We start from the raw sequence: 128281 nt of genomic DNA, 5'->3' as shown, positions 1-128281 counted from the left end.
GAACACCAGGGGGCAACTATGAATGTTTGAATAAAGGCACAAAACACCTTGAAATGCTTCAAGAAACACATAGATGGGGATGTATAATGATCTAGATCTTTTTTTTTCCAGATTTGAACATGGTCCAAAATTACAATTTCTGTAGTACTTACTCTAGCCTTACCACTTGAACGCCAGGGGGCGATGATGAATGTTAGAATAAAGGCACAAAACACCTTGAAATGCTTCTAGAAACACATAGATGGGAATTCATATTGATCTAGATCAGATTTTTCCAGATTGAAAAAGGGTTGAAAAATGTCCCTTTCTGGAGCACATACTCTAGCCTTACCATTTGAACACCAGGGGGTGGTGATGAATGTTTGAATAAAGGCTTAAAACACTTTGAAACACCTCCAGAAACACAGAGATGGGCATTTATATTGATCTAGAGCAGTTTGTTCCAGATTTGATCATGGTCCAAAATTACCATTTCTGTAGTATTTACCATAGCCTTACCATTTGAACACCAGGGGGCGATGATGAATGTTTGAATAAAGGCACAAAACACTTTGAAACGCTTCCAGAAAAACATAGATGGGAATTTATATTGATCTAGATCAGATTTTTTCCAGATTGAAAAAGGGTTGAAAAATTTCCCTTTCTGGAGCACATACTATAGCCTTACCTTTTGAACACCAGGGGGCACCGATGAGTATTTAAATAAAGGCACAAAACACCTTGAAACACCTCCAGAAACATATAGATGGGAATTTATAATGATCTAGAGCAGTTTTTTTCCAGATTGAAAACGGGTCCAAAATTTCCCTTTTTGGAGCACATACTATAGCCTTACCATTTGAAAACCAGGGGGCGTCGATGATTGTTTGAATAAAGGCTTAAAACACTTTGAAACATGTCCAGAAACATGTCGATGGGCATTTATATTGATGTAGAGCAGTTTTTTCCACATTGAAACAGGGTCCAAAATTTCCCTTTTTAGAGCACATACTATAGCCTTACCATTTGAACACCAGGGGGTGGTGATGAATGTTTGAATAAAGGCTTAAAACACTTTGAAACACCTCCAGAAACACAGAGATGGGCATTTATATTGATGTAGAGCAGTTTTTTTCCAGATTTGGATATGGTCCAAAATTACCCTTTTTGGAGCGCATACTATAGCCTTACCATTTGAACACCAGGGGGAACCGATGAATATTTAAATAAAGGCACAAAACACCTTGAAACACCTCCAGCAACATGTAGATGGGAGTTTATAATGATCTAGAGCAGTTTTTTCCAGATTGAAAACGGGTCCAAATTTTCCCTTTTTGGAGCACATACTATAGCCTTACCATTTGAACACCAGGGGGCAACGATGAATGTTTGAATAAAGACACAAAACACCTATAAACACCTCCAGAAACATGTAGATTGGCATTTATATTGATCTAGAGCAGTTTTTTCAAGATTTGAACAGGGTCAAAAAATTTCCCTTTCTGGAGCACATACTATAGCCTTACCATTTGAACACCAGGGGGCGTCGATGAATGATTGAATAAAGGCACAAAACACCTTGAAACACCTCCAGAAACAAAGAGATGGGCATTTATATTGATCTAGAGCAGTTTTGTATCAGATTTGAACATGGTCCAAAATTACCATTTCTGGAGCACCTACTATATAGCCTTACCATTTGAACACCTGGGGGCACCGATTAATATTTTAATAAAGGCACAAAACACCTTGAAACACCTCCAGAAACACATAGATTGGAATTTGTAATGATATAGAGCAGTGTTTTCCAGATTTAATCAGGATCCAAAATTTCCCTTTTTGGAGCACATACTATAGCCTTACCATTTGAACACCAGGGGGCGTCGATGAATGTTTGAATAAAGGCACAAAACACCTTGGAAAAACCTCCAGAAATATGTAGATGGGCATGTATAATGATCTAGAGCAGGTTTTAACCAGATTTGAAGTTGGTTGAAAGTTTTTCCTTTTTAGAGCACATACTGTAGCCTTACCGTTTGAACACCAGGGGGCACCGATGAATGTTTGAATAAAGGCTTAAAACACCTTGAAACACCTCCAGAAGCACAGAGATGGGCATTTACATTTATCTAGAGCAGTTTTTTTCCAGATTTGGATATGGTCCAAAATTACCCTTTTTTGAGCACATACTATAGCCTTACCATTTGAACACCGGAGGGTGACGATGAATGTTTGAGTAAAGGCTTAAAACACCTTGAAACACCTTCAGCAACATGTAGATGGGCATTTATATTAATCTAGAGCAGTTTTTTTCCAGATTTCAACATGGTCCAAAATTACCATTTCTGGAGCACATGCTATAGCCTTACCATTTGAACACCAGGGGGCACCGATGAATGTTTGAATAAAGGCTTAAAACACCTTGAAACACCTCCAGAAACACATAGATGGACATGTATAATGATCTTAATCGTTTTTCTTCCAGATTTGAACATGGACCAAAAATTACCCTTTTTGGAGCACATACTATAGCCTTACCATTTGAATACCAGGGGGCGTCGATGAGTGTTTTAATAAAGGTACAAACACCTTGAAAGTCCTCCAGAAACATGTAGACTGGAATTCATATTGATCTAGAGCACTTTTGTTTTCCAGATTTGAACATGGTCCAAAAATTACCCTTTTGGAGCACATAGTAAGTCCTTACCATTTGAACACCAGGGGGTGCTGATGAATGTTTGAATAAAGGTTTAAAACACTTTGCACCACCTCCAGAAATACATAGATGGGAATTTATATTGATCTAGAGCAGTTTTTTCCAGACTGAAACAGGGTCAAAAAATTTCCCTTTTTGGAGCACTTACTATAGCCTTACCATTTGAACACCAGGGGGCGTCTATGATCATTTGAATAAAGACACAAAACACCTCCAGAAACATGTAGATGGGCATTTATATTGATCTAGAGCAGTTTTTTCAAGATTTGAACAGGGTGAAAAAATTTCCCTTTCAGGAGCACATACTATAGCTTTACCATTTGAACACCAGGAGGTTTTGATAAATGTCTGAATAAAGGCTCAAAACACCTTGAAACACCTCCAGAAACATATAGATGGGAATTTATATTGATCTAGAGCAGTTTTTTCCATATTGAAACAGGGTTTAAAAATTTCCCTTTCAGGATCACATACTACAGCCTTACCATTTGAACACCAGGGGCCGACGATGAATGTTTGAATAAAGGCACAAAACACCTTGAAACACCTTCAGAAACACATAGACAGGACTTTATATTGATCTAGAGCAGTTTTTAACCAGATTTGAACATGGTCCAAAATTAGTCTTTTTGGAGCACATACAATTAAGCACTGGTACTGACCAGAGCATCATGGGTAATGTCACATCCGTCCACCAGCAAAAGTTTTCACATATACCTGCGATTCAAAATCCAATATTTATGAAAACAGAGTTTCCACTCTCAGATAATATCAGAAGACTGTGCACAAATGGATTAGCATTATTTACACACAGTTCGATGCATTTCTTACAATTTTTTTTTTTGGCAAAAATGGCCACTCATTTGACCCCCTAAGGAAATTTTAGCCAATGGATGTCTTTGCAGGGATGTCACCTGGATGGGGTGTGGGGGTGGGTAAGGTCACAAATTGTGTAAGAAATGTCTTAATGATGTCAATGTTATGGAAAAATGAGAAATAAAGTTATTAAAAAAAACAGTATGTTTGTGGTCATTGTGATCACTTTTTTTTTTTTTTGGTGGACTATTAAGGATGCTTCATAAAGTAAAAAAAAAAAGATAAACAATACCCAGTCACATGAGTGAAAATTATAATAAAATATACAAACACACAGCATGAGATTCAAAATAAAGTCTGTATTATTTAAAAACATGTAAAAAATGATATAAAGGATGAAACAGGAATAAAGTCTGCAGCCACTGTGTTAGTAAGAGTTTAGTGTTTGTATATTCAACCTTTAAACAGGGAATTAAAGGGTTTATATGGAAGGAAATCTGTCTCATCAGATCTGGAAGTATAAAAGCCATTGAATTTCTAGCACTGAATTTTTTTGCACTGAAATGAAGTGTCTCAATTTTTTTGTCTCAATTTAATTATGTTCATAAATTTAGAGTAAAAAAAAAAATTCAGATGCAAAAAATTCAGATCACACATCCGGAACACCAAGGAAAAGCAATCGATTCTATCTCAAGTCGAACCGACAGCCAGCCAATTGAAATTTGCATCCAAATTTTTTGTATCTGAATTTTTTGCGTCTGAATTTTGTGCTTCTGAATCTTTTGCATCAGAATTTTTTGCATCGGAATTTTGTGCATCTGAATTTTTTTGTATCTAAATTTCTTGCATCGGAATTTTTTGTTTCTGAATTGTTTTTATTCTAAATTTATGAACATAGGGGAATTCAGAGACAAAAAATTCAGATACTTAATTTCAGTGCAAAAAAAATTTTCAGTGCTTGAAATTCAATGGCTTTTATCATTCAAAATCTGATGAGACTGATTTACTTCCATAGATTTGCAACAGAAATATGATCAACCTTATCATTCATAGCGACAGAAAGTGACCCAGCATGTGTCGTTTGGTCACAAATGACATTAGTTCCATCTGTAACCCAGAGTTTAAAGTTCGAGTGTCGTCTCCATTTCTGGTTCTGGTCCATAGTTTGAACATCACTCATAAAAGATTAATGATCTGTCCAAAATGATGGACACTGGACTGCTACTACTGCAACGTTTCCACTACATGGAACCGGCTCGACTCCACTCTGGTACCAGGTCCTATTCCAGACCGTTTCCATTACAGGGTACTACCCACTTTCCAGTACCTGGTCGTCATAGCGATGTGGCGCGTTACTTCTGTGTCATCTGCTCCGAGTTGCTGATAAACTCGCTCATTGCGTGTTGACTCGTCAAACTCATGCTGAATTTTTACATCTGAATGTCCTCAACAAACCATGGTGTAGTTTTACAGACTGTTCATGTGGATTCACCTACTGACAGATTTACTGGAAACTTCTGCATCCGATTTTTCTAAAAGGGCGGGTCACAGAGACGACTCTGACCAATCAATGTTCTGCAGTGTTTACACGTCACCTTTTAGTATTAGGGATGTAACGATTACCGGTATAAAATGGCAGACGGTTAGTATTACCATTTAAATTGAAATTATCATGACTAGTGGCATTGTACCCGTACGATAGCGCCCTCCCATGGTGCGACAGTGGCATTGCACCCAAACGCCCTCCCGTGTCCCGTGCTTGCAACATCGATCGGACGGACGCTGGATGGAGCCGAAACGTGCATTATATAGTAGGATAACTGTGTTTGATTATCGCACTTTTCCGGAGAAAACGCCTATGTAAAGATCTGCTTTTAAGTCAAATATTTGAGTATAGTTTTAATTTATTACAATTTTAATTTTCTATACCTAATATTTGGAACCAATATTCACTTTTAAAGTCTCTGAAAAGGTTTGTTAAACATCTGTGTGTTATTTATACAATAAATTATATACAGTTTTCAAATTGAATTTTATATTTTTTGTGTGTTTTTTGTCCTTTTATGTTTTTATAGTAGGTTAAAGTGAAAAAATAAAAGACAGATGATATAGATGAAGTTGTGCTGAAAAAACAGATCCCAAACATGGGTATAGTAAACATTTGTTTCTATAGTATATAAAGGCCAAATCAAAAGGACTGAAAAATAGACAAAAAAGGCTCAGACCACTAAGGGTTAATATTGGAATGTTTCTGCAACAGAAGGGACTATTATTATTATTATTTTTTTGTTGTTGTTGTTTTGTTGTTTCAAAATACAACTTGGTTAAATTATTTCAGCGTGTGTATTAGTACTTTTTGAACATTTTGAGCACAATTTCAACAACAGTGCGATAATAATGATAACTTTGGTCACAATAACCTTGATATGAAATTTTCAGATCGTTACATCCCTATTTAGTATCTGGTCCTCAGTCCTGGAACCTCGACGGAGGTGATACCAAAAAAACTAGTACTGGGTACCAGATCCCAGGTCCTTTTTCGTAATGGAAACGCAAAAAGGCCGAGTCGAGTCAAGTCGAACCGATACCACGTAGTGGAAACACGGCACAACAAACATCTGTGCTTGAGTCAACACTTAACGGTGCTGGAGACCAGTTTTTCCTCAGATCTGTCCATCCTCAGTCATATTCTCAGTGTCATGAATCTGTTCGTCTGTCTGTCATTACTCACCTGAATCTCTTGCATTACAGTGAAGAATTTCTTAGTGCCATCCGCCAGAAACAAACCATGTGTTTACAAACCAACCCGGGAGGAAACTCGGGCATCTTCAGAATTTTGTCGTGACGTTCATTGTGGGAAATAGAGGTACCATATGGTATTATATGGATGAAATAAACACGGTTAAATGGCTGGAGTTCAAGTTCAAGTGCAAGTCAAGTTGAACTTGAAGGTGGATGGAACTAAGAAACTGTTCAGTATGAGGAAGAGATTCAGCTGAGGAATGACAGACAGACGAACAGACGAATGAAACTGAGGATGGACAGATTTGATGAAAAACTGGTCACGAAAGCCTCTAGCACCTTTAAAGCTAAATCAAAACCATTTTTACAAATCAAACTGAGCACTAGACTCACAGACGAGTGCAAAATTAAAAACATGACGGCGTTTACAGAAACAGTTTTCACTGGCATCATTCAGACTGTGGATGAGTTTGGACCTGATCAATGTCTCGACTGGAACTTCAAAGCTCATTAACGGCTTCTGGACTAAACTTGGCACATTTGCAGATCCCTCTACTCCTCTTCTGTATAGATTCTGTGGTTCTGCAGGATGTGGACCCGCTGGGATCCGAGTCTTTGGGGACAGCCCTCGGACATTTCTGGTGGATCTGTCTGTCTCCTACCAGGTGTACGTTAGCTGTAAAGCCCCCCCCCCCACCCCCCCAACACATGAGCTCTAGTTTTGCCTGAGTCCACTTGAGTCCAGCTGAGTCCACATGAGTCCAGTTGAGTCCAGTTGAGTCCACATGAGTCCAGGTCCCTCTGGTTGGCTTCCAGCAGTTTAACCCTCCAGAACACAACAGTCTGTTTCTGTCCGTCTGTCCACCCATCTGTCCATCACTCTGTCTGCAGGCGCCCCCTCCTCCTCCCTCCGCCTCTTGGCCAGGTCCGTAGCGATGGCCAGCGCCCCCCCCTTCAGGAAGCGGACAAAGTTCTCTCCCACCAGGGGGCCCATGGCGTACATGCCGGGCCCGTCCGCCGCCACCACCCTGTTCGTAAACGGGTCCACGTCGATGGGGTTCCTCCGGCACGTGATGGGCTCGTCGGGGTAAATTCCCAGCGGACGTCCGTTGTGGGGCAGGAAGGACAGGTTTGGGTGGGCGCCGATCAGAACCAGAGCCTTAGAGACCTGGACCACCGTCCTCTGGCCCGAGTCGGACTCCAGGATGCACTTCCTGTCAGGTCGGAACGCCACCACGGTGTGACGAGGGAAGCTGAGGTAACCGGGGTACGAGGAGGAGGAAGAGGGGGAGGATGAAGAAGAGGTGGAGTGGTGGTTGGGGGTCGGAGGGGAAGGTCCAGGCTGGTGCTGCTGCTGGGTCATCATCTGGTGAACCTGGAGGTCAAAGGGCAACGACACAAACTTTTAAAAACATGACTTATGTTGGTGAAAAAGTCAAAAATATGGCTTCCATTTCTAAACACAGGCTGTTTAGGACTTTGAAACCAGAGCAGAAATATGGTCTGAGCATGTCTGAAAAACTGACATTTATCACAGAATTCTATTTTATGATGAATTCTAATTTTACAGCCTTTGCTGCTTTTTTTCCTCTTGTCTGTCTTTCTTTTTTTTTTTTAACTTGTGACTTAATTTGAGTTCTACTTGTTACTATGTAGGGATGTAACGATTACCAGTATAACAATAAACCTCGGTAAAATTGCAGACGGTTAGTATTACCGTTTAAATTCTAATTCTCATGATAACTGTGTTTGATTACTGCACTTTTCTGGAGAAAATGCCTATGTAAAGATCTGCTTTTATGTCAAATATTGGAGTATAGTTTTAATTTATTACAATTTTAATTTTCTATAGCTAATATTTGGAACCAATATTCCCTTTTAAAGTCTTTGAAAAGGTTCATTAAGTATCTGTGTGTTATTTATGCAATAAATTATATACATTTTTCAAATTGGATTTTATATATTTTTTGTGTTTTCTGGCCTTTTATTTCAATATAGTAGGTTAAAGTGAAAAAAATAATAGATGGTATAAATGAAGTTGTGCTGAAAAAACAGATCCTAAACATGGGCATAGTAAACATTTGTTTCTATAGTATATAAAGGCAAAATCAAAAGGACTGAAAAATGGACAAAATAGACTCAGACCACTAAGGGTTAATACTTGAATGTTTCTGCAACAGAATAGACATTGTGACTATTATTGTATTTGGTTTTTTTTGTTTTGTTGTTTTTTTTCAAAATACAACTTGGTTCAATTATTTCTGTGTGTGTATCAGTACTTTTTGAACATTGTGAGCACAATTTCAACAATACCGCGATAATAATGATAACTGTGATAATTTTGGTCACAATAACCGTGATATGAAATTTTCATATCATTACATCCCTATTACTATGTTACTATAGTTAATGAAAACTAGGCAGCGACATGAAGACAGAAGTGTTAGACAGTGGATGTGAACTCAGTCTGAGCTCCATGGACCTGATAGTGTCAGAAGAATGAACCCACTGAACCCTAAACTCCACCTCCACCACATGAACTGTGGATGGTAGAACATGGACATGTGGAAGAACATCAATAGGAACCATATTTGATCTAAATCAGCCGATTGATGATTTATGTCCAAAACACTGATGTTCTACTACAGTGCCCCCATGTGGATGACTGATAATACTGATAGAAGCGCAAATCCATAGGGTTCTTCCACTGGGGGGGGGGGGGGGGGGGGGCACTATGATGGTTATCCAACTCTATTTCAGGGACAGAACTATGTCCACATACAGGACATAAACACAGCAGTACCTGCTCTGTACCACTAGAGGGCCACAGAGGACAGACATCTATATTATAAAAAGCCTAGTGACCTGTGTTTGTGTGTGTGTGTGTGTGTGTGTGTGTGTGTGTGTGTGTGTGTGTGTGTGTCCGTCAGGTGTACATGTTCAGATGTGGCCGCTCTCACCTTGTGGTACTCGGGGTAGAGCAGCTTGGGCAGCTGGTTGAAGATGAGGCCGGGGTCAGTGACGGACCTCCTGAACACATGGTAAACGGGGGTGTTGAGGTGGTGCGCGGCCAGCACGGCGTCAGCCGCCGTCAGCCCCGCCCCCACGACCACCACGGGGTCTGAGGATTGGTCCAGCTCACCGCGCGCGATGGCAGCCTCCAGCTCCCAGAAGGAGTGGCAGACGAAGGGCAGCGCCTCCCCCTCCACCCCCAGCTGAGCCGGGATGTCGTGGGTTCCCGTGGCCAGAACCACGTTGTGGGCCAGCAGCGAGAAGGGCACCTCCTCCAGCACTCTGGAACCTTCTGCCAGCAGCGCCAGGGGCAGACAGGACGACATGGTCAGTATACAGCTATAGTTCTATGGCCTTTAAACACATGAGGAGGGTGTGCGTTTACCTCCCAGCTCCTCCCCCTCCCTGCGCTGCAGTCCCATCACTCTCCAGCAGGGCGGTGACCCCTCCTGGTTGCCGGGTTGCCTGGTTACCGAGGTAACAGTGATTCCACAGGCAAAGTTCTGCTCCAGGGCCATCTGGGAAACGTAGTGCTGGTAGTAAGAGGCAATCTCTGCAGGGGTGGCACGGTCATTCCGAACATTTCTGCAACACGACCAAAACAAAGAATGAAGAAACAATGAATGAACTATACATGTACCAAACAATTCCATTTACAAAACAGAATGCAACTGTTTTCTGTTTCTGAAAACCAGAACGCTGTAAACGAGTAGAAAACAGGATTCAGAAAAGAAAACAGAGCATTTACATGGATTTTTCATTTTATGCAAATTAAGTGCTGTAGGTTCCACCCTAACCCACCACGGGTTAGGGTTAGCCCTAACGCACCATGGGCAATCTCTAATGCCCCGTTTCCACTCCGTGGTATCGGCTTGACTCGGCCTTTTTGCGTTTCCATTACGAAAAAGGACCTGGAATCTGGTACCTGGTACTAGTTTTTTGGTCTCACCTCCGCTGAGGTTCCAGGACTGGGCACCAGATACTAAAACATGACAAACACTGCAGACCACTGACTGGTCAGACAGTTTTCTCCATCACCCGCCGTTTTACAAAACACAGATGTGGAAGTGGACAGTAAATCTGTCGGTACATTAATTCATTTGATAACAGCCCAAACTACACCATGGTCGGTCCAGGAGATTCAGTCTTTGGTGGACGACGTAAAAATTCAGACGAGACAACACGCAACGAGTGGGTTTTCAGCAACTCTGAACAGACGACACGGAAATAATGCGCCGCATCGCTATGACATCCAGGTACTGTAAAGTCAGTAGTATCCTGTAATGGAAACGGTCTGCAGGAATACCGAGTTGAGCCGAGCCGGTTCCACGTAGTGGAAACGCGGCATAACCCATGGTGCGTTAGGGCCAACACTAGCCCTCACTGTAACAGAGTGGGGTCTCCTCCAGAAGTCCTAATGTAACCCATCTTTTTTTGAGTGTACTAGTACAGGAACATTTCATTGGGGTGTTCGCCAACAACATGAACTGAAAAAAAAAAATGACAGAAATTCAAAAACACAGTGACGCTCAGTAACAGCGAGAACAATCCCATTTTGGTTTATTTTGTCAGACAGCCTGGGGCTTTTTTCATCTTGAACTAGTTAAAACTGTTTTCTGCAGCATTTTTTCTGGTTGTTAGTTAATCTTCAGATTTGAAATAACAGAATAATGGAACTCATTTAGGTAAAAACATTTGAGCTGAATCAGTTTTTTTTGGTGTGTTTTTTTCCAGTTGTACCTGCGTTTGTCTCTCATCCAGTCCTTCAGTTTCAGTCCTGGTAGTTCCATCCAGTTGGCCAGGCTCAGAGTCAGCATGGAACCCTCCATGGCCTGAAAACAAACACAAACACAAGCCCTTCAGTCATGTGGAAGTCTGAACTCTGTGGTTCAGTTCATTTAATAAGAGGACATGTGAGTAGAACCAGCGCATGTACACCACTATGAAAATGAACATTTGGATCTTCTGTATGTGAAGGGATTGGACTGACACTGAATCCAGTGTTGTCCGTCTGAGAACATTAGACATATGGATGAAAGGAGCTCCATGAATACAGGTGGAGTGGACGGCGTCAACAAAAGGAAAGCACAGATCATTATTCAGACAGAAGGTCTGTCAGACAAATCTGTCTGTAGAGCTGATGCCAGGACAGGGTCACTGGTGCATGATGGGTCTGATGTGAACGGTCATTATTTGAGTGACGTACGTGCCAAGCGCCCCCTGGTGGACCCTTTCCAAGCACCAGGTGAGGGACCGCACGCGCCGGCTCATATTGCCATGCCAACGGAGAGCTGTAGTCCAAGCCGAAGTCACTGTTGGGAAGCAGCAGCGAATCAAAGAGCACGGCCACGGGATTGGACGAGCGTCCCTCCAGACCCTCACACAGGTACTCCAGGTCCTGTCCACAAACACAACAAGGATACTTAACAGGGTGGAGAACCCTAACCCTAAACCAGGACTACTAAACCTCTAAAAAGCAAACAAATACTAAAATAACTACTAAAAAGTAAACAAATAAATATTCAAGAGCAAATAAATACTCAATAAAATAAACATTTTCCCCCAATAAACAACATGCACAACATCACTAGCAATCTGTCAATAACAAGTTGACCAATGGTTGACTAGTTGCCTGATGGGTGACTAGTTGCCCCACAGTTGCGGTTCCTCATGCCCACGGTCCTGCTGTTACCTGGTCGAGCAGTGACAGGTGCGGCTGCTCGTGCAGTTTGCTGTGCAGGAGGGGGTTGGGATGGGATGCGTCAGGCGACAGGTAGGGGGTGTAACCAGACAACAGGTATGACAGACAGATCCCCGACGGCCCGTTGCCTAGGTGACAGAAATGAGACGTGCATTTCATTAAGGTGGGTGGAACCAATCAGCTGCAGCACTGATTACATAACACCACAGGTTTGGACACGCCTCCACCTGCAGCGATCTGGAACAAAACAAACAACACAACTAAAACCTCTGAAAATAAAACATATGAGTCCTGTCCTCCTGACACCCAGACAGGAAAAGGTCTGGCTTTTCTTCACGCTGGTAAGTATCTTTAAAAGAAACAGCCAAATGCAGCAATTTTTACAGATACATGTGTATTATGGGATGTCCTTTGCAGTTATGGGATGTCCTTGGCAGTGGACAGCGTTGTTGTTTTGGCTGTTTTTCAGTAACGCTGTGAGACACTTGTCCCCTACAGAGGGTTAGGGGTTAGGGTTAGACCACTGCACTGCTGGGTTAGAGTTAGGCCAGTGTTTTTCAACCTTGGGGTCGGTACCCCACATGGGGTCACCTGAAATTTCTAGTAATTGATAAAAAATGAAAACTTACTAATAAAAATGTACATTATATAGTCTAAATGTTGCCTAAAATTAACATTTATTTGCAACATATTATAACAAACTATTACATGATCAAAACAAATAAATTTTAGCCCAAAAAAAAGTCTCTGTTTTGAATGAATGGGGTCACCAGAAATTTGTGACATTAAAATGGGGTCATGAGCCAAAAAAGGTTGGAAACCACTGGGTTAGGGTTAGGGTTGGATGTTCTCTGGGGGCTGAGATGACGCCCCCCCCCCGCCTTTTTCACGAACATTTCATTTGGAAGAATTCAGATTTGTAACGGTCTAAACAAATGTTTGTTTCATAAATGTAAACAGTATGTATCAAACATATTTTCTTTTGTGCTTTATTTAAATTTGGGAATTTAAAATGTGAACTTTACAGACAGATTCAACCAAAGGGTGTGAAGTGGTGCCCCTTCAAATATTCCTGACAGGTGAATTTGGCTGCAGATTAAAGGTGTGTTGTGTCATGTCAGTTTGTTGTTGTCAGTCATCATGACTTGATAAAATCTGAGTTATTTGAGCCAAAGGCTGCGGCTCTGTCTCTGTCATGTTGGACTGGCTCATATGGAATGTGTGTCCTCTGAAACGCTGAGTCATGCCTCAGCAGCAACACGGTTTTATCACATGTAATCTGTGAACTGACTTTACCAACGGTGTCAGTCAAATACAAAAGCAGACATGGACTATGATCTGCAAATCTGAAGAATCCTAACCCTAACCCAGCAGTGCAGTGGTCTAACCCTGACCCAGTGGTCCCCAGCCTTTTTTTTTTACTCCTGACCCCACTTTAACATCACAAATTTCTGGTGACCCAATTCATTCAAAATAGAGACTTTTTTTTTGGCTAAAATTAATTTGTTTTTGATCATGTAATAGTTTGCTATAATATGTTGCAAATAAATGTTAAATTTAGACAACATTTAAACTATATAACATACATTTTTATTAGTAAGTTTTCAGTTTTTTAATAATTTATTAGAAATTTCAGGCGACCCCAGACACTCAAAACAGAGACATTTTATTTGCCAAAATTAATTTGTTTTTGATCATGTGATAGTTTGTATAATATGTTGCAAATAAACGTTAATTTTAGGCAACATTTAGTCTATATAATGTATATTTTTATTCGTAAGTTTTAATTTTTTATCAATTACTACAAATTTCAGGCGACCCCATTTGAATTTCAGGTGACCCCACATGGAGTCCCAACCCCAAGGTTGAAAATCACTGCCCTAACCCTAACCCCCTAACCCAGCAGTACAGTGGTCTAACCCTAACCCTAACCTCCATCCAGTCCACAAGATCCAAAAAGAATAATAGACAATTCTTACCAATAATGACAACAGGCAGGATGTCCCCTGAGAATATGTCCTTATCCTGAACGTCCATTTTGACTGTGGAAAGAAAAACATCAACATCATTATCATTAAGGTCAAGGTAAACTTTATTATCGATGAGGGGTAGTTTGTTCCACAGCCAACAGTATGACAGACAACAAACAACAATAAACACAAACTATTCTATAAAACAGGTCCATATCACTCAACTCAAACAGGGAAAGTGGAGCAAACGTGACAGAGTTTATGATTAGCACTGGTCACAATGGTGAGTCTCTCACACACACACACACGCACGCACACGCACACACACACACACACACACACAGTGACTTCATAGATTAACTTAGTAACATGACCTGGAGGACACAGCCCCACCCACTCATGGAGCTACTGACTGACACACACACACACACACACACACACACACACACACACCTGGAAGGACATGAAGGACAGAAAGGATTAAAGATCCAGACCAAGGTGTACCCACAACCACCCTGACCCAGTTCACCCAGGACCACCATAAAGGCTGGTTTATGTTTGCGTCACGTATGGAAAATACATGTGGGGAGTCGGCACGAGACTACGTGTGGTGTTTTTATACTCCAGCGACTCTGTGTGGCGTCTATTCCCAAACTGCAGGGGGCAGTGTGCCACAAACACACGTCTATCACAGTAAAAAAACTACAGAAGAAGAAAATTCATCAGTTGGTTTTCTGTCCCAAGTGGAGGAGTTCAAGTATCTCGGGGTCTTGTTCACGAGTGAGGGAAGGATGGAGCGTGAGATTGACAGACGGATCGGTGCAGCGTCTGCAGTGATGCAGTCGCTGTACCGGTCGGTTGTGGTGAAGAAGGAGCTGATTTACCGGTCAGTCTACATTCCTACCCTCACCTATGGTCATGAGCTTTGGGTCAGGACTGAAAGGACAAGATCCCGGATACAAGTGGTTGAAATGAGTTTCCTCCGCAGGGTGGCTGGGCGCACCCTTAGGGATAGGGGGAGGAGCTCAGTCACCAGGGAGGAGCTCGGAGTAGAGCCGCTGCTCCTCCACATCCAGAGGAACCAGCTGAGGTGGCTCGGGCATCTGTTTCGGATGCCTCCTGGACGCCTCCCTGGGGAGGTGTTCCGGGCATGTCCCACCGGGAGGAGACCTCAGGAAAGACCCAGGACACGTTGGAGAGACTATGTCTCTGGTCTGGCCTGGGAACGCCTCGGGGTCCCCCCGGAAGAGCTGGAGGAGGAGTCTAGAGAGAAGGAAGTCTGGACGTCCCTGCTTAGACTGTTGCCCCCGCCACCCGGCCCCGGATAAAGCAGAAGATAATGGATGGATGGATGGTTTTCTGTTTTCACATAGTTATCAATAAACTTCCCTCCTCCAGAGGGACATGTGTGTGTTTCCCTGTTTAATAAAATTCCAGATCCAGCTCAACTCTGTCAGAATCCGTGGGACGTTTGGCCCCTCCCCCCTGGGTCTCCTCTTCTTCCTTTGGTGGTCTTTTTTTACCTTCACATATCTGTCCTGAATGTTTTTCCAGTTTTTTTTGCCCATTCCACCTCTTTGTCGACTGTATGAATCGTTCCCACTCGGCTGTGGTGGTGGTCCTGGTGGTCCCACTCATCCCAGTGCCTGTACTTCTGTACTTCTACCACCAGGAGCTCCTGAACGTCGGCCATGTTGTCTGTGCAGCTCTTACAAATTTTCTGAGGTGCGCGACGCCGAAAGTTTCAGCTTGAGATGAGCCGCACGAAGGGGCGTGGCTGTGAAAATGACGTCAACTGACCGCGTGAAGCCACGCAGAGCTCACTGACACGGTAAGAATAAACCAGCCTTAACCCAGACCAGGTTTACCCAGGACCACTTTAACCCAGACCCAGATTACCCCGGACCACCTTAACCCTGACCCAGTTTACCCAGGACCACCTTAACCCAGACCAGGTTTACCCAGGACCGCCCAGACCCAGATTACCCAGGACCACCTTAACCCAGACCCAGTTTACCCAGGACCACCTTAACCTTGACCCAGTTTACCCAGGACCACCTTAACTCAGACCCAGTTTACCCAGGACCACCTTAGCCCAGACCCAGTTTACCCAGGTCCACCTTAACCCAGACCCAGTTTACCCAGGACCGCCCAGACCCAGATTACCCAGGACCACCTTAACCCTGACCCAGTTTACCCAGGACCACCTTAACCCTGACCCAGTTTACCCAGGACCACCTTAACCTTGACCCAGTTTACCCAGGACCACCTTAACTCAGACCCAGTTTACCCAGGACCACCTTAGCCCAGACCCAGTTTACCCAGGACCACCTTAACCCAGACCCAGTTTACCCAGGACCGCCCAGACCCAGATTACCCAGGACCACCTTAACTCAGACCCAGTTTACCCAGGACCACCTTAACCCAGACCCAGTTTACCCAGGACCACCCAGACCCAGAAAAAAAGTCATAATTCAACCAGTAGTCTTATTGTCAGAGGTTGTCAAAGGGCATTCTGGGTAGTGTAGTCTATCTGTGTGACGCACTGAGCTAATATCACTCCCATTAACACATGCTCCAACCAGATGAACTGCTGAGTCATCCTGACACCGCTGGGTTAAATGAGGGCAGAGGAGGATTCTGGGAGAAAGAGGAAGTCAAACCTAAAGTTCAACACAGAGGCACCAAGGAAAGGTAAAAAAAGAGAAGAAAAAGAAGAAAAAGGGAAGAACAGCGGAAGAACGAGTTACGAAAAAGATGAGGAGGAGGTTACATAAGAGCAGAGTAAGAGCAGGCAGAGCGCCAGCCGCACAGCCAGTGTTACAGTAGAGTTAACCCTTTACTCTACACCAGTGTTGGAGTTAACCCTTTACTCTACACCAGTGTTGGAGTTAACCCTTTACTCTACACCAGTGTTGGAGTTAACCCTTTACTCTACACCAGTGTTAGAGTTAACCCTTTACTCTACACCAGTGTTGGAGTTAACCCTTTACTCTACACCAGTGTTGGAGTTAACCCTTTACTCTACACCAGTGTTGGAGTTAACCCTTTACTCTACACCAGTGTTGGAGTTAACCCTTTACTCTACACCAGTGTTAGAGTTAACCCTTTACTCTACACCAGTGTTAGAGTTAACCCTTTACTCTACACCAGTGTTGGAGTTAACCCTTTACTCTACACCAGTGTTGGAGTTAACCCTTTACTCTACACCAGTGTTGGAGTTAACCCTTTACTCTACACCAGTGTTAGAGTTAACCCTTTACTCTACACCAGTGTTAGAGTTAACCCTTACTGCTACACCAGTGTTAGAGTTAACCCTTTACTTACACCAGTGTTAGAGTTAACCCTTTACTCTACACCAGTGTTAGAGTTAACCCTTTACTCTACACCAGTGTTGGAGTTAACCCTTTACTCTACACCAGTGTTGGAGTTAACCCTTTACTCTACACCAGTGTTGGAGTTAACCCTTTACTCTACACCAGTGTTGGAGTTAACCCTTTACTCTACACCAGTGTTGGAGTTCAGTCTGTCTGTCATTCCTCAGCTGAATCTCTTCCTCATACTGAACAGTTTCTTAGTTCCATTCACCACAAACAAACCATGTGTTTACAGACAGAGCCAGGAGGAAACTGGGCATCAGAGGAATTTTGTCACAACGTGCATTGTGGGAAACGGAGGCTCACGCCGCCATGGATGAAAAAAACACGATGCAGAAACGGCTGAATATGCATAGAGGGAAGGGAGCTCCTGCCGTTTCCGCTTCATGTCTGTTTCAGCTGCTGCTGTCAGACAGCAGCGCGAACCAGTATTTCCCACAATGCACATTGCGACAAAATTCCGAAGATGCCCGAGTTTCCTCCTGGCTCTGTTTGTAAACACATGGTTTGTTTGTGGTGAATGGAACTAAGAAACTGTTCAGTATGAGGAAGAGATTCAGCTGAGGAATGACAGACAGACCAACACATTCATGAAACTGAGGATGTGACTGAGGACGGACAGATCTGAGGAAACACTGGTCACGAAAGTCTCCCGCAGCTTTAATTATATGCAGCGTGTTCTTTTAATATGCCAGTCGTTTCTGTATATATGACGCGTGTTTGCACCTGTCGACTACCATACTTACTTTCTATCGGCTGTGGTTTTATTACTACGGTATTAATGCAACAACCACTGGACAACGATCATCATCATAACTCATCGTTGTCTGCGTTATGCTGGTGTTGGATGGTCTTCTTTGTTGGCTCACAGACTGGGTCACTGGTGTATTTTAATGTATAAGTCTGTTCTAGGTCTGCTCCATCCTACCTTCTGACCTACATCAGCTGGAGAACCACAGACACTTCTAATCTTCGTTCTCAGAATCTTTTCTTGTTCTCTGTTCCTGAAGTTAGAACTGAACAGAGGAAAAGGCCTTCAGGTTTACAGCTCCATTCACCTGGAACGAACTACAAAAAGACCTGAAACTGAAGGATCTGGTTTGGTTGGACACTTTTAAGAGGATGTTGTATGACTTACAGAGGGTGACATCAGACTGCAGATGTTTTACCTGATGCACTTTGTCTTCATCTCATGGACACTTTTTGCAAAGTTGACTTTGGAAGGTTTGACTGTGTGTGTTTTTTATGTATTCGTTTTCTGTATGAAAGTCTGTCTGTAACTATTGAATGAACTGCTGCCCGTCTGGGCCAGGACACTCTTGAAAAAGAGATTTTTAATCTCAATGAGGTTTTCCTGGTTAAATAAGGGTAAAATAAATAAATAAATAAAATTAATTAATGAAAATAAACAGATTTTCTCTCCACATCATTTCTCTTTGTGACATTTCTGTTGAAGCAGCACAGTGCTTTAATGCAGTCACACAATCAGGGTTCTTGGAGTTAAAAAGGAGATAAACTCAAATCTGGTCCACATAGGATTAGCAGCAGACTAAATAAAGGCTCATTAGTGTGGTTTTTCATGACCTCCACAAGACACAAAGTATATTATTCAGTAAACAAAATAATCACAGAGATTAACGGTCAAAATCATCAGTAGATTACCGAGTAAAGACAGTACAACCTAAAATCCCTCTTCGATACAGTAGCAGGAGCCTGTGGTTCATTTTTTATAAGGTTATTACCAGTGTGTCATAACACACCGGATATTTAGCACATGCAGCTTTTGTTTGGACAACTGCAAACAAAAGACATCTGACATCAGCTGGAGTCAGAGAAGAGGCAGAGCACACCGAGAAGACAATCTAAAAAGTGTATAAGCGTACAGGTGGGGGTGGGGGTGGTGTGTGTGTGTCTGTTATAGGGATGTAACAATATGAAAATTTCATATCAGTTATTGTGACCAAAATTATCACCATTATCATTATTATCACAGTATTGTTGAAATTGTGCTCAAAATGTTCAAAAAGTACTGATACACACACTGAAAGAATTTAACCAAGTTGTATTTTAAAAAATAAACAAATAAAATAATAGTCACAGTGTCCCTTCTGTGTCAGAAACATTCCAATATTAACCCTTAGTGGTCTGAGCCTATTTTGTCCGTTTTTCAGTCCTTTTGATTTTGCCTTTATATACTATATAAACAAATGTTTACTATACCCATGTTTGGGATCTGTTTTTTCAGCACAACTTCATCTATATCATCTGTCTATTATTTTTTCACTTTAACCTACTATAAAAACACAAAAGGACAGAAAACACACAAAAAATATAAAATCCGATTTGAAAAATGTATATAATTTATTGCATAAATAACACACAGATGCTTAATGAACCTTTTCAAAGACTTTAAAAGGGAATATTGGTTCCAAATATTAGGTATAGAAAATTAAAATTGTAATAAATTAAAACTATACTCAAATATTTGACCTAAAAGCAGATCTTTACATAGGCGTTTTCTCTGGAAAAGTGTGGTAATCAAACATAGTTATCATGATAATTGGAATTTATTAATTTAATTATTTAGAATACACTGGAAATGTCCAGTGGACATCCACAGACTCTGTCCCTTTAAGACAGTAACACCTGTGTGCTCCACCTGAGTCATCAGCTGATCCACTGCTGCCGGACCATCTGCACACACAGACGGACAATGGGATTGGAATTATCTGCAGACTGGACACCAGCGCAGGGCTAAGGTTAGGGTTAGCTGGGTTAGGGTTAGGGTCTGGTTGGTCTAGTTCAATTGGACTCTCTTGGATTCCGTCTCTTCAGCTGACTGAACAGGTTCCTAGTGTTGACATACGTTATTCTAACAGCAGAACATGATGGACCTGTATGTGGACGACTCACTTCAGGCCTACTGTGCAGACGTTTGAGGGTTCACAGTGGACTGGAACACACCCCCGTATCCCCCCCCCCCCCCCCCCCCCGATTCTATGATTCCACGATCTCTCTGCTTTGTTGGGTCATCGATATGTTCTAATCCTTGATGATCTAATATGGTCATATCACACACCCCTAGCTAACCCCATCCCACAAATCCAAGTGTGGCTTCTGTTCCACCTCAGGTCTCTTCCAAGTCTGTTAAAGAACTAAACAATGGGCTGGGAGTGGTTGTTCTTCCTCTATTTACAAATGTAAAGCTATGGAAATGAGCTTCTGTATGAGGGAAGTAGAGTAGATGAGCAGCCGGGGGGGGGGGGGGGGGGGGGAGAGAAAACAGAAGAAGAGAAGAACAGAGGAATGGAAGAACAGAAAAATAGAAGGAGTTTAATGGGAGGAGCTTCTCAAAGCGGTCCAAGCTTCAAACGAACCCTAAACCAAACACTGACACTAGAGACGATCTGTTCTTTTAAACCACGTCAGTCGTCCACTCAAACCCATCTGCAAGTGTTCTTCTGCTGCACAAACATCTGATCAGTTTGTCGAGTGCAGAACAGCAGCTCTGTCAGGAATAATACACAGAAAATAACACTAAAATAATCCGATCTAATAAAAACATGAATACGGTCTGTGTTCATGTAAAACTGCAAATACTAGGATAGAAGACATTTACTCAGTTACAACAGAGCCTATAAATACTGAGTTCTAAACCGATACACACAGTACTAACACTGAACTTCCAGTATTTACAGCAGTAAAGGCCATGGACACACACCAGTGCATTATTAGATTGGATTAAATAGTTGAAAGAAATGGTCAAAACCCAAATGTGTGGAGTTTCCCAGTAACTGAACTGCAGTCAACCATCAGCTGACCGACAGTGGAGAAGTTGAAAGGATGTGGTTCGTACTTATTAGTCCTTAAAGCAGTGGTTTCCAACCTTTTTTGGCTCCTGACCCCATTTTAACATCACAAATTTCTGCTGACCCCAGACATTCAAAATGGAGACTTTTTTTTTTTTGCTAAAACTTGTTTTTGATCATGTAATAGTTTGCTATACTATGTTGCAAATAAATGTTAATGTTAGACGACATTTAGTCTATATAATATATATTATAATGGACGGAGGAAGAAAAGCCGGGTGTAGACAAAGGGAGAATTGGATTTTCAGTCCAGCTTAGATTTACAAGGCTGACAATTAATTCTGAAAAAAAACAAGAACTCAAACTATGAATTATGAAAGAGCTGCAGCATCTGAAACTGACCACAGTGAACATTTGACACAGAAACAGAACCACAGTGCTGCAGTTTCAGCTTCACAGTTTGTCTTTCATGTATTGGAATTGTCTCTCTCAACTCACCATATATTTTTATTAGAAAGTTTTTTAAATTTATTTTTATCAATTACTAGAAATTTCAGGCGACCCCATTTAAATTCCAGGCGACCCCACATGGGATCCCGACCCCAAGGTTGAAAAACACTGTCTTAAAAGCTCTGAGTAGTCAGTACTTGGACTCCTGTCCGTGTACTTGTGAAAAAGAAAAGCCTTTTCTTTCTAAAGATTATCCTTCCATCTCTGCCCTCGGGAACATTTTCTGCATTTTTTTTATCTGGTTTTGCAGCAACACGCTGGCAGTAGAGCATCTCAAAAATCACTTTTCTCTTCAGATCACGGTGTCATTTAAACCAGTTAATCTCCAACATGATAATAACCCCCCGCCAAAAATTTCAGCAAAATCCGTCAATGTTTGACCACGACCCCCAACCCACCGCAAAGTATGAAGGGCCCATCCATGGATGCATTGGCATACTATTGGATGTCCTTAACACCACTTTCTGCAGCATTGTTAACAACAGATAGCTCCAAGACAATAGCCCTCATTTCTCTGTACTGTGGCTCTGGGGGTGCTTCCAGCCATGCCCCAGCCATGCCCCAGCCATGCCCCAGCCATGCCTAGAAGGTCAAATATGATCCAGGACTGGACTGGGGTCCCACAGATCCTCCAGGTCAGGCTGCTGTCCATGCAGGAACTTCTGTGTTAAAGGTGGGCTTTCCACTAGTGCAGGGCTGTCAAACTCATGTTAGTTCAGTTCCACATTCAGCCTAATATGATCCAAACTGGGCCAGACCAGTAAAATAATAGGATAAAAACTGAGAAATAATATCAACTCCTAAGTTTTCTCTATGTTTTTGAGTGAAAAAAGTAAAATTCCTTAATGAAAATGTTTACATCTATGAACTGTACTTGAACATAACATAAAAATATACAAACAACCAAAAAATTCTGAAGAAAAATAAATGCAATTTTAACAATATTGCACCATAATTTATCATTTATACATCTATAACTACACAACATTTAAAAACAGATACATTATTGGTAAAATTCCACATACTTAAGACTTTTCAGCCTGTTCTTATTTGTTCAGGTTATTCACATTTTTTATAAAAGGCTAGTCTGTAAATGTAAACATTTTGTGTAATTTTACTTTGTTTACACTGAAACAAAGAGAAAAAAAATTGCTTTTTTCCATTATTTATAGGTTATAATGACAGTATTTTACCGGTCTGACCCACTTCAGATTGATGGTTAAGCTAACCCTTGTTATGAAATGGACAGAGTTTATTTTTGTTTTGATATGTGCACCATTACTGTTAGGGAAAGGACAGAGTTTATTTTAATGTGAAATGCTGCTGCAAAATGGACAGTCTATCTTTGATGTGTACAGCAATTTTGTGATTTTATGCATAGTCAGAATTTAGTCTGATATGTGTAGGATTTTTGAGTTACTTAGGAAATCTGACATAGGAATTTAGGGTAGGTGAAGGCTGGAGTAATGGGGTGGGACATTATAAATTAAACTTCATCCCGCTCCTTTTCGAATGGTTAACTTTCTTTTTTATATCAGCTAAAATTTCCTTAGGGGGTCAAATGAGTGGCCATTTCTGTCAAAAAAAAAGAAGTTGTCCTACAGTCATAGAAGTGTGTGTAAATAATGCTAATCCATTTGTGCACAGACTACTGATATTCTCTGACAGTGGAAGCTCTATTTTCATAAATATTGGATTTGGAATAGCACGTGGATGTGAAAACTTTTGCTGGTGGACGGACGTGACATTACCCATGATGCTCTGGTCAGTCCCAGTACTTTATTAGGAATAAACTTATAGACTTCCTATTGCTAATTGTGCTCTTCTTCATAAATGTTGGTATTGTGGATCTAAAACAATCCCAGCTGACACAAAAACACTAAATGTGTCAGTGGACGGATGTGACATGGTTGTTGTGGATCCCATCATACTGATGCTCTGCAGCCATGTCAGCGTTTACACTAATGATCCCTGTGCAAAAACTAGGAGCACTATTATTTATTGGATAGTTTAGCATCAGACTAAAGAGGAAAGAACAATATAGAATTGTTCTTTCTGTCTAAAAATGCTTCTTATTGTAAAAGTGTTGATGTAAACAGTGCTGTGTGCCATTCTTCATGTATGTATTGGTGGAACAGAAGCAGGATGGATCAGCACCATACTCCAGATTGAACCTGTACAAATAAAACATGTGATATGGAGGAGAGAATCTGGGAAGAAAAACTGGGGAATCCAAAAGAAGAGAAGATTTGTTTTTCAGCTCAGTTCAGTTCAAATAGAACTTGTCCATTTGTGACATGAAAATATAGCATTAATTGTGCTGAAATGGTTCATTTTTGAGCTGAAAACATAGTTCATATGAGCATCAACATGTTGAACAGAACTGAAATCCTGTCCATTTGAACAACTGTCATTTACCAACACAAAGTTCCTTTGGATTCACTGAGACTGATTTATTATGCACAAAGACAGAAATAAGACCTCTAAGGACATTTTTGCCGTATACTTTCTTTTTTACATAATTTTTTGTGTTTGATTTTATTGCAATATTTGAAATAAATAAAGAAACAAACCAAACCCATGAATAAGCCTTTCATGCACAGTGGTCACTCCAGTGGACAGATATTCTTCAGCTGTTCTCTTGTATATTCATGGGTTTAGTTGTTTTAGTTCCATGTCCTCCTGAGACCCAGCAATGCATTTTTGTCCTCTGTAGGGGACTAAAGTTTGACAGTTTTAACTAAAAAAAAAATGCTGTTCATTGCAAAGGACATTCCACTAAAAAATAAAAAAATGAAAATAATTTAAAAAATGTATCTGAAAAAAAACTGTTGCATTACGCAGTTTCCAATCAAGATGACTGTTTAATGTAAAAAAGCTAAAGATTTTCACTTTCCTGGATCTCAAGAGGATATCAGCCAACACAGTGGACGCTCATGCATCATCTACACTGACATTCAGACCATTAAAGGAATTTTGCTGTTCTTGATAAACCTGATCTGCACTAACATTTCTGAATGTAAATCAACTGCTAATTTTCTCAAACAGAAAGTTTTTTTTTTTTTTTGCACATTATCTCCATAGCTAGTATTAGAATATGACAAAATGTGAGAAAACATCAGATTAGCTGCATTAAAAATGTTTTTATTTCATAGTTTTCACACAGTATATCACTTTATGATGATGGGTTTTATGTGTCTTTAACCCATGCTGTTCAGCTGAGTGGACATTTTTGTAACTTCATGAAAAATAGGTTCATAAAAAAATCCAATCGCTCTGTTTTGTTGGGTTTTTTTTTTCATGCCTAAAGAGGAAAAAAAAACACTCAGGAAAAAAGTCTTGATTAAGGTTCTCATAACTCATGCATGAAAGGGTTAACTGGTTTAAATAACATGATCTGAAGAGAAAAGTGATTTTTGAGACGCCCTAGTGCCGACAGAATATGGAAGGCATGAGTCCACACCCCCACCCCCCGGTAGTCGGTGCGAGCTGAGGTCAGACCTGCACCGGGACCCACCGGTCCGGCCTCAGTGTTCAGCAGATCCTCCTGCGGACACCCGGAGGGGACTCACCAGTGCGGGGCTCCAGGGTCTGCGGCTGCTCCGGTTCCTTCACAGACACATAAACCTGTTCGGTCTGCCTCGGGCCTCCCTCCGTCTGTCCTCTGGTTCTGGTTCTGGTTGTGGTCCGGGTCACTCACTCATTCCACTTGTCCACTCTCCTTCCGCACATGTGCTGCGCAGTTGCACCAGATACCGCTCTGAGCTGCACACTTCACATTATATACTGAGGAGAACCAGCCTGTCTGCGGACCAATCACAGGCCGAGCCCTTCCCATCGGACCAATCAGAGGCCGAGTCCTCCCCGAGCCCTCCCCATCCCCCCACCCGCACGTAGACGCACGTATGTCCGAACATTCCGCACGGCGGTCACGTAATACAAAGATCGTTTAGAGCGTTCAAGATGGAGACCCGTGCATATACTGACAGTAGAGCAGAGCCAAAGACTACCGGGAACCAAGATGGTGAACTGAACTGTCATGTAACATGTCTGTGTCACGTGGTTTCTCCACTGTCTCGCTGTAAAGCAAGGCAAGGCCACTTCCTGTGTACAGCACAGTGCTTCCAACCGTTTTTGGCTCCTGACCCCATTTTAACATCACAAATTTCTGGCGACCCCAGTCATTTTTTTTTTTTTTTTTGCTAAAATTTATTTATTTTTGATCATGTAATAGTTTGCTATACTATGTTGCAAATACAGGTTAATTTCAGAGGACATTTAGGCTATATAATGTATATTATTAAGGTCGAACGCAGAAAAGTACGGAGCCCGGTAAGGGACATTGAGAAAAAAAAAAAAATCGGGTCAAGTTTTGCGAGATCTCGCGATACTTTTGCGAGATAACGCAATACTTTTCCGAGATCCGGCCTCTTCTGTTATTATTTGTACATACTGTATATGTTCTATTTTCTGCGCAGACGGAAATATAAAAGACAGTTAATGCAAACACACCTGTTTGGACTCTTTTATTCCCTCACTTATTGAGAATCAATAAGGAATCAGATGGATAAGCAAAATCGATAATGGAATTGGAATCGTTAAATTCTTATTGATTCCCATCCCTATTCACAGCTAGGGCTGTGTATCGGCAAGAATCTGGTGATACACTACAAATCATAATACTAGAATCATGATACAATATATCACGGTATATCATGACTCTATTAAAAAGGCAATTTTTAATTTTTGTTATTTTTATTTTTTTAAAGATTTTTAAGATTTTTAAAATTATTTTTATTATCATTTATTCATTTTACATTTATTTATTCAGATGTATTTTTAAGATTTTTAAATATTTTTAAGATTTTTTCCTGGAAGAATTGAATTCCACCAGAAATCTGCACAAATACTAAACACATTTTTATTTGATCCCAACAGGATCTAATGTTCTATCACAAATGTTCAAACTGTGTTCAAACTGAAATTCTGTTTTACAGACATTCCAGTTTCAGATCCTGTTCAAATGTTCAGATTCTATTAGTTCACAACTAACATCAGAACAGTGTTTGAGTTCAATCCCAACAAAGGAACGAACATCTGCTTCTCAAACAGTTAAAAGTGCTTTTAGGATGATTCAAATAAAACAGTGTTAAATTATAAGAAATGAGATAAAAACAATAAAGAAAACCAAAAAACTAAAATGAACCTCCGCTGTATCTGCATTTGAATAAATACCTAAAAATATCCATACAGTACTTTTTAATATCGATACAGTATTGTGAAATGAAATATCACAATATATTGCAGAACTGATCTTTTCTAACAGCCTTGTTCACAGCTGTGGGCAGTTTTAGCTCGACCACTGAACCTTTGAGTGTACGTCTTTGGATGGTGAGAGGAAGTCAGAGAACCCACGCACACATGGGCAGAACTGCACACAGGTCTGGGTGTGGGAATACGAACTGTCCTGTGGACCAGAATCAAACCTGACATGTAATTCTGTAGGAAAAGATCTGATCTGGGATCTAAATGTTCAATAACGGCGAGAAAGAATCCAATATTAAAAACAATCCAGAAAGTGTTGAGTGTTAAAGGAGTGGGCGGGTCCTTGAAGCAGACTGAACTGTGGGAATCAACCCTTGACCCGTTTCAACACAGCCCCCCCCCACACACACACGTCGTCACAGAGGGAGGGGCCGTGTACACATGGATTAAAATATTATAGAAATGACATTATGTAATGGGGTGTGTTTGTGTGCAGAGGCTGACTGATGTGACAGAACATTTTCCTGTTACTGATGGGATTAGTGCACACAGCCCTGGAGTGCCTGGCTCAGCAGAACTCCAAACACTGGTTCTACAAGGAATTTATGAATGTTGTGCATAGAGATGGAAACCTGGACCGGTACCAGCAGATCGATCTATCTATTATAGATCTCTCTCTCTCTCTCTCTCTCTCTCTCTCTCTCTCTACTGTGCACCCTGTGCTCTCTTCACTCTCATACATGTAAACATCAGTGCACACACATGCACATATGGACATGTCTAGACCTACCAGGTCACATGGTTGACCCCGTGACCCCTGGGTCCACTTCCTTAATCCTTCATCTTGCTGAACTGGTTAACCCTGAACCACCAGCACACACTGGACTGGAACACAGAATCTGCTTTGTTTTGTGACTGTGTCTCAGTTCTTCTTTTAGATCCTTTTTTATGAGATTTAGAAAGATATATATATATAAACCTAAATACATACATTATGGGCCTGATTTACTACGGTCCTAATTTGCATGTGCTAATGTAGAATTTTGGCTGTGGGGCTGAACCACAGTTTGCAGGTGATTTACTCAGACTGTCTGCACAAATGACGACAAGAACAAACGTGTTGGAGAGCGCCCTATTGAAATGAAGAGTTTGTGTGCATTGCTGGTTGTTGTCATGGAGACAGTACACTGGAAAAACTGCTCTGGGATACGACAGCAGTAATGGCAACAGTCAGGGGACATTCTGTCAAAGTCCACGGCCGTCTGATGTGGTGAATCTGAAAAAAAAAATCTGATATTACTGTCCGTCTGTGTCTAGTCGACAGCAGACTATAGCAGACTGTACACAAACAGACTAAACCTGCACACTGAACCTTTAGGTGGTTTGAATGGAACAAACAGCCCACTGTTGTGGTGCTGCTGCCCCCTACTGGTGTGTGTGCTCTATTACATGTGGAGTCTGTGTTCTGCTCTGTTCAGACATATACTTTTTACAGTGGAATACCCCCTGACATATACTTTTTACAGTGGAATACCCCCAACTCTTGCTTCAGATTTATGAGTTCAAAGGTGTCTGTTTATATTTTCAAACATCATATATTTAACTGTAACATATAAAAAAATAACATTTTTATAAGTAAAGTTTGTGCAAAACATAAACTGAAAAGCGCCCTCTTTCACTGATAACAAAAATAAATAAATTGGTCATTAATTAATAAATGAACCTTTCATCAAAAAACAATAATGCCTTATCAATCAAATTTTATTTATATAACACCAAAATCATAACAAAAGTTATCTGATGACACTTTCCTTATCTACTCAAACTCATTTTGAATCACATAAAATATAAATGTTCAAATGTTTCCAAAGCTTCAACAAGATGATTGACAATAAAACTATTATATGAATGTATTTATTGTGTTTTATATTTCAGCTTTAATTCCATTTATTTATTTTATATTCAGTGCATGATGACTTATTTAATGGATTATTACAAAAACATTTCAGGTACCCCTGAGGGTACAGGTACCCTACTGTGGGTACCCCTGACATAAAGCAAATGTCTTCAGATTCAGACATTTGACATGTCACATCATAGTAGTAGGAATCTGTTATCATGTGTTCTGTTATTCATTTTAGCATTTTTATTACTTTTCATGTAGGAAAGCGAAACAGGGAGCGGGACCATGGAGTTCCAGACTAGCTATCCAGGACTAGCTGGTCCACACACTGGTCCTGGACCAGCTGGTCCAGACCCTGGTCCAGAAGCCTGAACCTTTCACACATGTTTATTTCCCTTTTAATCTACAGGCACCTTGTTTTTTTTTGCACCTTTTGTTTTGTTTCAATTTTTAATTAAAAAAAAAATCTAACCTAATACTGTCTGTTCATTTACAAGGCATCAAAATATGAGTATAAGTACTTTTATCAGTAATATGCAGTCAAATTAAATGCAGGTATTTGAGTAAATGTGACTGAACTTAGGGTTGAACCTGGACTATATCTGTAAAACCACAGAAATGAAACAGAACCATCCATCACATTTAAAGTTAGATGTGATTGAGTTTAAGGAACAAGAAGTTGAAAATACATGTTCTACCATTTTTAAATACAAATTAAGGATCTGTAATGATGGTTAACTTCATTTCAAATGTATTTCAGATGGATTAAGTGATTCAACAACCAGTAAAACGCTAAACCCAACCCCTGCACTTACAGTTCTGTGTCATTTTATTGAACTAGAGCTGAGTTTGTGAATGGACATGAACTGGACAACAGGTTCTGGTACTGCTCCTCATACATCATCAACCTGATTTGAATAAATTACCCTGAACTTTGGGTGCGATGGAAATGCAATTACCAGGAACTTTTACCCCAAATAAGTTCCTGGTAAATAAGTTCCTGGGCTTTTGGTGGAAAAGGGCCTAAAATGTGCCTTTATTCCCATCCAGTGCCAGTACCAGTGTGAGTGCATAAACAGCATTTACACATTTTAATTAATATTATGTTAACAGACTTTAACTTCAAGTTTTAATTAATAGTTATTTGAATGTATTTTCAGTGTAAAGGACATGCCACAGAATCAAAGATTTGTACCACGACAAGTCATGTAATTTTATTTGTGTGAATGAAAATCAGCTGTTGAAAACAGTCTGGAGGTGTGAGTTGGTTTGAGCTGACCCAAAGGCCTTCATGAGCTTCAGTGTGTCACAGACCATGGACTGATGTCACTGTATTCTGCTTCATCTCTAAGGCTCTGTCATACTGACGGTCTTTCAGTGCATTTGAACATTTTCCAGTGACGGTGAAGTACTGGGACACTACGGACCCCTGTGGGGACACCAGGACAAAAACACAACAGCAGTTCTGTCAAACTCATGTTTGTTCAGTTCCACATTCAGCCCAGTTTGATCTGCAGTGGGTCGAACCAGTAAAATAATAACAGTGAAAAAAGTAAAATTATATGATGATAATGTTTACATCTACCAAAATCTGAATAACATGAAAAACTGGAAACGTCTTAAGAAAAACAAGTGCAATTTTAACAATATTCTGCCTCAGTTTATCAGTTTATTATTTACACATGTGCATTAAAACTTACATTACAATTATAAATGCACAAAACATTTAATAACAGGCAGAGTATTGGTAAAATTGCATTTACTTATCTGAAGACATTTCAGGTTTTTCACATTTTTTGTAAAATAACAGTTTTTTAATATAAACATTTTCATATAATTTTACTTTTATACACTGAAACAAAGATAAAATGAGTTGTTTTCATTATTTATAGGTTTAATATGATAGTATTTTACTGGTCTGACCTTCTTGACATCTAATTGGTCTGTATGTGGAATCTGAATTAAAAGGATTTTGACATCTTTGTTAATTTTTTCAGTGTAATTTTTGTATTTCACAAATCCATCCTATGGGCCTAATTGGACCCTTTGGCGGGCTGGATTTGGCCCCCGGAACACATGTTTGATACCTGTGGCCTATGTGGTCCCTCTGAGGTCCTAGGCGGTCCCTCTGAGGTCCTAGGTGGTCCCTCTCAAGTCCTAGGCGGTCCCTCTGAGGTCCTAGGCCACAGGTGTCAAACATGCAGCCCGAGGGCCCAATCCAGCACGCCAAAGGGTCCAATCAGGCCCGTGGGATGGGTTTGTGAAAAACAAAAATTACACTGAAAATATTAATGATCAATGGTGTAAAAATCATTTTAGGTCAATTCAATCTCAAGTGGGTCAAACCAGTAAAATACTATCATAATAACCTATAAATAATGAAAACTGTAAATTTGTCTCTTTGTTGCAGTGTGAAAAAAAAGTAAAATTACACAAAAATGTTTACATTTACAAACTAACCTTTTACAAAAAAATGTGAATAACCTGAAATTCCACAAGAGAAGTCTGTGGAATTTTAACAATATTCTGCCTGTTATTAAATGGTTTGTGTATTTCTAGATCCATTGTGATCTGTAAGTTGTGATGAATATGTATAAATGATAAACTGAGGCATAATATTGTTAAATTTGCACTTATTTTTCTTAAGAATTTTCAGGTTCATATTTGTTCATGTTACGTTCAAGTACGGTTCGTAGATGTAAACATTTTCATTACAGAATTTGACTTTTTTCACTCAAAAACAGAGAAAAAAACTTTGGAGTTGACATTATTTATCAGTTCTTATCCTATTATTTATATTATTTTACTGGTCTGGCCCACTTTAGATCATATTAGGCTGAATGTGGAACTGAACTAAAATGAGTTTGACACCCCTGACCTAGGTGGCCCCTCCGAGGTCCTAGGCAGTCCCTCTGAGGTCCTAAGCGGTCCCTCTGAGGTCCTAAGCGGTCCCTCTGAGGTCCTAAGCGGTCCCTCTCAGGTCTTAGGCGGTCCCTCTCAGGTCCTAGGGGGTCCCTCTGAGGTCCTAGGCGGTCCCTCTGAGGTCCTAGGCAGTCCTAGGTGGTCCCCCTGAGCAGCAGGTAGAGCGTACCCACAGTGACGGCTGTGGCGGTGGAGGTGATCACAGTGTTATAAAGTGCGTTGGTCCTGATCCGGTCTCCCAGCGTCCTCTTGGTCTCCTCCAGACTCCTCAGAATCCCCTCAGACCCCATAGGCATTGTCTGTTGCAGAGGTCTAGTTTGTGTGTCCAGGTCCGTCTGGGTCCTGGTTTCCATGAGCATCTTCATGGCTGACGTGTCCCCCACCAGTCGGACCAGGCCTTGCTCCAGCTGGTCCAGTTTTGGAGGAAGTGAGTCCAGCACAGACTCCACTCGCTGGTTGCTGTCGTGGAGCTCCTTTAAGGCTGACAGGGGCTCGGTGGGGGCAGGAGTGGGGGCGGGGGGACCTGCGGGGTCCCTGGGGGTGACGGCGTCCTTCAGTGTGACCTTCAGGCTGTGGATCAGCATTCGCAGCTCGTTCTGCTGGGTCCGGTGGTCTCCGGCCTGGACCCTCAGAGCTTCTTGCAGACTCTCTGGACCCTTCTGAGCCTCCAGCAGCAGGTTCTTCAGCTCCTGCACAGATGAACCAAGGTTAGAAGAGGTTTGGATTTTTACCTCCGCCAGGAGGTACTGTGATCACTTTGCTTTGTTTGTTTGTTTGTTTGTTAGCAACTTTAGGGGAAAACTCTTCCACCCATCTTTTCCAGATCTTCCCCACAGATAGGCCTAGGCCCTGGGACCAACCCATTCCATTTTGGTCCCAGTAGGCCAAAGTTCAAGGTCACAGCAAGGTCACAACATCTACAATTTTCCATCTGTCATCATTGAGACATTTTCCAAAATTCATCAAAAATTCAAAACGACTCTGATTCTCCTCCAGCTGGATCCACCTGTAGCTTAGAACAATCTCTTGTATCTGGAACTAAATTGTCCACATCCACTGTGGAATGTGGACTCTGTGGACATTTACACAAAAATCCCATTTCCCACACATTTAAAATTAGAACTCAACAAACACTGATGTGAATTGAATCTAATTGGACAGACACATGACTGGGACCAAGATTCAACTGTTTCTGTGTATGGAACAACCTGGAAACTGTTGCATTTAAACAGAAAGAGTCGATCCACACATGCACAGCGTTCAGGGTGAAGGAGGAGGTTTGTGTTCTCTGAACAGTTGTTCGTTATAGTTTAGTTTTATTTAGTTTTGACTTTTTTCTCTAATTCAGTTCATTTTAATTCGTTTTTACAGCAGGTTTGATAGTTTTTTATTAATTTTCATTTTTTCCCTAAATGCTTAGTTGTAGTTCAGTTGTAGTTCAGTCGTCTCTTTTCTCTTCTTCTCTGTCGTCGTATTCAAATCAATCCCAGACAGGACTCTGCTGCTTTAGTCTCCATGTTTCCAGGTAGAGTGGGGACCAGAAGACGACTGGAAACCACAAGTGACGGACCCTTAAATATTACATGGTACCGCTAGCTAAAATTGCTAGAGTGAAATAAATCGATTTCATATCAATCCGACATTGACAAAAGACAAAAATGAAGGGACTTTTATCCATAATTTTTATCTGTTTTAGTTAGTTTTGTAAACACACAATACAGTTTCAGTTAGTTATGTTTTTTTTTCTTTTAATTATAGTTTTTATTTATTTCAGTTGATGAAAATGTTTTTTCAGTTCTAGTTTTCGTCATTTCGTTTTCGTTAATAATAATAACCTTGCCTGCTACTAAATATTTTGTGTGTTTGTAGATCCACTGTGATCTGTAAGTTCTAATATACATGTGTAAATGATAAACTGAGGCAGAATAGTGTTAAAATTACACTTATTTTTTCACTTTGTTCATGTTATTCACATCTTTTGAAAGGATAGTTTGTAGATGTAAACCTGTTCATAATGTAAAGTTACTTTTTTTGCTCTAAAACACAGAGACAAATTTGGAGTTGACATTATTTATATATTATTCTGTTATTATTTTACCGGTTCGGCCCACTGCAGATCAAATTTAGCTGAATGTGGAACTGAACTAAAATGAGTTTGACAGCCCTGATGTAGATGTTGACATGTTTCAGCTCTAACCTGTAGGCTTTCTCAGAAAGGTCACCTGATGTTGCTGTGATGTGGGATTGTCAAGTGTTCCCCCTCTCTCTCTGTGTGTCTGTGAGTGTCCACAGGTAAGCCCCGCCCCTCAGTGACAGACAGTGGACATAGCAGCGTACGGTAGACAACCGTGGCACTTCTATACCACACACGGTTCCTACTGTGAAATTCAGTTTTTGCTGACGAGCAAGATAAAAATATAATTTTGGGAGAAAAAACCCAGTTCTCTTTACGCACAGAACATGTACAGAAACCAAAGTAAAACCATGGCCCAAACACTGTCGACCTGTACTGCTGTACCCCCCCAGGTTGAATCTATCAGTGTCTGATGGTCTCACAAATGTCCTCACCTGCAGACGGACTCGATTGACGTACGTGGACCCCATGACCCCGATCAGAGCTCCGAGGACGGAGCCGATGATGGACCAGTTCTTGGTGCGTTCGGCTCTGCTCCGCTCCTTTTCGTGACTCTCCCTGACGGCTGTAGAGAACAAGCTGAACTTCTCCCGCTCTGACCCCTCGGCATTCTCGTAGGCCGTCCGGAGGCGACGCTCCTCCTGCAAAACAGGAACGGTGTCTTTAAGTTCATCAGATCAGCAAACGTGTTTAATTACAGTGATTACTCCAAAGTTGGATCATTTATCTAAATGGTTTCTCTGTTTCCCATTGTGCTGCCTGTCGATGCTCCGGCTCACCTGCAGCAGTTTGTGCTCCTGCGTTGCCAGTTCCAGATAGCGCGCCTCCTCCCTGGAGACTCGGTCCAGACGGTCTCTGATCTCCTTCAGCCTCCCCTGCAGGACTTCCAGGCTACTGTGAGCCTCCCTCACCATTCCCCGAGCCACCATGAACGCAGCTTCAGCCTGTTTGCACCAAAAACAAACCAAACTGACCATGAACACGGGCCAGGATTCTTACAGAACAGACAGATGGTGCGTTTGAGTGCATTCACCTCTGTGACTTTGGTCTGAGCCTCTCTGACATCGTTCAGTCCCACAAACTCTTCGTACCTCTCCCACCAGTAATTGACTGTAGAGCTGGCCATCTGAGCTGACTTTTGACCCCACCTTCGCCCTAAATCACCAACATTCTAAAGGACAGAAATGGAGCTGAAACGATTAATCGACTCAAAGTGATCCAGAAAAATCATTCAACCACAATTCTCCTGAGTCAAAGCTTCGTTTCCTTCATTTCTCTGCTGTTAAACACTGGTTCCACTGGTGAGTTTCACACGGACGCTGATTGTGATGCACAAAGAAGCTTCAATTCAGGAAAACTGCAATAGAATATTTCCCTTCAATCAATGTGAGTCGATTAATCAAATCGTGAATTTTGCATTCGCTTCAAGCACCTAATCGATTAATCCAGTGGTTGTAAATCTTTTTCTGTGGGGCCCCCCTTTTGGAGGACAAAAAATCTCCAGGCCCCCCTGAACTCCAAAAACACTGCTACAGTGGCGCAACTATAACTTTCATTGAAAGAAACATCAGTACTGTAACAATATTTTTTGCTTTTCCGTAAATAATTTCTTGTTCAAATTAAAAATAACTTAGATTTTAGCTTGAACAATACAAATGAACTCAACAAGACTGCTCCATGAGACAGTATTTGTCCAAATAAAAATAGGAAATGTGCAATTAGCTTACAACTATGAAAATAAAGTTACTTTTTTAGAACAACAAACAAATTTTGGTAACAAAGATGAAAATTTTAACAATATCAGTGGCTGCAATGAGCCCGTTTACATTCAAAACAGAAACACTGCACATTTTTTCTTTTCCTATCAAATCCTTGTCCATTCTTCAAACCTAAACTCTTTGTCTAGTCTCGTGACAGATCACCATGGCAGTAGATTTGTTCATTGTACGTCCCTAAAATGAGTCCAGGGTGCTCCAATGCTAAAACATTAGTTCCACCTGCTACATGTTGTAACCTGAAAAGACAAAAAAAAAAAGCACACAGGAGAGATCCCATGCCCCCCCTGGCAAGCCTTCACACCCCCCCTAAGGGGCCCGCCCCACAGTTTGAGAAACACTGGATTAATCGGTTGCAGCTCTAGACAGAAATAAACTTAAAAGAGAGACACTTCCTTCATACAGCAGTTTCTGAAACTGAGGTTCCACGTTGTTTACATGTCAGAACAGAAAAAACAGATGGACTGCCCTGCAGTTACATGCAACCATGAACCATAAACCAGTGGTGGAACTGCAAGATGATAGTTACTAGGGCTGTGTATCAGCAAGAATCTGGGGATATGATACAAATCACAATACTAGGATCACAATACGATATATCACGATGCCGTACTTTCCGGACTATAAGCCACTACTTTTTTCTCGTTTTGAACCCTGTGGCTTATACAACGATGCAGCTCGAGTATAGATTTATATGGGCTAACAGCCATCAGGGGGCGCTCTAGCAGGAGGCACAAAAGTGAGTCAGACAGGTGGAAGAGGTGATGAAGAGGAGAAGTTTTCATCTGAACTTTCAACAATCATTTTGTGTGTCATGCACAAACCCTCATCATGGAAACCACACAAAGAAATGCATATTTTGCAGCTTTGAAGTTAAAATCAATCGATGTGTCTGTAAAGAAGGAAATAGAACTGCAGCACGGAAGTGCCATTGAACAACAATGGAGGAGAGACGGAGAAGGAGTGTGATGGAGCCTTTCTGAGGCTGTTCAACTCCAACGCTGAAGAAGACGACTGCAGTGGTTTAATGAGCAGAAGGAAGATGAAGATACAGATTAATGACTGTTCTTTTTAACCAGCCTGTTCCTGCTGTTTTACTGACATGTCACAGGCACTGTTTGGAAAAAAGCAGTTAAGGGATGGAAATAAATATTCAAATAATATGTCTGTTTACCATCTTTCTGTGTAAATATCTCATGCTACCTTGTGGACACCTGCGGCTTATAGTCAGGTGTGTCTTTTATTCAGGTGCGGCTTATAGCCCGGAAAGTACGGTATATCATGATACTGTTAAAAAGGTAATTTTTTATGGTTTTGTTTCCTTTTTAAAAGATTCTTTTCTGGGAGAATGGAATTACACCAGAAATATGCACAAATACTAAACACATTTTTAACAAGATCTAATGTTATATCACAAAATGTTCCTGTATTCAAACTGAAATTCTGTTTAACAGACATTCCAGTTTCAGATCCTGTTCAAATGTTCATATTCTATTAGTTCAGAACTAACATCAGAACAGTATTTTTGTGTGATACCAACAAAGGACCTAACATTATTTAATAAAAGTGTTAAAAAATAATAAATAAAATACAAACTAAAAAGAAAAACTAAAATGAACCTCCGCAACATCTGCATTTGAATAAATACCTAAAAATATCCATACAGTACTTTTTAATATCGATACAGTATTGTGAAATGAAATATTGTAATATATTGCAGAACCAATATTTTCTTACACCCCTAATAGTTGCTGCTGCTTCAGAAATGTATGGACTACTGTATTATGGGGTTGAATTAGCGATTCTGCAGATGGCTTTTATTTGGACAGAAACACCCTGTAGTTTGGTCTTTAACCTCCTCAGACCCAGCTATGGGTTATCTGTCCAAATTTGTGGACAAGAGTTTCACAACTTTATAAAAAAATAAAAGAAAACTGTCCACCACAAAGGGCATTCCATAAAAAATTTAAAAACTGCATCTGAAAAAACTGTTGCATCATGATGTTTCCAATTTAGACACTTATTTAATAAAAATAAAAGCTTGTACTTTGCTGACATGTCCTGGGTCTCAGGAGGTTAAACTTCACTGGTAGACGATACAGAGGACAGCATTTTCAAACCTTCAACATATTTGGGCAGGTTAGGAGTTTAGAATGTTTCTGTACCTGTAAGGTGACCAGTGCTCGCTCCTTTACCACGTCAGCGCTGCTCTTCCCCTCAGGAGGGGTGGGGTCAACAGATGGGGGGTTGGAGGGCTGCTGGTGGGCGCTATACATTCGGACCAGAGCGATCCGTCTGGACAAAGATCCAGACAGAGAGACGCCATGGGGCCAGACACACATCTGAGCGCTTCTGTACCTGACAAAAGGAAAAACACCACGACATGCTCAGTCCAGACATTTTCTCTACTTCAGTTATTGTAGTTTTATTCTTACCATTGTTGGTCTGTAATTATTATAATGTAAGTTGACGGTTAACTGTTTCCGTGGTAACACCACCAGGAATGTACTATGTTTCTATTTTTCCACACATATTTCGGCTCACAACCAGTTTGTCATGTCTTTTATGTATTGGGATTGTCTCTCTCAACTCACCATATAGTTTTTATTAGTAAGTTTTTCCTAATTTTTTTTTATCAGTTACTAGAAATTTCAGGTGACCCCATTTGAATTCCAGGTGACCCCACGTGGGGTCCCGACCCCAAGGTTGAAAAACACTGCCTTAGGTCATAAAAACAGATGAAATGGGCCAAACTGCCCTTCCATTAAACTACACTTTATCAAAATGTGACAACTTTAAAGTAAGCTGTGGTTAACGTGCAGAATGACGAATTAAACTGCATTTTTAACAAAGCAGGGAAAACATGAAACATTCATATCACGACAGAGAAAATGACTCTGACAGTAAGATGTTGAAACACTCGTGTGCTAACTTTTAAGCTAGCTGTGATTGTAGCTAACAGACAAATGAATGTACCAACACCTAAATACACCGGAAGACAACTTTAGTCATAGTTTATGACATGTAAACACACGTTGAGAAATATAAATACTGTGTTTGTTCAGTGTTGTCAACGTGCACTTACCACATTCGGCTAGTTTATTAGCATCTTCATATCCTGTACCGGTCAGATTTTCATTCAGGCAGGGACGTGGTGCCTATTTCCGGTTTGGGGTCCATCGGGGTCCTGACGGCGCGGGTGAAGACATAGCTAACCTGTATTGCATTATTAAAACACGCCGATTTTTCGACTGTAAACGTCTCTGGTCTTGAAAATGTCTGGCAGGGAAGGTGAGTATTGGTTTCATGTGACTTGTGTCCTCTGTAGTGGACCGTGTGGACATTATTATGTCTCAGACAGAAGCCAGTGTTCGGCTTATGTTAGCCGGATTAGCATGGCTAGTAGGCTGACTCCAATGAGGGTTTGTTTTTTTTAAATGGCGTTATTAAATTAATAAAGCGCTTTAAAGTGCTGAATTCTCCGCAACATGTCTGTTACGGGAACATAATATATTCTAAATCAAACAAGGTGGCATTAGGAGTTCCAAAAGTATTCATCTATTTGTGGATGAAGCCAGTCTATCCTTTAGAGCAGGGCTGTCAAACTCATTAGTTCAGTTCCACATACAGCCTATTATGATATATGGTGGGCCAAACCAGTACAATAATATAAATAATAGGTTACGAACTTATAAATAATATCAACTCCAAAGTTTTCTCTATGTTTTTGAGTGAAAAAAGTAAAATTCCGTAATTAAAATGTTTACATCTACGAACTGTACTTGAACATAACATGAACAAATACGAACAACATGAACATTCTTAAGAAAAATAGGTGCAATTTTAACAATATTGCACCATAGTTTATCATTTATACATGTGCATCATAGCTTGCAGATCACAGTGGATCTACAAATACACAAAACATTTAGTAACAGGTAGACTATTGGAAAAATTTCACATACTTAAGACATTTCAGGCTGTTCTTATTTGTTCAGGTTATTCACATTTTTTGTAAAAGGCTAGTCTGTAAATGTAAACATTTTTGTGTAATTTTACTTTGTTTACACTGAAACAAAGAGAAAAATAGCTTTTTTCATTATTATAAGTTGTTATGATAGTATTTTACTGGTTCTGACCCATTTCAGATTGAATTGACCTAAAATGATGCTTTCGTGACCAATTTTTCATCAAATCTGTCAAACCTCAGTCATATCCTCAGTATCATGAATCTGTTAGTCTTTCTGTCATTACTCACCTGAATCTCTTCCCACATGGTGAACAGTTTCTTAGTGCCATTCACCACAAACGGACCATATGTTTACAGAGTCGGGAGGGAACTCTGGCATCTGAGGAATTTTGTCGCGACGTGCATTGTCGGAAGCGAAGGCTTGTGCTGCCCTTGCCAGGCGGCGGCGTGACCATATGATATTATACGGATGAAACAAACACGACGCGGAAACGGCTGAAATGCAGAAACGGCTGGAGGAATATGCATAGAGGGAAGGGATCTCCTGTCGTTTCCACCTCGTGTCTGTAGCAGCTGCTGCTGCCAGACAGTGGAGCGAACCGGCGTTTCCCACAATGCACGTCGTGACAAAATTCCAAAGATCCCTGAGTTCCCTCCTGGCTCGGTTTGTAAACATATGGTCCGTAGATGTAAACATTGTTAATGGTGGATGGCACTAAGAAAGTGTTCACCATGAGGAAGAGATTCAGCTGAGGAATGACAGAAAGACTTACAGATTCATGATACCGAGGATATGACTGAGGTTTGACAGATTTGATGAAAAATTGGTCTCAAAAGTCTCCCGCACCTTTAATATCTTCAGTGTAATTTTTGCATTTCACAAATTTATCCCATGGGCCAAATTGGACCCTTTGGTGGGCTGGATTTGGCCCCCAGGCCGCATGTTTGAGACCTGTGCTTCAGAGGGAGTTAGTGACTGTCCTGTAAATACTGACTGTTAACAAATGTTTCTAATCAACAGGAGGCAAAAAGAAACCACTGAAGGCACCAAAGAAACAATGTAAAGACATGGATGAAGTAAGTAGAATAATATAATCCATATATGATTAAGAACATGGAAGTTCTCCAACTGAAACACATAGACCTGGCAGATCTGGACTAGAACCGGGGTATTCAAATCCGGTCCTCGAGGGCCGGTATCCTGATGTTTTATATCTTTTCCTTTTCCATCACACCTGGAAGGCATTCCATGGTTCTCAGACTTCTGCAGAACATGATGAGAAGCTGATCAATAATTGAAGCAGGTGTGTTTGAAGAGGGAAACATCTGGAGGACCAGATTCGAATATCCCCGGACTAAAACAGCCCAGAGAGGGTACATATGGTACTTACCAGTGTGTCTGCTCATAAATCTAAAGTTACTCTGCACTTAAGTGTCCTTTTGCACCTTCATAATACTGAACAGTACTATTTATTTTGCACCTTCCAGTTTAACACACATGCATATCTATATACTACTGTCCAAGAGATCATCTGTTGGTGAAAGAACATGAAAAATACAGTTGGACGTGGTCGTTTGTCTTCAGATAAATGCTATAGTCCATGTTGGTCTGTTTCAGATGTTGTTCTCTTTGCTTTTGAATGGATCAGTTTTCCTAATCAGACAGGAACGTGTTCTAAAACAGTGTTGTGTTTCCAGGATGACCTGGCCTTCAAGCAGAAACAGAAGGAGGAGCAGAAGGCCATGGAGGCGTTGAAGGCCAAGGCTTCAGGAAAAGGACCTCTGGGTAAGACTGATCCAGATCCAGCTCAGATTTGGTTCTGTGCTTTGACTTTGTCCGCTCCGATATTCAACATAAAGAACTCACTTCAAACTCAAACCAAATGGATATAAATGATGTAACATTTACCATGACTATGACTGACATGGACACTTGATCACCTCCAAATCAAAGCAGTCATTTCACACTGCTCTTCTTCACTTTCCTCCAAAGCTACAGTCTAAATGTTCTGTGTCTGTTCTCCTGTAGGCACCGGTGGTATCAAGAAATCAGGGAAGAAGTAAAGAGTCCATCTGCACATGTGTGTTTCCTCCTCAGCCTGAAGAGTCTGGACCCACAGAACCTCAGCCGCTTCATTTGGACAAATCTGAGCCCCATTCTCCTCTAACACACACTAGTGTCCTCCTCTACCTCCTACATCTACTCCTCCTTCACCTCCTCCTCCTTTTCCTCCGTCTCCTCCTCCTGTCTTCTCCTCCTCCTCTGTCTCCTCCACCTCTGTCTCCATGTCTCCATATCTCCATATCTAATGCTCCCTCTCATTAAAGCTCCCTCCCTCCGTCCTGTACTGACATGTCATCATATTTGTCGTTGTGACCAAACTCTTGACATTTACAGAAGTAGTTCTGCTGCTCCTCAAACCCTGATCTCCTCTGACATTTGTTTTGGGTCCAGATGATCCCTAGTTCTTTTTTTCTTGTGAACAGGTAGATGCTAATAAAGATTTTTGTAATTACTGTGTTTTCTTTGCTTTAGTCTGAATGTGAATCTGCATGTGTCCCAGTCGAACAAATAAACTAAACCCACTGTGATCCAAACCTCCTCAACTCTGACTCTGGACACATTTAAAGGAAATGGAAATTAGATTTATTAGTGTTTGACTTAAATTACATTAGTTTTCCTAAAGTGGCCCAAAAACCTGTTGGACAGAAGGTCAGAGGTCAGAATGATTGGCTTGAAAACCTTTTATGGTCTGGAAAAGCTGACGTGGTCCTGTTCTAGGACATGTTCTAAAGTACAGTACAGATAAAGAGCAGCACCAACAGTCTGTGGAACCAACGAAGCCCCTCAGCTGAGAGGACTGAGGTCTGCAAATCAAGGTCAAAGGTCAGCTGCTGTGGATTCAACTGTTTGACAATCACCAGGACGTGGAGGACAGACTGCACATACATGTGTAGGAAAAACAACAGCATTTAAGAGTTAAGGGGTTACATAAGGTTTTTCTACACAGGAAAAGAGTGGAAATATGGAGTAGATTAATAGATTTTAAGCTCAAGACAATACAACTATTAAAGATTTCAAGTTTTGTACTTGAAGAAACAATTCACCCTTTAGATAAATGTCAAAGATGGAAAAAGTCCAAATGAGTATGTTCAGTCAAATGTTGTGTTTCCACTATGTGGTACTGACTCGACTCGGCCTTTTTGTGTTTCCATTACGATAAAGGACCTGGAATCTGGTACCTGGTACTAGTTTTTTGGTCTCACCTCCGCTGAGGTTCCAGGACTGGGGACCAGATACTAAAAGGTGACACTGTGTAAACACTGCAGACCACTGATTGGTCAGAGTCGTCTCTGTGACCCGCCCTTTTACAAAAACAGATGCAGAAGTTGACAGTAAATCTGTCAGTAGGTGAATCCACATGATGACAGTCTGTAGAACTACACCATGGTTTGTCCAGGAGGTTCAGATGGAAAAATTCAGCAGGAGTTTGATGAGACAACACACAATGAGTGAGTTTATCAGCAACTGTGAGCAGACGACACAGAAGTAACGCACCGCATCACTATGACGACCAGGTACTGGAAAGTGGGTAGTATCTGTAATGGAAAGGGTCTGGAATAGGACCTGGTACCAGAGTGGAGTCGAGCTGGTTCCACGTAGTGGAAACACGGTAAAACAGCTCAGAAAACTGATGCAAATGCTTGTCTTTAAAAAACGAACGGCTGAATGAAGCCTGAGGTACTGTGGAGATAAACGGGTATCTGTGAGCTTTTGATGCTCTTCCTGAGCTTTAGGCCTGGTCTTTGGCTCTTCCAGGGGTTTAGGCCTGGTCTTTGGCTCTTCCAGGGGTTTAGGCCTGGTCTTTGGCTCTTCCAGGGGTTTAGGCCTGGTCTTTGGCTCTTCCAGGGGTTTAGGCCTGGTCTTTGGGCTTGAGCTGGGCCATCTGCATCTGGAGCAGCTGAATCTCCAGGTGGAGCTTCTCCCTCTCCAGTAGCAGGTTTCCTTTCTTCAGCTCCTGCAGATCTGCATCCACAGCATCGCACTGAAGGTCCACACCTGCAAGAAGAAAACAAAGGATCACCTGAGAACACACCTGGACATGTGGGGGCCCGGGCCCAGGGAGCGGCCGTTAGACGTGTGTTAATAGATCAGAGCAGATTTTGAAATAATAACGGATCATTTGCCTTGAACCGCAGATGACAGCTGTGTTGCTATGGTTACCTTTGTCTCCAGTCTGAGGTTTGGACTTCAGCTCCACCTCCACTGGATAATGGTCGCTCACCTTCAGCGCCTACAGGACAAACAGTGGTTGATTTCAAACCATCCTGTGACTCAGAACTAAATCCCAGAGAATGAAGCTGAACGTCACCTGGTCTGAAGTGAGTGCGTATTCTTCCTGGAAGTTGAAGGGTTTAGCAGAGTGTGGAACTACAGCCTGCAGCATGTCATCTCCATACACCACGATCCTACACAGGAAACACACACACACACACACACACACACACACACACACACACACACACACACACACACACAAGGGTCACATGTACAGGAAGAGTTCCTCATTTCAGGACATTCCACTCATTTTTGGAACCTTTTTGGTTTGTTTGGATTGCTGACAGGAATAACTGTTTATTAGGAAAATCACACAAATGACTGACATACCTGAGAGTGGACAGTTATGACTATTATGACAAATATGGCTGGGGTCACTAATTTGCATCATAGTTGTTGTAGGTGTTATATTGACAACAATTGCCACTTAGAATAGAACAGAACAGAACAGAATAGACTAGAACAGATTTTATTGTGCTATTCCAGTCCATGCAACAATATGAATAAAACACCAGTACTTAAGAAAATAAGAAAAGTGAACAAAAAATTACAAAAACTTAAAACAATAAGAGAATAGAATATACAATTTTAGTAGAATTAAAAAAATAGACATAAAATATGAATAGACTTAATATTTACAATATTAACAGTATATACAGTCCTGATCAAAATTTTAAGACCAGTTGAAACATTGCAAGAATTCCCATTTTTCTCTGTTGGATCTTCAGAAGGTTCTAAGTAGAGTTTCAAAATGCAAAAAGAAGAAATGAGAGTGAGACCAAAAAAATGTGAGTAATTTATTGAAAACAACAGTTGAGCTGCAGAAAAAGGGCCTGTAGGAACGCACCAGCACTGCTGAGGTTGGACCCACAGAAGATCTGAGGGTTATGGAACTAAACAGTCCGGTGGTGGAACCAAAAACATGTCCCTGAGCTGGAGGATCTGATTGGCTGTCTGTCCAGACAGGGGGCGGTCCTGGACCAAGATGCAGGCGGTTCTTGGTGCTGACTGCAGACCAAGAACCATCAGACCACATCTGACACAGAAGGGCTTTGAGAACCAGAACCATCTGCACAGGCCTGGTGTCCTTCAACCAAACCACTGAACTGTCCGTTTGGACGTGGACAGAGACACCAGATATGGGACAGTGGAAGGTGTGTGTGTGTGTGTGTGTTACCTGTCATATGTGTTGTCATTTTTGGTGCTTGTCGTGGTGTCGACACTATCTGAGATCAGCCAGTGGAAGTCCTTGTCGCTACGGATACGAAGCGTCTTCATCTCCGTCTTGGTGACGTATCCACCATCAGCGTTAAAGTCGCCCAAAATCATCACATTCTGGAGCAAAACAGCAGATGGAAAACATGTGTCCACTAAAGGGTTTCACACATCTGCACACTGAAAGAAATACATGTCTGTACGCTGAAAGAAATGCACATGTCTGTACGCTGAAAGAAATGCACATGTCTGTACGCTGAAAGAAATAAACAATGTCTGCACACTGAAAGAAATGCACACATCTGTACACTGAACACAAATGTGAACTTAAAGATGTTGGTGTGGTTTTGCAGCTGTGTCTTGTATGAACGTTTCGGTGGACAGAGTTGTCACGTGTCCTTACGTCAGTCCTCCACTTCTTCTTCACATTCTGGAAAACATCGTAGAGCGTGTCCAACTCCGACACAGAGTCTTCGGGTCTGGTGTGAACTGGGATCAACACCAGGTCCTTCAACACTGACCAAAAAGCACACAAAATCACACCCAGTTGGCTTTTGGTGTCAGAGTTTTTACTCTCCTGTAAATAGACTTTCAAGTATTTTGTATTTTGGTTAGTGTTAGGGTTAAGGTTAGGGTTAGTGTCAGTTTTAGTGTCAGTGTTTCTACCTGTAGTGTTGCATCTGAACCTCAGGATGTACGGGTCTCTGGAAAACACATCTTCTTCTAAAGTGTTCTGGTCCTCAAACTGATAACAGCTGATCAGGTCCACCAGATCATCCCTAAAAACACAATCACATCCAATGCACTGACTTTTACTGATGATCTGTGTGTTTTAGTCAGTTTTGTGTTACGGCACAACGCTCGGCGTGGACCCAAATGCACGAGACACTCAAGGATCAGTGGTTAAAGGGATTTATTTTAACAAAAATTCAAAAATACAAAAACCGATGAACTAAGGGAGGAAGCACAATGTACTCTATATAAAACTAAAACCTGATACACAAGACACATGGAACAAGATTCAAGTTACTGAACACATGAAGGTCTTCACAGGAAAACAGAAACAACGCACTGACAACAGACAAAAGGAGAGGGGAGAATATATGAGGAAGGCAGGGATCAAACAGGTGTGGGCAATGAGGGGATTAGAGTAGACAAAGATAAGACTGACAGAGTACAGACACAAACAGGAAGGAGACATCATCACCAAAATAAAACAGGAAGGAGACACCATCACCAAAATAAAACAGGAAGGAGACACCATCACCAAAATAAAACAGGAAGGAGACACCATCACCAAAATAAAACAGGAAGAGACAAAAAACATGAACTCTAAACTAAATCAACATAAACGTCGACACATGACATTTTGTTGGAGAATCCTGTAAATCACTGCACAGATTGGTTCCTCTGAAACCCTATTATCCATCTAACACTTTGAATGTTAAAAGTACTATTAGTTACTTAAGTAACTATAATAATTGTGATCATTTTCCATTTTTTTCAGCTTTTTTCCTTTGTCTACAAATATTTTAATTGATAAAATGTAAAAAATATGTTAAACTCTTAGGAAAAACCGATGCCGATGCCGACACAGAGGGCCCCAAGGCCAACCCGCAGACACCACAGAGAGGGGGGGGTCCAGCCCGCCCCCCCTGAGAGGCCACAGTGCACCCTCCCCGAAGATGGACAAGGGAGGCCCCAGCCAGAGGCCCCCCAGCAGCCGAGCGCAGGCCCCAGGGGGCCAGGGACACTAGATGCTACCCCCCCTCCGGGGGCCGGCCACCCAGGGGTGAGCGAGGCACCAAACCCCAAGCCCCACGAGCCCAGGAGCCACCTGTCCCCCCAGGCAGGGGTCCCACCCAGCACACAAGGAGGCCAGGCCGCCCCAGACAGCCACCCGCCATGGGCCAGTGTGCACCCCGATGCCACGGCCAAGCGCCCTGGGGGCCCAGAGGCCCACCCCCCCATCCCTGCCCCCCGTCCCACCAACCCCTGCGGGCCCCCACACACCCACTGACACCCAGACACACATACCACCCACCCCACATGTTCGCCCATTCGCACACACCCACACGCACAAACACCTCCACCCATGCCCATACACCCCCCACCCACATGCCCGCCCACATGTACAAACACACCCACACATGTACCCACACCCATCCACACCCCCCCACACCCACCTACACACACACCTGCACACACTACACAGGAGCGCCGCCACCCCCCAAGGCACCGAGCAGCACCGCCACGAGTCCCCCCAAGGTGCAGCAGCCAAACGCAGCCCCAGCGCCAACCGGAGCCCACCACCCCACCAGCAACTGCCACACCCCCCGTGCCCACACACACACATCTTTCCCGGTCCCAACACATCCTGTGGTGGGCAAGAGGACAGCCAGCCCTGGTAGCCAACCCCCCCCCACCCCAGGCCCCCCTGCCCCAGACACCATCCAGGAAACAGGGATGTGGGAAGACCCCCCCACCGTCACCTCCCCACCTATCACTGCTGTGAAGTGTGAGGTGTGTATACAAGCAGTTAAAACTGAGGAGCAGAATGGTTCAGGGTGGGACTCTTATCAAACGCGTCAAGTTTGGTTTTCATTGGATGAAAAATGGCCGAGTTATAATAGTTTAGTTTTTCAAGATGTGACATCAATATTTGCCCCCCCACCCTGACTGCGTCGATGGTCACAGTCTCAATTTATCAATAACTTTTCATCTACAACTTCTCAAGCCTTAACTGACCAAGTTTGAAGCCCATTGAGTTAAAACCTTACGAGGAATTCGATCAAATAGACGGCATACCCGTGGCATACTCAGGGCATTGAAGGCCGAGGGTTTTCCAGTGTGGGCCTGTTGTGTTCCTTTCTGTGCTGGACCAACACTGACCTGTACAGGAACAGGAACTGCTCCTTGTAGCTGCTTTTGCCTCGTCGGGTGCTGATCTGCAGACTGTAGTGATGCTCTTGTGTGGCTCTGAAACAGACACACATCAGCTTTACATCTGACTTGTTTTCTACAGAATGTGATTATAATATTCCACAGAGCGAGAGGAAGTCAATAAATAGTTGTCTGCCAACCTGTTGAGGGTGTCCAGCAGGATTTTCACCGACTCCCCGCTGATGTCCACCACCTCCAGGATCAGGATGATGTCATAACGACACACAATCTGGAGGACCACACAGAAAGCACCAAAATCTGACTTCAGGAACTGTTTAACAAACTGAACGTGTAGGAAAAAAAACTACAATAAAAGCTGTGGAACTCCAAAATCAGGGGCAAAAATAAACCTCAGAATCCACAGTTCGCAAAGAAGTCTAATTTCTTACAATAGAACTCACATCCACATACATCTATGCACCAGCAACTATGCACTGAAAACTGGCTCAAAAAAAACCACTTGATGTCCAAACATTGCAATGATAATGGTTCAGAAAAGTGATAAAATACCAAGTTTACAGTTCAAAAGTCCCAAATTTTCTAGTACTAAACCCAAAATCTCCAGAAACCTAAAAGAACAACCCTGACATGGTCTTAAATACTGGACTTTTGTGCCATGTTCTTTGTGACATGTCTCCTGGGGGAAATGCAAAGACCATAACACAGTGGAGCATTTCACATGTTGAATTTATTTTAGTTCATTTTTCTGTGAAAGTGATGAACTTCATAGTTGAGTTCCATCCATGTTAAAGTCATAGTAATACAATTAAAGTCTGATGAAGTTAAGATACTGTAACTTAAATTCCCCAAAAAATAAAAGTCTTATTCAGATGAGTATTGTGGTCCAACCACATTCCAGTCCTAGTTCATCTACAGTCTGTCCGTCCACAGTGGATCTGTCCTGTCCAGCGTCAGTTTCCCAGACTGAACCTTAAACAGGTGTGAAGGTGCAGGTCGTCCTTACCTTTGTCAGGATGTTGAGGACATCTGGGTTCGATACTTTGGCTTTTCCAAACTTCTGGATGTTAAAGGAGGCTATTTTCATGTTGTCTGTCGTAATGAAAAAGAAAAAAGACAGAAATGTGGAGTGAGTTCTTTTGTGTTGCAGACCTGTGGAGGTGTGCAGATGGCCTGTGTCTTCACTGCAGGAACATTCCAACTAGAATCAACGCTTCACAAAAATGTGTAAAAAGACTGGGCTGGACTTGTTCCAACAGGTTTTCTATAGGAGACCACCCCCCCAGTTCCCCATCGGGTTTTCCTGCCCACTGATGGGACATCTGCTTTGGATCTAAGACGGAACATGTTGTTCTTCTGACACGATTATATAGATTTTCTCCACCACACAGACTTCTTATGCTGTCATTTAGCATTTGAGGTCATAAATTTAAAAAAATCTGTATTTACACAAATGTCTTTAGGTGCATCCTGGGAAAATTTCTTTCACCACTCATGTATTTCCAGCAAGGTTATTATCGTTAACGAAAACTAATGAAATGACGAAAACTAGAATTGTAAAAACATTTTCGTTAACTGAAAAAATAAAAACAAGAATTAAAAGAAAAAATGACAACTAACTGAAACTGTATTGTGTCTAGGGCTGAGTATCAGCAAGAATATGGTGATACGATACAAATCACACTACAAGAATCAAGATACGATATATCATGATAGTGTTAAAAAGGCAATTTTTTGTTTGTTTCTTTTTTTTTAAATGATTATTTCCTTGAAGAATTGAATTACAGCAGAAATCTGCACAAAGACTAAACACATTTTTATTTGATCCCAACAGGATCTAATGTTCTATCACCAAATGTTCAAACTGTGTTCAAACTGAAATTCTGTTTTCCAGACATTCCAGTTTCAGATCTTGTTCAAATGTTCAGATTCTATTAGTTCACAACTAACATCAGAACAGGATTTGAGTTCAATCCAAACAAAGGAATGAACATTATTTAATAAAAGAGTGTTAAATAATAATAAATAAAATAGAAACAAAAAAGAAAAACAAAAAACAAAAATTAACCTTCACAATATCTGCATTTGAGTAAATACCTAAAAATATCGATACAGTACTTTTAAATATCAATACAGTATTGTAAAATGAAATATTGCGATATATTGCAGAACTGACATTGTCTTACACCCCTAATTATGTCCTTACAAAACTGAATAAAATGTATAAAAATTATGGATAAAATTCCCTTCATTTTTGTCTTTGCCAATGTCGGATTGATATGAAATCGATTTCTTTGTGTCTCTCAGTTTTCTGTGCTGTCTCCATACGACACTTTTTGGTCCGTCACTTGTGTTCACTTGTGGTTTCCAGTCGTCTTCTGGTCCCCACTCTACCTGGAAACATGGAGACTAAAGTTGGGAAAAAGCAGCATTTGAATATTTGTAATTTGTATTTGTAATTTCATATTTGAATACGACGGAGAAGAAGAGAAAAGATAGAAAAAAACCCTAAAATTAATACTAAAACTAAACTAAAACTAAGCATTTAGAATATAATGAAAACTAATAAAAACTAGCAAACCTGCTTTAAAACTGAATTAAAACAAACTGAATTAGAGAGAAAAAAAAGTCTAAACTAAACAAAACTAAACTAGAATGAAAAATCCAAAATTATTAGAACCTTGGTTGTGAAGGTCATCCAAATAATTTTGCAGGTTTGTCACATGATCAGTAGATACCACGTTTGATAACAGTGAAAACTGAACTGAAAACTGAAAATTTCTAACATGCAGTTGTGTTGTTAAACACAGACAGGGCTTTGGTTTTGCTCAGACAAGTTGGAACAGAACAGCTGCACACTTTTCATCCCCTTCGGCTAAATATCTTGTCAGACTCAGTTCCAAAGTTCCAGCCCTATAATTAACATTAGACTGTCTTTGTATCAGTGGGTGCAGAAATCTGCAGCACATTCTTCAGATAATGTGATTATCAAGGTTCGAATAGTTTTGGATTTTTCATTCTAGTTTAGTTTTATTTAGTTTGGACTTTTTTTCTCTAATTCGGTTTGTTTTAATTCGTTTTTAGGCAGGTTTGCTAGGTTTTATTAGTTTTCATTTTTCTCTAAATGCTTAGTTGTAGTTTAGTTGTAGTTTAGTTGTAGTTCAGTGGTCTCTTTTCTCTTCTTCTCTGTCGTCGTATTCAAATCAATCCCAGACAGGACTCTGCTGCTTTAGTCTCCATGTTTCCAGGTAGAGTGGGGACCAGAAGACGACTGGAAACCACAAGTGAACACAAGTGACGGAGCAAAAAGTGTCGTATGGAGACAGTACAGAAAACTGAGAGAGACAAAGAAATCCATTTTATATCAATCCAACATTGGCAAAGATGAAAACGAAGGGAATTTTATTCATAATTTTTATCTGTTTTAGTTAGTTTTGTAAACACACAATACAGTTTCAGTTAGTTATGTTTTTTTTTCTTTTAATTATAGTTTTTATTCATTTCAGTTAACAAAAATGTTTTTACAATTCCAGTTTTCGTCATTTTGTCAGTTTTCGTTAACGATAATAACCTTGGTGATCATGTGCTTGACTGGACAGACGGACGGACAGACAGATGACAAAATGATTACAATACTTCTGCCTGAAGTTGGCCGAGGGCTAAAAACATTATGAAAGCTTTTATAAGATGTTCAAACTCTGGATAACATTGTTCTGTCATGTTCCACAAAGATTGATGAGCATCCTGACAGCTGGAGATTTAGGTTCAATGCAGTAAAATCTGTCTTGAATGTCTGAACTTACATCCCTCTGTTATAACTGCAGGTTTAAGCTTCAACAACACATCTTTGTTAAGATGTAATTTTTAATGAACTACTATTTATTTATTTATTTATTTATTTATTTATTTATTTATTTATTTCTGTATATATGCTGTCCAGTCTAGATAAAGACCAGTAAAATGTCCCCTATCATGGACAAAGCCAAAAAAGTGGGCTCTAACGTCACTAGAATAATGTTCTAAATATGGGAAAAAGGGGTGTGGTCTATAATTAAAACCCAACCTATTTGTGGGCAAATAAAAATGGACTCCCAGAGCGAAAAAGTCAGTTGTTTCTGCAGATTTCAACTCAGTGTTTCTTTTATGCATGAAAAAAGCCTTTATGTGGCTCCAGTTCTGCTCCATCTGCGACTTTGACTGGACTCTGTGCATTTAATGGATGAAACTCCACTAAACAGATCAGGGAGGACACAGACATAAATTCAACACTCCAGAGGACAGTGCGGAAGAGCGTCAAAGGGACCAAAGATGTCTGACACCTGTGGCAGAACATTTTACACCACAGCTGATCTCTTCTGCACCTGGGTTTTCCAGGTGCCTTGAATGCACCATCACTATCTTTAGACGTTGTGTTCTTCAAACATCCAGGAGCTGCTGTTAGTGAACAGCAAACATGGAGGGGAGGAGACCACAGGTGGAGACCACATGTTCAGTGGTGAACATTACTGGTTACCTACGGTTACCATAACCCTTAAATCTACTTGGTGAACATCACATGGTCACATGTGCTGAATAACAGCCCACACATGTACACTGGGAGCTTTTCTTCCAGGCTGAAACGCATGAGCTTTGATATTTTAGAATGAATATTTGTGTATTTAGAAGTAGTTGAGTGTTAACAGAAGCTCTGGTCTAACAGCTGATGGATTATCAAATATGTTGTTTTACCTTGAAGTATGGTACCCTGTCCATCTGAATGGACTCTAAGCTCCGCCCCTCTACTTCCTGAACTTCAGGTGGGTCCTTTTATTTCCTGTCTTTCATTACTGGACACACTGATTAATCCAGGTGTGTCTGATACTCCTTGTTGTGACCACTGATTAATTAGACACACCTGGATTAATCAGTGTGTCCAATAATGAAAGACAGGAAATAAAAGGACCCACCTGAAGTTCAGGAAGTAGAGGGGCGGAGCATAGAGTCCATTATCACTCACTATTGTCTTTCAGGTTTCTGATCATCTGATCAGATCATCTGATCTGGTCACCTGACATGCAGCTGAACGTAGGATGACTTTTCTGAGGAAGACTGGAGTCACAGTTGAAACTGTCGAGCAGATAATGTCTAAAAAAATATACAGTGTTTGAACAAAAGAAAAAAAGTAAAGTACAATAAGATAAACAGAAGACAAAATGAAGGTCATTGGCCTTAGACAGAGGATGTGTTGTGTGTGGACAGGTCATGTATGCAGTTAAAGTATTTGAGAGTACAGGAGTGTTTTTAACTGCAGCTCTGTTGGAAGATGAGAGTGAAAATAAAACAGGAGGAGTGGACTGTTCCTGTTCCTGGAGGAACACTAGAATGTTTGTTCCGCTGCACTGACTCTGTTTACACTGAACATACACTACACAGACAAAATATTCAAGAAAATTATCCAGTTGCACGGTACTACCAAGGTTATTATCGTTAACGAAAACTAATGAAATGACGAAAACTGGAATTGTAAAAACATTTTCGTTAACTGAAATAATTAAAAACTATAATTAAAAGAAAAACCATAACTAACTGAAACTGTCTTGTGTGTTTACAAAACTAACTAAACAGATAAAAGTTATGGATAAAATTCCCTTCGTTTTCATCTTTGTCAGTGTCGGATTGATGTGAAATCGATTTATTTCACTCTCTCAGTTTTCTGTGCTGTCTTCATACGACACTTTTTGCTCCGTCACTTGTGTTCACTTGTGGTTTCCAGTCGTCTTCTGGTCCCCACTCTACCTGGAAACATGGAGACTAAAGCAGCAGAGTCCTGTCTGGGATTGATTTGAATACGACGACAGAGAAGAAGAGAAAAGAGACCACTGAACTACAACTGAACTACAACTGAACTACAACTAAACTACAACTGAACTACAACTGAACTACAACTAAGCATTTGGAAAAAATGAAAACTAAAAAAACTAGCAAACCTGCTGTAAAAACTAATGAAAAGTAACTGAATTAGAGAAAAAAAGTCAAAACTAAATAAAACTAAACTATAATGAAAAATCCAAAACTATTAGAACCTTGGTTTTGAAGACAAATTCCGATCAGGAAAAAGAAAACTGTCCATGTTTGAGGTTAATAATTAAATGAACTCCAGCTGATCTGACAGAGTTAAGATCTTATGCATGTGTGGGATCTGTTCCTGCAGAGAACTTATAAATAATACTTTTACAACAGTCTATAACTTTTACAACGGTCTATACAAGAGGAGTCAGTGTTTTCTCTGAGGCGAATGCTTTTCTCTGGTTCTAGTGCAATTCAACCCTTTTAAACCTGGAAAAACATCCACCAGTGTTTGGTTCCTTTTGTTCTCAAAGACGCTTTGGACGGTTTTCATTGTCTGCTGAAAAAGACAGGTGTGTGTGTGTGTCAGGTGTGTGTGTCTCAGTTGTGTGTGTCAGGTGTGTGTGTCTCAGTTGTGCGTCTCAGTTGTTTCTCACCTGTTGGTGTTAATCTCAGGTAAAAACAGCTGATCTCCAGTACGGTTCAGACAAATGGAAGCTGTTCAGCAGAACCCTGTGGATGACACACTAACAGTTGTACTTGTGTGTGGACTCAGTTGCAGAGGCAGTCTGTGGAGGTTTACCTCAGACAGTCTGATTGGTGGAATGCCAGCCAATAGCAGTGTCTGTTTTCCTCCAGGCCTGTGCTTCTTACAGAAGCTGGGGCGGACACTTCCTGGTTTGAACTTCAGTGGAGTGGACACCGACAGCGTCAGTATGTGTCTACCTGAAACTCACCTCAATGGTGCCCCCCACCCGTCTGTTAGAACTGAGGGAGGAGCCTATGTAGGAACCAAACACACCTTCAACACACTGTAAAAAAAAAACAAACAAAAAAAACGGTAATATTCCAGCAGCAGGGGTGCTGAAAAAATACTGTTAAATAACGGAAAATAACCATCTCATAAAAATACGGTAATTTTCCATCATTAAAATACAGCTTTTTGCCCTAACTTTACATGAGATTCTGCATTTTTTTTTTTTTTTTTTTTTTTTACTTTTTAATGTTTAATAAAGAATATTTACATGTATTAAAACAATCCAATTCCCTATAAATATATATATAAATAATTTTCAGTGAGACTCAGTTGTCCAATCCACTGATAAAAACTGTATTTGGACAGTTTATCAGTGCTTATACATGTTATACATTCACAAAAATACATTTATTCAACATTTTTGTTTTGAAACCTCCTGTAATTACACAAGATATTTGTCAATTAACAAACAAGTCTGGTTCAACTGACAGAACAAATACTTCTGTTACAGTTAACTGTCAGTAATTTTATCTCATTTTATTATTTTTTTTACAGTATTAAACTTTAAATTAACAGTTTAATCTCATGAATAGAAAATAAATATTTGTGAAACCATGATACATTTGCAAATGTATTTTAACTGTATTTTTCTGTGAAAAAAGAAAAAAATTCTTTTAAAAAATGGAAATTTTATGGTTATTCACACAGTTTTTTTCATGTTATTTTCCATTTGACATGTAAAATCACAGTCTGTTTTTGTCATTTCATTGATATTTTCCTGTATCTTAAAAATACAGGAAAAAAAGGGTGCAGGAGACGTCACTCATACCTACATACGCACTTTTATTAAAAGCACAACAGAGGGATCGACTTTTACAATGTATTTGGAAGCTTTTCGCAACTTTTGAAAAATGACTCAAACATTAAAAACTCACACATTTTCTCTAAATATAATAAAATTATTCACTAAAAACACTCACTACTGCCCCCCAGTGGTCTGACTTATCAGAAACAAAAATAAATAAACCAAAAACACACCCATATTTTAAAATCTTCCTGATGGAATTTGAAAAATATATTAAATCTTTAGAATTTATCTTTACCAAAAAAAAAAAACAACAAAAAAAAAAAAAAACAACAAAAAGCACTAGCACCTTGATGATGTATAAATAATTCTTTAAAATAGACTGAACTCTCTGATGTATTTATTTATTTATTTTTGTTAGATATTTTTTTTTAAATATACTATTTGTTTATTCTGCTTTGTGTCTTTAAATCTATGCATTTTTTTCTTAAATTTATTTGTTCAAATACTTTTTCTTTTTGACATCTTGATGTTTGTTTGTTCAAAATTTATCTTGTAAACCTAAATATTTTCAATAAAGTTGAGAAAAAAAAGGACAGATAATAGATATTTTTACTGTTAACTGGAATCTTTCTACACAGCGGTAAACATGGCAGTGTCCCAACATTTACGTGTTACTGCATTCAGTTCCAAATGACCTTTTTTTATTTTTGTCTTTAAACGGTACATTCTGTCAGTTTAAACATTACATTTGTTTTCTATGACCTGTTGTAAATTGAATACGGGCTTCAGAATCATAAATGTTTGCCTTCAGTTTTTTTTATTTCCATTTGACACTTTTGGAGTTCAGTTTGTGCATCCACACATATGTGAGATTTTAAAAATGCATTAAATGTGAACACAGATACTCTTTTACTATTAACCCTTAAAGAACCAGAACTGGTTTTGTAGAAAATTCCAGCTAAATTTTTCTCTACATTTAAACTTTTCTGAGTGATTTATCTGCAGTAATTCAAATATTATCCTTTTTCAGTATAAATCATGTATTTTAGTGAATTGATGTTGTAGAAGATGACGGTGTTTCCATGGTAACTACGGAGCCTCTGAACGTCCAAATATGGTCATATCTGATGACCATGAAAGATGAAGAACTGTATTTTACACCAATTATTGACATGGATTGATAGGATTAATGGATCAACAGGAATTAAACAGTTTAGATCACAGGTGTCAAACTCATTTTAGTTCAGTTCCACATTCAGTTAAATCTGATCTGCAGTGGGCCGAACCAGTAAAATAATAACAGAATAATATATAAATAATGTCAACTCCAAACTTTTCTCTGTGTTTTAGAGCAAAAAAAGTAAATTTACATTATGACAAGGTTTACATCTACAAACTATCCTTTCAAAAGATGTGAATAACATGAAGAAACTGAGAAAAGAAGTGTAATTTTTACAATATTCTGCCTGAACTAAAAGGATTGTTAAAGGTGTCGTATGTAGGACTGTGGCCCAAACTGGTTCTGCAGTCCCATTCAGATACTGTACAGCTGGTCTCCTCTGCTCCTCCCCCCAGACTAGGGGTGGACAGATCCAGCATGAGCGTCTACTACTAGTGTTTCCACTTATCCTGTCCACCACAGCAGAAATTTATACAAAAAAATCCTCCCCAGACTGATTCTGCATCAGTCTGATATAGAATAGAACAGACAAACGTCCTGAACACTGATGAAAGTTCACACACATTCAGGAGAGAGAGAAAAGGAAATGAGCCGCAAGTTTACCTTTGACTGCAGCAAAGTACAAGCGACACGGATCGCTACTTTACAACCCCTCCCCCCTAAACCACCCCCTGGCCGAACCACAGATGCCGGACTACCGACCCCCCCACCCCCACCCCACCTTTGGGATTACACACCGCTACATGAAGAGGTCACTTCAGTGGTTCCCAGCCTTTTTTGGCTCGTGACCCCATTTTAACATCACAAATTTCTGGTGACCCCAGACATTCAAAATGGGGAAATTTTTTGCTAAAATTAATTTGCTTTTGATCAAGTAATAGTTTGCTTTACTATGTCGCAAATAAACGTTAATTTTAGAGGACATTTAGTCTATATAATGTCTATTATTGTGGACAGAGGCAGAAAATCCAGGTGTAGATTACTGCACAAAGTGGATATGTACAGTCAGTCCAGCTTGTATTTACAAGGCGGCAAATTAATACTGAAATTACAACAATAACTCAAACTATAAATTATGAAAGAGCTGCAGCATCTGAAACCGACCACAATGAACATTTGGCACAGAAACAGAACCACAGTGCTGCAGTTTCAGCTTCACAGTTTGTCATGTCCTTTATGTATGTGACTGACTCAACCTACTGTACATTTTTTTATTAGTAAGGGTTTTTTTTTTGGTTTTTTTTTCAATTACTAGAAATTTCAGGCGACCCCATTTGAATTCCAGGTGACCCCACGTGGGGTCCCGACCCTAAGGTTAAAAAACACTGGGTCACTTCCACAGAAAACACTGAACTACAAGGAGCTACCATGGCAAGCGACAAGTCCTACAGCGGTACCCGGTCTGTCCACCAGTCCCAGACCGTCAGTCTGTTCACCAGGGCCAGGAGAAGAGACCGCAGCCCAGCCCCAAGAGAAGACACCAACAGTCTGGGATCGGGTGCACAGACCGCCGGTCTGGGACCGGGTGCAGATGGTGGTCCCGGCTCTTAGTGGTTCTTACGGTGGTCAGTCTAAGGCAGAGCTGGCGTTGGTCTTCTAATTCTTCTCCTCCTTCAGTCGTCTGTTTCTAAATCATCTCCTCCAGATCCTTGTTTCTTTTCTCTCTTTGTCTCTTTGTCGTATTTGGAATAATCCCTTGAGTCCTTTTGGGTTTCTTCAGGTCAGACATTTGTGCTCATAAATGTTCAGCTGCAGCTCAGTGGAACTGCCAACCTGGATGAACAAAGGTACTGACTCTGTGATTGGCAGACAGGTGATGGGCGGAGCCTCAGACCAAAACACACAATGACATCATAAACATCATTTGGGGGCTGACACTGAGCTTTAAATGTGAATATTGTGTCTGGAATACTACTGTCACTGAGACCAGGATTTAAATGAACAGGATTCCTTCATGTCTGCTGACAGTCAGGACCATTTTAGAATGAGAACAGAATTCACATAGACTGCACCTTTAATATTTTAGTGTAATTTTTGCATTTCACAAATTCATCCTTTGGGCCGGACTGGACCCTTTGGCGGGCCAGATTTGGGATTTGGCCTCCAGGCCACATGTTTGACACCTGTGGTTTAGATCATAGATACACCAGCAGTTGTTTGGGTCTTTGAGAGTTAAATGACATAAAACATAAACAAAATATTCAAGAAAATGATCCAATTGCGCAATTGCACTATGCAATAACACAGAATTATTAAACCACACTGAGACATTCAAAGAGTAGACACACTGACTTCCACCTCAGAGCATAAATGACATTGACTGTAGTCACCATATTTTTCTTCTTAACGAACTTCTTTGACCGTTACAGAGATCTGTCCCGGTAATATCCCCAGTGACTGATCGTTTTTCGTGTTAATGAACGGAAACACCCTCTCGGTGAAAGTGTGTGTGAAGGTGTGTATGTGCGTGTTTGAATCCCGGTCAAAGAATGTCAGTTTTCCTCCGTAAAAGTCCAGCTGAACTCGGACCTTCCGGAGCTTCTTCCTCACTAACAGCACCGTTTCTGGATCCCACGTGGATCGCGCTGTGTATTTGCCACCATAGTAGCCTATCCTCCATAAACCCGACACTTGATCTCCTTTCCTCTGGATGGACTCATTGACCACGCCCACCAACCAAACCGTATTCCCTGTAACATCCACGTCCCAGCTGTGACTCCCTGAGTTAAATCCCGTTGAGGCCAGGACGGATGTGAAGTAGTCGTTCCTCTCCGGGTTGTCGGGGACGTTCTGTTTGTCTCGGTGGCAGACTCTGCTCAGGTCTTCGGACAGGACAAGGTCCGGATGAGCCGAGTTCGGGTCCAGAACCACAGGACTGTAGGAGACCATGTCCTTCATCTTGTTCCAGATGTTGAAGCTCAGGTTGCCCAGATGTTTGGCCTGGTCTATCAGAGCTCCGGGGCCCAGCTGAGGTGCTTCCATAGGGGGGCACTGCTGCACTCTTTCCACCGTGGCCTTGTATTTGTGCAGGAATGCGATGTCCTCAGCTTTCAGCTCGTCCTCCGTGGCTTGGATGGTCTCTGACAGATACCGGATCTCTTTGCTCAACACCTCCATCTTCACCTTCATCCTCTGGGTCTTCTGCTCCTCTTCCTCCCTCAGAACTCGGATCCTGGACTCCTCTTCCTCTTGCAGAAACTGGTGAAGCTTCCGAAACTGCTCCTTGATCTGCCTGGCTGTGTTTTGGGCCTGGGTCCTAATGTGTCCCACCGTATGATCCAAGGTGACTTTCACCTGTTCGAAGGTCCTCTTTCTTTCCTTTAAACGCCTCACAGACCTCTGCAGCTCCTCTCTGTGATCCTGCGCAGCTTCATCAACAGGACTGACATCGTGCTTCTTATGAAATCTTGAAGTTTGACAGATCACACATATTGGTATCTGATCGACCAGACAGAAGAGAGAAAGTCTCTGAGAGTGTTGATGACACACAGGGTCTGAAAGTTTCTGTTCTCTCTCCTGCAGAAAAGTCTCACAGCGTTTCTTTAAAGCAAAGTAAGAAGGTGGTTCAGACTTGGAAGACTTCCTCTTACAAACTGGACAGAGCCGTACTGGTTTCCCTTTCCAGGACTGGTGCAGACAGTCTTTACAGAAGCTGTGGCTACACGACAGGACGACGGGATCAATAAAGATTTTGTGGCAGATGGGACAGTAGAGGTCCTCATGTGATCTGCTGAGAGCTGACTCTGGGTCCAGATAGTAGACGTCTTCATCTGATCTGGAAGCCATTTTGTCTTTTAACCGAACCTAAAAACACAGAAGACAGAAAGTATGAATGAAGGAATGAATGAGTGAATGAATGAATGAAGGAATGAAATCTTTATTTTGAACATGTAGACAGTGAAATCAAAACAAAAATCTACCAGTAATACAGACATAAACTAAAGCGGACAATCTGGGAATGAGCACAGAAGTATCAGTGGGTCTGTACAGGTTCAAACTCACATTAGTCTAAAACTGGTTCAGGAAGTCAGGAGTTTTTTCAGTCTGTTATTTTTTTTTTTTTTATGGAGGACAAAGTAACAACTTCCTTTTTTTCTGAATTTTATGAGTTCGAGGTGGACCGTCCAATCATCCACCTGCTGTTGCACTTTGGACCAGGGGTGTGGACAGAGACAGATTATAGGACAGACCTGTGGGAAAGAAGACCTAGTGCATTAGTCCACCACAACTAATGAAGTACAAGAACCCTAACCCAATACTAACCCTAACCCAAACCAGCCCAATGACCCCTGTGGTCAGAAAGTTCTTCAGAGTGGGTTCTACTGCGTATGCACCATTTATGACCAGAGTCTGTAACTTTAAAGTAATACAGGAGTCATGTAATCCATTACAATTCTGAGACAGTAATATTGTCAGGTAAGGAATTACTTTGAAATAACAGTAACAAGTAATCTGTAATGAATTACAATTTGGAAGTAACTTTCACAACACTGAGTCCAAAATACAAGACAATTGAACTGTTGTTAAGTTTTCCAAGTATCACTGAAGACACCAACCAACGGTGGTATGAGTCAGAACGGCCACAAAGCAGTCCTCCTTAGCTTAATCCTCCTTCATTTATTCACAATGTTTATAATTCAACCTTTGTATAAAACACTCATGAACATTGTTCCTGTTTTCAGAGCCGTCGCTGTCATGCTACTTGGCCTGTTGAGCTTTAGCATACACCAGTCGACTGCTATAAAACTAGTCATGTCATTAGGGTTCGGCTTCAGCCACTTACACAACACTAGGATTATACAAAAGAATCTCTTAGTTCTTAATATAAAGTGGATTTTAAATCAACACAACCTACTAATGCAATTTAACAGCTTACATGTTGCCAAGAAATATGTAACCAGTATGCTAATGGCTAGTTTTGCTAATTACTAACACTTATTACAATATTGTAAATGGATATCTGTGGACCAACAGACACTTATTGTCAAGGACAAACAGTCCAACACACAAGACAAATCAATGGGAATTCAGATAGAAACCTATGGAAGTAAATCAGTGTCATCAAACTGTGGATTAGAAAAGCCATCACATTTCTACCACTGAAATTAAGTACTGGAATATTCAACTCATCATATTTTCAATCCCCCATTTTCACATTTGTTTTTCAATGTTCATAAATTCAGAATAAAAGTATCACATTTTAAAAATTACAAGTAATATTATGGAAGTAAATCTGTCTCATCAGATTTTGAATTATAAAAGCTATTAAATTTGTGGTATCTAAATTTTTTTTTTGTACTGAAATTAAGAATCTGAATTTTTGTCTCTGAATTCAACTATGTTCATAAATTTAGAATTAAAAATATTCAGATACCAAAAATTCAAAAGCAAAAAATTCAGATGCAAAAAATTCAGATCATACATCCGGGACACCAAGGATAAGCAATGATTCTATTTCAAGTCAAAGCGACAGCCGGCCAATCGAGTTATGTTAGGTTGGGCACGTGACTCCAATGCAGGAAGACGGTCAGCAAGGATGTGTGATCTAAATGTTTTGCATCTGAATTTTTGGCATCTGAATTTTTTTAAATTCTAAATTTATGAACATAGTTGAATTCAGAGACAAAAAAAATTAGATACTTAATTTCACTGCAAAAAAAAATTCAGTGCAAGAAATTCAATAGCTTTTATAATTCAAAATCTAATGAGACAGATTTACTTCCATACAAACCTAACTACGGGGGCATTTGCTAAATGAATGCTATCAGTGCAAGCTAATGCTAGCTAAATGCTAACAAACATCCCATGTGGCTGACATGTATAAATGCTGATAATTGAGAAGAAAAACAAAGCTCTGTTTGAGACTGAAATTGTAGTGTGTCCTCACTATTCAGTAAAAGAAGTGGGTCATTCTTGTCCTAATGTGCTCTTTAATGTTCAGAACCTCATTATAAAAGTTTGAAAAGTGTTGTACAGTAGAATATCAAACATAAATACATGCCACATTTCCATTATACATCATTATCATTATTAAGACAAAATAAACACACAATCATATCCATGTTCCGTCAGTGAATACTTATGTGTAGCTCCCAATTTAACGGAGTCATCCGAACTAACTGAAAATACCAGGAAAAAACCCCAGTACAGTTAGTCTGTCTCTAAGGAATAAAGTCATTTGTTGGAAATCAGTCTGAATATGTGGAAAACAGTCCCATGTATAAACAGAACATACACTTACGTCCTTCACACACTCATGCAGGGCTCATGTACAGTCCATGTCTGTCCACACTGTGTCTCCAACCACATGAGGCCGCGAAAAAACTCTGTCAACTCTGGACTGACTTGGACTCATAGATTATGGGTGGGATTTTTTTTTTTTTTTGTTACATGTGTAACAGCTGTGATTGGCTCTTTCAACAGGAATGCTCCTCCCACATTGGACGAACGGAAGTCGGCCGTCATAGAAAACAAAGTTCACCTGTGGTTCTGATTCTCACCTTTACCCCTTCTGTGTGTTATCAGGAACGACGGAACATAAAGGAGGAGCTCATAAGAAGGAAGTGGAAATAAAACCATCAAAAAACCCCTTACAGACCCAAACGTCCACCTTTAACCCTTACAGACCCAAACGTCCACCTTTAACCCTTACAGACCCAAACGTCCACCTTTAACCCTTACAGACCCAAACATCCACCTTTAACCCTTACAGACCCAAACGTCCACCTTTAACCCTTACAGACCCAAACGTCCACCTTTAACCCTTACAGACCCAAACGTCCACCTTTAACCCTTACAGACCCAAACGTCCACCTTTAACCCTTACAGACCCAAACGCCCACCTTTAACCCTTACAGACCCAAATGTCCATCTTTAACCCTTACAGACCCAAACGTCCACCTTTAACCCTTACAGACCCACCTTTAACCCTTACAGACCCAAATGTCCACCTTTAACCCTTACAGACCCAAACGTCCATCTTTAACCCTTACAGACCCACCTTTAACCCGTGAATAATTCCTTGATGGGGGGTGGTGTCAGCAAACTGCAGGTTCTGAGCATGCTTAGAACTAGAGATGGGAATCGAGAACCGGTTCTTTTTGAGAACTGGTTCCCAGTAGCTAGATTCCTTGGAATCGTTTGCCTGCCTGCTTAACGATTCTGCTTATCGATTCCTCCTTCGCTGTGCATGCGTGATGACGTCACACGTATGCTGCATTGTTTTGGTCGGAACATAGCCAACATGGCAGAAACGGTCCAAACAGACCACACCAGGTCCAGCTGAACACTGTCAAAGCTTCCATGTCTTCAAAAGGGTGGAATCCCTCCAATCTCCTCAAACATTTGTCCACAGCATGTGAATCATTTACAGGAATGTCATGTATTTGATTCTCTACTCAGCGGCGCTTGTGAATGTAGCAGCAGAGTGAACGCCGGGCCGATTCCGGTGTGGGCAACAAACTTTGGAACTCCTCAAATACAAGTTTCCGAAGGTAAGAAGGGAAAGGAAATGAGGTGCACAACAACGGGAGACAAGCCGAGCCGAGTTGAACCGGTTCCACGTAGTAGAAATGCAGCAACAGAGGAATTAGTGAAGAGTCTGGAGTTTCACTTTCACTGTACACTCCCCCCCCCCTCCCGAACCGGGCCCGGCATCATCTGTTCTTATTATTAGTTCAGACTGTATATGTTCTATTTTCTGTGCAGATGGAAATATAACAGACAGTTCATGCAAACACACCTGTTTGGACTCTTTTATTCCCTCACCCAATGAGAATCGATAAGAGAATTGATAAGGATCGGATCGATAAGCAAAATCGATAATGGAATCGGAATCGTTAAATTCTTAACGATTTCCATCCCTACTTAGAATGATTCGGCATAAATGGTCCAATGGATGAAAACAAAAACTCACATGCAATTCAAAATTTTCCGGCCACTGGTGGGTGTTTGTTTTGGTTTTACACACACACACACTAACTTTCTACCGCCGCTGACGCTTGGCAGGTGTTAATTTTACGTCCTGCTGTGACGTCAACACAACAATGGCGGTACACAGTGTGCAAGTTCGTTATGAAAGGAAATTTTACACCAGGGCTCTCAAACTCATGTTCTTTCAGGTTCCACATTCAACCTGATTTGATCTGCAGTGGACCGAACCAGTCAAATAAGAACAGAAGAACCGATAAATAATGACAACTGACAATATCTTGTCTCTGCTTTAGTGCAAAAAAACCCCCATTCAATAATGAAAATACTTACTTTTATAAACTATCCAAACAAAAAAGATGTGAATAACCTGAAAAAACTGAAATTTCTTAAGAAAGTAAGTGTAATTTTCCCACTCTTCTTCCTCCACTTCTCATTAGTCCATGTGCATTCTGGATCAGATCTCCAAAGACACTAAACACTGAGGAACAGGAAGAAAAGAGTTCAAACTGGACTGAATTTAATACAGACATTTCAGGTTGGGCACATTTGTTCAGGTTAGTCACATTTTATTGTTACAGGAGAGTTTGGAAATGGAAATATTTTCAGAATTTAATGTGATTTTTTGCACTAAAACAAAGACAAAGTATTTGAAATTTTCATTATTTACAGACATAATGTAATATTATTTTTTCCATCAAACCCAGTAGTAAATCTGCAGTCGTTCTTTTGTGTAGGTTCTTCTGCTGTTATTATTGGACTGTAGATCAGATTGGTCTGGATGTGGAACCCACACTAAAATGAGTTCCACAGCCTGGACTGTGGAGTTTATACACTTTGTAAATTCATCCCAGGGGCCGGACTGGAACCTCTGACAGGCCACATTTGGGCCCTGGGACGCATGTTTGACACCCCTGATTTACAGTGTATAATTAACTCATCTGTCATTTGGCCTCTTCCAACTCATTTGCGTACATGAGAACACTGCAGTATCAACAGTCAAAATACCTCTTCAGCAACAAAGCAAAGAGGAGTTCAGATTTGCGATCTCCATATTTGTTGTTTATGTTCAACATGGATCATCTGGAATACTTTGAGGTAGGATGTAGTTAATTCCAACTGACATCTATTCGACCTCCCAGGACTGTGCACTGTCAGACCGGATAAGATGAGTTTACTTAAAAAATTTGAGTAAACCAGTTGCCTTAAAAAATTGAAGTAATGAGTAATGAAAACTTAAGTGTATTAACCCTTTGGTGCATGAATTATGACAAATTTATGTCAAGATTTTTTGAGTGTTTTTATTCCTCTTTAGGCATGAAATAACCGATGGGACTGAAATTTTTTTAATGAACCTATTTTTTATGTAGTTACAAAAATGTCCTCTCATCTGAACACCATGTGGTTAAGTTCTGAAGCAAAAAAAAACATGTATTTAAAATGCATCAGAAAGTGGTATACTGTGTGAAAACTATGAAATAAAAACATTTTAATGCAGCTAATCTAATGTTTTCTCACATTTTAGCATACTCTAATATTAGTTTTTACTCACTTCCTGGAGATAATATGCAAAAAAAACAACAAAACAAAACAAACAAAAAAAAACAAACACCTTTTTGTTCAAGAAAACTGTTAATTACAGTCTAATAACAATGAGCAACTGATTTACACTCACACATGTTACTGATCAGGTTTATCAAGAATTGTAAAGTTACAGTAATTGTATGAAAGTCAGTGTATGAGATGGTGTGTCCACTGTGTTGGCTGATATGCAAATTTAACAACAAAACCCATGTCAAGAAAAGCACTCGGAGAGCACAGACCTCCGCCAAGGCAGATCAGTGGGCCCCCATGACCCCCCCCCCCCCCAATCACCACCTAAATTTATTAATTTCTTCCTTGTGCCACTATCAACATTTCCTGAAAATTTCATGAAAATCCGTCCATTTCTTTTGGAGTTATCTTGCTAACAGACAAACAAACACACACACACAAACACACAAAGCAAAGCGATCACAACACCTCCTGGTGGAGGTAAATATACAAGAGAACAGCTGTAGAACAGCTGTCCACTGTAGTGACCACTATGCATGAAAGGGTTAAACTTAAATCCTGGATTTGAATGGAATTGCTATTTTAAGTCCAACACATTAAATGCCAGGTTCATTTAACTTAAATTTGTTGCAGTGTCAGTTGCTTTGTATAATCATTAGACTTAATATCATCAGTTCATTGGACTCAGTTCCAAGTTGATTTAAATTAAAATCTTTTGCAGTATAATTTGCTTTATGAAATTATTCAACTTAATATATTGTAGTGTGGATTAAAGTTAGGCAGGAAGTTAGCTTAATGCAATTAGCTAGAACAGGAAGTGCTTTTAATTTGGCAAGGAATAAAGATTTACATAGAAAAATTCCATTTTTATCTGAACAGTAAATCCATCGTTCTTCCTCTGGCTGTGACTCATGGTGCAGCTGTACAAAAATACAAACACAAAAAGGCCAATAAGCACTGACACACACACATTCAGTCCAGATGAACACTAACAGCACAACCCACTGAAGCCCTGCACAGAAAAAAACACATTTACAACAACAGGAACAATACCCACAATGCACTGCACAGATAAAAAGGTGTGGTCCAGAGGTCGTGTTAACCAAAAATATTCCGTCATTGACGGATTTTTTAAAAAAATGATGGAAAATTCTGAAGGCCGTCCGTCATTTTGACAGATTCAGATACTGAGGGTAATCTACTGTTAACCTTTCCTGCTCGGCTCGTCCGACCGTAGTCAGCGAGCACAGGGCAGGTTTCCTCCAGGGCAGATGTGGGTTAACTCCTTTAGCAGCAGTGGAAGACAGCAGCTGTGGTTTGTGCACAGTATGTCCATGTTAGAACACTTTACCTTCTGTCCTCTGACACACTCACACTACAAACTGACGCTCCCTCACCTTGCTCTACCACTCACACCATACGCACACGCACGCACCACACACTGCTCTCGCACTTAAAGGAACACACACACACACACACACACACACACACACACACACACACCAGTCTCATAACACTACCAAAGAAAGTTTTCACACAACACTGTGAACAGAACCTGCTGCAGAATCACTGGTCTGTCTGTGAGCAAGGCATCAAACAGTCCAGAACAGCATCCACCTGTATAGAACCAACATCCACCTGTATAGAACTAACATCCACCTGTATAGAACCAACATCCACCTGTATAGAACTAACATCCACCTGTATAGAACCAACATCCACCTGTATAGAACTAACATCCACCTGTATAGAACTAACATCCACCTGTATAGAACCAACATCCACCTGTATAGAACCAACATCCACCTGTATAGAACTAACATCCACCTGTATAGAACCAACATCCACCTGTATAGAACTAACATCCACCTGTATAGAACCAACATCCACCTGTATAGAACCAACATCCACCTGTATAGAACTAACATCCACCTGTATAGAACCAACATCCACCTGTATAGAACTAACATCCACCTGTATAGAACCAACATCCACCTGTATAGAACTAACATCCACCTGTATAGAACTAACATCCACCTGTATAGAACCAACATTCACCTGTATAGAACCAACATCCACCTGTATAGAACCAACATCCACCTGCATAGAACCAACATCCACCTGCATAGAACCAACATCCATCTGTATAGAACCAACATCCCACCTGTATAGAACCAACATCCACCTGTATAGAACCAACATCCACCACTGTTCACAACTACACTGAATACAACAGCAGTACTGCAGTCACATGACTCACCGTTAGTCCACCTGTAGTAGACCCTGTCCAGTTAGTCCACCTGTAGTAGACCCTGTCCAGTTAGTCCAGCTGTAGTAGACCCTGTCCAGTTAGTCCAGCTGTAGTAGACCCTGTCCAGTTAGTCCAGCTGTAGTAGACCCTGTCCAGTTAGTCCACAGTTAGTCCACCTGTAGTAGACCCTGTCCAGTTAGTCCACAGTTAGTCCACCTGTAGTAGACCCTGTCCAGTTAGTCCAGCTGTAGTAGACCCTGTCCAGTTAGTCCACAGTTAGTCCACCTGTAGTAGACCCTGTCCAGTTAGTCCAGCTGTAGTAGACCCTGTCCAGTTAGTCCAGCTGTAGTAGACCCTGTCCAGTTAGTCCAGCTGTAGTCCCCCTCCTGTCCAGTTGGTGTCAGTGTTCATATTAGTCAGTGTCAGTCTTGTGTGGTAGTTTCTGTGACTTCAGCCTAAATTCGATGCTCCTTTGCTAGCATAAACTGTGCACACAGCTGAATCTCCTTATTTTAAAGCCCAGTAAATGTGATGGCATTGAGAAACGCAGCAAAAACAGAGGGACTGATGGTGAAGGATGACGGACAAGCAAGGAATACTCCAGTTCTGATGGCAGTTGGGGTGTTCTATGTACGCATTTTCTACCTTTCATGTGTTATTTGATAACATGTCCATTTGTGTGTAGATCTGTGGTTCACAGAAGCTGAACTCTAACCCTCAGTGCATGAGAACACACCAGTTAAACGTGGCCTATAGAATGATGCCAGTGGTGATATCAGGTTGGTTTATCAGCCAGCTGCAACTACAGCTGCTGCATCACTCAGATGTTTTTGAACATTAAAAATACTAATAAATGTCTCTTTATCATTAAAAAATAAAAATTTGAAATGACAGATAATAATGTGTTATGATGGAATTTTTACGACCCTGTCCGTCAAAATGACGGACAATAAAAATGTCTAGCACAACCTCTGGTGTGGTCAGGACTAAAACTGAGGGATTTAAATCCATTCAACTGAAACTGTTTCTGTACTTTCAACTATGTCTACAAATTAGTAGAATATACTGAACATTTTATAGTAATGGAATCAAACTGAAATCATTTAAGTACATTGGAATTAAAGCATCAGCCCTGCGATGAACTGGCGACTTGTCCAGGGTGTACCCCGCCTTCGCCTCTATGTAGCTGGGATAGGCTCCAAGCGACCCCCGTGACCCTAGTGAGGATAAAGCGGGTTCAGAAAATGAATGAATGAATGAAGGAATTAAAGCACTTTAGTGAAAACAGTCTGGGCTTACAGTGTGGAATGCAGCATAACTTTATTATGTTCATGTAAGTTCCCTGAGCTGCCAGCAGAGGGAGACCTGTCACCACAAGAAATTTAAAGTTCAGCAGCAGCCTTGTTTTCCTCAGACAGAGAGAGAGAGAGAGAGAGAGAGAGAGAGAGAGAGAGAGAGAGAGAGAGAGAGAGAGAGGAGGAGGTGAGGTGAGGTGAGGTGAAGGGTAACTGACATGGATGCATCCACTAGTGAAGACAGAGCTGATCTATACTCTGATCCCAATCAGGAGGTTGACCATATGAGACGTGAGCGGCTGTATTCAGACTGATTTGACCCTGTTTGAGAACATGTGGACTCTGATGTGGACACGAAAAAGACAGAAAAAATAACATATTTGTCAGTGTGATCAGAAAGGAACCATGTTGGAGTTCAGTGTCAGTGTGGAAACTTCAGAGGTGTCACTTCAGATGTTTGTGCTTTTATTATTATTATTATTCATTTAATTTTTTTTAAATATAATTTTATTTATGGATTTTCAACATCATAACATGAATGCAACATACAATCTGTACATTTCTACTGTCTTTTTAAACACAAGTCCCTACCCCCAACTTTAATATAAACATAAACATGTAAATATATCGACCAAAAGACATCAGGATCATGAACAGGAGGCATATAGCATTCATACAAAGTCTAGATGTGAAAACATAGCAAAAGCAAAAATAAATACATAAAATAAAATTGAATAGATAGCAATTATACATATATTAAAAAAAAAGACATAAATAAAATAAAATATGTACCATACCTACAGTTATCCAGGTGATGATTTGGTGTTAAAGTCATGATATATTGCTCATTCTATAAGTTTCTGTGAATTTTACAAAAGGCTGCCATGCTTTATAGAATTTTGCAGTTGATCCTACTAACGTACATCTCATCTTCTCCAAATGTAAAAACCTCATAATGTCTGCAATCCACTGATCCTGTGTGTGAGGGGATTCTGTGCTTTTAATTCTGTGACATGTTTAATTTACTGCTTTGTTTTTTATGTAAATGCTTCTGTTTGCACTTACTTCTGAAATTTAATGTTTTCTGTTTCGCTAAAGTTATATACGATGTTGTGGTTTTCACCTCGGGGTTATTAGCATAGTCTGCCAACATCAGTGGATTCATGGCAGTATTAACCACCTGTGCTGGAACATAAACATCCCAGACTGGTGATGGGAGATGAAAATTATGGAGGAAGTGGAGTAATTATTTGTCTGGACCATAAGTTGTCAATCTAAGGAGGGGTGACACAGCAACTAGTACGAGAATGTGGATTTAACACATGGGTGAGTCTGTGAAACTGGGTTTGTTTTAGGATCTGACACTTTTCCATCTTTTTAGACCCAATAATAATATTGGTGTAGTATAATTAGGGATGGGAATCGAGAACCGGTTCATTTTGAGAACCGGTTCCCGGTAGCTAGATTCCTTGGAATCGTTTGCCTGCCTGCTTAACCATTCTGCTTATCGATTCTGCCTTCGTTGCACATGTGTGATGACATCATACGTACGCTGCATTGTTTTGGTCAGAACGTAGACAACATGGTGTTGAGGCAGAAACGGTCCAAACAGACCACACCAGGTCTAAACAGACCACACCAGGTCCAAACAGACCACACCAGGTCCAAACAGACCACACCAGGTCCAAACAGACCACACCAGGTCCAAACAGACCACACCAGGTCCAAACAGACCACACCAGGTCTAAACAGACCACACCAGGTCCTAACAGACCACACCAGGTCCAAACAGACCACACCAGGTCCTAACAGACCACACCAGGTCCTAACAGACCACACCAGGTCTAAACAGACCACACCAGGTTCAAACAGACCACACCAGGTCTAAACAGACCACACCAGGTCCAAACAGACCACACCAGGTCTAAACAGACCACACCAGGTCCTAACAGACCACACCAGGTCCTAACAGACCACACCAGGTCCAAACAGACCACACCAGGTCTAAACAGACCACACCAGGTCCAAACAGACCACACCAGGTCCTAACAGACCACACCAGGTCCTAACAGACCACACCAGGTCCAGTTGAACACTGTCAAAGCTTCCATTTCTTCTAAAGGTGGAATCCCTCCAACACGCTCAAACATTTGTCCACAGCATGAGATTCATGTACAGGAATGTCATGTATTTGATTCTCTACTCAGCGGTGCTTGTGAATGTAGCAGCAGAGTGAACACCAGGCCATCATCTGGGCCCAGTTCTGGTTCCGGTGCAGGTAACAAACGTCGTACCCCCTCAAATGTAAGTTTCTGAAGGTAGGGGAAAGGAAATGAGGTGCACAACACCGGGAGACGAGCAGAGTGGAACCAGTTCCACGTAGTAGAAATGCAGCAACAGAGGAATTAGTAAAGAGTCTGGAGTTTCACTGTCACTGTACCCCCCCCCCCCCCCCCAAAACCAGATCCGGTGTCATCTGTTCTTATTATTAGTTCATACTGTATATGTTCTATTTTCTGTGCAGATGGAAATATAAAAGACAGTTAATGCAAACACACCTGTTTGGACTCTTTTATTCCCTCAGCCAATGAGAGTCAATAAGAGAATCGATAAGGAATCGGATCAATAAGCAATTTAGATAATGGAATCGGAATCGTTAAATTCTTAACAATTCCCATCCCTAAGTATAATAGTACTAGAATGAATGGGTACAATATCTCGCTTCCACATCTACTTGAAACTAGAGCACATAGAATAAACCCAGTCGACACCTACGCCACCTCAAACCTGTTGTTCCACCTGGATGGAACAACTGTACTGGACAAAAGCCTCGCAATCCTCACAACGGCAACTTAAGAGGGACCTGCGACGTCAGCAGCATCGACGAACAGACATGAAGAATTCACACCGATTAAACACTTCAGGTTCTAAAATTAAAAAAAAAAAAAATTCAAAAAAGCTGCATAAAAATCCCTAAATTGCTGATTTATTTAGCAACACTTGGGTTTTTTTTGTCGTGCAACTGGTTTACACAAACACAAGAAAGCTTTTACACACACCATAAATTATATAGTAGCTAATTAAGATAAGCTCTAAATATAAGAGCAGAGTTTCCTGATTGCTTTTTTTTTTTCTTCATGGCTGGTGCAAAAAAAGAAAAAAAGATACGAAGAAAAAAAAAAAAAAAAGCTGAGGGGCAAGCATGTCAAAACTGGATTTCTGCTGTCTTACATCTGTAAGCCTTATACGGAGCGCGGGGTCTGTGTTTTTATTCATTTGTTGCTCTCAGCCAAAGCACCTCACAGTGGATGTGCATACTTAAAGAGTGTCATTCATTCTATGAGGGCCACTGCTCCTGTAAGCCTCGTTTCCCCTTCAGCTCAGAAGGCCTGGTTTTTTTTACAGCCTGATAGGCAGTCGCCTCGCCGGTCGAGGTAATTCAGAAGCTAACTTTGAAGATGGATGAAGGGCACGCTGTCTAAACTGATGAATAAATTCAGAGCAGCGTTTGTTTTCATCTGTTTCTCACCGCGGTCGTCTGTCCAACGGGCAGATGCCACTCCAGAGAAAGGATTCCACTTCCACTGTACTCAGAGTTTCAGTTTCAGGACTAATTGGTGGGTAAAAGAGTGGAAATCCAAACAAACGCCAAACAAACAGCGCTTTACTCCGACTCTGAAGCATCTGCACCCTGTCAACCAAGGTTATTATCGTCAACGAAAACTAAGGAAATGACGAAAACTAGAATTGTAAAAACATTTTCGTTAACTAAAATAAATAAAAACTAGAATTAAAAGAAAAAACCCATAACTAACTGAAACTGTATTGTGTGTTTACAAAACTAACTAAAATGGATAAAAATTATGGATAAAATTCCCTTTGTATTCGTCTTTGTCAACGTCGGATTAATGTGAAATCGATTTATTTCACTCTATTGTTTTCTGTGCTGTCACCATCCGACACTTTTTGCTCCGTCACTTGTGTTCACTTGTGGTTTCCAGTCGTCTTCTGGTCCCCACTCTACCTGGAAACATGGAGACTAAAGCAGCAGAGTCCTGTCTGGGATTGATTTGAACACGATGGAGAAGAAGAAAAAAGAGATGACTAAACTAAAATTAAACTAAAACTAAGCCTCTAGAAAAAAAACAACTAATCAAAACTAGCAAACCTGCTCTAAAAACTAATTAAAACGAACTGAATTAGAGAAAAAAAAGTCCAAACTAAATTAAACTAAATTGGAATGAAAAATCCAACACCATCAGAACCTTGGTGTCGACCGTCGTCTTTATGGAAGCCCCGCCTCAGTTTCCGCAGGTTTTTGTTTTGTTCAGTTGAGTTTCAGTCTGTCGTTCAGATTCCATTCAGTCTTTACACAGATTTTCTTTTGTGGCGTCTTGACATTTTTATGTTTTCGTTGTTTGTCTAAAGGTGATGTGTTCCTTTAAGGCCCTGCTTCACCTGCACAGAGAAATTGCTTTTTCTCTGTTGTTCTTGTTTTTCTTTCTTCTCCTCTTTGTCTTTGCATTTTAACCCTTTATCCTCCTCAGACCCAGGAAATGTCAGCAGTACCAGCTTCTTTAGTTTTTTATTAAATCAGTGCCTATATTGGAAACATCATGATGCGACAGTTTTTTCAGATGCAGTTTTTAAAAAAAATTATGGAATGTCCTTTGTGGTGGACAGTTTTCTTTTCTTTTCTTTTTTTTTGTATAAAGTTGTGAAACTCTTGTCCACAAATGTGGACAGATAACCCATAGCTGGGTCTGAGGAGGATAAAGTTCACTCATCGAAATACTCTGAAATTCAACATTTCAACCTTAGTCTTCCAGTCTTCAAAGGCGTCTTCCAGAGCATCTTTTTTTTTTTTGTACTAGTTAACTAAAGGATACAATCGAAATGGAAACATATCACTGCTTTAAGTTGTAACTGCCATGATCAGCTGTTATGAATTAACCTGTTGATAATGTGTACTTCAATTACAAAATGAATGTAATCCATACAGTTATTGCATTTATTAAAGAAAATGTTCCTGAGTACAAAGCAGAAGTATGTTCTTCTTCAGTGAAAACCCATGTGGAATATGGCATTCATTGTTTTGCATATTTTCATGGTGCAGGAATACCTACTTTTGGCATATTTTTGGACAATGTGGGTCATCAAAGCTGCTGGGACAAATGGGAGTGCAACAAAATTGAGGCTATAGGTGTTTCACAAGGAGCTGTTTTTACACCTAAAACAAAGGATGGAACCTGAAACCTGAGTGGAGGAAGAGGATCTGCAGATGGAATTACACTGTCAGACAATAAACACTTAATTATGGGATGGATCAGAACAAGAATGTAATTTTTTGTGCACTTCTCTGAGGTCATCATTAGGTCCATCCTGGGGGTAAATCTGTCTACATTTACCTTTTATTATTGGGTCTAAAAAGATGGAAATGTGTCAGATACTAAAATAAACCCAGTTTCAGAGAAGCATCCACTTTAAGATGAAAAAAAAAAAGATGAGTTTGATAGAAAATGGGACAAATGGACTGGATTTAAAAACAAAGACATCAGCGCTGAAATGGTCATGTGATGCCCTTATTTTCCTTTTCTTGTATTATTTATGGATATGTTTTGTTGAATACTGTAACCCTCAACTGGCCTTTCTGTTCTGTTTGTTGTATTTTATGTTCATGAACATGTGAAAAAAACAGAAAAAGAAAAACCTAATTTGCAGGTTGTGAGTGTTTTGTTGTTGCATCAGATCCGTCAAAGCAATAACTGAGTTGAAAGTGATCATAAAGAAAAGTCACATGTTTATTCGTGTTATTTCGTAGCTGATTTGAGATCAAACATGTACGCTTCCTCATCCATAACAATGATCGCTCTGCCAGAGTTCAAAAGGATCTTTTCGTACCTAAACCCGTAACTCTTTATTTCTCCTTCAAAGATGTGACGCCGGTGGAGACGGCCTCGCTCACTTTCTCTCATCATGTTTACCTTCGTCTAATCCTATCAGATCTGTGAACAGCAGCGAACACCACGCCACATGACAAAGATTACCTCTTCAAGGCTGCGAAGAGTTGAGCTGAAGGCAACACGTGGATGGAGTTTCTGATTGGATATCTGTCAGAATCAAGAGCGGAAAACGCCAAAGACTTCCATGTATTTACCCATTATTACGAAAAAACTAAAGTATTCACATTCACAGGATAAATATCTATTCAGAATATTGTCGGTAGCAGGTAAAAAAAAGAGTAAAAGTACAGATACTTGTGCAAAAAAAGAGTAAAAGTACAGATACATGTGCAAAAAAGAGTAAAAGTACAGATATGAGTGCAAAAAAGAGTAAAAGTAGAGATACATGTGCAAAAAAGAGTAAAAGTAAAGATACAGGTGCAAAAAAGAGTAAAAGTACAGATATGAATGCAAAAAAAGAGTAAAAGCACAGATACTTGTGCAAAAAAGAGTAAAAGTACAGATATGAGTGCAAAAAAGAGTAAAAGTACAGATATAAGTGCAAAAAAAGAGTAAAAGTACAGATACATGTGCAAAAAAGAGTAAAAGCACAGATACTTGTGCAAAAAAAAGAGTAAAAGTACAGATACATGTGCAAAAAAGAGTAAAAGTACAGATATGAGTGCAAAAAAGAGTAAAAGTAGAGATACATGTGCAAAAAAGAGTAAAAGTACAGATACAGGTGCAAAAAAGAGTAAAACTACAGATATGAATGCAAAAAAAGAGTAAAAGCACAGATACTTGTGCAAAAAAGAGTAAAAGTACAGATATGAGTGCAAAAAAGAGTAAAAGTAGAGATACATGTGCAAAAAAGAGTAAAAGTACAGATACAGGTGCAAAAAAGAGTAAAAGTACAGATATGAGTGCAAAAAAAGAGTAAAAGCACAGATAGTTGTGCAAAAAAAAGAGTAAAAGTACAGATACATGTGCAAAAAAGAGTAAAAGTACAGATACATGTGCAAAAAAGAGTAAAAGTACAGATACTTGTGCAAAAAAAGAGTAAAAGTACAGATACAGGTGCAAAAAAGAGTAAAAGTACAGATATGAGTACAAAAAAAGAGTAAAAGCACGGATACTTGTGCAAAAAAAGAGTAAAAGTACAGATACATGTGCAAAAAAGAGTAAAAGTACAGATATAAGTGCAAAAAAAGAGTAAAAGTACAGATACATGTGTAAAAAAGAGTAAAAGTACAGATGCAGGTGCAAAAAAGAGTAAAAGTACAGATATGAGTGCAAAAAAAGAGTAAAAGTACAGATACATGTGTAAAAAAGAGTAAAAGTACAGATGCATGTGCATGAAAACAACAACAACAATGTGATTGAATTTTTTTTTATCAGCCTATTTTTCATGGAGTTACAAAACTGTCCACTCAGCTGGACACCATGTGTTTAATTTTAAAGGCAAAGAAACACGCATTTACTGACAAACTGTATGACAACTATTAAATAAAAACATTTGAATGCTGCTAATTTGATGTTTTCTCACATTTTAACATACTGTAGTTCTAGTTATTACTTACTCCATTGAAATAATTTGCAAAAAAAACCCCTTTTTGTTTAAAAAAGAAAAAAACAAAAAACAAAAAACAAAAACAACCCTGTTAATTTCAGTTTAACAACAATTAGCATTTTTTTTACACTCAAACATGTTACTGTAGATCAGGATTATCTAGAACTGTAAAGTGACAGTAGTGGTCTGAATGACAGTGTATTATGGGATGGTGCATAAACGTCCACTGTGTTGGCTGATATGGAACTAAACCAACTAAACCAATGATTATACACGACACCAGCTTTGAACAGCTGTGCACTGCAGTGACCACTGTGCATGAAAGGGTTAAATGAGCGCTGACTGGAACAACACACTCACTTTGGCTCCTCCCTCATTAATCCACAGTCCACACACTCTCATGTCGTCGGTTAAACTGTGCACCCGTGTCTGTGTAACTTCTGCTGCCGGTCCAGATTTCCCCTCGGTCTGGTGCCGGAAACATATTTACCAGTTATTACAAAAACAAAAGTATTCCAAGTGTCTCTCCGTTATCTGAGGTGCATCAGAGGTAGCTGTCGGTCATTACCTTGGCACGAGTCTAATCTTTTTTCTTTTTTATTGCAAAATCAACCTTGTGATTATCCATTTAAAATTGACAGAATATACAGGCTGCCTTGTACGTACCTTGTAACTGCCCTCCACAATGACACGCATTCCTGTTATTTTTATTTATCTGTTGTCTGATGGGATTCTAATGAGGACCATGACCATTCTTTAACCAGTGGGGCTGAGTTCAATCCCCAACGTGTGGTGTTCGTGTCCTTGAGCAAGGCACTGATCCCTGTCTGTTCCAGGAGCGCTGCTTCTGTGGATCGATAACAGCGCACAGGACTGGATGTGTGCGTACGTCAGAGGAGTTCATTTAAGAACCAGTTACCTTCAGAGGATACTCTGTTAGACCCACTGAGGAACATACAAGGGGGGGGGGGGGGGGGGGGGGCAGAGTCTACAGGCCACAAATAAATTAGACTGATTATTAGCTCCGCCAAGGAGGTTATCGGGGTCATCAGGATTTGTCCGTTTGTTTGTTTGTCTGTGTGCAAAATAACTCAAAAAATTATGGACAGATTTTGATGAAATTTTCAGGAAATGTTGATACTGGCACAAGGAAGAAATGATTATGAGATATGAGAAGCCGTGTGAGATCATCCACTCACACGGCTTCTCATATCATTGCTATGCTGATGATACCCAGCTCTATCTGTCATTCCCACCTGATGACTCCACAGTCTCAGTGCGGATCTCAGATTGTCTCTCTGACATATCTGCATGGATGAAAGCCCATCACCTTCAGCTGAACCTGTCCAAAACTGAACTGCTGGTCTTCCCAGCTAAGCCAACCATACAGCTGGACATCTCCATCACTATTGACTCCATACCTCTGGCTCCTACCAGTGTAGTACGTAACTTGGGAGTCATGATTGATAATCAGTTGACCTTCACGGATCACGTTGCCTCTGTCACCCGATCATGCCGTTTCACTCTGTTCAACCTAAGAAAGATCAGGCCATACCTAACCGAACAGGCCACCCAGCTCCTGGTGCAGACTATGGTTATCTCCCGTCTTGACTACTGCAATGCTCTTCTAACGGGCCTCCCAGCTTGTGTTGTCAAACCACTACAGATGGTCCAGAATGCAGCAGCGCGTCTGGTCTTCAATCAGCCTAAAAGGGCACATGTCACCCCCTTACTCATTGAGTTACACTGGCTACCCATAGCTGCCCGCATCAAATTCAAATCTTTAATCCTAGCCTACAAAATTCTCCGTGGGTCTGCTCCTGTCTACTTAGGTGCACTAATAAAAGCTTATGTCGCCCCACGACCACTCCGCTCATCTGGGGAACGTAGTCTGGTGGTCCCCAGACCTTGTACAAGACAATCCAGGCTCTTTTCATGGGTCGTTCCACGTTGGTGGAACGCTCTACCAAGTGCTACAAGAACAGAGTCATCCCTGCCTATCTTCAAGAAGCTCCTGAAGACCCAGCTCTTCCGAGAGCACCTCCTGTCCTAGCACTTTCAAACATTCCATTTTAAATATTCTAATAAGGTTTTTCCCAGGACAACCACAGATTCTTTCACGATTATCTCTGGACCTGCTGCGGTGGTCCGGCCTCTTCCCTGCCCTCATCATCACCACTCACTTATCCTCAACCGCCTCCATGTGTCTCCCCCTACTCCCCCCTTCTCCCCCTCTTCCCCAGTCCCTATCTCTATCGCTCTCTCTTTTTCCCCTTCTCTACCCTCTCTCTTTAACCCCAACTGGTCAAGGCAGACGGCCATCCTCCTCAGTCTGGGTCTGCTCCAGGTTTCTGCTGTTAAAGGGAAGTTTTTCCTCGCCACTGTCACCAGTCACAAGTGTTTGCTCCTGGAGGATTCTGTTGGGTTTCTGTAGAATTGACTTAGAGTCTGGTTTTGACCAACTCTATATATAAAATGTCAAGAGATAACTTTCTTGTGATCTGGCGCTATATAAATAAAATTTGATTGATTGAGTGATTTAATTGGTTTCCCCTGTAAGTTGCTTTGGAAAAAAGCGTCTGCCAAATGCGTAAACATAAACATAAACATAAACATGATTAAATGTTGGTGGTGTTGGGGGGGGTGGACTGATCTGCCTTGGCAGAGGTCTGCGCTCTGTTTTTATGAGATAATTATCTGGTTAATTCAGAAAAACAGAGCTGAAATAAAAATTTTTCAGGAAACAGTATCTCGTTAATCCGGTAAAACAGAGCCATTTTGTTTTTTTTTTTTACTTATTTTTTTCTCATAATTACAAGATAATTATCCGGGTAATTCAGAAAAACAGAGCTGAATTTTATTTTTTGTGTGAATGCAATATGCTTTTATATGTAATAGACCATGCATAGACCATTTTAACTGGAAGAGTCCAGATTCCTTTTTACCTCCGCCGAGGAATGGCAGAGATTATGGTTTCATCGGGGTGTGTAGAAGCCAATAATGTAATAACAGCCGATAACGTAAAAACGGCTGATAACGTAATAAATTTGCCATTTTTAAAATGTAATAAGCCAATAATGTAATATCTGGCCAACAACATAATAAAAGTCCTGAACCGATAATGTTATAACTTTTGGCCAATAACATTATAACTTATTGTCTGGTTATTACATTATTGTCCTGATAAAAAAATTCTTTGCAAATGAGCCAATAACGTGATAAGTTATAACATTATTGGCCAAAAGCTATTACGTTATCGTTTCAGGACTTTTATTACGTTAGAGGCTAGATATTACGCTATTGGCTTATTATGCTTTAAAACAACAAATTTATGACATTATCGGTCATTATTCCGTTATTGGCTTCTACATGGGTTGTCTGTTTGTTTGTCTGTTTGATTGTTAGCAAGATAACTCCAAAAGTTATGGACGGATTTGGATGAAATTTTCAAGAAATGTTGATACTGGCACCAGGAAGAAATGATTACATTTTGGTGGTGATCGGAGGGGTGGGGGGGTGGGGGTGATCTGCCTTTGCGGAGGTCTGCGTTCTCTGAGTGCTTTCCTTTTCTAGTATTTATAAAGTCAAACCCATTTGAAATAATGAAATTGAATATTCAAACTGTGCACATCCTCATCCTCCCTCAGTGTGCATTTGTTGCTTCAGTTCTACTCTTCTCAGAACACTCTAGGCTGTCTGTTAACACCCAGGTGGAAATTATGAGGATTTATAATGGATTTGTTCTAATAAATTGTTCTAATGACGACTAGTGTTACATTTTAATGCTCCTGCGAGCTACTCTCAACATATTTGCAGGTACTTCACAAAGATATATTATTGAGCGAGTAGGCTACTACTCTAAAGCTCATTATCATTACAGTTATTATTTCCTCTGTGCCATGTCCTCTCTGCTGCACTTTTTAGATAAAACACTCAGCGAGCTTTAATTTCTTAAGACTTTAATTTCTTTTTTGTCATACTTTTCTAAGTATCCTCTGTTTGAAATACAACTTTAAACAGAAAGAGCAGGTGAGCGTTCCCTTAAAGACCTCCAGACCAAGTCATATTTGTTTCCAGGGTTAAAGAGGTCTGAAGAAGAGATAACTCATACATAATGAAAGTCCCAAGTCAATGCAAACGGCCTAAACCTATGAAAAGGATACCGTTTATATATATATATATATATATATATATATATATATATATATATATATATATATATATATATATATATATATATATATATATATATATTAGGGCTGTCAAAATGAATGCATTAACATGAATTAATCTATCATCATGATTAACCCATAAAGACCCAGTGTGACTTTTGTGTCAGTTCCCAAAGGAATTTTTCTCTCTATTCAACCTTTCCTAAATGATTTATCACCATTTATTCTAATATTATCCTTTGCATTTTGCATTTTTCTCAGTGAAAATCATCTATTTTCCTATATTTAAATCACTGATCATGTAGATGTTGGTCAAAGCTCAGAGTAAATTCAAAGGTTATTATATCAAAGCAGAAAAAATGAAGAAAAAGTGATTTTTTCAGTCAAATCTATCATTAACTGAACGTAAAAACATGTACCTCTAACTACTGTCACTGATCCAACTCCATGGGTTTGACTGGTGAATCAGTGTTGTAGAAGATGACGGTGTTTCCATCAACTACGGAGCATCTGAACGTCCAAATACGGTCATATCTGATGACCAGGAAAAGATGAAGAACTGTATTTTACACCAAGTATTGACATGGATTGACAGGATTAGTGGATGGAGATCAAACTAGAAAAGCACTCGGAGAGCGCAGACCTCCACCAAGAGAGATCTGCCCCCCCGCCCCGATCACCACCAAAATTTAATCATTTCTTCCTTGTGCCAGTATCAACATTTCCTGAAAATTTCATGAAAATCCATCCATAACTTTTTGAGTTATCTTGCTAACAAACAAACAAACAAACAAACAAACAAACAAACAAACAAACACACAAAGCAAAGTGATCACAATACCTCCTGGCGGAGGTAAAATGAATGACATTTAATTGTGATTAATCGAAATTAAATCCACAGCAACCCTGTGTGTGTGTGTGTGTGTGTGTGTGTGTGTGTGTGTGTGTGTGTGTGTGTGTATAAGGATACTCATTTTTCTCAAGTAGCCACAGTACTTGTGTTGTTGGAACAGTCGGACTTATTAAACCGGTTCTAACACAGATGTGTCACATGACCGGGTTTAGAAGCAGCTTTAACCCCAGTGTCATCTGACACCTGAACTCTGAACTTTGACCTTTTGAATCCAACCCCACCTCCATCATCATGACATCGTCTCAGACTTTCTTTTCAGTCACAGCAGTCTGACCATCCTTAAAAATGTCGATTAAAGGTGGGGTAGGAGATGTTTTCCTGGAGCATTTTTTTTACTATATTCCTTAAAATCCCCTTCACACACCAATTGCAACCAATTAATTAAATGCTCTAACACAAAAATAAAACATTTTAGTTGCCTGAATTGTAAGAGTGGGGGTGTTGGAGGAGACTGAATGAGGTAGGCATGGATCTGTGGGCCGGAGCCTCAGCCTCAGCGGGTGGATGGTTTCTGTGCAGCGCTCGTGAACCCTCAGGAACAAGCATTGAGTACCAATACTCTGGAGGCGTGGCTTCAGAGGGATGTCTGAAGAAAGGGGTTTGGACTTTTGAATTGTGTATTTTCAAAATGTAGCTAGCTCGAACTGTTTTTCCAAGATCTCCTACCGTACCTTTAAACTGTTGGAACAGAATATTTTTACCACTTCTCATGAAGTGATTGTGACAGTGTGATTTATTTTGAAAGTTAAAACATGTGCGAACTGTCTTCAAAGTCCTTAGACTAATGCTAATGTGTTGATGGTGGGTGGGGCTAATAGGCTCAGTATTTGGTGGGTGGGGCTAATAGGCTCAGTATTTGGTGGGCGGGGCTAATAGGCTCAGTATTTGGTGGGCGGGGCTAATAGGCTCAGTATTTTGCCTTTGTGAGTAAACCCAAAATGAAAGCAGAACCTCACAAAATGTTCACCGTTCTCCATTATTTGACGAGTGGGTACGACTGTACTCTCATTATATTATGACTTTATTCTCGTTAAATAATGAGTTTTTTTAAAACTACGACTTTATTCTCATTATATTATGACTTTATTCTTGAAATATTATGGCTTTATTCTCGTAGTGACAAGCGTTTTTATTTTCTTATGTGGCCCTATTTTGCTGTCGTATCATTACATTAGAACTTTTTTCTTTTTTTAAATCTTTTAATTTTGCTAAATCTGCTGCTTGTATTTCTTCTGTCTGCTCATTCATTCAGCCAAATAAGTTTTCATTGTCTGCTTTGGGAAAGTGGACGACAAATATATGACTCATTTGGACGTTCAGAGGCTCCGTGGTTACCGTGGAGGCGCCGTCATCTTCTGCGGCATTGGTTCACCAGTGAAACCCATGGAGTTTGACAAATGACAGTGGATGGAGTCTTCCCGGAAGTTGCACATGAGGCCACTGGAGAAAGGCTGGACACTGCATCTGGCTCAAGAACCCTCCATGAACTTGAACAACAAACCTGCTGCTGTGCTGAGACTCACCCAGTTCTAGCAGGGGTGTTAAACATGCGGCTCGGGGGCCAAAACCAGCCCGCCAAAGGGTCCAGGCAGGATGAATTAGTGAAATACAAAAATTACACTGAAGATATTAACAATCAAGGATGTCAAAATAAATTTAGTTCAATTCCATCTAAAGTGGGTCAGACCAGTAAAACACTATCATAATAAACTATAAATACAATACAATTCCAAAAGACATTAGAGAAGCCAGTTTACTGAATATATTTAAAACCAAATTAAAAACATTTTTACTCTCATCAGCCTTTGAAAGGAGATAAAAATGGGGTCACACTTCATGAACCAGGAATGTGCGCTGTTTTTATTTTTATTTTGTTCTATTGTATTTCTGTTTTTATTTTATTGTGTTTCAAATTTCATTTTTTTCTTGCACTCAAAAATTCTATGTATAATCAAATATTTTAATGTGCGCTGTTTTTGTTTTTATTTTATTTTATTGTATTTCTCTCAAATTTCATTTTATTTCTTGATGTATAATCAAATCTTAATGTATTTTAATATTGTATTTTTTCAATCAATGTGAAGCACTTTGGGCTACAATTTCTGTATGAAAGGTGCTATACAAATAAAGTTTATTATTATTATTATTATTATTATTATTGTTCATTCTCCATTCATGATATAATGGCAATAAAGTTAAACTGAATTGAGGAGCAGGAAATTAAATGAACATATCACTGCTGCAAAAAGTTATCATTCCTTTTCACTGAGTTTTGGATCCATTATTACCCATGGAGGATTGGGAAGCAAAAAAAAAAAGTCACATCTAAAAAAAGACGGAAATGAAAAAGAATGGAACCAAAATACAAAGTTCAGTCAAAGTTTGTCTCATGCAAAAATATCATCCTCTTGTGCTTTGAAGCCGTTAAGTGTTAAGCCTGTTCAACCGAATTCACTTTGAAGTGTGTGTGTTGTTTTTGTGTGTGCAGGCGAGTACAGGTGTGTGTGTGTGTGTGTGTGTGATGCACCGGGGAGAACACGAGCATGTGACGACGCTACAGTATGCGATCAGCCAGCGACGTATTAAATCAAAGAGTCAAGGTTGGTCAGCACATCAAGGCCACAGCGGCTCCATAACAATGTTTAATATGAGAGGAAGGGCTTTCAGGAGGAGGGGGAGGGGCCAGGGGGAGGGGCTTCAAAGACAGTCCTAATGCCGCACATCCCTGTGGGAATCCAAATGAACACTCAAGGCCGAACAGAAACCCCCAGTTAGAAGAGAAGAGGTGGAGGAGAGAAGGAAAAAAGTGATAGAAATATAAGAAGGATAAATAAAAAAAAGAATAATATAAAAAAAAGAAAAAGAAAATCAAAGACACTTCTAATGCGGCACATCCCTGTGGGAATCCAAATTAGTGCTCAAGGCCGAACAGAAATCCTCAGAAGAGAAGAGGTGGAGGAGAGAAGGACAAAAAGTGATAGAAACATAAGAAGGAAATGGAGAGATCACAGAGAGCGGAATGTTTTCATTTCATTATACACTGTAAAAAAATCTGTAATTTAACAGAATTTTCACTGTTTATTTTACACATTTTCCTGTATTTTTAAGATACAGGAAAATATCAATGAAATGACAAAAACAGACTGTGATTTTACATGTCAAATGTAAAATAACATGAAAAAACTGTAACTGTGAGTAACCAAAAAATGTAAATTTTTTAAAAGAATTTTTTTTCTTTTTCACAGAAAAATACAGTTAAAATACATTTGCAAATGTGTCATAATTCCAGAAATATTTCTTTTCTATTTATGAGATTAAACTGTTAATTTAAAGTTTAATACTGTAAAAAAAAATATTATAAAACGAGATAAAATTACTGACAATTAACCATAACAGTATTAGTTCTGTCAGTTGAACCAGACTTGTTTGTTAATTGACAAATATCTGGTGTAATTACAGGAGGTTTCACAACAAAAATGTTGAATAAATGTATTTTTGTGAATGTAGAACATGTATAAGCACTGATAAACTGTCCAAATACAGTTTTTATCAGTGGATTGGACAACTGAGTCTCACTGAAAATTATTTATATATATATTTATAGGGAATTGGATTGTTTTAATACATGAAAATATTCTTTATTAAACATTAAAAAGTAAAAAAAAAAAAAAAAAAAAGCAAAATTTCATGTAAAGTTAGGGCAAAAAACTGTATTTTAATTGTGGAAAATTGCCGTATTTTTATGAGATGGTTATTTTCTGTTATTTAACAGTATTGTTTTTCTGCACCCCTGCTGCTGGAATAATACCGGGGTTTTTTCATGTTTTTTTTTTTTTTTTTACAGTGTAGGTAAAGTTTTGTGCAGATGTCCAATGGAAAAGTGAATCGTGTCCTCATCTTTCATATCTACACCTCCAGATCTTCAGAAAAGTTAAACTATGCATTCACTCTGACCCCCAGACCAGATAATGTCATGTTGTCTTGTCTGAAAATCCGCTGCAGTCCACTTTCACACCACAGGCCGACACAGCTGTTTATTCTAATGTTTCCACTGAAGGAGTCCCAGTGACAGCAGATCTGATCATCTGTTTTTATCCATTCATCTGATTTCCAGAGCTGTGGAACCCACTAGTCCAGCTCTGTTCTTTCCTGCTCTTCCTGTCATTACCATTATGTCCTTCATCATAATCACTGTCACAGTCACTGTTATCTCTGTCAGTATTACTGTCATTGCCGTTGAAGACACCCTCCATAATCATCATGAAATAAATAACAAGGAACAATTTGCACCAGATTCAATCTTAAAACAAATGTGTCATTTTGAACACACATGCAGAGGCTGTTGAAGCTGTTGAAGCACATTCAGCTCAAGTTGAACACAAGAAATATTCAGCTTCCCAAAAAACTCCCTTGTATGTTTTTTTTTTTCTCTGCTTGAAACAAATCTTTTTTTTTTCTTTTGTTTTCTCATTATGATTATGAGTATGGCTGCATCATGACTATAGATGTTCATCATCATCATCATCATCATCATCATCATCATCATCATCATCATGGTCAACATTGCTATTTTCAATGCTTTTGTAAACAAGTGCCCTGCAGCATCGTTATCTCCTCCATATTCACCAGAAAGAGCAACAAGTGGTGAGTCACACATCAGTGCTTATCAGCGCTTACACTTTCCACTGGGACTTGGATCATCTTCATCCATTTCCTCCTGAGACCAGTAATGCATGTTTGTCCTCTGTAGGAGACAAGACTTTCACACACAGGTGTTTGTGTCAGACTGCAGTGGAAGCTCAGCTTCCTGTAAAATGACTCCCATTAAATGCTCAAATCTGTTCAGTTGTTTTCATTTCATTGACTCCAAATGTGTTGGAACACGTTCATCTCTCAGACCAGTTGGTTCAGAATCAGTTTGATCCCAGATCAGTGGACTGGATGTTGTTCACTTCTCCTCCATTCCCGTGTCTGTGTTTTCTCCTCCATCTCTGCTCAGTGCATTTGTCCGTAGACGCTCAGCGTCCATGCACTTCAATGGGACTGAGTGGAACTGCTGGAAAAACCACTACAAACTGGACATTAATTGGATAAATGACACCGTGTTGTCCCGCCCCCGGACGCTCTTTGTCTCTGGGGGTGAATGGAGCTGTGGGCGGAGCTCGGCCAGGCTGGACACTGAGCTTCCACGTGCTGATTGGAGGATGGGTCCAAAGGCTGAATCCGGTTTGATTGACAGCTGTTTTCAGATCTGCTCCTTCACTGACACAGTTCAGTTTAATACCGTCACACATTCTGCTGCGAAATCACAGAAACCAAATGAACTGTTCATTTACTGACCTGAAAGAAAACACAACCACTGGACTAACTGGTTTACATTTCACAGAATTTCAATGTTTTCTTGTTTCAGTTCCATAATTTAGTCATTTCTTGTTCCAGTTTAATATTGTTTTGTAGATCGTTAAATCAGTCATACTGCTGGCTAGGTCAGAGTGAACTAACTATCATGTTCCTGGAAAAGACGCCTACTGTGTACGATATGGAAACTGAGCATTTTTTTAAAAAAGGAACGAAGGACGAATTTATGTTGAAATAACTTGTCAGTTTTTTTGATGTAAGCCGACGATGAGCTTCCCCTGTCTGAAAGACCAGCAGCCACCACTGCATTATATCGACTAAATGTCCTCTAAAATTAACCTTTACTTGCAACATAGTATAGCAAACTATTACATAATCAAAAACAAATTAATTTTAGGAACAAAAAAAAAATGTCTGGGATCCGTTTTGAATGTCTGGGGTCACGAGTGAAAACAGGTTGAAACCACTGCACTGTCCGCTGCAGCCCCGCCCCTTTGATTCCAGAACACAGGTCTGCTGAGTCCAGCCTGTCTCACCTCTGTTACTCTTTGGTTTGTAAATCGGTCAATGGTGGAAAAAAGGCGGGATCACCATCTCACCTTTTTTTTCCAGGATCTGTGTGTAAAAGTGACTCTTTAGTCTGTGCAGATATTTATTAAATTGCAGCTTTGAAATATCCTCCATACTGAGTTTAATGGAAGCTATCTGTCTGTCCTTGGCCTTCATGTGCTTACATGGGTGTTTATTTACATCACATACATGTATGCTGCCGTTTCAGTCAACTGTGGTGTGTCTTTCAAAGTATACTTTCCAGTTGCGTACGTATGCAAGTATTTATGGGTATGAGTTTCAGATGACAGAACCTTCTGCGGGGCATAAAAGCCACATATTGTCAATTTCAAACACACTGTTTGTGACTCGGACGCAGTATAATAACATAAATATAGACAACAGACTGTTTTATGGATTGCTTCCAATCTGTTGAGGCAATTTAAATGTTCCTGTAAAGCTGTCGGAGCTGGCCTGGGGGGGCTGGGGGGGGCTTCCAGGGGTCGGACCCAGGATAAGGCGGTCCTGATGCTGTAGGAGGACATACATCATTCTTATGGTGATATTTCCACCTGTGTGTTCTGAATTCTGATGTGATTTATGCAGCAGTCTGAGCTCAACAGGAAATGTCTTCTGTGAGTGACACACTGTAAAAAAATCTGTAATTGAACAGAATTGTCACTGTTTATTTTACAGATTTTTCCTGTATTTTTAAGATACAGGAAAATATCAATGAAATGACAAAAACAGACTGTGATTTTACATGTCAAATGTAAAATAACATGAAAAAACTGTAACTGTGAATAACCATAAAATTACCATTTTTTAAAAGAATTTCTTTTTTTCACAGAAAAATACAGTTAAAATACATTTGCAAATGTATCATAATTTCACAAATATTTCTTTTCTATTTATAAGATTAAACTGTTAATTTAAAGTTTAATACCATAACTGTAACAAAACTTGTTTGTTAATTGACAAATATCTTGTGTAATTATAGGAGGTTTCACAACAAAAATGTTGAATAAATATGTTTTTGTGACTGTAGAACATGTATAAGCACTGATAAACTGTCCAAATACAGTTTTTATCAGTGGATTGGACAACTGAGTCTATTTGAAAATTATTTACATATATATTTATAGGGAATTTGATTGTTTTAACACATGTAAATATTCATTCATTCATAAATATTAAATAAATATTCTTTATTAAACATTAAAAAGTAAAAAAAAAAAAAAAAAAAAAAAAAAAAAAGCAAAATCTCATGTAAAGTTAGCGCAAAAAACTGTATTTTAATTACGGAAAATTATCAAATTTTTATGAGATGGTTATTTTCTGTTATTTTACAGCATTTTTTTGGCACCCCTGCTGCCGGAATAACACCATTTTTTTTTATGTTTTTTTTTTTTTTTTTTAACAGTGCAGGGTAAAAAAACAGAACAATTGCATAAAAATGTTTACATTAACAAACTATCCTTTTACAAAAAAATTTGAATATTCTGAAGACATATGAACAACATGAAATGTCTTGAGAAAAGTAAATACAATTTTATCAATATTATAGCTGTTACTGAATGTTTTGTGTATTTGTAAGTGTAATGTAGTTGTAACACACAGGTGTAAATGATAAACTGATAAACTGATGCAGAATATTGTTAACCCTTTCAAGCATGAATTATGAAAAAAAAAGTATCTTTTTTTTTTGGACTGATTTTACTAATCTAAATTAGGCTAAAGGTGAAATGCATTTAGAATTTTTTTTAAAAAATATGGTTTTATTAAGAAGATATTTAACCTCCTGAGACCCAGGAAAGTACACATTTTGGCCATTTTTAGTTAATTAAGTGCCTATATTGGAAACATCATGATGCAACACTTTTTTCAGCTGCATTTTTTCTATGGAATGTCCTTTGTGATGGACAGTTTTTTAGGGTTTTTTTTTTTTTTTTTAAAGCTGTGAAACTCTTGTCCACAAACATGGACACAAACCCATAGTTGGTCTTAGGAGGTTCACTTTATAAGATCACAGAGCAGTCCAGATTCTAAAACTAAAATGATACTTTTTTTAATTGTATTGCTTAGGGTCTATCAGACTGCCCCCATGTGATTTGGAGAATATTGCCTTTATAACCCTTTGGAAAATGAGCTGAACCCTTTCATGCATACTGGTCACTCCAGTGGACAGTTCTTCTCCAGCTGTTCTCTTGTACATTCATGGATTTTGTTGCTTTAGTTTCATGTCAATTTTAGTTCCATATCAGCCATACTCTGCAATTCAGACCATTACTGTAACTTTGCTGTTCTTCTAAACCTGATCTGCAGTGACATGTTTGAGTGGAAATCGATTGCTTGCTATTGTTATTAGATGGTACTTAACATTCTTTTTTTAAACAAAAAGGTTTTTTTTTTGCATATTATCTCCATGAAGTGAGTAATGACTAGTACTAGTGTATGTTAAAATGTGAGAAAACATCAGATTAGCTGCATTAAAAATGTTTTTATTTTATAGTTTTCACACAGTACATTAGTAAATACGTTTCTTTGCTTCAAAAATTAAATGCATGGTGTCCAGCTGAGTGGATATTTTTACAACTCCATGAAAAATAGGTTCATTAAAAAAATTTAATTGCATTTTTTTTTTTAATGCTTAGAGGAATAAAAACAGGAAAAAAAATCTTGATTCAGCCTCTCATTATTCATGCATGAAAGGGTTAAACTATGTATCCATAAATGCGGACGTCATGCATGAAAGGGTTCAAACTGCACTTGTTTTTCTTAAGACATTTCAAGTTGTTCACGTTATTCAGATTTTTAAGGAAACGACGTAGATGTAAACATTATCCTAATGTAATTTTACTTTTTTCACTGGTGTTATTTCACTGGTCCGGCCCACTGCAGATCATATCGGGCTGAACGTGGAACTGAACTAAAATGAGTTTGACAGCCCCTGTTCTAAAGGTTTGTTTTTACAGTGCAGTAGATGCAGGTTCATGCTCATCCAAGGCACTTGAGCAAATCCATGCAAACGCAGACGCAGACACAGTGGGTCATTATTCAAGTTCACAGCACCAGGAACCCCACTCATCACATTCACACAGGTAAATACACACACACACACACACACACACACACACACACACACACACACACACACACAGTACCAGGTCAGGGAATCATGCTCTTTTTTTATGGGGTGCATTGTTCTGGAAGAAGGCCTGTTTATAATCTAGTGAATAATATTCAGTAGGTCAGATAAAAGCAGAAGTCTCACATTTATTTCATTATTTAACCATCATTACACCAGCAGAGGTCATTCACCAACAAATATTTATGCACAGTACATGTTCTTTAAATGCATTTAACACATGGATGATACCGATCTGCAGCTGCAACTTTGATTTTTTTTTCCAGATTTTTTTTTTTTTTTCTTGTTTATGTACAGGAGTGTTTTCTGTCTTTTTCTTGGAAGGATTCCAATTTTAGCCATAGACAGAACAAGAGAAAACTCCCATTGGTAAATAAATCAGAAATGCTTCCCCTCAGCGGTCCAGTGTATTTACTGTGTGAGCGACTCCAGTAAAAACAACACTGAGGGTGGACGCTTCACTGTAGTTCATATACTGTATATGACAATAAGACGCTGAAGATGGAGAAGGCTGTAAATTATTGTACATGCTCAGCAAAACAAGTTTATATAAGTAAACACAGAGACTCCATCATTGTGACTGTTGAACCGCCGTACTTCACAGTAGTCCACTCACTTAATGGGACGTAAATGACTGAATGCTGAATTGTAGTGAATGTTTTTTGTTCCACCATCGGTTCTTTTATGAAAATGTGACATGTTAGACGCCAAAGTCCAGTCTTGGTCACCGGAGTGACACAGCTCACTCAGCATAGTCCAGTCCATGAGCCTATGTTCCTCTACAGTCGACAGGAGATGTTTGAGCCCAGGCAAAGGAATTAGGATTTAAGGGAAACTGAAATCTACAAGAAAATGAAGTGTAGAACAAACAGAAAAAGCCAGTGTATCTGTGTCAGAGGAATAATCTGGAGCGAAACTTCAAAATGTCTTCTTCAATTAGTGCATTTAAAAGGACGTATAAATCCACTATAAAAACAAAATATAGAACATTATAGAAGTGCACATAAAATAATTTATTATTGTAGTTAATTAATTGTCATGATAAGAAGATATTATCACATTTATTGATTATTGTATTTGGAGTAAATATTTAAAGTGCATATAAATATAGTTTATATTAAAAACAGTTGATTACACAAATCTGATTGTGTGTGAGGCGACTATAAAAGTGTATGTGAATGGTTTGTATGGATGTTTTATGTCATTGTAAAAATATACAGAAGAAAATGTGTGTTAAAGCAAAGGAAGCGGATCTAGTTTGATTAGTAGTTTGTAAAAAGGGGGCGGAGTCTATAAGTTATACTTCTGCCCACTCCTTTTCGAGTGCAGAAATTTTTTATTTATTTATGTTTTTTTGGACCATGTTGTATGATTCTGTGTTATCTGATGATTCTATGAGCTCCAAATAAAACTACTACTACTAAGACAAACAGACTCAAGCCCAGTTTTTACCCACAAGTGGTTAAATATGGCCCCCCCTCCCTCTCCCAAAATGAACAATCTCCACCCCCAGAGTAATGGACAGTGCAATACTCCCCCTACGTGAGTGCAACAGACACAACATATGCGCCTTAAACCATCTGTATACATCCTATTGGTTGGACATACCTGTCATCTGTAGTACAGAGTTCGCTTTTGTGGATTCTTTCTGTATATTTTGTTCATTTCAGGAGTTCTAGCATTAGTTTAGTAGCACATAGAGGTGGGCCATATATCACCTATGATAATCCTACTATATAATTGTTACGGTCTCGCAACAACAAGAAAGTAAAGCAGCTCAAAGGGGAAAGGAGACCCCAACATAAGGAAAGGACACCATTAAAATATAATGATTTTATTCATCCAAATTAAACAAAAGTAATGCAATGAATCAATAATGAAGTAATCTGAGAAAGTAATAAATTCAGAAAGCAGTACATACCAAAGGGAACTCAATGAACCAAAAGAAATTAAAGAAATAAAATAAATTAAATTAATTAATTAATTAATAAATTAATTAAAAGAAATTAACTTAAATGTTAACCAAAAACAAAAAGCTTCAGAGCTCAGCTGGGTCTGGGTCTGACTGGCTTTTATGGCAGACTGAACAGTCAGGGTGCTGGTTCATCAGATGATCATCAGGCGTGTGAACTGATCGGAAAAGCCACACAGGGTTAGACCGCACATGTCATGGCCTCACGCAACAATAATGCACGTTCTGTGTCCCATCGCTGTTCCATCACAGGGGGGCGTTTGTACAGGTTCTCCTCAGCCTTCACAGACCTGATCACCACCAAACTCACCAAATGGATACAAACATTACCTGACTATCGACTAGGCACAATTTGATGTCCGTATTCAAATGTTGTGAGGTATGCTGGGTGATTTCAGCCTCTCTCTACTTTGAATTCTTCATCCCTGCCACCAGACTCCATTTTCAGAAGTGGTTCTGCTGCCGTTCATGAAATACTTTACATTGATTGTACTGGAATAAGCAAACTGCCTAAATGCAAAATTGTGTCTTGAAAATATTCCTTAGATATCCACTCCCAAATGATGTGAACAAATAACATCACGACAATTTAGTACAAAATTGCTGCTGCTCTCACTGTGTCCTTTAACAATCATGTATCGGCACTTTTCACACACAATGGCACCACGGGTACAATGCCGCTAGTATCGTAAATGTTGACTTGATGATGTGCAATTTTCCATTATCCAGTATTCATACTGACTCATGGGCGTTTTTAACCCATTTTTGGGGGTGCTGAAGCTCCCCTAAATTGATTCCCAGCACCCCTAAAATATTTTAAGTTTGCTGAAATTGTTCTTTTTTCTTGTTTCCTTTCTGTCCATTCTTAACATGGTTTGATCCACTCCACACCGACAGAAGCTGCTGTTGTGTCTGCGCATGTGTTCACATCAAAGACAAGGACAGACTGTGTGTGTGTGTGTGTGTGTGTGTGTGCAGACAGGAACATACGATTTTATTGGGTTTTTTTCTAAAAAAAAATATGTAGAAATATAAAAGACAGTTAATGCAAACACACTCGTTTGTACTCTTCTATTCCTTCACCCAATGAGAATCGATAAGAGAATCGGATCGATAAGCAAAACTGATAATGGAATCGTTAAATTCTTTTGGATTCCCATCCCTATGTACACGTATACACATACATTATATTGCACTATGCCCAGTTTATGCCCAGTGTATTTGGCATTGTCCAGGAGTCTGTCCTGGTTCACTTGAATGATCTTAAATTCTGTGCAGTGTTTATTGTACACAGTGAACACATGCTGTGTCTTGGTGTCCAGTGCTTCCTCTCCCAGCTGATTACTGCAGGTTTGGCAGAGTCCTGCTGTGGGGCTGGGAGTGAAAGGTTCGCTTTGGGAGTGTGACACAACAGAGGTTTACCACAGAACACAGAGGCTGGGGGGGGGGGTCCACACAGACCTTTAATCCAGTTCTGAATTCCAGCTTTGTCTGGTCCAGGATTCAGAACAGGCTTGTGTTCTTCTGTGCGTCTGTGTCCATGAAACCATGACTCAGAGGAAACTTCACATCTGGAAATAAAGTTAGTCTGACTTTAGGATGAACTGATTTCAGTTCTGGGGGTCAAAGGTCAAAGTCACTGTCAGTTCAAACACATCAGATCATGATGCACAGATAACGAAGTATCTGATTACATTCTTGGGTTTTTTGGTAACAATCAAAATAATTGTCAAATATCAAAACAAACATGAAGAAGATGAGACTGATGAATAACTGTCTTCATTCGTTCATCATCATCACCATCATCATCCTCTTCTTCATCATCATCATCTCAACTGTCTTCATGACCATCATCTTCATCATCTTCTTCTTGGTCATCCTCATCATCAACTTCTTTATCATCTTGGTCATCGTCAACATTCCAGTCACTTTCATCATTGACATCATCATCACCATCACCATCATCATCATCATCATCATCATTATCAACTTCTTCATCTTCATCATCCTCTTCTTCACCACCTCCTTTATCATCATCATCATCTCAACTGGCTTCATGACCATCATTATCATCCTTATCATCATCTTCATCTTCTTCCTGGTCATCATCATCAACTTCTTTATCATCTTGTTTGACATCATCATCATCATCATCATCAACTTCTTTATCATCTTGTTTGACATCATCATCATCATCATCATCATCATCATCATCATCATCCTCTTCTTCTTCTTCAACATCATCATCTCAACTGGCTTCATGAGCATTATCATTTTCTTCATCATCTTTATCTTCTTCATCATCATCACTGCCATCAATATCACCAACTTCATCTTCATCCCCACCTTCATCATCATCATCATCATCATCATCTCAACTGGCTTCATGACTTTCATCATCATCACCTTTATCATCATCATCATCATCATTCTCTTCTTCATCATCATCATCAACTTCCTTATCTTGTTCATCAACATCCCAGTCATCTTCATCATCATCATCATCATCAACTTCTTTATCATCTTGTTCAGTGTCCCAGTCATCTTCATCATCAACATCATCATTATCCTCTTCTTCTTCTTCATCATCAACATCTTTATCAGCACTGTCTTCATGACCATCATCATTTTCTTTATCATCATCATCCTCTTCTTCTTCATCCTCCTCCTCCTCCTCTTCTTCTTCATCATTATCATCTTCCTCTTCCTCCTCTTCCTCAGTGAACAGTTCTTCGTCTCCGTACATCCGTACCCTGTGTCATCCACCTTCACCCAGTGTCAGTTCTGAACTCAGAGGGAACGAGCCAATAAAGAAAATAAATGAACAAAACCACCTGGAGCGAGAACAGAAACTTCATCAGAATTGAGCAGTTCTTCTAATTGTATTCTTTCCATCACACGTTTCTGCTGCTGCCTGACTCAAACACATCTACAGAGGGAATAATCCCACATGTGGCTGCTTCATATGGACGACTGAACCTGCCATACTGAAAAATATATACAGAAATATACAAATGTTTGATATATTAATACATGATCCAAAAAAAAAAAAAATTAAAAGGCATTTATTTACTTTAACATTTATTTATTTTTGTCGTTATTTATGTTTTTCCTTCTTTAATTTTTATCCCTGTATTTATTTTTGCATTGTTTTCTGCTTACATTTTCTTTATCTCTTTTTTAAAAACTTATTTCTATATTTTATTTTCATTTGACTTTTTTTTTATTCAGTCATATTTACCGCCCTAGTATTCCCCCTCTTGTATTTTTTTCCTCTATTTATTTCTCCAAGCCTATTTATTCCTGCATCTCTATTGAACATTTCTGTGTGTAAAAATAAATGCAGGGATAAAAATTAAAGAAGGAAGAATATAAAGGAGGAGTAAATAAAAATAAAATAAATAAATAAATAAATGGTACAGAAAATGAAATGTTAAAGTAAATAAAGGCCTTTTAATGTTTTTTTTGTACCATGCATTGGCACATGGTGTGGCAGTTGGGGACAGTGCCCCTGGACTGGCAGACCGGGTGGTGGTCTCCCTTTTTAAGAAGGGGGACCATCACAGGGGGACCACAGGGGGATCCCACTCCTCAGCCTCCAGGGGAAAGTCTATTCCAGGTACTGGAGAGGAGGATCCAACCGACAGTCGAACCTCGGATCCAGGAGGAACAGTGCGGTTTTCGTCCTGGTCCTGGACCACTGGACCAGCTCTACAGTCTCCATCGGGTGATGGGGGTTCATGGGAGTTCATCCAGCCAGTCCACATGTGTTTTGTGGATTTGGAGAAGTAAAGTAAAGTAAGTAAAGTAAATTTTATTTATAGAGCACTTTTCACAGACAGAGTCACAAAGTGCTTTATCAATTCAAATCAGAATCAAATTAAGTTTACAGAGACCCAACAGAATCCTTCAGGGGCAAACACTTGTGATTGGTGACAGTGGAAGGAAAAACTTCCCTTTAACAGCAGAAACCTCGAGCAGACCCAGACTCCTGAAGGATGGACGTCTGCCTGGACCAGTTGGGGTTAAAGAGAGAGAGAGAGAGTAAAGGAGGAGAAAAGAGAGAGCGATAGAGATATAGAGAGACTGGGGGGGGGGGGATGACACATGGAGTACGTTATGATGAATACATAGAGTGTAATCAGTCTGTGGTGGTCCTGGGTCAGGTGGGAGACTAAAAAGCCTTTTTGAACAGGAGGGTTTTGAGGTGTTTCTTAAAGCTCTCTACAGAGTCCATGGACCGTAGGTGTAGAGGCAGGTCATTCCATAGACGTGGTGCCACAGCTTTAAAAGACCTGTCACCGCGTGTGCTAAAACAGGTCCGTGGAACCATCAGCAGGTGTGTGGAACCATCAGCAGGTGCTGTCCTGAAGACCTCAGGCTACGAGTCGAGCTGTAGGGCTGGATCAGGGAAGCAATGTATGCAGGGGCCTGGCCATGTAGGGCCCGGAAAGTTAGCACAAGAATTTTGAAATGAAGACGATATAGAACAGGGAGCCAGTGGAGAGATTTAAGGATGGGAGTGATGTGGGTTCTCCTGTTTGTGCGGGTCAGGAGCCTGGCAGCAGAGTTCTGGACAAACTGTAGACGGGCCAGCTCCTTCTTGTTTAAGCATGTAAACAGGCTGTTGCAGTAGTCTAAGCGAGAAGATACGAAAGCGTGAACGATCATCTCGAGCTCATTTGTGGACACCATAGATCTGAGTTTGGAGATGTTGCGTAGGTGGAAGAAACAGTTTTTGACTAGGTGTTTGGAGTAGAATTCTAAAGACATGTCCTGGTCAAAGATGACACCCAGATTCCTCAGTTTTGTCTTTACCGAGGAACTCAGGTCTCCAAGGTGATGTTTGATCCCTGGGATTGCACTATCCGGGGCAATGATGAGGGTCTCAGTTTTGCTGGAGTTCAGCTGGAGGCTGTTCTCATTTAGCCACTGCTTCAGCTCTGACAAGCAGATGATTAAGGAACTCAGTTTGTGGGGCTCAGAGGAGTTAAAGGAGCAGTATATCTGGATGTCATCTGTGAATAGATGATAGGAGACATCACTATACTGTTGGATAATGTGGCCAAGTGGGAGGACATAGAGTAAGAATAGGACTGGTCCCAGGACAGAGCCTTGGGGCACACCACACAGTAGATCCGCTGAGTCAGATTGGAAGTTGTTTATTGACACAGTGAAGCTTCTGCCGGTCAGGTAAGAGGAGAACCAGTCTAGCACATGACCTGACATCCCTACCAGGTCCCTCAGTCTCTCAATCATTATGGTATGGTCCACTGTGTCAAAGGCCGAGGACAGATCTAGCAGGACCAAGACCGTGGATTTCCCGGAGTCAGCCGCCATCAGGATGTCACTAGACACTTTTAATAGTGCGGTTTCTGTTGAGTGGCGTTGTCTAAACCCAGACTGAAAAGTGTCATAGATCTGGTGTGTCTCCAGAAAAGCTGTCAGTTGTTTAGACACTGCTTTCTCAAGGATTTTGGCCAATAGGGGGAGCTTTGAAATGGGCCTGTAGCTTTTGAAGTCTGTGGGGTCCAGTGTGGTTTTCTTTAGTTTAGGTTCTATGATGGCCTGTTTGAAGGAGCTGGGAAACAAACCAGTTGTGAGCGACAGGTTAAAAAACTTTATGACCCATGGTCCAATAGTGTCAAAGACACCGACAAGGAGCTTATGGGGGAGGATGTCTGCAGAGTTGGAGGAGGGTTTCGTTTTGGATAAAAGTGCTGAGATGTCCTCCAGTGTCACAGGGTCGAAAGAGGACCAGGTTTGCAGAGGGGGATCAGATAGGGTCAGACGGCCAGAGGGTGGTGGGATATTGTGTTTAATATCCCTGATCTTGTCTGTGAAGAAGTTTAGGAAGTCATTGCTGTCAGCTTTACAGAGCACAGGGGGGGGCAGCAGGGGACACACTGGACTGGACTGTGTCACAGATTACTTTGGGGTTTTTCTTGTTTGTGGCTATAAGTTTGTGGAAGTAGCTGGATCTTGCCTCCTTAATCATTTTATTTAATGAGGTTATGAGATCTTTAAGATGTAACCTGTGTACTTCCAACTGGGTTGATTTCCAAAGACGCTCAGTTTTGCGACAAGTTCTCCTTAGGTTTAAGGTGTTTTCATTTATCCAGGGACAAGACCACTTACGAGTGACATTAGTTTTCACGGGAGCCACCTGGTCAAGAACAGAGCTGCAGTGTGTGGCAAAGCACTGGATAAACTCATCAACATCGGGACACTCATTAAGAAGACTAGGGTTAAACAGGGCACGGAAATCCTGGGCTGTGGACTCTGTAATGATCCTCCTCTTGGCCCTTCTAGGTGCAGGCTTGGGCTCAAGAGGCACACATAAGTCAAAAAACACACCACAATGATCACTCAAGTGGACATCCTCAACACACACATTTGTGACGTGTAAGCCCAATGAGAAAACCAGGTCCAGGGTGTGGCCTTTCTTGTGGGTGGGGCCAGATACATGTTGTTTGAGGTTAAAAGTGTCAGTCATGGCTAAAAGTTCCATTGCTGGGCTGGATGAATTGTTATCGATGTGCAGATTGAAATCCCCAAGAATTAAAACCTTCTCCAGTTTTATTATCGATGTAAGGAAATCACTGAAATCGCTTAAGAAGGCACCAGCAGGGCCAGGGGGACGGTAGATTAAGAAACAGTAAAACACACTGGACGAGCCAATCTTGATCATTTGTGACTCAAATGAGGGAAAGTCATCGGTGCTCATCCCTCTGCATATGTATTTGTCTTGGTGCACTACAGCAAGGCCACCGCCCCGGCGACAGGGGCGGGGCTGACCAACAGCAGAGCAGCCAGGAGGGCACAGTTCATTTAAATGAATGAACTCCCCATCCCTTTGCCACGTCTCCGTCAGGAATAATGCATCCAAGTTCCTGTTGGTAAAAAGCTCATTTAGGGAGAAGGATTTATTGGCAATGGAACGTGCATTTAGTAATCCAAACCGGCTAGGTGGTGGTGACATCATGGTGTTCGTGTCCGCTGTGTGTAATGGGATTTGTGTCAACCACCTACGGTGCCTTTTAGCAGAGTGAAACCCCATACGAGACCTGGATATGACAGGAATGGGGAAGAGCAAGGCAGAGGTGTAGGCTGCTGGAGATGGGGAAGGAGAAGAGGAATTCACTGAGGTGGTTAGTTGACAGGTGGACAGTGAGGGCCTGGGAGAGGAGGAGAGATCAGTTGGGGTGTTGTTTATTCTCACTACAGATTTTATAGGAGACTCTGAACGTGGTGATATTAGATGTGACCAGCAGGGGGAGCAGGTGACTGCAGCAGAAGAGGGAGGGCATTCAGGGAGAAGGCATTCAACCGTGTCCCTCGTGGTATCCTGTGGGGGGTGCTTCAGGAATATGGGGTCCGGGGTCCTCTGTTAAGGGCAGTCCGGTCCTTGTATGACCGAAGCAGGAGCCTGGTTCACAGTCAGTCAGACCTGTTCCAGGTGCATGTGGGACTCTGCAGGGCTGCCCTTTGGCACCGGTTCTGTTCATCATTTTTATGGACAGAATTTCTAGGCGCAGCCAGGGGCCGGAGGGGGTCCGGTTTGGGGACCACAGGATTTCATCTCTGCTTTTTGCAGATGACGTTGTCCTGTTGGCCTCATCAAACCTGGACCTTCAGCGTGTCCTGGGGCGGTTTGAGTGGGATGAGGATCAGCACCTCCAAATCTGAGGCCATGGTTCTGGACTGGAAAAAGGTGGTCTGCCCTCTCCGGGTTGGTGGAGAGTCTTTGCCCCAAGTGGAGGAGTTCAAGTATCTGGATCTTGTTCACAGTGAGGGAAGGATGGAGCGTCAGACTGACAGGTGGATGGGTGCAGCGTCTGCAGTGATGCCATCGCTGTATGGGTCTGTTGTGGTTCAGAAGGATCTGAGCCCAAAGGAGAAGCTCTGGATTTAGTGGTCAATCTACGTTCCTCCCCTCACCTGTGGTCATGAGCTTTGGGTCAGGACTGAAAGGACCAGATCCCAGATACAAGCGGTCTAAATGAGTTTCCTCCGTTGGGTGGGTGGGTCCAGGGTGGGTGGGTCCACCCTTAGGGATAGGGGGAGGAGCTCAGAGTAGAGCCGCTGCTCCTCCACATCCAGAGGACCCAGCTGAGGTGGATCAGACATCTGGTTCAGATCCTCCTGGACTCCTCCCTGGGGAGGTGTTCTGGGCATGTCCCACCGGGAGGAGACCTGAGGGAAGACCTAGGACACACTGGAGAGACTCTGTCTGTGGACTGGACTGGGAACTCCTCAGGGTCCCCCCAGAAGAGCTGGAGGAGGAGTCTGAGGAGAGGGAGGAGTCTGAGGAGAGGGAGGAGTCTGGGAATCCCTGCTTAGACTGTTACCCCTGTGACCCGGCCCCGGATAAGAGGAAGAGAATGGATGGATAGTATTGGCACATAAATGAACTTATCAAGCCCTTTTTAGGTTTCCGTATATATTTTTTAGTAGGTTCAGTCCTTCGTAGCTTCAGTTAATAGGTGTGTGTGTTGTGGTGACTGCGCCTTCTCCGTCTCCACTGGGAACGTCTGGATTCCTGGAACTCCCTACAGACTTCACGCCGTCCCTCAGACTCTTTGTTTTTCTCTCCATCCCTCTCTCTCCTATTTTCCGCTCTTTCTCCTTTGCTTTTCGTCGCTGTCTGCTCGCGCTCAGATTCATCTCCAGTTTCCTCTCTTTGGTTAAACCTGTCTTGTCCTCGCCCGGTCCCTTGAGCTGCCGGTCCTTCACCCCCGTCCCTGTCCTGCTCTAAGCCTGGATCATTTCCTTTCTGTCAAACCCCCCCCCCCCCACAGACTCCCCTCCTCTCTCTCCTCTTGCCCACTGGGTGTGTCCTCACTTCTCCTTTTCATTTTCTTCCTTCAGCCACAATCATCTTCTCTGTGTCCAAGCATCTCTTTACTTTTTTTTTTTTTTACTCTATTTTCCCCCTCTTTCGCCCCATGAGCATCCATTTCAGTCTTTTATTTCCTCCCTATCCCTCTCTCTCTGGCCCTCACTCTCCCTTTTCTTTTCCTTTTTTCTGTGTCTCAGCAGTGAGTGCCACGTTAATAATTCATCCGTCTCTAATCTTAACTTGTAAATAGTTAATCAGGAGCACAGACAGGTCACACCTCCTTTTGTCCCAGCGCTCATACCCTCCACCTCCTACTTTCTCTAATTCTCTTTTCCCATTTAATACAAGTCACCTACATCTTGGCTGTATGCACAGTGTCAACACGTCTGCCTTTATGGATCTGCTTTCTGCATATTTTCTTTGCTGTTTTTTGAATTTCATTATCATTCCCACTTATGTTTTACATAATTGAATTGCGGAGCTTCCCTCTCGTTCTGAATTCGTCCCTCTAGTCTCATTTCTGCCTCCAACTACCAGGGTGGGCACATGGAATGATGAAGTTCTCACTATCTACTTTATATGTTGTATTTCCATATTCTTATTATTCTTATTCTTATTCTTATTATTGTTATTGTTATTATTATTACTTTAACCCATAAGGACCCAGTGTGACATTTGTGACAGTTCCTAAATGAATTTTTCTCTGTAACGGAGCCTCTGAACATTTGATGACCATGAAAAGATGAAGAACTGTATTTTACACCAATTATTGACATGGATTGATAGAATTAGTGGATCAACAGGAATTAAACACTTTCGATCAGTAGATGGTAGGGATGTAACGATTACCGGTATCATGATAAACAGTAGTAAAATTGCAGACGGTTAGTATTACCTTTTAAATTTTAATTTCATAACTGTGTTTGATTACCGCATTTTCCAGGAGAAAATGCCTATGTAAAGAGCTAATATACCTAATATTTGGAACCAACTTTTAAAGTCTGTGAAAAGGTTGGTTAAGCATCTGTGTGTTATTTATGCAATAAGTTATATACATTTTTCAAATCAGATTTTATATTTTTTGTGTTTTTTGTCCTTTTATGTTTTTATAGTAGGTCAAAGGGAAAAAATAATAGACAGATGATATAGATGAAGTTGCGCTGAAAAAACAGATCCCAAACATGGGTATAGTAAACATTTGTTTATATAGTATATAAAGGCCAAATCAAAAGGACTGAAAAACGGACAAAATAGACTCAGACCACTAAGGGTTAATATTGGAATGTTTCTGACACAGAAGGGACAGTGGGACTATTTTTTTTTGTTGTTGATGTTTTTTTTTTTTCAAAATACAGTACATCTTGGTTAAATTATTTCAGTGTGTGTATTAGAACTTTTTAAACATTTTGAGCACAATTTCAACAATACGGCGATAATAATGATAACCGTGATAATTTTGGTCATGATAACCATGATATGAAATTTTCATATCGTTAAATCCCTAGTAAATGGTCTAGGTTAAAGGTAGACGTTTGGGTCTTTAAGGGTTGATTAAGAAAAATCTCTCACATACCATGTCTGGTATGTAATTTTAATAAAATTAAATGAAAATACAATCATATACTACATATTTTCGGAACAATGCCATCCTACCCAGACCCATTTTAAGACTTTTTTGCTTAGATTATTAATGCACAAACCAACCAAGTTGCGAGATGTACTATACATTATTATACATTTGATAATTTCTTTTGTTTAATTTCTATGTTGTTATGTTTGAGCTCATGCCACTCGCAGCTATGATAATGGTCTCAGTAAAGTGTCGGCAGAGACGTCAAGTATAAAAGGATGAGTTGCTTTATCACCTGATTGGACACTTACCAGACACCTTAGCCAAATGTCCTCTAATTCCAATTTCCTCCTATTAGCTTCATTTTTCCACATACAATGACACAACTACTCACTGTGGCTTTAAAGGCTCAACTACACTCAAACGCACAAATGTTTTAAAGGAGCTATTTGTAATATTTCCACTGTAAAGAGTCCATGTTGTTGCCAATTTAACAACAGCAATCAAGTCTCACAACATCAAAGCCTGGTATGACTTTCATCACCAATTTTTCATCAAATCGGTAAAACCCCAGTCATAGCCTAAGTGTCATGAATCCGTAAGTTTTTCCCTGAATCACTTCCCTTGTGGTGAACAACTTCCAAGTGTACTTCACATAAACACTCCATTTGTTTACAAACATGTGCATTGTGGGAAATGGAGCTCCACGCAGCCGCAGTAGCAGCAACAACAATCATGTCAACCAAACAAAAGTGGGTGTGTGGAACTCCACTTCCCACAATGCACGTCACAACCAAGGTTCTAATAGTTTTGGATTTTTCATTCTAGTTTAGTTTTATTTAGTGTGGACTTTTTTTTTCTCTAATTCAGTTAGTTTTAATTTGTTTTTAGAGCAGGTTTGATAGTTTTTATTAGTTTTCATTTTTTTCTAAATGCTTAGTTGTAGTTCAGTTGTAGTTCAGTTGTAGTTCAGTTGTAGTTCAGTTGTAGTTCAGTGGTCTCTTTTCTCTTCTTCTCTGTGCTCCTATTCAAATCAATCCCAGACAGGACTCTGCTGCTTTAGTCTCCATGTTTCCAGGTAGAGTGGGGACCAGAAGACGACTGGAAACCACAAGTGAACACAAGTGACGGAGCAAAAAGTGTCGTATGGAGACAGCACAGAAAACTGAGAGAGTGAAATAAATCGATTTTGTATCAATCCAACATTGACAAAGACGAAAACGAAGGGAATTTTATCCATAATTTTTATCCGTTTTAGTTAGTTTTGTAAACAGACAATACAGTTTCAGTTAGTTATCGTTTTTTTCTTTAATTATAGTTTTCATTTATTTCAGTTAATGAAAATGTTTTTTCAATTCTAGTTTTCGTAATTTCGTTAGTTTTCGTTAACGATAACCTTGATCACAACAAATTTGTGTGTGTGTGTGTGTGTGTGTGTGTGAGAGAGACAGATAGAGAGACAGAGCTAGTGTAAGTGTTTTGGAACTACCGGACATAGGCAGCAAACACCATCAGTCTTATCACCGTCTCTTTCCTCGTTGTTGTCTTTCACCTGAACCCAAACTGGACTGGACTGATGGTGGAGGGTCTTCAGTCTCTTCCTTCCAGGTTCACATCATATTTGTTGTTGGTTTTTTTACCTCATATCAGCTGTTATTTCATATTTCGGGTCAATGTGCGCTCCTTCAATATGTCTGTGTGGAACTTGCGCGGATTTAAAGTTCCACATCGAACGCCGTCTTTCGTTCCTTTTTCTTTTTCTCATCACAGTGTGCCATTTCGGTGCAGCTGTGGACCGAACTGAACAGGAGTGTACTGAAAAGGTTCGGTTCGGTTCGGTTCAGTATGTGGACCGTTACAGGCCTACTCTACACTGACAGACCAACCCGTGGCTGGGTCAGTGTTGTTTAATGAACATTAAAACAATGTAAACCACTGCTGGTTCAGTCAGTTTCATCAGTCCAGTCCGTCTGTTTAATGTCTTTAACCATAAGTGTCTACGGTTTGACTCTGATGGCGTCTTTAACGACAGTATTTGGCAAACGTGAAGGTTGCCTTTTTTTTAGCATTTTCATTCTGACAACCTACAGCACAGTAAGACATTTCTCCTCCCCTTTTCCCTCTATTCTCTCTGATCTCTCCATTTACCTTCGTTGATATACACTCTAAAAAAAATCTGTAATTTAACAGAATTTTCACTGTTTATTTTACAGATTTTTCCTGTATTTTTAAGATACAGGAAAAAAAAATCAATGAAATAAAAAAATAGACTGTGATTTTACGTGTCAAATGTAAAATAACATGAAAGAGCTGTAACTGAATTGCCATAAAATTTCTATTTTTTAAAAGAATTTTTTTTTTTACAGAAAAATACAGATAAAATACATTTGCAAATGTATCGTAATTTCACAAATATTTCTTTTCTATTTATGAGATTAAACTGTTAATTTAAAGTTTAATACTGTAAAAAATAAAAATAAAAATTATAAAACGAGATAAAATTACTGACAATTAACCACAAAAGAAGTGTTTGTTCTGTCAGTTGAACCAGACTTGTTTGTTAATTGACAAATATCTTGTGTAATTACAGGAGGTTTCACAACAAAAATGTTGAATAAATGTATTTTTGTGAATGTATAACATGTATAAGCACTGATAAACTGTCCAAATACAGTTTTTATCAGTGGATTGGACAACTGAGTCTCACTGAAAATTATATATGTACATATATATATATATATATATATATATATATATATATATATATATATATATATATATATATATATATGTACATATATATATATATATATATATATATATATATATATATATATATATATATATATATATGGAATTTGATTGTTTTAGTACATGTAAATATTCTTTATTGAACATTAAAAAGTCCCCCCCCCCCCCCCCCCCAAAAAAAAAAAAAAAAAAAAAAAAAAAAGCTAAATCTCATATAAAGTTAGGGCAAAAAACTGTATTTTAATGATGGAAAATTACTGTATTTTTATGAGATGGTTATTTTCTGTTATTTAACAGTATTTTTTCGGCACCCCAGCTGCTGGAATAATACCTTTTTTTTCATGTTTTTTTTTTTTTTTTTTTAACAGTGTAAGTAAAAGAATAAAATAAATAAATAAGATCAAATAAATTAAAACAAGATTCAATAAAACATAATAAAAAAAAAACCCTCAAGAATATAAACAAACCCTATGGACTACATTCCAAAAGGAGGTCATGTTATGCTTCTCCTGTCCAGGTGTGTACTTTGTGACTCACTACTGCCTCCTAGTGTCAGACAGGTGGAGCTCATTTTGCCATTTCACAGCTACAAATACCTCCTTTAAGTTAAAATATTGAAATGTGATACTGAACAGAATTAGTATGTCAGTTCCAACCCCCTAAACTTCCCCTTTTTCTGTGTGTGAAACATGTGTCCCATTTGTGCTTTAACACTTACACCAGTAACCCACTCACAGACTTCACTGAACATCTACCATTTTAAATCCACCACATGCCCTCAGGTAAAGTTAGTCTGGTGTAAAAAAGCCTCTGTACGCCTGACTCTGAGCAGAAATCACCTGCTCGCCGTCACTGCTTTTACACTCACAAGGCCGAGGTAAGACAGCAGAGCTAATCTAATAATAATGGCTAAAAACACAGTAATGTGAGTGCTGGGGTAGGATGGGGTTCAGCGGCTACAACTGAACCTGGTCGCCAAAGTTTCCCTTTTATGAAATTACTGAACTCTTTATAGGATTTTTTTTTGCGTCTATCTCATTCTACATCACTCATTTTGTCCACATTTGAGCTAAACCTGTTTGTTCCTAATAGTCCATGGGCCAGACGGGATGTCGGTACCACTCAAGGTTGCTTATACTTTTGAACAGATCCATGTCTGTAGTCCACATTTTGGTCTGATCACCTTCTGCAGTCACAGCTAAATGACTGTTATCAACTGTTCAAGTCACCCACCTCCATAGAAAAAATGCATTTTTGACACTGGTGCCTATCCTGGTATTGGCCCTGATTAAGGACATGTTTCAATGTTTCATATGAATATGTTTGGTATCATTTTAAAGGCGACACTCTGGGCTTTCATTCCAGCTCTTTTGTGAATACTTTTGACAAGTACAGTAGACACTGGAGCTCTTCAAACTTATAGTCACTCACATTTTCCTACCATTTTCGCCTAAATCCTCTCTTTTCTTTTAGTCCTGTGGAATCAGGAAGCATCAGAGATACAAAATACAAACACTGCAATACTGGCATGACTAAGGATTCAGGAAATGTATAATTTACCCATATTATCTCATTGTGGGGGGGTGATTTTCAGCTGTATATCAGGCAGACAGTTATTCTAAGAAAGCAGACCAAACAGTAAGCAGACCAAAGTCAGGAAGATCACATTCATTTTATGCATTTGTTCAAATCAATGGCAATACGGGATAATCATTTATCTGACAGTGAGGTTACAGCTATACAAGTAAGGATTCAGAAAATGTATAATGTATGTATGTTATCTTAGTTGTCGCTCAACCCCCGTTTTTATTGTCACGTATATTCCACTGGACCCAGAGGATACAAAACCTGTTGCCGAGGCAATAGACTCTGTCATCAGCTGAGGCGTGTTATGGAAAAAATAATACTCTACTCATTCGTCCTCAAAATAAGAAACAGTCAGTTCATACAATCAGTGTCTTTTCAGTATAATTGTAATTGGAGCTCCAAGGTACGATTGAACAGAGGCTGTGCATGAGTGGACAAAAAATTACAGTCGTCATTGTCTCTTATATGAAAACTATTAAAAAAATCCTGCTCTCTCTGTGTCTCAGTGATATCTCCTGTGCAAGAATGGAATGTCTGGAAGAAAGAACTTCTGTGAGAAACTCCTGTGAGGAAGCTGTTTCCAACACAGATGTCCATGTGTCCCAGACCAAACACAGACCGCAAAACACTGGGTACAATTACGAGGGCTGTTCAGTAAGTTCATGGCCTCACCCAGAAATACTGGTTGTTATAATACAGGATGTTACATTCTTTCGTGATGGGATGGTGATGCTTGAACATTGATGGACCAAGTGCATTGCTGTAAATGGAGATTATGTTGAAAAATAAAATATAAATTATCAGTCTGTGTTGTTCTGTTCTGGGTGAGGCCATGAACTTATTGAACGGCCCTCGTACATGATGTTTTTTAAATCCAATTTATTTTTCCAGAAGAAATTAATTTGGAACTAAAGTATTTTCTCTTCTGTTTCCATGGAAATGTTAAACCTGAATAAAGGTTTACATGAGGTATTAATGAGGTAGCTCAGTGAGCAGAAGGGTTTGTGCTGCAGTGTTCACGTTGCCTTGCTCTGGCAGTCCTTCTGTTAGCTTAGCTTAGTTTAGCCCTTCTGCTAGCCTAGCTTAGCCCTTCTGTTAGCCTAGCTTAGCCCTTCTGTTAGCTTAGCTTAGCATAGTCACTGCATTTCCATGGTCACACGTAACCAATTTTTAAAGGTGATTTGTCGTCTTTTCTCAGTGATTTTGTCAAATCCAATTCTCTCTAATTATTTCTTCAGATCTGCGACTTACTGCACTCATACAATCTGTGGACTGTTGTGTTGACGGAAGTTGGAAAATCTTTTTGTTGAAGGGATGCATGCGCTAAATTAGCTTTGCTTTAGCGTTTTAGCTTTGCATTAGTTTTTATTTCCCAGATTTTCTTCCTGCAGTAAGTCACATGACCATGATCTGAGCCTCAGTTTGTGATCAGATTGACCCCAGCGGACTGAAGGAATGATTAGGGAGAACTGAATTTACCTAAATCACTCCTAAAATACGACAAACCACCTCTAAAAGCCTGGCTACGTCTGAGCAGAGGAATGAAGCCGTTATGCTAAGCTAGGCTAAGCTAAGCTAACGTTAGGGCTGCAGTTCAAACTGTTTGTCCCACTTGTGGAACTCATTAGTTCAGGACAAATGAATGAATCCAAAGCCAGTGTTGAACTGTTCCTTCAGGGTTTTCCAGGCTGGTAGATCCCATCAGAATATTCCACTGGAACGCTTTGGGAAGACTAGACTGCAGTGCAGATTCTTCCACCAGCGCAGAATGTGTGCGTCATCGCCACAGGACAAGACACTGAGCATGTGCAGAATGGAAGGAATAAAGTCCAAACGGAATAAAGGCTTTACATGTCCAGGAAGAATTTAGACCGCAGTTAAAAGAGGATTAAACCACTGACTTTAATCAGGTTTAAATTTAATCTGAACTATTCTTTCTCAACTGGAATAAGGTGTTTACATGGACATCTGAAATAGGATCGAACCTTTAATCAGATTAAACCAGGAAGAACAGTTGTCATGGAAACGCACAGAATCATTTGTCTAACAGGAATAAAACCCAGTCTCATATAATACAGAGTTCAAGCAGACTTATATGTAATATAGAATAGATGTAAACCTGCCATTACAGGCGACACTTTGACATTTACATTTCAGGTCATGAACAGTGACTAACAGTGACTGGAGCCACGGAATCTATGGTTTAATAGACGGAGAAAAAAGGGGAATATTAATGTTCCTTCTGTGTCTCTGTCAGATGCATAACTTACTGATCTTTGCTCTTATTTTACATCATCTGAAGTCAGTCCTTGTTGCAGAGTGATGGCAGAAGCGGTGCACAGCGCCTCCTACTGTCCAGGGTTAGTACCTGCAGGCTGCGTTCAAGCACATGGAGCTGTGAGGAACACACTGTGGTGTTTCTGGCACAGTTCGGGATAATTAATGATTTTGTGTGAATATTCTGTTGATATTTTGTATTTTACCAAGTAATGCATTTGTAACATCTTCGGCTAACTGTTATGAGCCAGGACTATAAGCTATATTGTATTTAAAGAGCCATTTTACCCATAAAAATGCACGTTCTCAGTGTTAAACTCACTCGGTGTTGTTCATGTGTTATTCAGATTTATCCCGACACCAAAGCAGACTCTCCATCATCATTCCACTGTCAGACTGTGTTGCAGGTAATCTTTTATGCACTTCTGTGTCAGTTTCATTTAGTTTTATTCATTTTCATACTGCCGTTTTTCTCCTGTTAGCTAATGTCGCTAACGCTAGCTTGGTCACGTGCGATGCATTCAAGGTCACCTCGTTAAAATAAGTGTGAATATGCTCTTCAGTTTTCTTATACTAAAAATAGGATTAATAACAGGGATTCAGTGTACGGGTGGATCCAACTGGAGGCTAATCAGAGTTGTTTTGAATTTTTTATGAATTTTGGAAAATGTCTCAATGATGACAGATGGAAAATTGTAGATGTTGTGACCTTGCTGTGACCTTGAACTTTGTCCTACTGGGACCAAAATGTACTGGGTTGGTCCCAGGGCCTAGGCCTATCTGTGGGGAAGATCTGGGAAAGATGGGTGGAAGAGTTTTACACTGAAGATGAAAACAAACAAACAAACACACACACACACACACAAAGCAAAGTGATCACAATACCTCCCGGCAGAGGTAATAAATGTGGTACCACCTCTGTAGACCATCCATAGAACATTTTAACTGGAGGAGTCAAGATTCCTTTTATTGTCGTTGTATAAACAGAACATACACAACGACATTCTGACGTGTTTGTAAAAATCGTTCCGTAATCTGTAATCTGTTCTGACATTGTTTGGTAATGATTACTGACGTAGCACATTGGGACAGAAGTAAAATCTCTGGCAGTTCTTCCTTTACCCCACGTACCTGTGGAAAACTAATCCTGTCAGAATAGGACCAACGTCAGTAAAGATTACAACGACTTTTACCTTCTGTAAAAAGATGATGACCCCAGACCCCAGCAGAACCAGATGTGTTTTTTTCATTTGACATAAAAATGTTCATAATTTTTGTCATTTACTGTATAAATCCCTCATGTATATTAAAGTTAAAACAGTGTGGTATATATTTTTTACAGTGTAGAACAGTCTCTGGACTCCTGACTGTGATCACCTCCTCCTCACCCTCCTGTCTTCATTTTCACAATCATACGTTGGAAGGTTAAAGTCCCACTTCTAAATAATTATGTGTGGTTTGCATGTCTTTGTTCTTATCCATTTGTCATTTCAAACTGTCCTCATTTCCTGTTTTTTAATTTCCTCTCATTCTTTTCTTCCCTTCGGCCGAACATGTGTCTGCATTTCTGCTTCTGTAAATGTATTCTGCTTTTACACAGATCTGCCTCCTGGTCATGGTTTGGCTGGGTTTACCCCCCCCCCCTCGTTCCCTCCAGTGTCGTCGTCGTCTTCCTTCCTTCCTTCCGTCCTTCCTTCCTTCCTTCTGTCCTTTATTTTACCTTCTTCTTCCCATTTCTATCTGTTATTGTTTCCAATCCCCTTCAGTCTTTTCCTACATTTTGGTGTTTTTCCCCTTCTCTCTCTCCCCTCTCCCCCTCTCTCTCCCCCTCCCTCTCTCTCCCCCCTCTCTCCCCCCTCTCTCCCTCTCTCTCCTTCTCCCCCTCTCTCTCCCCCCTCTCTCCCTCTCTCTCCTTCTCCCCCTCTCTCTCACCCTCCGTCTCTCTCCCTCTCCCTCCCTTTCTCTCCCTCTCTCTCTTTCTTCTTTTGCCTCCAGTGTCGTCTTCTTCTTCTTCGTCTTTAATTTTCCTTCCTCCTGTCCTTTGTCTTACCTTCTTCTTCCCATTTCTATCTGTTATTTTTTTCTAATCCCCTTTAGTCTTTTCCTACATTTTTTATGCCTGATTTAATCACCTTCGTACGTACGTAAACATGTTAATTAATATCATATTAATATCAGCTTCTTCATGTGTTGGTCCACATGGGATAGACCCTACAGCTTTGTGCCTGTGTGATTTTTTTTTTTTTTTTAATTATTATTATTATCGCTGTGTATTCAGATATCTCAGCTGATACCGAGTGCCCATCTGAAAGTAATTTAAAATAATGTGTATAGAAAATGTAAAATGGATCATTTTTATGTTAACTAAGATGTAGATTGGTATTACTGCGCCATCGGAAACTGAACTGTCCCTCCTGAAATTCATCAAACTTCATGCAATTTAATAAGGACAAGTTAATTAAATAAAATTTAAATGCTTGTCTGAGTCAAACCCCATTTGCTAAATAGGACTGCTGTTATTTATTCTAGTGTGCATCTGTCTGACGCCTATAAGAGGGAGTCTCCAACACTGAGCAGATTTGTTTCATATTGCTTTTCTTTTTCTCACTGAGGCTGTAAATTTGTAGTCGGCCAATGTCTCATTTTGTATCTCATCTCCTGCACTGACTTTTTTTTTTTTAATCTACTTGTTCCAGTGTTCTTTTCAGGAAATCCCACAATCAAATAAAGCGGTGCGGCCGTACCTACTAGAGGTCACCTGGAGCCGTACACTGTAAAAAGAAATTTGTAATTTAACAGAATTTTCACTGTTTATTTTACAGATTTTTCCTGTATTTTCAAGACACCGGAAATATCAATAAAACGACAAAAATAGACTGTGATTTTACATGTCAAATGTAAAATAACACGAAAAAACTGTAACTGTGAATAACCAAAAAATTCATTATATTATGATTTTATTCTCATTAAATGAGTTTTTTAAAACTATGACTTTATTCCCATTATATAATGACAATATTCTTGAAATATTACGACTTTATTCTTGTTAAATAATGAGGTTTTTTTTAAACTAAGACTTTATTCTCATTACATAATGACTTTATTCTTGAAATATTATGACTTTATTCTGGTTAAATAATGAGTTTTGTTTTTTTAAACTACAACTTTATTCTCATTATATTATGATTTTATTTTCATTAAAGGAGTTACTTAAAACTGCAACTTTATTCTCATTATATAATGACTTTATTCTTGAAATATTACGACTTCATTCTCGTTAAATAATGAGGTTTTTTTTTAACTACGACTTTATTCTCATGATATGATGACTTTATTCTCAAAATATATCGACTTTATTCTTGTATTGACAAGCGTTTTTATTTTCTTATGTGGCCCTAATACGCTGTTGTAAGATGATGCAAAGTTAGAGCAAAGATCAGTAAATTATGCATCTCATTGTAAAAAAAAAATCTAATAAAAAAAGAGAGAGAGAGACACACAGAGGGATCATTAATATTCCCCTTTTTTCTCTGTCTATTAAACCATAGATTCCGTGGCTCCAGTCACTGTCAGTCACTGCAGACTGTACACGACCTGAAATGTAAATGTCAAAGTGATGACAGAGTCTATCGCCTCGACAACAGGTTTTGTATCCTCTGGGTCCGATGGAATATACGTGATGATGAAAACAGGGGTTGAGCGACGACTAAGACTTGAAACAAATAGGTTTAAAACAAATGTTGACAAAATGAGGGAGACACAAAAGAAATCCTTCACTGTAAAAAAAAAAATCTGTAATTTAACAGAATTTTCACTGTTTATTTACAGATTTTTCCTGTATTTTTAAGATACAGGAAAATATCAATGAAATGACAAAAACAGACTGTGATTTTACATGTCAAATGGAAAATAACATGAAAAAACTGTAACTGTGAATAACCCAAAAATGTCAATTTTTAAAAAGAAATTTTTCCTTTTTCACAGAAAAATACAGTTAAAATACATTTGCAAATGTAAAATAATTTCACAAATATTTCTTTTTTATTCATGAGATTAAACTGTTCATTTAAAGTTTAATACTGTAAAATAAATAAATAAATAAAATCAGATAAAATTACTGACAATTAACTGTAAAAGAAGTATTTGTTCTGTCAGTTGAACCAGACTTGTTTGTTAATTGACAAATATCTTGTGTAATTACAGGAGGTTTCACAACAAAAAGGTTGAATAAATGTATTTTTGTGAATGTATAACATGTATAAGCACTGATAAACTGTCCAAATACAGTTTTTATCAGTGGATTGGACAACTGAGTCTCACTGAAAATTACATATATATATATATATATATATATATATATATAGTTATAGGTAATTGGATTGTTTTAATACATGTAAATATTCTTTATTAAACATTAAAAAGTAAAAAAAAAAAAAAAAGAAAAAAAAAAAAGTAAAATCTCATATAAAGTTAGGGCAAAAAACTGTATTTTAATTATGGAAATTACCATATTTTTATGAGATGGTTATTTTCTGTTATTTTGCAGTATTTTTTCGGCACCCCTGCTCTCGGAATAATACCATTTTTTTTTTTACTGTTTTTTTTTTTTTTTTTTTTACAGTGTGGAAAACTGTGTATGTGTGTGTACAAATTCAGTTCAAATGAGAATGGAAGAACGTACCTAAACAGTTAGTCTGTCCCTGCAGTCACTGGTCTTAGTCAGAGTCTGAGTCAGTCCTCAGCGTCGTTAAGCCCAGCTGGGATGATCAAAAAAGTACAAAAGTGCAAATATTCATCCTTTGAGATTAGTCAGAACCATCATCCACAGCCCACACTCAAAAATATAACGTTAGCTCCAGCTCTTTTACATTTTCTGTTGCAAAAACAAACTTGTGATTTTTTTTTTTTTAAATATATAATTTTTGGTGATTGAAGATATGATTTTATTTAACACGTACACTTAACACCAGAGTCTAACTTTTCATTAGCGCAATAATTAAACAGAACTCCTTCAGAACTGAGATAAGGACTCCAATCACATTAGAATGTACGGAGCACGGTCACAAAAACACTGACGGAAAAACATCTGCTCACAACATTTCAGACCCAGAACCTTTAACAGCAGGGAAGTGGATTTACATGTTCTAAACTCAGCTGATAGACACACATTTGCATACACTTCTGATACATGTAAAGTAAAGTAAGTAAGTAAAGTAAATTTTATTTATAGAGCACTTTTCACGGACAGAGTCACAAAGTGCTTTATCAATTCAAATCAGAATCAAATTAAGTTTACAGAGACCCAACAGAATCCTTCAGGAGCAAACATTTGTGATTGGTGACAGTGGAAGGAAAAACTTCCCTTTAACAGCAGAAACCTGGAGCAGACCCAGACTCCTGAAGGATGGACGTCTGCCTTGACCAGTTGGGGTTAAAGAGAGAGAGAGAGAGTAAAGGAGGAGAAAAGAGAGAGCGATAGAGATATAGAGAGACTGGGGGGGGTGACACATGGAGTACGTTATGATGAATACATAGAGTGTAATCAGTCTGTGGTGGTCCTGGGTCAGGTGGGAGACTAAAAAGCCTTTTTGAACAGGAGGGTTTGGAGGTGTTTCTTAAAGCTCTGTACAGAGTCCATGGACCGTAGGTGTAGAGGCAGCTCATTCCATAGACGTGGTGCCACAGCTTTAACAGACCTGTCACCGCGTGTGCTAAAACAGGTCCGTGGAACCATCAGCAGGTGCTGTCCTGAAGACCTCAAGCTACATGTCCAGCTGTAGGGCTGGATCAGGGAAGCAATGTATGCAGGGGCCTGGCCATGTAGGGCCCGGAAAGTTAGCACAAGAATTTTGAAATGAAGACGATATAGAACAGGAGCCAGTGGAGAGATTTAAGGATGGGAGTGATGTGGGTTCTCCTGTTTGTGCGGGTCAGGAGCCTGGCAGCAGAGTTCTGGACAAACTGTAGACGGGCCAGCTCCTTCTTGTTTAAGCATGTAAACAGGCTGTTGCAGTAGTCTAAGCGAGAAGATACGAAAGCGTGAACGATCATCTTGAGCTCATTTGTGGACACCATAGATCTGAGTTTGGAGATGTTGCGTAGGTGGAAGAAACAGTTTTTGACTAGGTGTTTGGAGTAGAATTCTAAAGACATGTCCTGGTCAAAGATGACACCCAGATTCCTCAGTTTGGTCTTTACCGAGGAACTCAGGTCTCCAAGGTGATGTTTGATCCCTGGGATTGCACTATCCGGGGCAATGATGAGGGTCTCTGTTTTGCTGGAGTTCAGCTGGAGGCTGTTCTCATTTAGCCACTGCTTCAGCTCTGACAAGCAGATGATTAAGGAACTCAGTTTGTGGGGCTCAGAGGAGTTAAAGGAGCAGTATATCTGGATGTCATCTGTGAATAGATGATAGGAGACATCACTGTACTGTCGGATAATGTGGCCAAGTGGGAGGACATAGAGTAAGAATAGGACTGGTCCCAGGACAGAGCCTTGGGGCACACCACACAGTAGATCCGCTGAGTCAGATTGGAAGTTGTTTATTGACACAGTGAAGCTTCTGCCGGTCAGGTAAGAGGAGAACCAGTCTAGCACAGGACCTGACATCCCTACCAGGTCCCTCAGTCTCTCAATCATTATGGGATGGTCCACTGTGTCAGAGGCCAAGGAGAGATCTAGCAGGACCAAGACCGTGGATTTCCCGGAGTCAGCCTCCATCAGGATGTCACTGGACACTTTTAATAGTGCGGTTTCTGTTGAGTGGCGTTGTCTAAACCCAGACTGAAAAGTGTCATAGATCTGGTGTGTCTCCAGAAAAGCTGTAAGTTGTTTAGACACTGTCTTCTCAAGGATTTTGGCCAATAGGGGGAGCTTTGAAATGGGCCTGTAGCTTTTGAAGTCTGTGGGGTCCAGTGTGGTTTTCTTTAGTTTAGGTTCTATGATGGCCTGTTTGAAGGAGCTGGGAAACAAACCAGTTGAGAGCGACAGGTTAAAAAACTTTATGACCCATGGTCCAATAGTGTCAAAGACACCGACAAGGAGCTTATGGGGGAGGAGGTCTGCAGAGTTGGAGGAGGGTTTCGTTTTGGATAAAAGTGCTGAGATGTCCTCCAGTGTCACAGGGTCGAAAGAGGACCAGGTTTGCAGAGGGGGATCAGATAGGGTCAGACGGCCAGAGGGTGGTGGGATATTGTGTTTAATATCCCTGATCTTGTCTGTGAAGAAGTTTAGGAAGTCATTGCTGTCAGCTTTACAGAGCACGGGGGGGGGGGGGGGGGGGGGGGGGCAGCAGGGGACACAATGGACTGGACTGTGTCACAGATTACTTTGGGGTTTTTCTTGTTTGTGGCTATAAGTTTGTGGAAGTAGCTGGATCTTGCCTCCTTAATCATTTTATTTAATGAGGTTATGAGATCTTTCAGATGTAACCTGTGTACTTCCAACTGGGTTGATTTCCAAAGACGCTCAGTTTTGCGACAAGTTCTCCTTAGGTTTAAGATGTTTTCATTTATCCAGGGACAAGACCACTTACCAGTGACATTAGTTTTCAGGGGAGCCACCTGGTCAAGAATAGAGCTGCAGTGTGTGGAGAAGCACTGGGTAAACTCATCAACATCGGGACACTCATTAAGAAGACTAGGGTTAAACAGGGCACAGAAATCCTGGGCTGTGGACTCTGTAATAATCCTCCTCTTGGCCCTTCTAGGTGCAGGCTTGGGCTCAAGAGGCACACATAAGTCAAAAAAAATGTGGTGCAGTTACAGGATTCACATTAACACATACAGACCAAACAGTACTTTTGTGGCACTTCCCAAATACATTTTTCTCTATATTTAACCTTTCTTGAACGATTTATCACCATTTATTGTAATAGTATCCTCTTCAGTTTGAGTTTTTTCAGTGTATATTATGTATTTTCCTACATTTAATTCACTGATCATATTGATGTTCATTAAAGCTCAGAGTAAATTCAAAGGTTATTATATCAGAAACAGAGAAAACTAAAGAAAAAATGACTTGTTAAGCAAAGATATCATTATCTGAACATAAACCCAGTGTGTCCCAAGGTTATACTCGTTAACGAAAACTAAGGGAATGACGAACACTAGAATTGTAAAAACATTTTTGTTAAGTGAAATAAATAAAAACTATAATTAAAAGAAAAAAAAAACATAACTAACTGAAACTGTATTGTGTGTTTACAAAACTAACTAAAACATATAAAAATTATGGATAAAATTCTCTTCGTTTTTGTCTTTGTCAACGTCGGATTGATAGGAAAGTGATTTATTTCGCTCTAGTAATTTTCTCTGCTGTCACCATTCGACACTTTTTGCTCCATCACTTGTGTTCACTTGTGGTTTCCAGTCGTCTTCTGGTCCCCACTCTACCTGGAAACATGGAGACTAAAGCAGCAGAGTCCTGTCTGGGATTGATTTGAATACGACGATAGAGAAGAAGAGAAAAGAGATGACTAAACTACAACTAAACGACAACTAAGCATTTAGAAAAAAATGAAAACTAATAAAAACTATCAAACCTGCTCTAAAAACGAATTAACACTAACTGAATTAGAGAAAAAAAAAGTCAAAACTAAATTAAACTAAACGAGAATGAAAAATCCAAAAGTATTAGAACCTTGGTGAATACAAAATAAATAATGAGAATTAATGTTGAAATATAAACACAATAAATACATTCATATAATAGTTTTACTGTCAATCATCTTGTTGAAGCTTTGGTAACATTTGAAGAACATTTATATTTTATATTATTCAAAATGAGTTCATTTGAGTACATGAAAGGTTCATTAATTAATTAATCATACTGCAGTGTAAAGATAATTGTGTTGGTTGTGGACTCCAGGAAGAACAGTGATGGCCTGAGCTGAAGCTAATGGAGATCCAAATAAATGAAATGAAAATTAATGACCAATTTATTTATTTTTCTTATCAATGAGAGGACATTATTCTGTTTATACTTTACACAAAATTTACTTAAAAAAATGTTATTTTTCATATATTACAGTTAAATATATTTTGAAAACATAAACAGACACCTTTGGCACAGGAACAAATTTTGCCAAATTTTTTAAAATTAAAAATGCTGAAGCGAGAGTTGGTTGTATTTTACAGTGGTCCAGAGGTGCAACAGCCCCAAAAAATGATCCACTACAAGAAAAAAAAGAGAACAGCCCAAAAAATGATCCACTATATATTTTTAAAATAACTTTATTTTTAGCGCACTGATCTCCACTTCCGGTGGGTTACTTCCTTAGCATTAGCCACATTAGCTGAAGGGCTTAAAAATTTTCAGCCTATGCTTTTATTTTTTCTGGTGGCCTTAATTTTAAAGCAACAGACCTTTTGGGTAAACAGCGCCCCCTAATTGAAAAGGTGGATGATGGTTTTTTTTCTTATAGTGTATAATTTTTTGGGCTGTTGCACCTCTGGGCCACCGCAGTATTTGGCTAAAAAAGTCTATTGGGGGTACTCCACTGTAAAAGTTTGAGAACCACTGTCGTAGAAGATGACAGTGTTTCCATGGTAACTACGGAGCCTCTGAACGTCCAAATATGATCATATCTGATGACCATGAAAAGATGAAGAACTGTATTTTACACCAATTACTGACATGGATTAATAGTATTAATGGATCAGCAGGTATTAAACAGTTCAGATCAGTGGATGGTTCTGGTTCTGGTGGATGTTTGGGTCTTTTTACAGTTCAGATCAGTGGATGGTTCTGGTTCTGGTGGATGTTTGGGTCTTTTTACAGTTCAGATCAGTGGATGGTTCTGGTTCTGGTGGATGTTTGGGTCTTTTTACAGTTCAGATCAGTGGATGGTTCTGGTTCTGGTGGATGTTTGGGTCTTTTTCCAGGTTAACAGGAGGATGCATCAGTGAACAGAACTGCAGTTCTTCATGGACCTGTGGGTGATAAAGGTGAATACTAATGGTCCTGTCTATCCACTGGAAAGGTCCTGTCTATCCACTGGAGAGCACTGGGTGAGTGAGGAAGGGAGGAAATGAAAATGTTCAAGCTTTCATATAACACTATTTTAACACTGTTAGGTTGAAATGCTACAAAAAAAGCCACCCTTTGACTGTGTGTTCTCTGCAGTCATGCATCATCGGGACTTTTAGTTCAACTTGACCTGATTGTAGAAGACGGCCACGTTTATCTAAACTAGTGTCTGATATTGACCGTGAAACGTGATCTAAATATGATGTGGAATAGATGAAAGCCCTGTGGTGTTCAGGGAAGAAAAAGGAGGGAAGGAAGGAAAACAGATCAGAGTGTTACCTTGGATGATCACTGTTATACATGTACGATGGCAGAGTTAGTGGACTGGTACAAGGACAACAACCTGAGCATCATTGTGGACAAAAGCAGACAGCTGAGGGTAGACTTCCCCCTTCAGTGGAGGAGAAACAGTGGAGCTGGAGACCACCGACGGCACTAGAAGGACATGTGTTCAGTAGAAAACAATTCAGATATTATTGCACTCCAACAAGACTGGGTGGGGGAGGAGACGTTTTCCTGGAGCATTTTTTTTTACTATATTCCTTCAAGGTGCAGGAGACTTCCGTGCCCAGTTTTTCCTCAGATCTGTCCATCCTCAGTAGGGATGGGAATTGAGAACCGGTTCTTTTTTAGAACCGGTTCCCAGTAGCTCGATTCCTTGGAATCATTTGCCTGCTTAATGATTCTGTTTATCGATTCCGCCTTCGTTGTGCATGCGCGATGACGTCACACATACGCTGCATTGTTTTGGTCAGAACGTAGACAACATGGAGTAGAGGCAGAAACGGTCCAAACAGACCACACCAGGTCCAAACAGACCACACCAGGTCCAAACAGACCACACCAGGTCTACACAGACCACACCAGGTCTACACAGACCACACCAGGTCCAAACAGACCACACCAGGTCCAAACAGACCACACCAGGTCTACACAGACCACACCAGGTCCAAACAGACCACACCAGGTCCTAACAGACCACACCAGGTCCAAACAGACCACACCAGGTCTAAACAGACCACACCAGGTCCAAACAGACCACACCAGGTCTACACAGACTACACCAGGTCCTAACAGACCACACCAGGTCCAAACAGACCACACCAGGTCCAAACAGACCACACCAGGTCTACACAGACTACACCAGGTCCAAACAGACCACACCAGGTCTAAACAGACCACACCAGGTCTACACAGACCACACCAGGTCTAAACAGACCACACCAGGTCTAAACAGACCACACCAGGTCCAAACAGACCACACCAGGTCCAAACAGACCACACCAGGTCTACACAGACCACACCAGGTCCAAACAGACCACACCAGGTCTAAACAGACCACACCAGGTCCAAACAGACCACACCAGGTCTACACAGACCACACCAGGTCCAAACAGACCACACCAGGTCCAAACAGACCACACCAGGTCTACACAGACCACACCAGGTCTAAACAGACCACACCAGGTCCAAACAGACCACACCAGGTCTACACAGACCACACCAGGTCCAAACAGACCACACCAGGTCTACACAGACCACACCAGGTCCAAACAGACCACACCAGGTCTACACAGACCACACCAGGTCCAAACAGACCACACCAGGTCCAAACAGACCACACCAGGTCTAAACAGACCACACCAGATCCAAACAGACCACACCAGGTCCAAACAGACCACACCAGGTCTACACAGACCACACCAGGTCTAAACAGACCACACCAGATCCAAACAGACCACACCAGGTCTAAACAGACCACACCAGGTCTAAACAGACCACACCAGGTCCACTGGAACACTGTCAAAGCTTCCATGTCTTCTAAAGGTGGAATCCCTCCAATCTCCTCAAACATTTGTCCACAGCATGTGAATCATTTACAGGAATGTCATGTATTTGATTCTCTACTCAGCGACGCTTGTGAATGTAGCGGCAGAGTGAACGCCGGGCCGGTTCTGGTGTGGGCAACAAACGTCGTAACTCCTCAAATACAAGTTTCTGAAGGTAAGAAGGGAAAGGAAATGAGGTGCACAACAACGGGAGACAAGCCGAGCCGAGTCGAACCGGTTCCATGTAGTAGAAATGCAACAACAGAGGAATTAGTGAAGAGTCTGTAGTTTCACTTTCACTGCACCCCCCCGCCCCTGAACCGGGCCCGGTGTCATCGGTTCTTATTATTAGTTCAGACTGTATATGTTCTATTTTCTGTGCAGATGGAAATATAAAAGACAGTTCATGCAAACACACCTGTTTGGACTCTTTTATTCCCTCACCCAATGAGAATCAATAATAGAATCGATAAGGAATCGGATTGATAAGCAATATCGATAATGGAATCGGAATCATTAAATTCTTAATGATTCCCATCCCTACTCCTCAGTCCTATCCTCAGTTTCATTCGTCTGTTCGTCTGTCTGTCATTCCTCAGCTGAATCTCTTCCTCATGCTGAACAGTTTCTTAGTTCCATCCTCCACAAACAAACCATGTGTTTACATTCCGAGCCAGGAGGAACTGGGCATCTGAGGAATTTTGTTGCGACGTGCATTGTGGGAAAGGGAGGTTCACGCAACCATCTGACAGCGACAGTGCCACCATATGAAATTATATGAAACAAACACGCAGACACAGCTGCAGGAATCTGCATAGAGGGAAGGGAGCTCCTGCTGTTTCTGTTCCAGCTGCTGCTGTCAGGCAGCTGCGCAAACCTCCGTTTCCCACAATGCACGTTGCGACAAAATCCCTCAGATGCCCAGTTCCCTCCTGACTGTCTGTAAACACATGGTTTGTTTCTGGTGGATGGAACTAAGAAACCCCCCTCATGAAAATCCGTCCATAACTTTTTGAGTTATCTTGCTAACAAACAAACACGCACACACACAAACACACAAAGCAAAGTGATCACAATACCTCCTAAAGAAAAATAAAAAAAATTGGGTCAAGTTTTGCAAGATCTCACTAAAGTGTTAGAAGTATTGTATCCGGACGGCGCTAATGCCAAAGTCACAAAGATTCTTAAAAATGATGGGTTATATGAAATCTGGACATCGTAGACATGCTCCCTCCACAAATGTCTACAAACTCCAGATTTTGTACAAACTGGAAGATTCATACAAACCCAACGTTTGTAAGAATCTTTGTGACCTTGGCATTAGCGCTCTTTCCTTGAAAATGAAAACATCCGGTCTCAGAAAATGAAAAAACCTGCCGTTTTTGGTCCATTTTTCCATTTCTGTCAGGTAGTAACTTCATTTTTTATTATAAGAAAGAGAAAACAAACAATCTGTTTTTTAAATTTGGTTTATCTGTTTTGACGCTGAAAAACACCTTGAAATTCAATTTTAATTCTTCTGTTTTAAAATGAAAATCTGTCAGTTAAGCACTAGTTTTTCTTTTGTTTCTGAAAAGAAAATCCAATTACCAACAGATACACTGACCGTTTTAGAACACTGCTGTTTGTGTTGACAATATTATACTATGATGTGCTACAATATTATTTAAGTGCTATTATTGGCTGTTTTTAGACCTAAATATTTGAATCCAAGTCCACCTGTAGACACCTCCACCATTTCACCTCATCTCTGCATCAGGTATCTACAAAACAGCTGCACCAAGAACTCATTTCTATTTTTATACACTGTTAAAAAATCTGTAATTTAACAGAATTTTCACTGTTTATTTTCCAGAGTTTTCCTGTATTTTTAAGATACAGGAAAATATGAATGAAATGACAAAAACAGACTGTGATTTTACACGTCAAATGTAAAATAATATGAAAAAATTGTAACTGTGAATAACCATAAACTTTCCTTTTTTTTAAAGAAATTTTTTCTTTTTTCACAGAAAAATACAGGTAAAATACATTTGCAAATGTAACATATTTTACAAATATTTCTTTTCTATTCATGAGATTAAACTGTTCATTTAAAGTTTAAGAATGTTTAATTCTTTTTTCTTTTGTATCGTTCATTTGTGGGGAGGTATTCATATCAGCCTTTTTTGCCTTCTAACCTCTCCTGCACAACAATGTTACTTGTTTGAATGTTTGTTTGTTTTTTCTTTCTTGCTGTTTTATCATGTGCATATAAATAAATAATGATGTAAAAAAAACAAAAATAAAACGAGATAAAATTACTGACCATTAACTGTAACAGAAGTATTAGTTCTGTCAGTTGAACCAGACTTGTTTGTTAATTGACAAATATCTTGTGTAATTACAGGAGGTTTCACAATAAAAATGTTGAATAAATGTATTTTTGTGAATGTATAACATGTATAAGCACTGATAAACTGTCCAAATACAGTTTTTATCAGTGGATTGGACAACTGAGTCTCAGTGAAAATTATTACCTCCGCCAAGGAGGTTCTGTTTTTGTCAGCGTTGGTTTGTTTGTCTGTCTGTGTGCAAGATAACTCAAAAAGTTATGGACAGATTTGGATGAAAATTTCAGGAAATGTTGATACTGGCACAAGGAACATGATGAAGGATTAAATTTTGGTGGTGAATGGGGGGGGGGCACTGATCTGCCTTGGCGGAGGCCTGCACTCTCCAAGTGCTTTTCTAGTTTATATATATATATATATATATATATATATATATATATATATATATATATATATATATATATATATATATATATATATATATATATTTATAGGTAATTTGATTGTTTTAATACATGTAAATATTCTTTATTAAACATTAAAAAGTCAAAAAAAAGGAAAATCTCAGGTAAAGTTAGGGCAAAAAACTGTATTTTAATTATGGAAAATTACTGTATTTTTATGAGATGTTATTTTCCGTTATTTTCCAGTATTTAAGGGGGTTATATGAACTTCATATCTAATCCAATCCAACTTTATTTGTAAAGCACTTTAAAACAACCACAGTGGACCAAAGCGCTGTACAGAAGAATAAATAAAAAACAAAATGAAAGAGTAAAATACAAGAATAGATTAAAAGATATAGAACAACTGCAAAAATAACTAACTAAATAAATAAATAATACCGAAGAATAGATAAAACCTAAATAAAAGAATAAAATACAAGAATAGATTAAAAGACATAGAACTGTAAAAAAAAACTAAATTAAAAAATAAATAAAAATACTGAAAAACAGATAAAACCTAAATAAAAGAGTAAAATACAAGAATAGATTAAAAGACATAGAACAGTAAAAAATAAATAAATAAATAAATCAAAAATACAATAGATAAAACCTAAATAAAAGAATAAAATACAAGAATATATTAAAAGACATAGAACTGTAAAAAATAAAATAATAAATAAAAAATAAATTAAAAAAATACAGTAGAGAAAACCTAAATAAAGGAATTAAATACAAGAATATATTAAAAGACGCAGAACAACTGTAAAAAATAAAATGAAAAAATAAATAAAAAATACAGAAGAATAGATAAAACCTAAATAAAAGAGTAAAATATAAGAATAGATTAAAAGACACAGAACAACTATAATAGATAGATAGATAGATAGATAGATAGATAGATAGATAGATAGATAGATAGATAGATAGATAGATAGATAGATAGATAGATAGATAAAACATACAATTGATTAAATCTAAATAAAAGAATAAAATACAAGAATAGATTAAAAGACATAGAACAACTGTACATAAGTGGCGTAAAACAAATTCCACTTATAATCATATGATCACATATAGAAACTGGCCCCCGCTCTTTTTTTTTCAAGTTCAGAAATGACTCATGTTCATTTAATGTAAAAAAATTAAATAAATACAAGTAGTTTTTCTTCTTGGTTTTTAGTCACATGGATTACACTCCCATCCACGCTGCTAATTGGATGCATTGTGTATTAATTAGTTTTGCCAAATCTTAAGCAAATGTTGCTTTACTCCTACTTTGCCAGTGATCAGAGATGACTCTACACCAGTAATTTTACTGTTTGAGGATGAAGGGGTTGCCATGGTAACGGCAGAGAACAGATGAATGGAATGTTCTGCTTCAGTCACAAAAAACATGAACAAAAACCCACTGAACCCATTTAACGTGGAGTAAAAGTACCAGTTAACGACAGGAGGTGTAAACAGACTGACATGTAGAATGCATTTCCTCCGAAATAATGTTTTTTTTACTTGTTTTTTTTTTTAAGTACTCTGTTAGTTTTAGATGCTGAAGCAGAATTTCAGCCATACCTCCTACAGCAGTGTTAAGTAAGAAGGAACTTATTCATCCATTTAACAGAACATGATATAAACAATACAGCAATGTATTCTTCTTCTTATTGGTATTATTATCTATTCTTCTGTATTTTTTATTTATTTTTATTTTTACATTTGGTCTATTTCTTTTCATCTATTCTTGTATTTTATTCTTGTATTTAGGTTTTATCTATTCTTCTGTATTTATTTATTCATTTATTTTTTACAGTTGTTCTATGTCTTTTAATCTATTCTTTTATTTTATTTTTTTTTTAATTTAGGTTTTATCTATTCCTCTGTATTTTTTATTTATTTTATTTTTTATTTTATTTTTTATAATTGTTCGATGTCTTGGATTTCATTCTTTTATTTAGGTTTTATCTATTCTTCTGTATTTTTTATTTATTTATTTATTTATTTTTTACAGTTGTTCTATGTCTTTTAATCTATTCTTGTATTTTATTCTTTTATTTAGGTTTTATCTATTCTTCTGTATTATTAATTACCTCCACCAAGGAGGTTCTGTTTTTGCCGGCGTGGGTTTGTCTGTCTGTCTGTGTGCAAGATAACTCAAAAAGTTATGGATGGATTTGGATGAAAATTTCAGGAAATATTGATACTGGCACAAGGAACAAATGATTAAATTTTGGTGGTGATGGGGGGTGGGGGGGGTGGTACTTAAACTGTTCAATACCTGTTGACCCACTAATCCTGTCAATCCATGTCAATAATTGCTGTAATATACAGTTCTTCATTTTTCCATTCTCCCTCTGTGCAGTAATCTACACCTGGCTTTTCTGCCTCTGTCCACAGTAATATACATTATATAAATCAGATCAAATCAAAGTTTATTTCTATAGCACTTTACAACAACATAGTGGAGCCCAAAGTGCTTTACATCTAAAAGCAGGATTAAATCTTAACCTCCTCAGACCCAGGACATGTCAGCAAAGTACCAGCTTTTTTGTTTGTTATTAAATCAGAGCCTATATTGGAAACATCCTGATGCAACAGTTTTTTCAGATGCAGTTTTTTTTATTTTTATGGAATGTCCTTTATGGTGGACAGTTTTCCTTTCTTTGTTTTTTTGTATAAAGTTTTGAAACTCTTGTCCATAAATGTGGACAGTGGGTCTTAGTATAGAAGACTATTACAGCATCAAAAACTAATTAATTTTAGCAAAAAATAATTAATAAAAAAATAAAAAATGGGGTCGCCTTGAAATTTGTGACGTTAAAATGGGGTCATGAGCCAAAAACCCCACAGTGTAAATGCATCTACTGCTGACTGACATTACATCTCCTTCTAATCAGAGACTGTTCTTCAGCTGTGTTTTTAGGTGAAAGCTGTTAACATTCTGAAAACACACACATTTAACCAAACTTTAAAGTGCATGGACACTTCATCCTGATGACCGACACTATAGACTGTTTTCCCCCCTGGGGCGTGTGACGCTAAATGTGATTTACACCATTTTTATGACAGAAGACACCTTCTGTAAAGTGTAAACCTGCGACCTTCAGCTAAAGGATGGCCTTTAACT

General features: G+C 39.7%; 5 protein-coding genes across 12 annotated transcripts; 1 reads left to right on the top strand and 4 right to left on the bottom strand.

Annotated features, from left to right (window-relative positions):
• Positions 1-6795: 6795 nt before the first annotated feature.
• On the bottom strand, positions 6796-25395 carry osgn1 (oxidative stress induced growth inhibitor 1). Of its 3 annotated transcripts, none has more exons than XM_030135412.1 (8): positions 25205-25395; positions 13946-14008; positions 11958-12094; positions 11472-11663; positions 11006-11097; positions 9651-9850; positions 9214-9557; positions 6796-7628 (listed from the first exon to the last, which is right to left on the bottom strand). In XM_030135412.1, the coding sequence occupies exons 2-8, from the start codon at positions 14001-14003 to the stop codon at positions 7074-7076; spliced, it is 1578 nt and encodes a 525-aa protein (XP_029991272.1). In that variant the 5' UTR covers positions 14004-14008; positions 25205-25395; the 3' UTR covers positions 6796-7073. The 3 variants fall into 3 exon arrangements, with proteins under 3 accessions (XP_029991272.1, XP_029991274.1, XP_029991273.1); XM_030135414.1 differs by having other exon boundaries at positions 9214-9554; XM_030135413.1 differs by lacking the exon at positions 25205-25395 and having other exon boundaries at positions 13946-14043.
• Positions 25396-31566: 6171 nt separating this feature from the next.
• On the bottom strand, positions 31567-39841 carry ccdc51 (coiled-coil domain containing 51). 4 transcript variants are annotated; one of them, XM_030135454.1, is made up of 6 exons: positions 39837-39841; positions 37797-37989; positions 34890-35027; positions 34636-34800; positions 34291-34497; positions 31569-32411 (listed from the first exon to the last, which is right to left on the bottom strand). In XM_030135454.1, exons 2-6 carry the CDS (start codon positions 37971-37973, stop codon positions 31857-31859), a joined length of 1242 nt encoding a protein of 413 aa, XP_029991314.1. In that variant the 5' UTR covers positions 37974-37989; positions 39837-39841; the 3' UTR covers positions 31569-31856. The 4 variants fall into 4 exon arrangements, with proteins under 4 accessions (XP_029991316.1, XP_029991315.1, XP_029991314.1 ...); XM_030135453.1 differs by lacking the exon at positions 39837-39841 and adding an exon at positions 38717-38772; XM_030135456.1 differs by lacking the exons at positions 37797-37989; positions 39837-39841 and adding an exon at positions 36111-36131 and having other exon boundaries at positions 31567-32411.
• On the top strand, positions 38799-42122 carry tma7 (translation machinery associated 7 homolog). The gene is made up of 4 exons (XM_030135457.1): positions 38799-38922; positions 40623-40678; positions 41300-41387; positions 41631-42122. The coding sequence occupies exons 1-4, from the start codon at positions 38907-38909 to the stop codon at positions 41663-41665; spliced, it is 195 nt and encodes a 64-aa protein (XP_029991317.1). The 5' UTR covers positions 38799-38906; the 3' UTR covers positions 41666-42122.
• Positions 42123-43150: 1028 nt separating this feature from the next.
• On the bottom strand, positions 43151-54646 carry LOC115418917 (deoxyribonuclease-1-like). Of its 3 annotated transcripts, none has more exons than XR_003935371.1 (11): positions 54539-54646; positions 49063-49148; positions 48239-48327; positions 48048-48134; positions 45822-45934; positions 45559-45671; positions 45118-45275; positions 43975-44071; positions 43827-43896; positions 43432-43661; positions 43151-43401 (listed from the first exon to the last, which is right to left on the bottom strand). XR_003935371.1 is itself a non-coding variant. In XM_030133470.1 (11 exons), exons 2-11 carry the CDS (start codon positions 49141-49143, stop codon positions 43456-43458), a joined length of 954 nt encoding a protein of 317 aa, XP_029989330.1. In that variant the 5' UTR covers positions 49144-49148; positions 54539-54646; the 3' UTR covers positions 43151-43455. The 3 variants fall into 3 exon arrangements, 2 of the variants coding, with proteins under 2 accessions (XP_029989330.1, XP_029989329.1); XM_030133470.1 differs by having other exon boundaries at positions 43151-43461; positions 43522-43661; XM_030133469.1 differs by having other exon boundaries at positions 43151-43661.
• Positions 54647-58484: 3838 nt separating this feature from the next.
• LOC115418916 (zinc-binding protein A33-like) lies at positions 58485-63104 on the bottom strand. The gene is made up of 3 exons (XM_030133468.1): positions 63097-63104; positions 59214-60576; positions 58485-58601 (listed from the first exon to the last, which is right to left on the bottom strand). The coding sequence occupies exons 1-3, from the start codon at positions 63102-63104 to the stop codon at positions 58563-58565; spliced, it is 1410 nt and encodes a 469-aa protein (XP_029989328.1). The 3' UTR covers positions 58485-58562.
• Between the last annotated feature and the right edge of the window lie 65177 nt (positions 63105-128281).

Source organism: Sphaeramia orbicularis, chromosome 5, assembly GCF_902148855.1.
Source record: "Sphaeramia orbicularis chromosome 5, fSphaOr1.1, whole genome shotgun sequence".
Classification (NCBI taxonomy): Eukaryota; Metazoa; Chordata; class Actinopteri; order Kurtiformes; family Apogonidae; genus Sphaeramia; species Sphaeramia orbicularis.
Note: the sequence above shows the minus strand (reverse complement) of the source record. Positions and strands in the feature narration are given on the sequence as shown.

What these genes read in the sequence shown, in the direction of transcription:
- osgn1 (XM_030135412.1), bottom strand. Translation starts at nt 14,003, where the DNA reads ATGGACGTTCAGGATAAGGACATATTCTCAGGGGACATCCTGCCTGTT. An exon ending in CCTGCCTGTTGTCATTATTG is followed by an intron (nt 12,095 to 13,945) that starts GTAAGAATTGTC and finishes TCTGTCACCTAG; the next exon opens with GCAACGGGCCGTCGGGGATC. An exon ending in CACCAGGGGGCGCTTGGCAC is followed by an intron (nt 11,098 to 11,471) that starts GTACGTCACTCA and finishes GTTTGTTTTCAG; the next exon opens with GCCATGGAGGGTTCCATGCT.
- ccdc51 (XM_030135453.1), bottom strand. An exon ending in CTCAGACCAAAGTCACAGAG is followed by an intron (nt 34,801 to 34,889) that starts GTGAATGCACTC and finishes TGGTGCAAACAG; the next exon opens with GCTGAAGCTGCGTTCATGGT. An exon ending in TCAATCGAGTCCGTCTGCAG is followed by an intron (nt 32,412 to 34,290) that starts GTGAGGACATTT and finishes TCATCTGTGCAG; the next exon opens with GAGCTGAAGAACCTGCTGCT.
- tma7 (XM_030135457.1), top strand. An exon ending in AATGTAAAGACATGGATGAA is followed by an intron (nt 40,679 to 41,299) that starts GTAAGTAGAATA and finishes TTGTGTTTCCAG; the next exon opens with GATGACCTGGCCTTCAAGCA. An exon ending in TTCAGGAAAAGGACCTCTGG is followed by an intron (nt 41,388 to 41,630) that starts GTAAGACTGATC and finishes GTTCTCCTGTAG; the next exon opens with GCACCGGTGGTATCAAGAAA.
- LOC115418917 (XM_030133469.1), bottom strand. Translation starts at nt 49,143, where the DNA reads ATGAAAATAGCCTCCTTTAACATCCAGAAGTTTGGAAAAGCCAAAGTA. An exon ending in TCCTCAACATCCTGACAAAG is followed by an intron (nt 48,328 to 49,062) that starts GTAAGGACGACC and finishes GTGGTCCTCCAG; the next exon opens with ATTGTGTGTCGTTATGACAT. An exon ending in GTTCAGATGCAACACTACAG is followed by an intron (nt 45,672 to 45,821) that starts GTAGAAACACTG and finishes CTTTTTGGTCAG; the next exon opens with TGTTGAAGGACCTGGTGTTG.
- LOC115418916 (XM_030133468.1), bottom strand. An exon ending in TATTACCGGGACAGATCTCT is followed by an intron (nt 58,602 to 59,213) that starts GTAACGGTCAAA and finishes AGTTCCACTGAG; the next exon opens with CTGCAGCTGAACATTTATGA.